Source organism: Pan troglodytes, chromosome 16 (assembly GCF_028858775.2).
Source record: "Pan troglodytes isolate AG18354 chromosome 16, NHGRI_mPanTro3-v2.0_pri, whole genome shotgun sequence".
NCBI lineage: Eukaryota > Metazoa > Chordata > Mammalia > Primates > Hominidae > Pan > Pan troglodytes.
In genome coordinates this window covers 57,209,055-57,350,662 of record NC_072414.2, presented here as the reverse complement: position 1 = coordinate 57,350,662, position 141,608 = coordinate 57,209,055, and the positions used below count along the sequence as shown (strand labels likewise).

General features: G+C 48.4%; 2 protein-coding genes and 4 non-coding genes across 31 annotated transcripts in view; 3 read left to right on the top strand and 3 right to left on the bottom strand.

Moving 5' to 3' along the window:
• IGDCC3 (immunoglobulin superfamily DCC subclass member 3) overlaps positions 1–29,611 on the top strand; it is a 49,922-nt gene extending 20,311 nt beyond the window's left edge. For 2 of the 5 annotated variants that reach the window (XM_054667012.2, XM_054667013.2), the window contains exons 3-14: positions 21,940–22,084; positions 22,475–22,605; positions 23,035–23,322; positions 24,483–24,641; positions 25,793–25,958; positions 26,240–26,487; positions 26,685–26,849; positions 27,158–27,349; positions 27,502–27,606; positions 28,035–28,173; positions 28,302–28,509; positions 28,752–29,611. In XM_054667012.2, coding sequence (XP_054522987.1) covers positions 21,940–22,084; positions 22,475–22,605; positions 23,035–23,322; positions 24,483–24,641; positions 25,793–25,958; positions 26,240–26,487; positions 26,685–26,849; positions 27,158–27,349; positions 27,502–27,606; positions 28,035–28,173; positions 28,302–28,509; positions 28,752–28,991 — 2,186 coding nt within the window. In that variant the 3' untranslated portion in view covers positions 28,992–29,611. The remainder of the gene's footprint in view (positions 1–21,939; positions 22,085–22,474; positions 22,606–23,034; positions 23,323–24,482; positions 24,642–25,792; positions 25,959–26,239; positions 26,488–26,684; positions 26,850–27,157; positions 27,350–27,501; positions 27,607–28,034; positions 28,174–28,301; positions 28,510–28,751) is intronic. The other 3 variants (XM_063794180.1, XM_009429362.5, XM_510483.8) reach the window with 3 other exon arrangements.
• Positions 29,612–53,181: 23,570 nt separating this feature from the next.
• On the bottom strand, positions 53,182–53,297 carry LOC112205799 (U5 spliceosomal RNA). Its single transcript, XR_002939881.1, has one exon. It is a non-coding gene; the product is annotated as a U5 spliceosomal RNA (small nuclear RNA).
• A 3,984-nt stretch (positions 53,298–57,281) lies between these two features.
• On the top strand, positions 57,282–126,693 carry PARP16 (poly(ADP-ribose) polymerase family member 16). 22 transcript variants are annotated; one of them, XR_010151399.1, is made up of 9 exons: positions 57,282–57,761; positions 87,336–87,473; positions 91,646–91,852; positions 95,059–95,230; positions 97,320–97,461; positions 98,801–98,882; positions 109,782–109,893; positions 122,251–122,307; positions 123,262–123,625. XR_010151399.1 is itself a non-coding variant. In XM_054667008.1 (7 exons), exons 1-7 carry the CDS (start codon positions 57,636–57,638, stop codon positions 123,280–123,282), a joined length of 888 nt encoding a protein of 295 aa, XP_054522983.1. In that variant the 5' UTR covers positions 57,312–57,635; the 3' UTR covers positions 123,283–123,625. The 22 variants fall into 22 exon arrangements, 16 of the variants coding, with proteins under 16 accessions (XP_054522982.1, XP_054522981.1, XP_054522983.1 ...); XR_008539320.2 differs by lacking the exon at positions 122,251–122,307 and having other exon boundaries at positions 57,302–57,761; positions 98,804–98,882; XR_010151400.1 differs by lacking the exons at positions 122,251–122,307; positions 123,262–123,625 and adding an exon at positions 126,200–126,621 and having other exon boundaries at positions 57,353–57,761; positions 98,804–98,882.
• LOC112205798 (U5 spliceosomal RNA) lies at positions 62,213–62,328 on the bottom strand. The gene has a single exon (XR_002939880.1). It is a non-coding gene; the product is annotated as a U5 spliceosomal RNA (small nuclear RNA).
• On the top strand, positions 72,789–72,919 carry LOC112205759 (small nucleolar RNA SNORA24). Its single transcript, XR_002939846.1, has one exon. It is a non-coding gene; the product is annotated as a small nucleolar RNA SNORA24 (small nucleolar RNA).
• A 1,424-nt stretch (positions 126,694–128,117) lies between the features above and the next one.
• Positions 128,118–128,224, bottom strand: LOC112205807 (U6 spliceosomal RNA). The gene has a single exon (XR_002939889.1). It is a non-coding gene; the product is annotated as a U6 spliceosomal RNA (small nuclear RNA).
• Between the last annotated feature and the right edge of the window lie 13,384 nt (positions 128,225–141,608).

Below are 141,608 nucleotides of genomic sequence, written 5' to 3'. Positions count from 1 at the left end.
TAGTTCGGCAGCTGCAGGTGCTGTGATGCCAAGAGGGCTTAAGGGCCTAGAGTCTTAGGTAGAAGAAGTATAACTCTAAGATGAACATTTAGGAGGGTTATAAAGAAAAACATTTTTATCACATCTGTGGTTATGACCAAGGTTAGATTAAGCCTTGATTCAGGAAAACAATGAGTTATACTTAAATTTTGGAAAGCTTTTCATGTATCACTGTCACTACTAGTGCTTGGTAGTGTTAAATACAGTTAGTTGGTCAGAGCAAGGAACAATTTGGCTCCTGCTCGTTTGGTCCCTCAATAAGTGTTGCCCATTCTTTTATTTTATTCTCAAATAAATGGATGGATAGATGGATACTTCTATGCAAGGGTTTGGCTATGGGCAGTCTACAAAATGCTTATAATCGAATTATGGTGACATGGACATTAGAAAATGCTGCAGCCTCAGAAAGGGCTCTGTGATATGTGTCAAATAAATGGTGCTAACCAAGGGCTATTGGTTTAGCCAACAGCCTTCTGTTGATCTGGGCAACACTAATTATTTAACAGATAAAGAATTGATTAATCATTTAATAAATCTGATAGAACACTGGAACATAAGCATATCATTCTTCCTTTAGGTGGAATTAGTCAAAGAGCCCGTCAGAAGAGATTAGGAAGTCCATGTTTCCAGAAAAAGAATATGCAGAATTGAGGGGTATTAAAGCAGGTCCAGGCCGGGTGTGGTGGCTCACACCCGCAATCCCAGCACTTTGGGAGGCTGAGGTGGGCGGATTGCCTAAGGTCAGGAGTTCAAGACCAGCCTGGCCAACATGGTGAAACCCCATCTCTACTAAAAACACAAAAAAATTAGCTGGGCATAGTGGTGCGTGCCTGTAATCCCAGCTACTTCGGAGGCGGAGGCAAGGGAATCGCTTGAATCCAGGAGGCAGAAGTTGCAGTGAGCCGAGATCAGGCCACTGCACTGCAGCCTGGAAGACAGAGCAAGACTCCATCTCAAAAAAAAAAAAAAAAAAAAAAAAAAAAAAGCAGGTCCATTCTCAAATCTCACATCAGCAAATCTCTAAGAGTATCTATCCTGCACCTATCTGCCTCTGTGCCAAGTACTCTGTGAAGGATAGCACAGAAAGATAAGACATTTCCTGATCTTGAAGGGTGTAATCTCCCCACCCACCCCCCAACCCTCGCCTTTAAAAAAAACCCACTTTGTTTGGTGGTGATGGTGAAAAAGCAGCCTGACGTAGCACAAAGTATCTCTTGAATGCATACATAGTGTGACCATCGGCTTGTCCATCTGCACCGTGGTTTCCTTTAGTTCTGATTGATTTCTAAGTTGAGCCACCTCGTGTCCTCACCTGTGAAAAAAGAATTGCCTCAGCCTTACCGGGCTTCTCATGGTGCCTTGGCTTCCAGGAGCATCTCGGTCAAAACAGTGGCCTCCGTGCTTGGGACATTAAATCCAAATTCTGAGGCCTTGCTTTGCAGACCTCCCCTTTCTGACCATTTCCCTCTTCCCGACTCCTCTAGTCCCTTCATCAGTCCAGGCTCCCCACAGTGCCCCATCTTCCCTCTTCTTTTCCCAGTCTTTCTCTCCTGCCTTCTCTACCCGCATCTCTCCCAGCCATTGCCTAAACCTCGGCAGTCCTTTCAGGTTGGTGGCACACAGCTGGGCACTAAGGTATGTAAATTCCCCACTCTTTCTCCAAGTGTTTGGTGTGTATCGGCGAAATGGGATTAGGTCTTTGAATGCAGAGCCGTGCCCGTTTTTCCTGAATTAAGGACAACTGCGCGCTCAGTTAGAGCGCCCCTGAGAATCTGCAGGTGGAGAAGGCTCGGGGAGGGGCCGGGAGGGAGGGACGAGGGCGAGTCTGGGGGCCGCGCGTGTCCGCCCAGCTTCCACGGAAGGTGAAGGGCCTATTTCCTCGGGGAGACAGGCACCGCTTCCTCAGTTTCCCTCCGCCGCCGCGAGTGCACCGGGGCCGGGCCCAGCTGGGGAATCCGAGGCTCTGGGGGAGGGGGTGGCGGGAAATGGTGCCTCGCTCGCCCCAGCGACATCAAACCCTCGTTTGGCGTGCGAGGACAATGGCTGTCTTATTTTCTCCATTCGCCGCGCACAATGCCGGATTCTCTCATTCACCCGCGGTGGTGCGAGCGAGGTAATTAGCCAGCGCCATTCAGCGCGGACACTATTGCTATGCGGGAGGGGCGGGGGGGCGAGACGCCCGCGTCGGCGGGGATTAGCCGCGGGCCGGGGCGCAGCTGCGGCCACTTCAAAGGCGGCGCGCGGCCCGGTCGGCTGTGGGAACCGGCCCCCGCCTCGGGCCCGGCCGCCGGGAAGGGGCCCGCCGCGTCCTCCGGGCTCGCGCCCTCGCCCGCCGCCCCTGCCGCGCCCTGGGCCGGGGAGCCTGGGGCCGCTTGGACCGGGGCTCCGGTGGCTGTTGTCGCTCCCCATCACGCTCCCACTTTCATCAGGACCTCCAGTGCTTTTCTCCTTTGAGGCCCGGAGTCAAAGGGCGGAGCGGGGAAGGAGGGAGAAGAGCGGGGGGGATGGGAGTCTGACACAAAGCGCTGACCTCCGAGGAGTGGAGCAGATGGTCCCACTTACTCCTGCCGCCTAGCCACTGCGGCTCTCGGGGCCCCAGGCTCGGGCCTGACCCCGCCCGCCAGCTGAATGCCTGCAGTGGGGCCCCGCGGGGGCCGGGCTTCCCCAGGCTCCCCCACCCGCCCCACTCCGCTGCCCACTCTGCCCTCACCTCCTGGCGTTGGAGTCAGGCTGCCCGGAGCAGCCGGCTGGGAGCAAGGGTTGGGGGGCTTGGCTGAGTTTCTGCCCTGGTCCGGATTCCCAAGAACTTGCCAGGCCAGGGTGTCCCAGTCCTAGGGTCACTTCCAGAGCTTTAGTAGACACACCGATTCCTGAGCACTACACCAGACCAATGAATCCGAAGCTCTGGCAGCAGGGTCCGGAAATCTGCATGGTTAGGCAGCACCCTAGGTTATTACGATCTGCAGCCGAGTTTGAGAGCCAGGGGCCTAGCCTAATTCACCTTCTTCCTTTTCACTGAAGAAGCTGAGACTCAAGTAGAGGAATTATAATAACTTGTTGGAGGAGAGCCATTGAATTGTGGCAGGCTGGGGACTTATGTGGAAGACAAGATGAGGAGTGATCCCCAAGAACATATGACCGTTTAAGTCAGCATTCAGGGAACAGTTTATGAGGACTTAGTGTTTACCTAATATTTGTTCTAGGTGCTGGAGGTAGAGAGATAAATGTGTCTGTTCCCTGCCCTTAAGGGACTCATAGGTCTTCGATGGGTAGGCAGATAGACGCATCAACAGCCAACTCTAATACAGTCTGAAAAGGGGTAGGAGACGTGCAGGCAACATGTTAGAGTTAGGAATGAATTCTGCTTCCTTTGGCGGATATGGAAGACGGAGGCGGTGGTAGAAAAAGGGGCAACAGAGTTGTAGGCAGAGGGGGCAGTGGAAGCAAAGAATACAAGGGTGAATGTCTGCAAGGTGACATAGCATGAGAGGAGAGTGTCCTTTTACGGATGTGTTACAAGACAGGGATCCTGATCCAGACCCCAAGAGAGGATTCTTTGATCTCACTCAAGAAAAAATTCAGGGCGAGTCCACAGTGCAAAGTTTATTAAGAAAATAAAGGAATAAGACCAGGTACAGTGGCTCACGGCTATAATCCCAGCACTTTGGGAGGGCGAGGTGGACAGATCACCTGAAGTCAGGAGTTTGAGACCAGCCTGGCCAACGTGGTGAAACCCCATCTCTACTCAAAATACAAAAATTTGCCAGGTGTGGTGGCATGCGCCTGTAATCCCAGCTACTTGGGAGGCTGAGACAGGAGAATCACTTGAAGCAGGGAGGTGGAGGTTGCAGTGAACTGAGATTGCACCACTGCACTCCAGCCTGGGTGATGAGAGTGAAACTCTGTCTCAAATAAAAAAGAAGTGAAGGAATAAAAGAATGGCTACTCCATAGAGCGGCCCTGAGGGCTACTTGTTGCCCATTTTTATGGTTATTTCTTGATGATATGCTAAACAAGGGGTGGATTATGCATGTCTCCCCTCTTTAGGCTATATAGGGTAACTTTCTGATGTTGCCATGGCCTTTGTAAACTGTCATGGTGCTGGTGGGAGTGTAGCAGTGAGGATGACCAGAGGTCACTCTGTGGCCATTTTGGTTTTGGTGGGTTTGGGCTGGCTCCTTTACTGCAACCTGTTTTATTAGCAAGGTCTTTATGACCTGTATTTTGTGCTGACCTTTTTATCTGATCTTATCCTGTGATTTAGAATGCCTTACCCATCTGAGGCCGGGCACGGTGGCTCACGCCTGTAATCCCAGCACTTTGGGAGGCCGAGGCGGGCAGATCACCAGGTCAGGAGATCGAGACCATCCTGGCTAACACGGTGAAACCCCATCTCTACTAAAAATACAAAAAATTAGCCAGGCATGATGGCAGGCGCCTGTAGTCCCAGCTACACTGGAGCCTGAGGCAGGAGAATTGCTTGAACCCGGGAGGCAGAGGTTGCAGTGAGCTAAGATTGTGCCACTGCACTCCAGCTTGGGGACAGAGCAAGACTCTTTATAAAAAAAAACAACGGAAGGAAGGAAGGAAGGAGGGAGGGAGGGGAAGGAAGGAAGGAAGGAAGGAAGGAAGGAAGGAAGGAAGGAAAAAAAAAAAAGTAAGCTTGTCCTGTATTCCTACAAAGATACTCCACAATATATTCCACAAGAGTAAAGCAAAATAAGTAAAGTTGTTCCAAGTAAACTAAATTAGAAGGGTTTCCATTAACTGGGCAACTGTTGGAACCAAGCTGATATGGGGTTGTTAGCTGATTGTAATGTGCCCAAAATTGGAATACTGATCCAGATTTTTACATTACCCATCCCTCTTGTTTCTCATGAATAGCAGACAGAGATTACTGGTTGGTTCACAGGAATAAGCAGAGTTAGCCTAAATTGCAGAAACAAACTTAAAAACAACTAATGAGACTAGACTTTAACAATAAGTGTACCATAGTTCTTGAAACATATTTCTCTGTCTAGTTTCCCATTTTTACTAAAGACAAATCATGGTAAGACTGATTTGCTTTATTATACTTGGCCTGATTATTTGTATAAAGTGCAGCAATAATAATTATTTTTCACGTAGGATCTTTTAAAATTGGCTTTGATGGAACTCTCTTCCATAGAAGGAACCTTAGATGAGACTTTTTTAAAGCTGAGCCCTGCCATGGGCTTGTACCCTCAAATACCTATGAATTGGGTAAATTCCTCTCTTTTTGAGGTCCCAAGATAACTTGGGGCTCCTGGACCTGTGAGAAAGTGACATTCTTTACTTGTTATAGGTCAGAAACCCTGTACAGGGACCGTGTAGGCAAGGTACGAGATGAGTTCCCCAAAGGGCTTTTATTAGCTCTACAAGTCAAGTTTGATTCCTTAAAGGAAAGCACATCATTCCAGTCAAAGCCTTGGTAAAATAATCAATTTCTCCAACTGAGTCCTGTTACAAAAGAAAACAGACTCTTATATGCAAATAATTATATTGCCATAAGTTAAGAATACTCACAACTAGTTTCCAAATTCTGGAGAAATCAGGTAGAAAGAAACAAATATGTTCCAAATTTTGTTCACAGCAGTATACTTTACTCAATTGCTACAAGCTGCAAATAGCTCAAAAAAATTTCCTTGACTCTGAAAAACAAAACAAAGGATCAGCAACGTTTTAAGCAAAATTAAAAAGATTACTTCAGTTTTCTATTGGTTCAGTTAATTCAGTTGACTCCTATTCTATCTGATATTCATGAAGTTTCCAGCTCTTCATGAGAGTTCTGCAAGTTGTTTCCTCTATTCTAATGTTACAATTTCCAAAGTTATTAGAAATCTGCATTTAAGAACACCTGCTAGAGTTTTATAGTTGATTATAAACCACCTTTTAAAGAGAATTAAAACAAGACAATTGTCTGGATGATAAAAGGTTTTAGGACAGCCACTGTTAAAGCCACAATTGATAAGGAAATTTGGTTACTTCTGTGGCACACAAAATGTTACATAACAATTATAATTATTAATAACATACACTAAGTTATATTAAAATTATAGGAGTTTCCCATAACTTTGGACCATATACCAATAACACATTTATGCAAATATAGTCCAAAGAAAGCAAAACACCATTTCGCATTTGACAATGCTTCCTGTATGATTTTTATACCAAATAAGCCAAATTTCACCTTTACATTAATGTACTATTAATGTTAAACCCAATTTTAAATAAAACTTTATAGACATATTTACCCAATGTTAATGTTTAACCATAAGGTAAGATTCTTTTTTTTTTTTTTTTGAGATGGAGTCTCACTCTGTCGCCCAGGCTGGAATGCAGTGGTGCAATCTCGGTTCATTGCAAGCTCTGCATCCCGGGTTCACACCATTCTCCTGCCTCAGCCTCCCAAGTAGCTGGGACTACAGGCACCCGCCACCATACCCAGCTAATTTTTTGTATTTTTAGTAGAGATGGAGTTTCACCGTGTTAGCCAGGATGGTCTCGATCTCCTGACCTTGTGATCTGCCCACCTTGGCCTCCCAAAGTGTTGGGATTACAGGCGTGAGCCACTGCGCCCAGCCGGTAAGATTCTTATAAACCTTTTATAACCCTTTACATTTTTTTGTGAAAGAGCAGATTAGTGCTCTAAGAAAAACCTGTTGTGCTTCTATTCCAATGTTTAATTTATGGAAAAACTGAATAATACGGCTTTAACTTTAGCCAATATGTTCACACACAGAATATCTTACAATTAATTTTTATGAACCTTCTACACCTTGTTTAAACTTTAGATTTTTTTCTTACTTAAAACAATCCTTTAACACTTTAGGCAGAAAAAAAATCCACATTCTCATGACTTCTTATAATCTTTCACCAAAACACATTTTACTTTCTTTGCACACCTTGCATGTGAAATTGTTTCTTTAGTAGTTTCAATTACATGTTATAATGTTAACTCTTAGCAACTTTTATTTTTGGTGAAAACCTTGGTAAATTCGAGATTTTGATTATGCTCTAGGTATAGAGCCTCGCCCAGGACACACCAGGCAGAAGTGCAGATAAGAGCTGACTCTTGGTCGGGTACCATGGCTCATGCCTGTAATCCCAGCATTTTGGGAGGCTGAGGTGGGCGGATCACCTGAGGTCAGGAGTTCGAGACCAGCCTGGGCAACATGGTTAAACCCTATCTCTACTAAAAATACAAAACTTAGCCGGGCCTGGTGGCACGCGCCTGTAATCCCAGCTACTCGGGAGGCTGAGGCAGGAGAATTGCTTGAACTTGGGAGGTGGAGGTTGCAGTGAGCCGAGATCATGCCATTGCACTCCAGCCTGGGCAACAGAGCAAGACTCTGTCTCAAGAAAAAAAAAAAAAAAAAAAGCTAAGTCTCGGGCTGGACGTGGTGGCTTATGCCTGTAATCCCAGCACTTTGGGAGGTTGAGGCAGGTGGATTTCTTGGGAGGCTGAGGCGGGCTGAGGTCAGGAGTTCAGAGACCAGCCTGGCCAATATGGTGAAACCCCGTCTCTACTAAAAATACAAAAATTAGCCAGGCATGGTGGCAGGCGCCTGTAGTCCCAGCTACTCAGGAGGCTGAAGCAGGAGAATAGCTGAACCTGGGAGGTGGAGGTTGCAGTGAGCCAAGATCAAGCCACTGCACTCCCGACTGGACAACAGAGTGAGACTCCATCTCAAAAAAATATTTAAATAAATAAATAAATAATCCTTTCAGATCTCTTATTACCCAACTTTAGGCATGCCAAGTGGCCAATATTTCTAGCTTCTGATCTTTACCAAAAGTAACCTCCTATGTGCTTAGAGAAAGGAAAATTTAAAACAGTCCACAGAGAAGAGAATAGACAAGGTCACGCAGATATTTAAACCATAAATATCTAGGACTTACTTCCTAGATGGGGAACTGAACCCAGACCACCACTGTGAAAGTGCAAAAACCTTAGCTACTGAGCTACAGGATGGGCCCATCTCTATTTTCTTTCTCAGAAGAAATCTAGAGTAGTTAATTTTGAGCTTGCAAAAGCTTTTAACTATTTAATATGATTTTTTGAGTTACTATGACATGAACCCTAAAATTCCTGTTCCCTGGAGCCAGAGACCAAAAGAAAGTACTGCCATGTGGTTAAAAGGTGAAGCTCCCAAGAACATAAAGCAAGGTGGAGACTTCATCCAGTTTTTTGTTTGTTTCAGGGACCTGCAACCAAGTTTGTGACCGACCAGCTTGCTGAGTCATCTTGAAAAGCGGACATACAGGTGTTCTAAGCCCATGTTTTATCCTGAAGTACCCCCTCGACACAGAAAAACGAATTCATAGCACAAAATACAGCAGCTTAAGACTAGCCTTAGAATTCTTTTTCGCATTAATCAAAACTTTACAAAGGAGATAAAGATTTTTTTTTCCATTCATTCAACCGTTTGCACAGAGAGAGAGAAACCCAAAATCTGACTGGTAAGGAATTATTTCCCTTTTGCCGGCATGTCAGCCTTCTGGGTTCCCTTTCCCTGAGTGGCCCTACTGGTTCGGCTTATGCCACCATCGCCCCAGGGACCAAGCCACATCATAAAGGAAAATTATTTTTTTTTTATTCTGGCCAGAGCAAAATACGTGTGATAACAAAACATAGACATTAGCTACTCTGCTTAGCACCCAATATCAAACTGTCAAGACTTAAATTTGCCCCCAGATGGGCCTGTCATCTTTAATCCAACCTCTAACTAGGAATTTCAACACAAGATGGTCGCCCTGAGTAATAGAAAAGATAAGAAAGAGAAAGAAAAGCATCGCCTGTGGCAGGGTGGGGAAAGTGAAATGATCAGGGAGGCCAGAGAAAGACCCACCCATTGCAGTGACACTGAAAAGTTCAGGTGGCTGCTGTCAGTCGAGCAGGGATCTTTTCCAGCAACCCTATCAGCTCTTGAGTTTCCCGTTTTAGGGAGGAAAAAGCTCCCCATGTCCCAAGATCCTGTACATGCCTAATCCTATCACCCACAGCCATCAGCAAAGAGTGCAAAGCAGCTTAATCCAAAGAGATAGCAGTTAACATTCCATAGTGCCAAACCTGTTCTTAGCCAAGAGGGACTTTACTGAGAGGGGTCTCTAACCCCCTAAAATCTTAGAAGGGACTCTAACCCTCCTAAGTCGGGCCTCTAACCCGGGGTCGGTCAAGCATCCTTGCCTTTTCTTAAGAGGGGCCTTTAACCCACTCTGTCTTGGAGAGACTCTAACTCCCCGAAGTTGGGCCACTAACCCCATCCCATTCTTTACCTGGGTACTGCATCACTTACCCAAAGTCTTCCAGTCAGCACTGCAGTCTATTTCCTTTGGGTTGGGGTGTCTCCTCGGTATCGTCCCTTCCATTGTTTGCCAGAAATATGTTACAGGACCCCAACACTTACCCAAAGGTAGCCGTTGGGTCAGCGATTCTGCACTATAATCCTTCTGTGATTGCCAGAAATATGTTACAGGACAGAGGTCCCAATTCAGACCCCAAGAGAGGGTTCTTGGATCTCACGCAAGAAAGAATTCAGGGCGTGTCTGTAGTGCAAAGTGAAAGCAAGTTTATTTAAAAAGTAAAGGAATAAAAGAATGGCTACTGTATAGACAGAGCGGCCCCAAGGGCTGGTGGTTGCTCATTTTTATGGTTATTCCTTGATGATATGCTAAACAAGGGGTGGATTATGCATGCCTCCCCTTTTTAGACCATGTAGAGTAACTTCCTGACAGTGCCATGGCATTTGTAAACTGTCATGGCGCTGATGGGAGTGTAGCAGTGAGGATGACCAGAGGTCACTCTCGTGTCCATTTTGGTTTTAGTGGGCTTGGGCCGGCTCCTTTACTGCAACCTGTTTTTTGTTTGTTTGTTTGTTTTGTGTTGTTGTTGTTGTTGTTGTTTGAGATGAAATTTCGCTCTTGTTGCCCAGGCTGGAGTGCAATGGCGTGACCTCGGCTCACTGCAACCTTTGCCTCCCAGGTTCAAGCAATTCTCCTGCCTTGCCTCAGCCTCCCAAGTGGCTGGGATTACAGGCACACGCCACCATGCCCGGCTAATTTTTATATTTTTAGTAAGGACAGGGTTTCGCCATGTTGGTCAGGCTGGTCTCGAACTCCTGACCTCAGGTGATCCACCCGTCTTGGCCTCCCAAAGTGCTGGGATTACAGGCGTGAGCCACCCCTCCCGGCCTGCCACCTGTTTTATCAGCAAGGTGTTTATGACCTGTATTTTGTGCTGACAAAATCTCATCCTTTGACTTAGAATGCCTTACCCATCTGGGAATGCAGCCCAGTAGATTTCAGCCTCATTTCACCCAACTCGTGTTTAAGATGGAGTTTCTCTGGTTCACAGGCCACTGACAGATGGAGAGGGGTCACTTTACCCAGTGTTATCCTAGAATCTTAATGTTAGTACGGACCTTAGAGATTATTTGTCTATCCTGCCCCACTCCCATTTTACAGATGAGAAAACCAAGGTTGGAACCAAAAGGTCCCAGAGGGAATCTGTGACAGAGCCAGGAGCTGATCTCAGCCTGCCTCTCTGTTACCTAAATCCCAACTATATTAGTTCCTACAAATCCTAATATATGGCTCTGGAAATTCGGGGGAAGTATCTGTTTTTGTTGAGTTGTCCTTGTGGTCATGTGAAAGCAATTTACTTAATAGCTGCAGCCTGGGCCCCCCTAACCAGACACCCTTCCGGGAGGTGAGGGAGATCCGGTGTCCTGACCAGAACGACGGAAGTTAGGGATATTGTGGGACTGGGCAGGTTTACATAAGGAAGATTGGTGACCCTGACACTGGCAGAGACACACAGTCTGTGGAGAGGGGCTCTGCTGGGCCTGGACATTTTCAAGTCCAAGGCAGAGAGGAATTCCAAGTCATCTCCCAGCCCCTGACCCTGCACCATTGGCTGGTATTTGGAAGCAGATGTGCCTCAAAGGTTGCAGCTGGATGAGACCCAGTCACTGAGTTGTCCAACTCGCATTTCCCTATTTTACAGAGGAGGGAAAAGAGGCTCAAAGAGGGGCTTTGCCCTTACCAAGATCACATATCCAGTTGTTAAAAGAGCTGAGTCTCGGCCGGGCATGATGACTCACGCCTATAATCCCAGCACTTTGGGAGGCCGAGGCAGGCGGATCACCTGAGGTCAGGAGTTCAAGATCAGCCTGGCCAACATGGTGAGACCCTGTCTCTACTAAAAATACAAAAAAATTAGCTGGGCATGATGGCGGGCACCTGTAATCCCAGCTACTCGGGAGGCTGAGGTAGGAGAATCGCTTGATCCTGGGAGGTGGAGGCTGCAGTGAGCCAAGATCGCGCCATTGCACTCCAGCCTGAGCGACAGAGCGAGACTCCATCTCAAAAAAAAAAAGAGCTGAGTCTCGTGGCCACCCTTTTACTCCATGGACGCCACTAGCATTTCACAGTGCTTCCTCCCAATCCCCCCAAAACAGGAAAATAAATCAATCCTCTATTTTATACAACCCAGTGGGCTAGACTACAGGCATAGACCTGCAGGCCCACCCTCTCACGGCTTCACAGCTCAGATCTGCTGGAGGGCAGAGTTGGAAGTACTCAAGGAAGAGCCATCTTGGTTGTTTATTTGCCTGTATTAATAGAAATTAGGAGCCATGTGGGGGCACAGTGCCCATTAGTGGGGGTGATAACACCACCTTATCATGGTGCTTATTTGCATTAATTACTCCCTATAAAACCTACCACCAAACCCTTGGGGAGTTGAAGTGAAGCCTGCTGTGTCATGGATGACTCTGAGTGTGAGTAGGAAGGGTGGCAGTAAGGGTCTAGCATGTTGTGTGCCTCTCTGTTTTTCTGGGTGAGTCTAGGCCTCATCAGTCATGTTTAAGGGTCATTTGAATATGTATTTCCCCACTGAGGACAGCTTTGTGATGAAGGTAAAGAGCCTTGGATTTTGAGTCAGACCATTGTAAGTCCAAATGTTTGCCTTAACACCACGGACTGGCTGTGTGACCATGGGCAAGTTACCTAGCCCGTCTGAGCCTTAGAAGGGCTAGTAATCCCTACCTCTCAGAGTTATACAGATGGAAGTAATATCTAACCTTTGCCCCTTGATGGCCTTTGCAGGTCTTTGTTTTTCAGAACTGTTTACTGTGACAGTGACCTAGGATCCTGGCTCTGGTGCTTTCATCCTTCTGATGTTTCTTTTTTCTTTGCTTTGCTTTCTTTCTTTTCTTATTTATTTTTTATTTTTGTGCGTGTCTGTGTGTGCATGCGTGTGTGTGTGTGTGTGTGTGTGTGAGACAGGGTCTCACTGTTACCTGGGCTAGAGTGCAGTGGCGCAGTCACAGCTCACTGCAGCCTCAACCTATTGGACTCAAGCGATTCTTCTGCCTTGGCCTCCTGAGTAGCTGGGACTACAGGCACACGCCACCATACCCAGCTAATTTGTGTATTTTTTGTAGAGACGGGATTTCACCATGTTGCCCAAGCTGGTCTCAAACTCCTGGGCTCAAGCGATCTGCCCACCTCAGCCTCCCAAAGTTCTGGGGATTACAGGCATGAACCACTGCACCTGGCCATCATCCTTCTATTTCTTAGGAGGTTGGGTGTGCACATCTAAGGACGGATTTGTGGGATGGAGGGAGTTTGCTCCTGGGGTGTCAGAATGTCCTGTCTGAGACATTAGCATTCAGTAAGTATCTGTTGAATGAATGCTTACAGTTGACTCAGTGGGTCTGCTGTGTAAATAGGACAGATGACTCTATTTCCCAAACCAAAAACCAGGACATGTCCTGACTCATTGCCTGATGTGTAGGATGAAAACAGGGCCTAATACTCGAAACTGGGACTGCTTTTGAAAACCTGGCCGTGGGGTTGGTGGGGTGGTCACATGGAGCAGGAGATGCTTTTCTCCCTTTCCCTCCTCCCTGAATGTAAGAGGCTACCACTAAATGCAGGGCAGGGCACCCCCCAGTCCCTGTGCTGTCTAAGGCAGGCGCCCTTCCTGCATCCCACAGCACACAGCCCCAGGCACACTTCACACCCTCCACTGAGGGAGGAGTTGCTCATGGCTTGATCTGGAGGAAGAACTGGAGCCTCCAAATGATGGGGCTGAGTAATTAAAAGCAGGGCTTTAAGCGGTTTTATTCCCCTTGGGTTGTAAAAGTCTAGCCTAGAGGCTGCTGAGAGCCCTGTTTGCCTCCCCTGCAGCCACGCCTTTGGCCTTGCAGTCCATTTCACCCAGTCCACCAGCCAGGGGACCAACAGCTAGATGCTGAGACATTCCCAAGCAGAATCCAACCTCCCACTGCCCCCCACCTCTCCCCCATCCAGGCCCCTGTTTGTCAGAGGTGGCTGTGAGAGGGGAGAGATGTGGATTTATGGCTGCTGACTTGAAAGACAAAGTTGCCTTTTGTGTCAGAATTGGGTGCGGGGGAGTGGTGAGCTGGTGGTAGTGAGGGAGAGAGTAGGGAGGGGCTGGGGTTCAGGGGCCCAAGGCAGGTGGCGAAGGACTTAAGGAGGCCAAGAAGGCAGACGGAGGCATCCAGAGGCTTCTCAGAGCAGGGTCACTAGGCAAAGTCCCAGATGGGTCAGTCACCCCCAGTGAAGCCACCACAGTCCCCTGAGGCTATTTGTAAATGCCAGACACCCATCTTCCCATACTCACTCCCACCCACTCCAACACCCAGATGCCACACAGCCTCCCCGCTTCTCAAAACATACTCTTTGGGTTCAGAGCCTTCATTCAACTCTCAGATGCTCCTTTGGAAGCCCAGGGAAGTAAGTCATGCTTCCCTCAGCCCAGATAATCACAGCCAGTCAGTGTGGGGGTTCTTCCCTAGCAGAGCCAAAGTCAGGGGCTAAGTGGGGATCCAGATGATGGGTACATGGGACAGAGGGTTGGGAAGGGTGAGCCTGGGCCAGAGAACCCTGATGACAAGACCACTACCCCACCAGGGACCCTGAGCAAGTGGCCAGCCTCTCCCGGATTCAGGGTTCTCTCCACCACCTTTCTCCTCATAGACTTTTAGAGATGGGACATTTGCAGGTGCCTTGAGGAGTTTAAAGAGCATTTGACATGGCTGGCCTCCTTGCCCTCCAGGGGCCATCTTGCCCCAGCTGTGCCCCACTAGCACTCTTCCTGGTGGCTCCGGTGGGTCTGCGTGGAGGCCAGAGTAATCATCGGGCGCCTGAGTTCAGCAGGTGTTTTAACTATACCTCGGAGAGCCACATCCAACCCCCGGAATGAGCCTGGCCAATAAAGGGCTGGGTTTATAGGCTTCATAAACATTTTACTAGAGAAATCAAGGCCTCAATTACCCAGTGGCCTCTTCCAACTGACAGCTTGTCTATTGGGACCCCGTGAAGCCCCCAGGCAGAAGTAAGGTAGAAGAGGCTCTGGTTTATACCCTGCTGCTCACCCCCCCAACACATGTCCTCCCCCCACACCATTCAGGCCTTGCAAATTCAGTTTTTACTCCCTTCTCCAGACAGCTTGAGCTCCACCATGCACTCCCTGAGCCTCATCCCCTCTGAGGAAAGAGGCTGCCCCTTGGAGAAGAGACACGACCATTTCTTCCTGACCCCCCGCCCTGCTCTTCCACAACCTCTCAGTTCCCTTTTAACTCAAGATTATACCATCTTCCCTCAAGAACAGATAGCAAGTATTTGCTCTCTGCCAAGGCCTGCGCTAAGCAGTTTACGAACATAGCTCATTGAATCCCCCTATTGCAGTGGCTCTAGTGACTTGAGCTGTGATCATCCCTGTTCATAAGTGAGACAATAGAGATTTCCAGAGATTCTATCACTTACCCAAGATCCCACAGCCCATAATGGTGGTGCTGAGATTTGAACTCAGTTCTGTATGATTCCAGAACCTTTACCATTAATCTCCTCCCTATACCACTACCTCAAACAGTTCTGAGCCCAAGAGGTCGAGGTGAACCCGGGCAACAGAGCGAGACCCTGTCTCAAAAACAAACAAACAAAAAAAACAAACAAACACAAAAGCAAACAAAGTTTTAGCAAGTATTTCCCCACTGGGAACAGAAATCTTTCCATGTGAGGCCTTCCCTGCCCTGCAGCGTGACAGCCCTAGCGTGGGATCTGATGTGGGCCTCGTCATCAGTCTCTGAGTCCACGTGGCCAAGAGGGGGGAGTGCAGGCAAGGGCAAGGCTGGCCAGTGATGAGGATGGAGAGGAGGGATGCTCTCTGGAGGGACGGCCAGAGAGACCATGAGCAGTAGAGAAGGCAGCAGAGGAGGTAGGGGAGTCCACGGCCTTGCTTCGGGTCTGGACCAGCACTATCCGATAGACTTCTCTGTGATGACTGAAGTTCTTCTACTGGTGCTGACCCATAGTGTAGTCAGTAACCACTTGTGGCTGCTGAACACTTGAAATGAAGCTAGTAAGAGAAAGGAACTAAATTTGTTAATTGTATGTAATTCTAATTTTTTTTTTTTTTTTGAGACGGAGTTTCACTCTTGTTGCCCAGGCTGGAGTGCAATGGCGTGATCTCGGCTCACCCCAACCTCCACCTCCCGGGTTCAAGCGATTCTCCTGCCTTAGCTTCCCGAGTAGCTGGGATTACAGGCATGTGCCACCACGCCCGGCTAATTTTGTATTTTCAATAGAGACGAGGCTTCTCCATGTTGGTCAGGCTGGTCTTGAACTCCCGACCTCATGTGATCCACCCGCCTCGGCCTCCCAAAATGCTGGGATTACAGGCATAAGCCACCGCACCTGGCTGTAATTCTAATTTAAAGGGCCGCATGTGAGGCTGGGCATGGTGGCTCATGCCTGTTAATCCCAACACTTTGGGAGGCCCAGCTGGGAGGATCACTTGAGGCCAGGAGTTCAAGACCAGCCTGGCCAACAGGGCAAAACTCCGTCTCTACTAAAAATACAAAAAATTATCCAAGCGTGGTGGCAGGTGCCTGTAACCCCAGCTACTTGGGAGGCTGAGGCATGAGAATCGCTTGAACCTGGGAGGTGGAGGTTGCGGTGAGCTGAGATCATGCCACTACACTCCAGCCTGGGTGACAGAGCAAGACCCTGTCTCAAAAAATAAATAAATGGCCACATGTGGCTTGTAGCTACCACATTAGACAGCACAGACGTGGGATGGTTGATGATTGAAACTTACTCAAAGTCTTCTGATGATGTAAGGCCCTGTGGGCTATGAATTTGACTTCTCTAGGTACCTCATATATGTAGAATTCTACAGTGTCTTTTTGTGACTGGCTTATCTCACGTAGCATAGTGTCCTCAAGGTTCATCCCTGTTGTAGCATGTGTCAGGATTTCCTCCTTTTTAAGGCCGAATAATATTCCACTCTATGGATATAGCATATCTTGTTTATTCATCTGTCAATAGACACAAGTTTCTTTCACCTTTTAGCTATTGTGAATAATGCTGCTATAGACATTATCAAATATCTGTTTGAGACCCTGCTTTCAGTTCTTTTGGGTATATACCCAGAAGTGGGATTGCTGGATCACATGCTAATTCTATTTTTAATTTTTTGAGGAGTTATCGTACCGTGTTCCACAGCAGCGGCACCGTTTTACATCCCCACCAACATTGCACAAGGGTTTTGATTTCTCCACATCCTCATCAACAGTTGCTATTTTCTGTATTTTTGATAGTACACATCCCATTGTAGTTTTGATTCGCATTTCCCTAAGATTAGGGTCTTTTCTCTCTCTCTTTTTTTAATACTAGGTCTTCACAATCCAATGTGTATTTGATACTTACAGCCCATCTCAATTTGGACTGGCCACATTTCAGGTGCTTAATAGCTGGCCACTATATTGGAAAATGTGGGCCGGGCATGGTGGCTCATGCCTGTAATCCCGGCACTTTGGGAGGCTGAGGCAGGTGGATCACTTGAGGTCAGGAGTTTGAGACCAGCCTGGCCAACATGGCAAAACGCTGTCTCTACTAAAATTACAAAAATTAGCTGGCCATGGTGGTGTGTGCCTGTAGTCCCAGCTACTTGGGAGGCTGAGGCAGGAGAATTGCTTGAACCCAGGAGGCAGAGGTTGCAGTGAGCTGAGATCTCACCACTGCACTGCAGCCTCGGTGAAAGAGTGAGTCTCTCTCTCAAAAAACAAAAGAAAGAAAAAGAAAATATGGTTCTAAAGGGAAAAGTTGGGGACAGTGCGTAGAAGTGTATGGGATTCAGGCATGTGTCTGGAGTAAGCAAAAACATGATAATCATCCCAGCTGCCTGAGGAGGGGCTGGACATCCAAAAGGCTGTGTGTCCCTGGTCTTTGGCAGGGATAGATACAAGGAGGGAATGGGCCTCGGTGGCCTTCAGAAGAGTCTGTGGTTCACAGCTGCCCCTCTTGAATGGCTGTATGAGGTGGGGACAGCCGGCACCTCAGAGCCCCAGGGCCCCTCGCTTTTGCAAAGGTTATGTTTTGAACTCTCCATCCAAACATGCCCCCAGATCTTTTTACCATCACACACCGGATAGGAGTCTGGCTATGGCCAAAGGGTGGGGGGCCTGAGCTTCCTTCCCAGCACTCTACCTCAACCCTTTGCTGCCCCCCACCTCCCCCTGGAGCCTGTCTAATCAGATCCAGGCCTGACCTCGCCAGAGGTCCTGGACCAGGAAGAGAGTTCCCCCCCCTCCCCTCCCTGAGCGGCCCTAGATCTGGCTCTCAGGAGGCCTCTCCCCTTGGGTGATTTATAGAGGTGTCCAGGAACTGTTTCCTTCCTGTTTCTTTTCCCTTCCAGCCCTGTGAATTGCTAAGCTCACTCTCTGCCCTCTGTCTCTCCCCTCAGCCTGGTCGCACCTCTGGTGGGGGCAGGGCGGTGCTGGGAGATTCCTTCCCAGATCGCTGTGGACAAAGGTGCCTTCTTCCTTTCTCCCCACCTACTGCCAAGCAGGACTTTGTCCTCCCTGTCGCTTTCTCTGGCCCTCACACCTGGAAGACCATTGCCCATCACCCCCTTCCCATCACCCAACTTGAAGTGAGGGACCCAAAACTGTCCCTACCAGACCAACAGATATCCGCAGGAGTGTAAAGCATCAAGAGCCAAAGTCACAGCACCACTGTCACGTGCACCAGCCACAGACACAATACCACCAACACCAGACATAAATACTCAATGCTAATACACTAGCTGGTCTGTACTGTCATCAGCAACACAGTGGCCTGCAGGGTGACTTGTTCAGATCTCAGGGTGCCCTGAAGTCCGGCCCTCAGCCCCACTTCCTCATGTTTGCTCAGGGACCCTCTCCCTAGAGAGACATAATGAGGGACAGTCCACCCGGCTCTGTGGCCTGCTGGCACAAGCCAGGGCATAAACACACTTGTGAATCAAACATGTTCCACCCTGAGAAACTAGAGGGGGCCGAAATGGCCCCAACATCCCTTTTCCTCAAACTTCCTAAAGAAAAAAATGCTGTGCCAGTCCGGGCAACGTAGGGAGACCCTGTCTCTATAAGAAATACAAAAATTGGCCAGGCACAGTAGCTCACGCCTGGAATCCCAGCACTTTGGGAAGCCAAGGCAGGCGGATCACGAGGTCAGGAGTTTGAGACCAGCCTGACTAACATGGTGAAAGCCCATCTCTACTAAAAATACAAAAATTAGCTGGGCATGGTGGCGTGCATCTGTAGTACCAGCTACTCGGGAGGCTGAGGCAGGAGAGTTGCTTGAGCCTGGGAGGCGGAGGTTGCGGTGAGCTGAGATCATGCCATTGCACTCCAGCCTGGGTGACAGAGCAAGATTCCGTCTCAAAAAGAAAAAGAAAAAAGAAATTTAAAAATTAGCTGGGCGTGGTGGTGCGCGCTTGTGGTCCCAGCTCCTCAGGAGGCTGAGGTGGGAGGATCACCTGAGCCTGAGAGGTCAAGGCTGCAGTGAGCTAGGATCATACCACTGCACATCAGCTTGGGTGACAGTGTGAGATCCTGTCTCAAAAGAAAAAAAAAAGAAAAAATACTATTGCTTATGAACCAGATGTGTGTGGAAGATTTTAGGAGACTCCAGCTAAGCTGAGTTTGCTGGCCCAGAGATTGTGGATCCTGTTCATGAAGACAGATGAGGAGGCAGGGCTGGAGGGGCCCTGAAGAGCGACTCATCCACTCCCTTCATTTGTGGCTGAGAGGATGCTGCCTGCCCAGGGTCTCACAGAAATCTTAGGACGCCTAAGGAATATGCAGGACTGACCAAAGAGTTGAGAGAGGGTATAAGGAAGGGGAGGGAAGGAGGAGCCTCAGATGAAGAGGACCACACCCTCCTCTTGCACCTGCCCTTCCTGGACCACACCTGTGCAGCCAGCTGGGCTCCCAGGGGTAGGGGTGAAGAGCCTTCCCTAGAGCTCATTACCTTTCCTCCACACCGTGAGAAGAAGCTAGTCCAGCATGCAGTCCACTCTGCAGTTACCTGGCCTTGGAGAGTGAGAAACTTGCTGGAAAACTAAGGGACATCCCAGCAGAGAGCCTGGCCTCAGTTTCCCTTTCCTAAAATAAAGAGATTAGCTTCAGATTCATGGTTTTCAATTACTCTTAAAGGCAAAGCTACCCTTCAAATTAAATGTTTAGCAGAACTGTAACCAAGTCAAGCTGATCGAGAGGTACAGCAAGGTGCTGCTCTGACGGAAGGGAAATGTGAGCAGGAGGTGGGCTTAAGTGCATCCAGGGGACCCTTAGGAGTCAGTCGCACTATGCACAGTGACGGATATCAGACTGGCTCCATACCTGTGACCCTTCCAGCTCTAGCACCATGTCCAACTGTGCTGTGGCTGCTTAGTGCTGAGGGGAGGAGGAGGGAGCCAGGCAGTGGAAGCCAGACTTTCTCCATCCCCAGCGCCCTGATAAGAAGCAGCCCTTTCCCTTGTATATTTCCTCAGGCCAGCTCCTAGCACTGGGTGCCTCCAGGGAGCCCAGAATGGGGCTAGAAGCACAAAAGGATTTGTTCCTTAATGAGGAGGCATCTGTAGTCAGCAGAGCCATTAGTCCCCACCCCAGGTCCCTGGGGGACTGGGAACTCCTCTCCAGCTGGAGTGAAGAGGAGGCTGGCAGCTCCCCATCTTCGAAGGAGCAGGGCCTGGGGGATGTAGACAGCTGACCCGGGAGCCTGGGTGCCCTCTCCACTCCCTGGGCTCATGGCATCCAGTTGCCTTCCTGGAGGTGGAGGGCTAGAGGCAGTAGAGGGGCTCCAGCAGCACCTCGGCCCCCTCCCCCAAGCCCCTGGGCTTACTTACCTCCCTTGGCCAAACACAGCCTTTGGCCTGAGGCCGGGAAGGCCCACCTCCTAGTGCTCCCTGAGGATCCTCTCACCAAGCCTGATGGGAACACCAGCTGGGACACTTGCCCCCACCTCCCACCCCCAGGGCCCCAAGGTACTGTTTATAAGGACTGTACCTACGTGGGGAAGTGTGTGATTGATTACCTGCACAGAACCAGAGGTACACACCTGCCGCAGCAGTGGACGGATTCCCGTCCAGACACAGACACTCAGACCACATACACGGAGACACAGCCCCGCACACATGTACAAAGAGGCGCACACACCCATCAGACACACTCCCAGGAGGCCCTCAAAGACGAGGAGGCAGGGCGGGGATTTTTATGCATGTTTATATTTAATGAACCACATGCAAATGAGATGGAGAACACGCCACAAAGGAGCCAGCCCCCAGAGACTCTGGGTGGAAGGGCACAAAGGCTCGCCTTTTGGGCTGCCCTGGAGGCCAGATCAGGCTGGTGGATTGAGGGGGCCTGAGATGGGGCATGGGGGCCACGGGGAGGGTGGCCTGCCCACACCAGGGAGCCAGGAGCAGGAGCCAGGACGAGCTCCAGTGTCCCTGCTGCTGTGGGGGAGGGCTTCCTCTGGGAGGGGAGCGACTGTCCCAGTTGATGGAGTGCCTGAGACGAGGGGCTGCCTGCCTGGACAGATGGTGTACCGCCTTCCTGCACTTGAAGCAAAGTGGATTTTAATGAAATCGCAGCCCTGGTGCTGAAGCTGGGAACCCGAGTGGGAGGGGCTCCTTCCCCAGGCATTACAGGGTGGGGTTTGGGCATGGGTGGAAACGGGGGTGGGCAGAAACACTTAACCAGCCTGTAACTGGGAGGGGAGGGTGCACCACAGCCCCTCTGCACTGATGATCTCTGCAGACCAGAGTTCAAGCAGTTAGTTCAGATCCCCAAAAGGTGGGGAGGGGTCCCTGAATATTTATGACACATTGAAATGTAGATTGGTAGGTCTGACAGTCTTCTGAGAGGCTTGTCACCTTGGATGGATGCAACACCCTCTTGGGGTGCATCGAGAGACTGCAGATGAACTGGGGGTGGGAGGAGTAGGAGGAGGAGGGACCAAAAAAAAGCTCCCGGGCCCTGGTAACCAGGGCCTGATGACCAGTGTCCCTGCTGGGCAACAAAGGACTAATTGCTTCCCTTCTCTGAGCCTCAGCTTCCAATTCTATAAAATGTGAAGCACTGAGGATCTGAGCCCTTGCCTGCCTTAGGGAGAATTTACAAAAACGAATCTGAAAGCTGCTGAAAAAGTGGGGTGTGGGGCTCGGGAGCAGGGCTTTGTCTGATTGGCCTTCATGGTTCAGTTTTGGGGACCAAGGCCTCCAAGAGAAGTCCCAACAGCGCAGGATTTCCTTATTAGAGGTTTGTTATCCAGAAGTTTGTCCAGACTTTTTACAAAGTATCCCAGCCCAGCCTATACCACCTCTCAGGGGAGATGTTTCCTAGCTATTGGAGGCTGGGGTAAGTGCTGATGGGTCCCCCAAGCTATTGCCCTTGCAGGAAAACTCCTGCCCCTTGATGGAGTGGGCTCCAGGTCTCCGTGCCTGTGACGCCACTGCAGCCCATTCTCTCCTACCCTCTGCCCTCAGCAGCGCACTGCACTCATACACTTCTCTTCCCCCAGCCATGTCGGACTTCCACGTGCATCCCCAGGCCACCGTGGGTGAGGAGGGTGGTGTGGCCCGCTTCCAGTGCCAAATCCATGGGCTTCCCAAACCCCTGATCACTTGGGAGAAGAACAGAGTCCCAATTGACACGGACAATGAGAGGTGAGCCACGTGTGGGAAAGACAGAGGGAGGACAAAGAGGTGGCCAGTGACTCTGGCCATAGAGAAGGATGGCCCGCGGCTCTGGGAGCTGCAGTTGGTGCCCACAGGTGCCTGAGATAGTGGTGTTTCTGCAACCACAGTTTAGACTGGGTATCCACATGACTGGCTGGGCCCAGATTGTAGGCTCATGGATGTGTCTGAGGATGTGTGCGATCGTTGTCAAGGCTGGAATTGAGGGTGTGTCCACCTTCGAAAGTCCCAGTGTGTGTCTGCTGATGTTGGGACGGTGCAGTGCTTAGGTCCTGGGCTGTGTCTTGGATGCCCAGAGTCTTTGTGGCTGATTATGTCAATGGCTGTGCTGGTGGCCAACTATGTCCCTCCCCTCAACAGGTACACATTGCTGCCCAAGGGGGTCCTGCAGATCACAGGACTTCGAGCTGAGGACAGTGGCATCTTCCACTGTGTGGCCTCAAACATCGCCAGTATCCGGATCAGCCACGGGGCCAGGCTCACTGTGTCAGGTGAGGGTCCTTCAGCACTTTCCCCCAACCTCCCCACCTGGCCGCCTCCTCCTCCCTACCCTTAGATCAACCCCCTTCAGCTGGCCTCTGCAGCCTTCTCAGCCACGTGCGTGCGTGCAGAGTGCCGGGCTCTGTGCTGCCTGGCGTGAGGGTGCACAGGAATCTAAGGCTGGATCTCTGGCTCATTTCCCCCTGGGAATCCCATCCTATGCTGATCTCCAGGACTTCCCCATTGCTGGCAGCCCTGCAGAGCCCGCAGCAGAGGGACGGATGTCTGGAACGTCCTGGTCTCCTGGTATCTCTCTGCCCACAGGACCTGGTTTCTGGGCTGGTGTTTGTTTCCCACCCGCTGTGTCCTGGGCTGTGGGTGGGGTGAGGAAGCGGGAAAGTCCCCAGCTGAAGTGAGGATATGTGGCGTCTTCCTCCCAGGCTCGGGCTCTGGGGCCTACAAGGAGCCAGCCATCCTCGTGGGGCCTGAGAACCTCACCCTGACAGTGCACCAGACCGCGGTGCTTGAGTGTGTCGCCACGGGCAACCCGCGCCCCATTGTGTCCTGGAGCCGCCTGGGTGAGCCTCATCCCCACAGCCCCTGCCCCTCCCAGCCTGTCCCACCCCCTGGGAGGGCCGGTCTCAGACTCCTCACCCAGCTCCAGGGGAATGTGGAATCCTGTTTGTTCTCTGTGGGGGTCCATTCTATCCCTGTGACCTGGGAAGAGGGTAAGTTTCCCTCTCCTGGAAGGACCAGGGAGGCCCGCCTGCCCACCCCATTCTCACCCCTGCAGGGATGGCTTAGCTCCCTGGGTTACCTTGTCCAGTCCCTGCAGTCCTCCCCTCACCCTGGCCTCGGGGACCCCAGCACCCTTCAGCAGCCCTCAGCACCCCAGAATCTGTCCCCTCCTGCTAACTCCTGCCCTCTATACTCTGGCCGTGTTCCTCAGCTGTGCAGTCCCAAGTCCCTAAAAATCCCAGCCAGTTGTCAGACCCTCACTCTGGGCCCCCCCAATCTCTAGCCTGGCCCTCTAAGTCCCCCAGCCTAAATCCCCAGGCAGCTGAAAGAGAGAAATGAAAGGGTGCAGATGGGCCCACATTGTCTGAGCAGAAAGGTCACTCGGGAAGGAAACTCTGGAGGGGGTGGGGTGGGGCACCGCATTCACAGGGAGACTGTGCCACATTGTAGCAGCTGAGTGATGGGGAGGGAGGGGGCAGCGGGCAGGATAATGGAGTAGATTTCACCACTTCAGGGCCTGAATGGGGAGCTGTCTCCTTGTATTCTGACTGTGCTAATCTGATCCTGGTGGGGGTGGGGGAAGGGCTTGGGTCCCTGGGAGAGGCTGGAAAGAGTGGCCTCACCATCAGGAGGAACCTCTAGGCACTCCAGGGACCATCTGGTCCAACATTTCCCAAAGCATGATCTGTCAAGCCGGAAGGAATGGCCTGCTGGTCTAACAAGTTTGGGAAACAAAGTTAACCGGGTTCCCCCCGACCAGGTCACAGGGGCACTGTGATGTGACTTACCATCCAGGCATAGAATGGATATTTGACCATGGATCCAGAGAGACAAACCAGGCTGGGAAACGTCAATCTAAGACAGAGTCCTTTACAGATTGTGAAACAGAAGGGGAGGGCCTTGCAGGTGGCCCGTGAGTCAGTGGTGATGCTAGGGTCAGGACAGGGTCTCCGCTGCTAGGCGCGAGGGTTCTGTGCTGCTCTCTGCTGCCTCTTCCATGTTAAGGTGCCTAGGAGGGAAGGGGCAGAGTCAAAGACTGGGGCTCCCTAGAAGACGGGAGGAAGGGCAAGCCATCTGGAAGTTTCCTTTACTTTCCTTCTTCCATATCTCTATCTGACCCTCACCCATCCCCCCTCCCCTTCCTCTGCAGATGGTCGCCCTATCGGGGTGGAGGGCATCCAGGTGCTGGGCACAGGAAACCTCATCATCTCAGACGTGACGGTCCAGCACTCTGGCGTCTACGTCTGTGCAGCCAACAGACCTGGCACCCGGGTGAGGAGAACGGCACAGGGCCGGCTGGTGGTGCAAGGTATGGATCAGCCAACCCTGAGGAGGAGGGCAGGGATCTCCGCACAGTCCCTTCCTCCCAGCCCAGGCCCAACCCCAGGGCCCTGTCCCACCCCAGTCTCCTGGACTCGCCCTGCCCCTCGCCCCTCACCGGCCCCCAGGCCAGGCCAAAGGCGGTGCGTTCTTCCCGAGGAATGCTTGCGTTGGGAATGGGTGGATGGTCTTGGTCATGCTCCCCGGCCCCTGCGTGCCCTCCGGGGGCCGTCAATACCCCTCCACCCAGGGAGTCATTTCCACTTTCTCATCTCAGCTGGTGTCCCCACCTGTGTCGCTCACATGTGTCTTCCCACGTGCTGTTTTCATTCACACATGTGGCATGTCCACGCTCACACCTGCCTGCCTGTGCACTCCGGGCCTGCTTGTCATTTTCACTCTGTCGCCGGCAGCCTCACTGCGCAGGCAGAGCTGCCTCCCCTCCCGTGGGGCGGGGCCCTGCCGCTAACCTGGTCCTTCCATCGGCCTCTGGCTGTGGGGTTTAACTGTCCCCATGCACTGGGCTTGGATGAACATTTTTAGGGTTTTCCTGTGGTTGTTCCCTACTGGAGACCGGGGGAAAGGGTGGGAAGTGGGAGAATTAGGAACTTAAATGCCCGTTTGTTTAGCATTCCATGTGCCGTTAATCTGTCCAAATGAAAGTGATGGAGCATTTCATTTCCCGGTTTTAATAGAGGCTTGAGGCCTGGGATTGGAGGAGAGCGGAATTGAATGTGGGGGCGAGGGGGCCCCCGGTACTGAGGCTCATCCATCTCCCCATCATTACCGCTTTCTAGAGGTGCAGCCAAACCTATTAGCACATTTATTTATTTAACAATTTCCTGAACAGGGAGTTCAGCTTGATTGCTTTCGGATGCAAATGTCAGTCTTTTAAATAGTCATTAAAAAGGAGTCCTCTCAGGTCTGCCTGGGGAGGAGGGAAGAGGGAGGTGGGCCATCTCCTGAGCTGGGCAGGAGTAGAGGCTGGGCCCCACCTGGAGGAGTCTCCAGGGGGCAGATGTGTGTTTGGAGCCCACCTCTCACCCTGTGTATCTCCAGTCCCATCCCCTGTTCCCTTCCTCATGCCGTCACTCACAGCTGTGTCTGTCTGCGCCCCCACCCTCCTGACTCTACTCGCAGCCCCAGCTGAGTTTGTGCAGCATCCCCAGTCCATCTCCAGGCCAGCTGGGACCACAGCCATGTTCACCTGCCAAGCCCAGGGTGAGCCACCGCCTCATGTCACATGGCTGAAAAATGGACAGGTGCTGGGGCCAGGAGGCCACGTCAGGCTCAAGAATAACAACAGGTATGTGTGTGGTGTGTGCTGGGGTGAGGACCAGGGGAGAGCAGGGAAAGGGGGGCCTGGAGTGAGTGGCCTGAGTAGGCTGTACACCTCCTGCCAGGGAAGAGCACAGAATTGGGAGTCTGGAGATTGAGGTGGAGTCCCAGTTCCACCACCAACTTGCTGGGAGACCTCACACAAGTCGTTTGTCTCCTGGAAAGACTCAGTTTCTCCATCTTTCAAATGGGGAGATTTGGTCAACCTCCAGGGAGGAGGGAACCTGAGGCTGTCTCTCTCCCCTGCAGCACACTGACCATTTCTGGAATCGGTCCTGAGGATGAAGCCATTTACCAGTGTGTGGCCGAGAACAGTGCAGGCTCATCACAGGCCAGTGCCAGGCTGACTGTACTGTGGGCTGAGGGGCTCCCCGGGCCTCCCCGCAATGTGCGGGCAGTCTCTGTGTCTTCCACTGAGGTGCGTGTGTCCTGGAGTGAGCCACTGGCCAACACCAAGGAGATCATCGGCTACGTCCTGCACATCAGGAAGGCTGCTGGTGCGCGTGGCCAGCTCTGTTGCCCCTTCCTCTAATTCACTATTTCTCATTCCTTCCAATCCTGCACGTCGTGACCCGATGCCTCCCTTTCCTTCTCCCCGCTGTCCCCCCGGGCACCCTGGCTGCCCTCATTTCACCAATGCTGGCAGGACTCCCCCAGTCCTTCACACTCCCCTGCCCACCCTGTGCCTCTCCAGACCCACCGGAGCTGGAGTATCAGGAGGCAGTCAGCAAGAGCACCTTTCAGCACCTGGTCAGCGACCTGGAGCCCTCCACGGCCTACAGTTTCTACATCAAGGCCTACACACCAAGGGGGGCCAGCTCAGCCTCTGTGCCCACCCTAGCTAGCACCCTGGGTGAAGGTGAGGCCTGGGTGTGGAACACAAAACCACAGGCACTCACTCAGGGTATCAGAGCAGAACCACCATGCACACTTGTTCTGGTTGTGCGCTGTGCAGGGTGCCCGGCCCTGAGGCTGTCAGGGCTGAGTCTACTTGGAGGAAAGGGCTTCTTTTTCTAATTCATAGGAAGGTGCTGCTTTCATAAGCACATGCCCTTGGCCAGAGGCCAGAGGGCTGTCAGGCTTTTGGGGGTCAGGGTCACAGGTGGAAGGTAGAAAGATAGAGCTTCCACTGGGTCCTCACATCGTGGCCTCCTTCTCTACCTGCAGCCCCTGCCCCACCCCCACTGTCAGTGCGAGTCCTGGGCAGCTCCTCCTTGCAGCTGCTGTGGGAGCCTTGGCCCCGGCTGGCCCAGCACGAGGGCGGCTTCAAGCTGTTTTACCGCCCAGCAAGCAAGACCTCCTTCACCGGCCCCATCCTGCTGCCTGGAACCGTCTCCTCCTACAACCTCAGCCAGCTCGGTGAGGCAGACACAGCCCAGAGCCTAGGGGGCTGGGCAGAGTGCGGCGCTGAGGGCCAGGAGGTGGCGTACAGGGGTCACCTCCCTTTCCTGGCTAGGACAGGGCACGTGGTGGGGCAGGGGCAGTTGCTCATCTGCCCTGCCTTCCTCCAGACCCCACTGCAGTGTATGAGGTGAAGCTGCTCGCCTACAACCAGCATGGAGATGGCAATGCCACAGTCCGCTTTGTGTCTTTGAGGGGAGCATCTGAGAGGACAGGTGAGGGCTGGGGATGGAGTGCGGGGCTGAGTGGGTGGGAAGCCGGGAAAGTAATGGGGTGAGTTAGCATGTGCCACGCTTGAAAACACAGGCGTAGACCACAGTTTGAAGCTTGGCCATGCACATGCTGGCTGTGTGACCTTGGTCAAGTTACTTAACCTCTCTGATCCCAGTTTTCTCTATAATACAGGGATAATAGTACCTACTTTACAAAGCTGTGGCAAGGATGAAATGGTCCATGCTATTCCTAGTATCTGGTAAAAAGAACCAAAAAGATTGGTCTGGAGTCCTGTAGGCAAAGTCAAAGGATGTTCCCACTCCCACTTGGGAGTGGGAGCAGCTGAAGGAAGAGGAGTCCCCAGAGGCTGGGTGTTTGGGAGTGCTTCAGACCTGGAGAGCCAAAGCCTCCAACCCGTCCCTGTCCCCAGCCTTGAGCCCACCATGTGACTGCCGGAAGGAGGAGGCCGCCAACCAGACGTCCACCACAGGCATCGTCATCGGCATCCACATCGGGGTCACTTGCATCATCTTCTGTGTCCTCTTCCTCCTGTTCGGCCAAAGGGGCAGGTGGGTCCTGGGCCAGGGAGAGGGGCTGGGCTGGTGTGTGGGGGACTAGGCCTAGAGAAGGTGAGTGTGGGCTCACTGCCTCTGTCTCTTTTCTCTCTCCCTCCCCCCAACTCTTGGCTAACCCTTAGGGTCCTCCTGTGTAAAGATGTGGAAAACCAGCTGTCCCCTCCACAGGGTCCCCGGAGCCAGAGGGACCCTGGCATTCTGGCCCTAAATGGGGCGAGACGGGGCCAGCGGGGCCAGCTGGGCCGAGACGAGAAACGTGTGGATATGAAGGAGCTGGAGCAGCTGTTCCCCCCGGCCGGCGCAGCAGGGCAGCCGGACCCCAGACCCACAGTGAGTGCCCATGTCTTAAACAAACCCCCGCCTCAGGCTCTGACACTGCCACCTTCCAATCCTGCCCCCCTTCACCTTGGCCATGGGCCTCGATCATTGGCCTTAGTCAAACTGCAGGTCTTCTCTTTGTGTCCCTGAGTCAGGCAGGGAGACCTGGAGACCCTAAGCCCCAAGTGGGGTTGAGTTGGAGCCTGGCGCCCTGGCCCTCAAGCTGACGCCTGTGTGACGGGCTCTTTCCCCAGCAGGATCCTGCAGCCCCCGCTCCGTGTGAGGAGACCCAGCTCTCCGTGCTGCCACTTCAGGGGTGCGGCCTGATGGAGGGGAAGACGACGGAGGCGAAGACGACGGAGGCCACGGCTCCCTGCGCCGGCCTGGCGGCTGCCCCACCACCCCCAGATGGAGGCCCTGGCCTCCTCAGTGAAGGCCAGGCTTCCAGGCCTGCAGCGGCCCGGGTTACCCAGCCAGCTCACTCGGAACAGTAGCCAGTGTCTGGCAGGCTCCAGAGGGTGGACGGAGCGGGGCCCATTCTCAGGTCAAAAGCAAGATTTCTACTGTCATGTGGGATTTGGATGGTCCTGGGGGCTCCCCAGCATTTCTATCCTGACTGCCTCTTGGGTTGTCAAAACCCAAGGCAGCCTTGACAGGGACCCCCCGGCCCTAACACCCATCAGGAGCTGGAGCAGTTCCTGCAGGAGCCTGTTCCTTCCCTGGGCTGACGCCCCCTTGCCTCTGCCTGGTACCCACGACTTGGAACTGAACTAACATTTTTCTTTAAAAAGCAAAACTTAAAAAAAAAAAAAAAAAAAAGGAGAGAGATAGAGGAAGGTGAATTAGACTCCAAAAGATGACCCTGCTGTAGCTGGGCCCTGACACTGTCACCCTCCACCAACCTTGTTTTCTCAGGATGGATTTTTGCTGTTTTGGCTCTCAGCACCTACCTCAGCCGGAATGAATGTCCTGGGGGGCAGTGGGGCGGTGGCCTCAGCCCCCTTACCCCACAGAGCCCGAATGCACTCCTACCTCAAGTCCCCTTGATGGGGACCCCCTCTCCCTTCCCACACTGTTGTCCAGAGTAAAAAAAAAAAAAAAAAAAAAAAAAAAAGCACTTCCCCGTTTCCAGGTGTGAAAGAAAAAAAAAGCACTTCCCCATTTCCAGATGTGAAAGAAAATGTCTACCTCAAGGCTCGCTGGCTCTGTGGGCTGTGTTGTCACTGGACCTGCCTCCCCGCCCCTCCTGCCCACAGCCCACCTACCTCTCCTGCAGAGGAGAGGCCAGAGGTTGGGCCACCAAGGGGAACTCTTGTGGCCTACAGAAATAGAAATGGATTGGGCAGAGAAAAAATGTGAAAGAAGCCAAAAATGAGAGGAAATTTGTTCCTTGAAGTATAAATTGTCCAAACGAGCCACCTCCCAGCACACCGCCTGTCCCCGTCTTGTCTGTCCACTCCCATTTTGAGCCAGCCCATCCTTGATGGGGATGCCCATGAGGAACCTGGGCTTGGGAGGGTGGCATCAGCTGGCCGCCTGCCTCCTGTGCTGCAGGCCCGGCCCCTGGAATGTACCATGTGTGGGATGGGTGTGTGGGAGGGTGAGGGGGTGTGGGTGTCCCCTGCAGAGGCGCCCCAGCCTCAGGCACCCAGCCAGCCTGATCCACTCCTCGACAGGGGAGCATCCACTGTTAGCAGCCATGGCCGGAAGCTATTTTTATACAAGGTGTGTTAAGGGTTATGTTCTTGTGACTTTTTCTTACTCTTTTCTGTTGTGGTGTTCTTTGAACTACTTAGTTAAGAAGAAAAGAAAACCAAGGAAACAAATACCTATTTTTGGTTATACTCAGAAACATTTTTTTAAATAGCAGAAGAAAAACTTTTTTTAAAGAAAAAAGATAAGTGTATTCCTTAAGAATGAGACCATAAATATCCCTGACCCCCAACCCTCTAGGGACACCTCCACCCTGAACTTTAGTTAATTAGCTGAAGAAGATAGAATTTGTGGTGTTTTCCTAGAAAACTAGAGCTGTGTCCGCGTGGACTTGGGGAAGGGTAGTCCCTTCCCTTCTCCCAAATGATGTGTGGATGCCCAGGGCTCCACAAAGCTCCAAGGCAGTGCCCCCTCTGTTCCCAAAGCAGCTTCTCTCGGGAGCCTCCCTCTCCCTTGGGAAGGGTGCGGCTGGGGCAGGAGGGGGCTGGGGGGCCACCTGGCCTTACTTGGGTTTTGTCACACTCTGCTCATTTTGACTGAATAAAAGTCCTGTTGCCAAAGTGAACCTGGAGTTTTTGGGTGGCTGTGTCAGGTCCTGGGGGAGGGGCTGCGGTGCTGGGTGGGCCAGGGCCCTCACAGGCCCAGAACCTGGGATAGTAACAGCAGACCCTATACACTACAGCTCTCTGCCACATGAGGCGCAGTTCCTGAGTCCTCACCCCTCCCTGTGACTAAGATATGCTAGTGACCGTCATCTCCATTTTATTTATTTTTTTGAGACAGTTTTTTACTCTGTTGCCAAGGCTGGAGTGCAATGGCACAATCTCAGCTCAACCACAACCTCTGCCTCCTGGGTTCAAGTAATTCTCCTGCCTCAGCCTCCTGAGTAGCTGGGATTACAGGAGTGTGCCACCACACCCAGCTAATTTTTGTATTTTTGGTAGAGACAAGGTTTCGCTATGTTGGCCAGGCTGGTCTCTAACTTCCGAACTCAAGCAATCTGCTCATCTCAGCCTCCTAAAGCGGTGAGATTACAGGCATGAGCCACCGTGCCTGGCTGGTCATCTCCATTTTATAGTTGATGAAACCAAGAAAAAAGAGGTGAAGGAAATGTCCAAAATCCCACACAGGCAGTTGGTCAGTCTGATCCTCACACAGGATCCGAGTCTGTATCCAGGCCAGGCTGCCAGGTTCCAGGCTCTGCATTCTGACCACCGCCCCACCCCTCCTTGGCCAGCAGCGAGGAGACTGCCTGCTCAGCCCACCAAGGTTAAGCGCTCTCCAGGTGCTGGCCAGGCAGGGCTGTGTGCTTTTCATGCACTGTCTATGAGGAAGGACTGGTTTCCTCCCGGTTCTGAAGCTGAGGAAACAGGCTGTGACTGAGTGATTCCCTCCAGGGCACTCAGCCAGGACTCCGGCCAGGCCTCTCTGTTCTGCCATTGTCTCTCAGTCCAGGCTCCTGAAGCCAGGTGCCTGGAGCTGCTATGGCTTAGGTTCGAGAGAGGCTGGGTTTAATGGCAGTTATGCTGACAAAGATCTGGAGGTCTCAGCTGGCCTCAAGCTTAGTAAGAGGCAGCAATATAATGCAGCTACTGCTGAATTTGAAAGCCTGGGTTCATACCCAGGAGGCTCAGCAGACCTGGAAAGCCAGGTTCTAAACCCAGGGGCACCTTTCGAGAGGAACGTACCAGGAGAGCAGTGGGTAAATTGGGCTCCCTGGCTATGGCTGGGGTGAGGGGGAGCTCTCTGGAGGGCCTCCTCACTCTCCCTACCCACCCTCACCCGGACCAGCTCAATATTTTTTCCCATATTTTTTCTGTCTTATTACATGTTGGCTTTTTTTTTTTTTTTTAATTTGAGACAGAGTCTCACTTTGTCGCCCAGCCTGGAGTGCAGTAGTGCGATCTCGGCTCACTGCAACCTCCGCCTCCCAAGTTCAAGCAATTCTCCTGCCTCAGCCTTCCGAGTAGCTGGGATTATAGGCACCAACCACCATACCTGGCTAATGTTTTGTAGTTTTGGTAGAGACAGGGTTTTGCCTTGTTGGCCAGGCTGGTCTCAAACTCCTGACCTCAGGTGATCCACCTGCCTCAGCCTCCCAAAGTGCTGGGATTACAGGCGTGAGCCACTGTGCCGAGCCCATGTTGGATTCTTGATGAAATTTCACTTGAAAGCAGGATTGTGATCCTAAAAGAACATCTGAAGGTACCTGGCCAGGCACTTCCAGAAGAGGCCTGTGGATAGCTGGGCCCGAGGTCAGGTCAGGACCAGTGACGGTGCTATGGATGCTGAACCAGGCAAGAGAGCGCTGAGGCCTATAGGGCGCCTATCCTGAGTCTCCAGGGAGGTTGCTGACTTTCCCTGATTATCCCAGGAAAGAACTATCTCAAATATAGATATGAAACTCTTTCTTTACACGGCACTTTGCACACATAGATGTTTTAACAACTTCAGCCATCCAAGGGCAGCCTGGGGAGGTGATTGTTCAAGTCAACCCTGTGGGGTTGGGGGAGTAGACAAGTAACATCCAGTGCCCCTGTCCCTTCTAAGAGTCCCAGATGGGAGGTGTCTGGAAATGTTTAGAAACCTCAAAATGGGCCAGGTGCAGTGGCTCACGCCTATAATTCCAGCACCTTGGGAGGTCAAGGTGGGCAGATCACCTGAGGTCAGGAATTCGAGACCAGCCTGGCCAACATGGAGAAACCCCCGTCTCTACTAAAACTACAAAAATTAGCCAGGCGTGGTAGTGCATGCCTGTAATCCCAGCTACTCGGGAGGCTGAGGCAGTAGAACTGCTTGAATCGGGGAGGCAGAGGCTGCAGTGAGCTGAGATCATGCCACTGCACTCCAGCCTGGGTGACAGAACAAGACTCTGTCTCAAAAAAAAAAAAAACAAAACAACAACAAAAACCCCCACAAAAATAAGGCTGGGTGCAGTGGCTCACGCGTATAATCCCAGCATTTTGGGAGGCCGAGGCAGGTGATCACCTGAGGTCAGGAGTTCAAGACCAGCCTGGCCAACATGGGGAAACCCCGTCTCTATTAAAAAATACAAAAATTACCCAGGCATGGTGGTGCCTGCCTGTAATCCCAGCTACTCGGGAGGCTGAGGTGGGAGAGTTGCTTAAACCTGGGAGGTGGAGGTTGCAGTGAGCCGAGATCATGACACTTCACTTCAGCCTGGGCAACAGAGCAAGACTCTGTCAAAAAAATAAAAATAAAAATCCACCAAAATATGATCATGCAGATATATGCAAATTGTATACAAAACACACACAAATGTAGGCAGGGCCTGCCCTAACCATCACAAGTCTCAGCCAGGCTTGGGTAGATGACAGAGCAGGGTTCTAGTGAGGAAGGTTAGCAGAAATAGGTGTCAAAGCTGAGTGGCCTGACTGGAATCCAGGTCCTGAGATCTCAAATAGCCCAGAGGCCTCAGGCTGAAGAACCCCCTCAAACCTCACTGCCCCCCACAAACTATCTTTGGGCAGAAATCTGCCACAACCAAGGCTGCAACCTGTTCCAATCATCTAAGGCTCTGTAACAAACAACCCTAAACCTTTTTTTTTCTTTGAGACGGAGTCTTTCTCTGTCACCCAGGCTGTAGTGCAATGGCATGATTTCTGCTCATTGCAACCTCTGCCTCCCGGGTTCAAGCAATTCTTGTGCCTCAGCCTCCCGAGTAACTGGGATTACAGGCCCACACCACCACACCGGGCTAATTTTTTGTATTTTTAGTAGAAATGCGATTTGCCATGTTGCCCAGGCTGGTCTGGAACTTCTGAGCTCAGACAATCTGCCTGCCTCGGCCTTCCAAAATGCTGGGATTACAGGCGTAAGACACCACGCCTGGCAGTTTTTTTTTTTTTTTTTTTTTTTTTTTGAGACCAAGTCTCACCCTGTCACCCAGGTTGGAGTGCAGTGGCGTGATCTCCACTCACTGCAACCTCCCCCTCCCAGGTTCAAGCGATTCTCCTGCCTCAGCCTTCTGAGTAGCTGGGATTATAGGCACCTGCCACCATGCCCAGATAATTTTTTGTATTTTTAGTAGAGACGGGGTCTCACTGTTTTAGCCAGGATGGTCTCGATCTCCTGACCTCGTGATCCACCTGCCTCGGCCTCCCAAGGTGCTGGGATTACAGGTATGAGCCACCATGCCCGGCCTTTTTTTTTTTTTTTTAAGAGACAGGGTCTCACTGTGTTGCCCAGACTAGAGTGCCGTCAAACCTCGGTGGTTTCACATCACATTTATTTGGCTTACAAATATGCAGTCTGGGCAGGGCTCAGGGGCAGCTGTCTCTGCTCCACTCTGCATCAGCGTGGGCAGCTTGAAGCCTGGGGGCTGGGATCCCCTGAAGGCTCCCTCCCTCCCGCGTCTGGTGGCTGATGCTGGCTGTGAGCCCAGCACCTCCACATGGCCTCTCCGTGTGGCCTGGGCTTCCTCACAGCATGGTGGCTGGGTTCCAAGGACAAGCGTCCTGAGAGAGAGAGCCAGGTGGAAACTGCAACATCATTTCTACGCCGGCCCGGGTGACACAGCATCACTTCTGCTATAGTCAGCTCTTTAGAACAAGTCGCTAAGGCAAGCCACATTCAGGGAATTCAAGGGGAATTAGAGTCTTCTTTTCAATGGAGGGTCAAAGAATGTATGGACTGTTTTAAAATGACCACAGGGGCCGGGTGCAGTGGCTTACCCGCCGGGGAGAATTACTTGAGCCCAGGAGGTGAAAGTAGCAGTGAGCCGAGATCATGCCACTGCACTCCAGCTTGGACTATAGAGTGAGACTCCATCTCAAATAAATAGATAAATAAACAAATAAAATGACCACAGGGCCACTCCGGAGGGACAGGTGGGGAACAAATATGAGCCAGGAGGCAGGGAGGGGAGGAAAGCTTTACCCCATGGCCCTGGGACTGTGCATGAGGCTGGCGGGGACACAGCTGGGGACGGCAGGAGACAGAGGGTGCCCCGAACTCCTATGGGGACACTGGGGCTGGACACAGGGAATGAGTGAGTGGGGGCAACTAAGGCTGGGGGCCTGCCTTGAATTCTGGGTTAAGGCTTGAGTCAGGGAGGGGAACAGCTAAACCCATGGCCCTCTCTCAAAGAGGTATTAGAGGGCTGGGCACAGTGGCTCACTGTGTAATCCCAGCACTTTGGGAGGCCAAGGCAGGAAGACAGCTTGAGGCCAGGAATTCGAGACCATCTGGACAACATGGCAAAATCGTCTCCACACAAAATTTAAAAATTAGCCAGGCATGGTGACACATGCCTGTAATCCCAGCTACTCAGGAGGCTGAGGTGTGAGGATCGCTTGAGCCTGGGAGGTTGAGGCTATAGTGAGCCAAGATCGTGCCATTGCACTCCAGTTTGGGTGACAGAGGGAGAACCTGTCTTAAAAAAAAAAAAAGGTATGAGGGGACTTAGGGGACTGATCTGAGGGCTTTGTTGCTCCCCTGGGCCCCCCTGGAGCTACCTTGGAACGGAGAGGGAGCAGGGAGAAGAAGGGGCTGAGAGGAGGCCGAGGAGGAGCCTGGCTGGCAGAGAAGGGAAGGGCTCCTTGGACTCAAGAGGGATGGACACTGAGTTCCCACAAACGTGGATGGCCCCTTGGTCACCGTGCACCACGTGCCACCACCACAAGGCAGGGTTGGCCCTGGCTATTACTCCAGAATAGCCACCCTCTGACCAGGCTCTGCTCCCCACAGCTTCTCCTCGTCATGGTGCCTCTTCCTGCAGATGTCTCTCCCGCTCTCTGGAGGGGCTTCCTTCCCCGAGGCCCAGGATGCCCTATGCTGCATTTTGTCTCATTGCCTCAAAAGCTGGCTCCCCATTATGTGGACTTGTGCTGCCAGCACTTTCTTCGTAACCACTGAAGGAATCAGAGTGTCTGACTGGGAGTACTGGGGACACTGTCACAAAGCTACCAAGAAAGAATACTTTGGTTCAATCCCGGCTGCTATAGTAGTGTCTTGGGTCAAGAATTGGAGAGTTTTGTGCCTGGAAGCTTGAGGTCATCTCTCCCGTGGCCAGCAAGTCCCCAGTTATTGGGCTGAGGCTGGGGTGAGGAGAACCAGAGCCCCAGCAGGATCAGAGAACAGTGAGGTGTCTCCTTCCATGCCTAGCTGGGGTGTCACCTTATATGGGGGACCTTCTCCAACTCAGCTGGTGGCTATGCCTTCAGCCCTTTGCCACCTGGGAGCTAGTACAGAGCTCAGAGCCAGTGCCCTGCTATTGAGAGCAACGAGCTGTCACTGTTCCCTGTCTTCTAGTGAGAAGCATGGCACCCTCTGGAGCTAAGAAGGTGGTGGCCATGGCCCAGGCTGTGGACACTAGAATCCAACTGATGTGGTTTGAACCCCTGGCTCTGCTATTTCCTAGTTGTGTAACTGTGAGCAAACGATTTAACTTCTTTACACCTCTGTTTCCTTGTCTGTAAAATAGAGATAATATGCCCCTACCTCAAAGGGTTGTCGACCCAGCTGGGTTCTTTGCAGAAATTGATGAGCTGATTCGAAAATTTATACGGAAATGCAAGGGATCCCAAATAGCTAAAACAATCTTGAAAACAAAGAACAAAGTTGGAGGACTCATACTTTCTTGGTTTACTACAAAGCTACAATAATTAAAAAGTGTATTCCTGGCATCTGGGCAAACATATATCTCAATAAAATAGCACCAACAATCCAGAAATAAACTCTCACATTTATAGTCAATTGGTTTTTGACAAGGGTGCCAAGACAATTCAGTAGAGAAAGAAAAGTCTTTTCAAAAAATGGTGCTAGGACAACTGGATATTCACATGCAAAGAAATGAATCTGGACCCTTTACACCATACAAAAAAAACTAACTCAGACTGGGCATGGTGGCTCATGCTTGTAGTCCCAGCTACTCAGGAGGCTGAAGCTAGAGGATTACCTAAGCCCAGGAGTTTGAGGTTATAGTGAGCTATGATGGCACCACTGCTCTCCAGCCTGGGTGACAGAGGGAGATCCTGTCTCAGAACAAAACAAAAAAAAACAAACAAACCCTAAAACAACAACAAAACAACAACAACAACAACAAAGTCGAAATATGTAGCTACTGTATGACCCAGCAGTTTCATTCCTAGCTGTATACTCAGGAGAAATGAAAACATATGCTTGCCCGGGCGTGGTGGCTCACGCCTGTAATCCCAGCACTTTGGGAGGCCGAGGTGGGCAGGTCACTTGAGGTCAGGAGTTCAAGACCAGCCTGGCCAACATGGTGAAACCCCGTCTCTACTAAAAATACAAAAATTAGTCGGGTGTGGTGGTGTGTGCCTGTAGTCCCAGCTACTCAGGAGGCTGAGGCAGGAGAATCGCTTGAACCCGGGAGGCGGAGGTTGCAGTGAGCCAAGATCACACCACTGCAGTCCAGCCTGGGTGATAGAGTGACTCCATCTCAAAAAAAAAAAAAAAAAAAAGAAAAAGAAAAAAGAAAACATATGCTTGCACAAAAATTTGTACATTGATGTTCACAGCAGCATTAGCCACGGTAGATAAAAGGCAGAAACAACTGTCCATCAGCTGATGAATGCAGAAACTAAGTGTGGTCAATCCACACAATGAGATATTATTTAGCAGATTAAAAAAAATACTGAAATGAAACGAGTACGTGCTGCAACATCGATGAACCTGGAAAACATTACACAGGTACTAAGTGAAAGAAGCCAGTCTCAAAGTCCCACATATTGTACAATTCCATTTATAGGATATGTCCAGAACTGGCAAGTCTATAGGGACCAAAAGCAGATTGACGGGGGCTAGGGGTTGGGAGAAAATGGGGAATGACAGCTAATGGGTACAGGGTTTCTTTTTGGGGTGATGAAAATATCCTAAAATTGTAATGATAGTTGCACAATCCTGAATATACTAAAAACCATTGAATTGTTCACCTAAATGGCGAATTGCATGGAACATGAATTATACCTTGATAGAGCTGTTATTTAAAAAAAAAAGAGGTTGAGAGGATTCACTGAGTTCATGTAAGTGAAGCGCACAGTTTAAGTGTTCAAATGATCCCACTGTAATAGGCAGAGAAACTGGAGCAGGCAAGGCAAAGCAACCCTAAGTTGGGGGAGGGGGGAGAGGAATGCCGGGGAGAGGGGAGCAGGATAAAGAAGCAAGCAAGCAGCCAGGCGCGGTGGCTCACACCTGTAATCCCAGCACTTTGGGAGGCTGAGGCGGGTGGATCACAAGGTCAGGAGTTTGAGACCAGCCTGGTGAACATGGTGAAACGCCGTCTCTACTAAAAATACAAAAATTAGCCGGGCGCAGTGGCGGGCGCCTATAATCTCAGCTACTTGGGAGGCTGAGGCAGGAGAATTGCTTGAACCCAGGAGGCAGAGGTTGCAGTGAGTCAAGATTGTGCCACTGCACTCCAGCCTGGGCGACAAGTGCAAAACTCTGTCTCAAAAAAAAAGGAGGAGGAGGAGAAAGAGAAGGAGGAGGAGGAGGAAGAAGAAGAAGAAGAGGAAAAAGAAAGAAAGAAGGAAGGAAGGAAGAAAGAAGAAGAAAGATAGAAGAGTGAGCTTGAAGGGCCTCCTGCAGCTGGCCTGGCCTCCCTGGAGCCCAGGGAGCCTCTGGTTCCAAGCATAGCAGCCTGGAAGCTGCGCTCCTGGGAGGGCTGTGACTGGCGGACTTTGCTGCCACCCAGTGGAATTAACAAGGATTACAGCCACGGGAACAGAGGCCTGATCCCTACTGGTGACTAATTGAGCCCAGCAATTAAGATGCTCTGGGCCCCATAGGAGAGAGACAGACCCTCAGTGAGCTGACAATCTATAGGCTTGAATACAAGTAACTGCTATCTATTCAAATACTTATGTGGGTGAGTACCAGCAGCACATTGTAGAAACGGAAGGAAATGATCCTGAAGTGCTGGATTAAGGAAGGCTTTGAAAAGGAGTGGAAACAGGGGAAAGGGCATCCAAGGCTGCAGGCACAGCATGAGCAAAGCTTGGGAGGTGTGCAAGTGCATGGGGAACTCACTGAGCAGGCCCAAGTCTTCCATTTGCTGCATGGGGCCTGCCACCTAACAGATGGTCAATAAATATATGAATGACCACTAAATTTCTAGAGCATATGCTTTTTGTAGGGTCGATGTGTCTGAGGAAAGCCTTACATGGTTTCCAGGTGGACAGAAAGTCATCGAGAGGGTCAGATAGCCTAGAGTTTCCTCAGGGAAGGGAAGGAGCCCCTATGGAGTCCTCCCAATGATAATGATGCTACTTCTGTTATTACAGAAGTAGCATCCTGTCATGCAGGCTGGAGTGCAGTGGCGTGATCTTGGCTCACTGAAACCTCTGCCTCCCTGGCTCAAGCAATTCTCCTACCTCAGCCTCCCAAGTAGCTGGAATTACAGGCGCCCACCACCACGCCTGGCTAATGTTTGTATTTTTAGTAGAGACAGGGTTTCGCCATGTTGGCCAGGCTGGTTTCAAACTCCTGACCTCAAGTGATTCGCCCACGTCTCAGAGTGCTGGGATTACAGATGTGAGCCACAGCAACCGGCCTATTTTTTTTTTTTATTGTATTGTACTGTTTTTTTGTTTTGTTTTGTTTTGAGACAGAATCTCACTGTGTCACCCAGGCTGGAGTACAGTGGTGCAATCTCAGCTCACTGCAACCTCTGCCTTGTGGGTTCAAGCAATACTCCTGTCTCATCCTCCCGAGTAGCTGGGATTACAGGTGCCCACCACCACACTCGGCTAATTTTTGTATTTTTTTAGTAGAGACGGGTTTCACCATGTTGGCCAGACTGGTCTCAAACACCTGACCTTAGGTGATCTGCCCACCTCGACCTCCCAAAGTGCTAGGATTACAGGCCTGAGCCACTGCACCCGGCCTGTATCGTATTTTTATTTATTTATTTATTTATTTATGAGATGGAGTCTTGCTCTGTCTCACCCAGACTGGAGTGCAGAGGCGCGATCTCGGCTCACTGCATCCTCTGCCTTCCGGGTTCAAGTGATTCTCCTGTATCAGCCTCCCAAGTAGCTAGAACAACAGGCATGTGCCACGACACTCGGCTAATTTTGTATTTTTAGTAGAGATGAGGGTTCACCATGTTGGCCAGGCTGGTCTCGAACTCCTGACCTCAGGTGATCCACCCACCTCAGCCTCCCAAAGTGCTGCGATTACAGGCATAAGCCACCACGCCTGTCCTTTTTTTTTTTTTTTTTTTTTTAAAGACGGGGTCTCACTCTGTCACCCAGGCTGGAGTGCAGTGGTATAATCTCGGCTCACTGCAACCTCCACCTCCCAGGTTCACGTAATTCTTCTGCCTCAGCCTGCTGAGTAGCTGAGACTACAGGTGTGCACCACCACCACACCTGGCTAATTTTGGTATTTTCTGGAAGAGACGGGATTTCCCCGTGTTGGCCAGGCTGGTCTCAAACTACTGGCCTCGAGTGATGTGCCTGCCTCTGCCTCCCAAAGTTCTGGGATTACAGGCGTGAACCACCAGGCCCGGCCATATTTTTTTGTACTTTTAGTAGAGACAGGGTTTCACCATGTTGCCCAGGCTGGTCTCCAACCCCTGAGCTCAAGTGATCCAGCTGCCTCGGCCTCCCAAAGTGCTGGGATTACAGGCACGAGCTATGGCACCCAGCTAGTTATTACATCTTATGGCATTTGTTTGTTTGTTTGTTTTTAGACGGAGTCTTGCTCCGTCGCCCAGGCTGGAGTGCAATGGTGCAATCTTGGCTCACTGCACCCTCTGCCTCCCGGGTTCAAGCAATTCTCCTGTCTCAGCCTCCCAGGTAGCTGGGACTACAGGCGCATGCCACCATGCCCGGCTAATTTTTGTATTTTTAGTAGAGACAGAGTTTCACCTTATTGGTCAGGCTGGTCTCGAACTCCTGACCTCAGGTGATCCACCCCCACCTCGGCCTCCCAATGTTCTGGGATTACAGGCGTGAGCCACCACGCCCGGCTTCTTAGGGCGTTTTGTAGACACCTCCGTATCACCTCATGTGCGTCTCTCACAGCCGTGCAGTGGGTAGAGCTGGGCTTGCTGTCATCCTCCCATCTGAGATGAGGAAACCAAGGCTCCGAGAAGGGAGGTGGTGGAGCTGGGGCTTGAACCTCAGACTCCTTGTTCGAAGCCCATGCTGTTAACTTACATCTATGTATGGAGGAAAAGATGACAGGGGAGCCCAGTCGGGGGCGGTGGGGTGGGGGGGCGGTGGGGCGGGAGGGGCGGCGGTCTAAATTAACTAAAAGGGAGATTTTCTTTTTGAAGAGTGAGAAGAGACCCAGGAATGTCGGCCCCCCTGCCTCCCTGAGTGGGACGGTTGAGGAGGTTGGGCACATCCTAAAATGCAGGCTGGGTCTGTAACCTACCACAGCTCCACACTGCTCCCAGAGGAGTCCAGTGCCTTTGGCCTGGCAATCAAGGTCCCCTCAAAAGACGCAGCCTAGCCCAGTGGTTAAAAGCGTGGGCTCGGCCAGGCGTGGTGGCTCACGCCTGTAATCCCAGCACTTTGGGAGGCCGAGTTGGGTGGATCAGGAGGTCAGGAGATTGAAACCACCCTGGCTAACATGGTGAAACCCCATCTCTACTAAAAATACAAAAAATTAGCCGGGAGTGGTGGCAGGCACCTGTAGTCCCAGCTACTCGGGAGGCTGAGGCAGGAGAATCGCGTGAACCCAGGAGGGAGAGGTCACAGTGAGCCAAGATCGTGCCTCTGCACTCCAGCCTGGGCAACAGAGCCAGACTCTGTCTCAAAAAAGAGTGTGGGCTCAGGACTGCAATCCCTGCTCCCCACGGTTCAGTTGTGTGACCAAGTGGGCGTCCTCTGGTGCCACTGTTTCCTCCTCTGTAAACTATGGATAAGGAGAGCACCTACCTCATAGGTTGTGAGTAGTAGGAGAGTCAGGATGCATGAAGCACTTAGTCCTGTGCTTGCTGTTGTTGTTATTATTAATTAGAGCAGACTGTAATTTTTTGCTCCTATCATCAGGTCCAACCCTCCAAGCTCGGCTCCTGGCTTCTCCCAGATACGCCATGCACTGCGCTGCCTCCCGGCCTTTCTGCAGGCTGTTACTTCAGCCCGGAACCACTCCTTCCCACTACCCCTTCTCTCCAGATCCTGACAAACACAGCTCCTCCTGATGTCTTCCTTGTTCCTCTCCAGCTAGAGCCACTTCAGGCTCTTAGTGCTACTCCACGGCGGCACTGATGGGTCATAAAGAGGTAAACACACCACACCTGTCCTTAGAAAACGTAATCCTTGCCAGGCACGGTGGCTCACACCTGTAATCCCAGCACTTTAGGAGGCCCAGGCACGTGGATCACCTGAGGTCGGGAGTTCAAGACCAGCCTGACCAAGATGGAGAAACCCCCATCTCTACTAAAAATACAAAATTAGTTGGGCGTGGTGGCGCATGCCTGTAGTCCCAGCTACTTGGGAGACTGAGGCAGGAGAATCACTTGAACCCGGGAGGCAGAGGTTGCGGTGATCCGAGATTGCTCCATTGCACTCCAGCCTGGGGCACAAGAGCGAAATTCCATCTCGAAAAAAAAAAAAAAGAGGCCGGGCGCAGTGGCTCACGCCTGTAATCCCAGCACTTTGGGAGGCCGAGGCAGGTGGATCACGAGGTCAGGAGATCGAGACCATCCTGGCTAACACAGTGAAACCCCGTCTCTACTAAAAAAATTACAAAAAATTAGCCGGGCGTGGTGGCGGGCGCCTGTAGTCCCAGCTACTCCGGAAGCTAAGGCAGCAGAATGGCGTGAACCTGGGAGGCAGAGCTTGCAGTGAGCCGAAATCGCAGAACTGCCCTCCAGCCTGGGCAACAGAGCGAGACTCGGTCTCAAAAAAAAAAAAAGAAAAAGAAAACGTAATCCTCGGCTGGGCTCAGTGGCTCACGCCTGTAATCCCAGCACTTTGGGAGTCCAAGGCGGGTGAATCACAAGGTCAAGAGATTGAGACCATCCTGGCCAACATGGTGAAACCCCGTCTCTACTAAAAATACAAAAATTAGCTGGGAGTGATGGCACGCGCCTGTAGTCCCAGCTACTCGGGAGGCTGAGGCAGGAAAATCGCTTGAACCCAGGAGGCAGAGGTTGCAGTGAGCTGAGATCGCATCACTGCACTCCAGCTGGACAACAAAGTGAGACTCCATTTCAAAAAAAAGTAATCCTTGGCCCGGTGCACTGGCTCACACCTGTAATCCCAGCACTTTGGTTTGGGAGGCTGAGGCAGGTGCATGGCTTGAAACCAGCCTGGGCAACTCCAGTGGGACTTCTCTCATACAGAGCTACTTCCTTCTGCAGATCATTATGCACAGTATGTATGTCTGTCACTCTGCTCTGAGAATCTAAGATTACGTTTTCTTCTTACTATTTTTGAGACAGGGTCTCACTCTATTGTCCAGGCTGGAGTGCCGTGGTATATTCACAGTTCACTACAGCCTCAACCTCCTGGGCTCAAACAATCCTCCTGCCTCAGTCTCCCAAGTCGCCTAGATTACTAACGTGCACCACCATGCCGTAATTTTTATATTTTTTTGTAGAGACAGGGTTTCACCATGTTGCCCAGGCTGGTCTGGAACTCCTGAGCTCAAGTGATCCTCCTGCCTCAGCCTCCCAAAGTGCTGGGATTACAGGTGTGAGCCTCTGAGCCCTGCCTTGGATTACATTTTCTAAGGACAGGTGTGGTGTTCTTATGTCTTTATGAACCACAAGTGCCACCATGGAGTAGCACTAAATCCTCAAATATTTGTGGAAAGAAAGCACGAAATCAGGACAGGAAAGAGGAAGACGGAGGCCGGGTATGGTGGCTCACACCTGTAATCCCAGCACTTTGGGAGGCCGAGGCGGGCGGATCACAAGGTCAAGAGATCGAGACCATCCTGGCCAATATGGTGAAACCCTTCTCTACTAAAAATACAAAAATTAGCTGGGCATGGTGGCGTGCGCCTGTAGTCCCAGCTACTTGGGAGACTGAGGCAGGAGAATTGCTTGAAACCAGGAAGCGGAGGTTGTGGCAAGCTGAGATCGCACCATTGCACTCCAGCCTGGCCACAGAGCAAGAAACCGTCTTAAAAAAAAAAAAAAAAAAAAAAAGGAGGAAGAGTGAAAGAAGGAAGGAGAAAGAGAAGATGAAGGGAAAGGACAGAAATAGATGAAAGGTGAATAAAGCTAAGGGAGACTTGAAGAGACACCAGCCTGGCTCCATTTACCTTCTCACAACTTCAGGGAAAAGAACATGAAGATGGGACCTCTGGAAATGTGCAGCTCTTCCTTGAGCCACGGTATTGAAATGGACTTTGAAAACCTCAGAGTCGGCTGGGCACGGTGGCTCACACCTGTAATCCCAGCACTTTGGGAGACCGAGGCGGGTGGATCATTTGAGGTCAGGAGTTTGAGACCAGCCTGCATAACATGGTGAAACCCCGTCTCTACTAAAAATACAAAAATTAGCTGGACGTGGTGGCAGGCACCTATGATCTCAGCTACTCAGGAGACTGAGGCAAGAGAATCACGTGAACCCAGGAAGCAGAGGTTGCAGTGAGCCAAGATGGCACCACTGCACTCCAGCCTGGACAACAGAATGAGACTCTGTCTCAAAAAGAAAAAAACAAAAAACAAAAAACAGAGAAAACCTCAGAGTGGCTCTGTATCTTCAGCCACACTGAAGCTCAATTTCCTCATTGGTAATAGAGATAATAATGGTACTTATCTAATTGGGTTGTTATGAGGATCAAATGAGAAAAATAACTGGAAAATCCTTGGCGCCTGGTGTAAAGTAAGCACTCAATAAATGCCGTGTATTGCGATGGTGATGGTTGGGTGATTCTGAGAATTCCAGATGTCCCGTAAATGACCGCACACTGCTACCAGAGGGAGGTGCTCCCTAGGCTTGAAGAGACGCCTGTTGTCCTGGAGCCTGGCCCAGCGGTCACTCGGAGGTCACAATGCTGTCTCCAGGCCTCCCCGCAACCCCCACAAGATACACAATAAAGACTCCTGATTGCCTGATTAAAGGAAGCGGATACACAATTAATTTCAATTTTAGACCGAAAGCCCCCTCCCACCTTTAAAGAAGCATTGCATAGCCTATTTCAATTTACACACTGAGCCAATGTGGAATTTTCCAGTGTGTTCTGTGGCCTTTGAAGTGACCAGACCAGACTATTGATTTATTTCCAACTAATCTCTCTCTTTGAACCCAGAAGGGTCAAGGTTAATTATATAATAAAACATACTGTGCCCAGCTGCCCCTCTAAGGGCGCAGGGAGCCCCCTGACCTTTCTGTGCCGGCGAGTGGTGGATCGTATTTCTGATCCCTTCCCCGCATTCATTTCCTTCATCAGGGCCCATTAAGAAGGAGAAAGGAAAAAAGAAGAAAAAAAAAAAAACCCGGCCCCTCATTTCCTCTCTGAGAGATAAATTTTAATTTGCTGGAAACCAACAAAGGTGATCTAAGCCATGTTTCCAGGCTGCCCCCTTGGGCTGGAAAATCTTGCAGGGAGCATCTACTCTGGAGCCACTGGGAAATGGGGTGAGGGTGGTAGGGGGCAACAAAGGGGTGCAGACCCCTGGGTCTGCATCTCCCACGAAGGGGAAGTCCCCAGAGTCCACAGCCAGGTCCCCACTAAGCCTTCCTTCCCTGCTGAGGTGACAGTTAACCAATGGCCCTGGCTTCCCAGGCATGTTCTCTCAGTCAGTCCCCAACAGCCACCCAGATGGGCACCAGCACAAGCCCTGCTTTCCCTGATGATGAAATAGGCTCTGAGTGGCACCAGAACTGCTTCCAGGTGTCACACGGAGGAGGTGGAAGTCCCGTGGCTTTTTTTCTGCTTTTTAAAATCATGGGTTTTCTTCTCCCACAGCCTCCCACCCTAGGGAAACAACATGGCAAACACTTTTTTTCCATTGTTAAAAAAAAAAGAGAAAAATGGTTGGATGCAGTGGCTCATACCTCCCAGCACTTTGGGAGGCTGAGGTGGAAGGATCACTTGAGCCCAGAAGTTTGAGACCAGCCTGGGCAACATAGCGAGACTTTCTTTTCTTTTTTCTTTTTTTCTTCTTCTTCTTTTATTTATTTATTTTTTTTTTGAGACAGGGACTCACTCTATCACCCAGGCTGGAGTGCAGTAGTGCGATCATGGCTCACTGCAGCCTCAACCTCCCCGGGCTCAGGTGATCTCCCACCTCAGCCTCCTCAGTAGCTGGGACTATAGGGATGCACCATCACATCTGGCAACTTTTTTTTTTTTTTTGTAGAGACAGGATTTTGCCATGTAGGCTAGTCTCGAACTCCTGGGCTCAGTGATCTGTCCACCTTGGGCTCCCAAAGTGCTGAGATTACAGGCGTGAGCCACTTCTTTTCTTTTTCTTTTTCTTTTTTTTTTTTTTTTTGAGACGAAGTCTCGCTCTGTCGCCCAGGCTGGAGTGCAGGGGCGCGATCTTGGCTCATTGCAACCTCCGCCTCCTGGGTTCAAGTGATTCTCTTGCATCACCCTCCTGAGTAGCTGGGATTACAGGCAGGCACCACCTCGCCTGGCTAATTTTTGTATTTTTAGTAGAGACGGGGTTTCACCATGTTGGTCAGGCTGGTCTTGAACTCTTGACCTCATGATCTGCCTGCCTCAGCCTCCCAAAGTGCTGGGATTATAGGCATGAGCCATGCACTGGCCTGATTTCTTTTCTTTTTTTTTTTTTTTGAGACAGTTCTCCCTCTGTCACCTAGGCTGGAGTGCAGTGGCATTATCTCTCAGCTTACTGCAATCTCCACCTCCGGGGCTCCAGCGATCCTCGCGCCTAAGCCTCCCAAGTAACTGGGATTACAGGTACCTGCCACCATGCCTGGCTAATTTTTTGTAGAGACTGGTTTCACCAGGTTACCCAAGCTGGGTCTTGAACTCCTGGACTCAAGAGATCCTCCAGCCTCAATCTGCCTTCCAAAGTGCTGGGGTTACAGGTGCCTGCCACCACCCGCAGCTAATTTTTGTACTTTTAGAAGAGACAGGGTTACAACATGTTGGCCTCAGGCTGGGTGCAGTGGCTCATACTTGTAATCCCAGCACTTTGGAAGGCCGAGGCAGGCAAATTACTTGAGGTCAGGATTTCGAAACCAGCATGGCCAACATGGTGAAACCCTGTCTCTACTAAAATACAAAAATTACCCCCAGTAGGGAGGGAAGAAGGGAAGGAGTGTGCATAGCTCCTAGGTGAATTAGTGTTAGCCACGGGAGGATGGTGGTACATGCCTGTGATCCCAGCTACTCTGGAGGCTGAAACAGGAGAATCGCTTGAACCTAGGAGGCGGAGGTTGCAGTAAGCCAAGATCACGCCAGTGCACTCCAGCCTGGGTGACAGAGTGAGACTCTATCTCTTTGCTCCCCCTTTTCCAGAGCAGCCCCAGCCGCTCTTGTTTCCCATGGTGCTGACACTTCTGAAAGGGACAAGGCCAGTTATCCTGCAGAGTAACCCACAGTGTGGATTTGTCTCATGTTTCCTCCTGACTACTTAGTCAGATATGTTTGGTGTAAACAGCTCAGAGGGCAAGCTGTGTCCTTTTCAGTGCATTACATCTGGAGGCTCCCGATGCTGGCCTGCCCTGATTTTGGTGAGGGGCCTGGATTTTCAGCTGGAAGGCCGGTGCGTGTTCTCGCCTCCTGGAGGCACCCCCAGCATGGAGGGAAGAGGGGAAGGAATGTGCATAGCTCCTCGGTGAATTAGTGTTAGCCACGGGAGGAGCACAGTCTCTGGGACTCTTCGATCCCCACAGACGACAACCAAAAACTCAGAAGGAAGTCCGTCCATCACAGCCTGAGACGCACTCTCCCAGTGCCTCTCCCTGGACCATTTCTCAGTGTGTCAAGGGCCCTGTTACCTCCATGAGGTCTTCATGATTCTCTTGGGCAGAAGCAGTTGCTCCCTCCTCTCTCCTTCTGCAACCCTTCGCCTCATTTTCCTGCTTGCTGCAATGTGTTAGAGTTCACTGTGAGGCTCTTACTGCCCCTGTATATCCAGGCCCAGTAGAGAAGCCCAGGCCCAGGGCCCAGCAGAGAAGCTTCTCCATAAATATTTGTCAAATAAATCGTAACTCAGCTGAAATCAGTCTGCCTTGTGGTCAATTTTACATTTTATTTATTTATTTATTTACAGATAGAGTCTCACTCTGTCGCCAGGCTGGAGTGCAGTGGCGTGATCTCGGCTCACTACAACCTCTGACTCCCTGGTTCAAGCAATTCTCCTGCCTCAGCTTCCCAAGTAGCTGGGACTACAGGCATATGCCACCACACCCAGCTAATTTTTGTATTTTCAGTAGAGATGGGGTTTTACCATGTTGGCCAGGCTGGTGTCAATCTCCTGACCTCATGATCCGCCCACCTCGGCTTCCTAAAGTTCTGGGATTACAGGCATGAGCCACCACGCCTGGGCTTTTTTTGTTTTTTGAAACAGAGTATTGCTCTTGTTGCCCAGGTTGTAGTGCAATGGCGCGATCTCTGCTCACCGCAACCTCCACCTCCCGGGTTCAAGCGATTCTCCTGCCTCAGCCTCCCGAATAGCTGGGATTACAGGCATGCACCACCATACCAAGCTAATTTTGTATTTTTAGTAGAGATGGGGTTTCTCCATGTTGGTCAGGCTGGTCTCGAACTCCTGACCTCAGGTGATCCGCCCACCTTGGCCTCCTAAAGTGCTGGGATTACAGGTGTGAGCCACTGTGCCCGGCCTTATTTATTTATTTACTTACTTATTTTTGAGACAGAGCCTCACTCTGTTACCCAGGTTGGTGTGCAGTGGTGTGATCTCAGCTCACTGCAACCTCTGCATCCTGGGTTCAAGCGATTGTCCTGCCTCCGCCTCCCAAGTAGTTTGGACTACAGGCGCCCACCACCACACCCAGCTAATTTTTGTATTTTTAGTAGAGATGGGGTTTTACCATGTTGGTCAAGCTGGTCTCGAACTACTTTTTTCTTTTTCTTTTTGAGAGAGAGTCTCCCTCTGTCACTCAGGCTAGAGTAGAGTGGCAGAATCTTGGCTCACTGCAACTTCCACCTCCCAGGTTCAAGCAATTCTCCCACCTCAGCCTCCTGAGTAGCTGGGATTACAGGCACACACCATCATGCCCAGCTAATTTTCGTATTTTAGTAGAGACAGGGTTTCACCATGTTAGCTAGGCTGGTCTCAAACTCCTGACCACAAGCAATCCATGTGCCTTGGCCTCCCAAAGTATTGGGAGTATAGGCATGAGCCATTGCACCTGGCCAATTTTACCATTTTTAAAAATTATTCTTTTAGAGACAGGGTCTCACTATTTAACCCAGGCTGGTCTCGAACTCCCAGCCTCAAGTGATCCTCCCAATTTGGTCCCCTAAGTAGCTGGGTTTACAGCCACCACTCCTGGCTCAGTTTCACATGTGAAAGAAAAGTCCGGGTGGGGCACGATGGCTCACGCCTGTAATGCCAGCACTTTGGGAGGCTGAGTCAGTGGGATCGCTTGAATCCAGGAGTTTGAGACCAACCTGGGCAACATGGTGAGACTGTCTCTACAAAAAAATTCAAATAGCTGGGCATGGTGGTGCATGCCCGTAGTCCCAGCTACTCAGGAAGCTGAAGTAGGAGGATCACTTGAGCCTGATAGGTAGAAGCTGCAGTCAGCCATGATTACACCACTGTACTCCAGCCTGGTTGATAGAGGGAGACCCTGTCTCAAGAAAAAAAAGGAAAAGTCCTACATCCAAAACTGAATTAAGGCCGTGCGCAGTGGCTCACGCCTGTAATCCCAACACTTTGGGAGGCTGAAGTGGGCAGATCACTTGAGGTCAGGAGTTCGAGACCAGCCTGGCCAACATGGTGAAACCCCATCTCTACTTAAATACAAAAATTAGTTGGGCATGATGGGGTGCGCCTGTAATCCCAGCTACTCCAGAGGCTGAGGCACGAGAATCACTTGAACCTGGGAGGCGGAGGTTGTGTGAGCCAAGATTGCATCATTGCACTGCAGCCTGGATGACAGAGCAAGACTCCTTCTCAAAAATAAATAAATAAATAAAAATAATTATAAATATTAGAAAGGAAAAATTGAAAAAAATCCCCAGATAATGAGATTATATAGGTAGAAAACTGAAAATAATCTACACATAGATTAGAGTTAATAAATCAAGTAAGGTTGCCAGATGTAAGATCCCATACAGGTTCACTGAATTTTTATACAACCGCAGTGTACAGTTAGGAGATATTATTTTAGAAATTAATAAAAAGTGTGAGATTTTTAGTAGAAAAATTATAACACTTTACTGAAAGATAATGAAGACCTGGGCACGGTGGCTCACGCCTGTAATCCCAGCATTTTGGGAGGCCGAGACAGGCAAATCACGAGGTCAGGAGTTCGATACCATCCTGGCCAACATGGTGAAACCCCGTTTCTACTAAAAATACAAAAATTAGCTAGGCGTGGTGGCAGGCACCTGTAATCCCAGCTACTTGGGAGGTTGAGGCAGGAGAATCGCTTGAACCTGGGAGGCAGAGGTTGCCGTGAGCCGAGATCGCACCACTGCACTCCAGCCTGGGCGACAGAGTGAGACTGTCTCAAAAAAATAAAGAATAAAAAAAAAATGAAGACCTAAACATATGGAGAGACAAATCATGTCCATTAATAAGATAAAGATTCAATTCTCCCTAATCAATCTATAGATTTAATTCAGACGCAATAGGGATTTTCATGGAAATTGACAAGACAATTCTAAACATTTTTGGAAGAAGAAAGTTTAGCCAAGTTACTATTAAAAAGAAAACAAAGTAGAGAGATGACACCCACCAGATTTTAAGTCTTATTATAAACTCATAGTAATTAGGATGTGCAATATTGGCTCAAGTTTAGACAAAGAGACCCATGGACACATGTCACTGCATATCCCTAGGGAAAGGAGGTACCAAGTCAATACACAGTGCTGGACAATTGCCAATCATTTCCAGGGGAAAAATAACACCAGATTCACACTTCACACTATACATAAAAATTCAATTCCAGAGGAATCAAGGACTTAATATGAAAGACATCACTTAAAAAGATACAGAATTTATTTAATAATTTGAGGTGGTGAGTTGTTTATTAAACAAAACACACAAAAGTACAAATGAGAATGAAGAAAAAAAATCAAGCTGACATTAAAACCAGTCACCAAGAGACTCTATAAGAGCAAAAAGAGAAGCTGTAAACTGGGAGAAGGTAATTGCACCATATAACCAACAAAGAATTACTATTTAAAGTCTCTGAAGTCTAGAAGCTGTGTAAAAAACTACTATACCCACTAAGAAAAAGATTCGCCATCTAAGAAAAAAATGGGCAAAAGGCACAAACAGGCATTTTACAGGAGAAACCATGAATGGCCAAAAAATCTTTGAAAAGATGTTCAACCTCATTAGTAATTAGGGAGATGTACATTAAAATTACTATAATGCTGGAAGATTAGACATTTGTAAAGGAAAAAAAAAAAAAAAAAAGCCAGGCACAATGGCACACACCTGCAATCCCAGCATTTTGGGAGGTCGAGGTGGGAGGATAACTTGAGTTCAGAAGATCCAGAGCAGCTCAGCCTGGGCAACATGGAGAAATCCTGTCTCTACAAAAAGCATAAAAACAAAATAAAAATTTAAAAAAATCAGCCAGTGTGGTGGTGCACGCCTGCAGTCCCAGCTGCTTGGGAGACTGAGGTGGGATCACTTGGATCAGGAAGTTGAAGCTGCAGTGAGAGGATATCATGCCGCTGCACTCCAGCCTGTGTGATAAAGCAAGACCCTGTCTCAAAAACTAAAGTAACATTTAAAAACCACTAAAAGTTACAATTTCATAACTACCAGACGGACAAAGATTAACTTCTGAGCATTTCTTTTATTTTATTTATTTATTTTTTTTGAGATGGAGCTTCACTCTTGTTGCCCGGGCTGGAGTGCAGTGGCACGATCTCAGCTCATTGCAACCTCTGCCTCCCAGGTTCAAGCGATTCTTCTGCCTCAGCCTCCCGAGTAGCTGGGATTATAGGCACCACCACGCCCGGCTAATTTTTTATATTTTTAGTAAAGACGGGGTTTTGCCATCTTGGGCAGGCTGGTCCGAACTCCTGACCTCAGGTGATCCGCCTGCCTTGGCCTCCTAAAGTACTGGGATTACAGGGGTAAGCCATCACGCCCGGCAACTTCTGAGCATTTCAAGGCCAGTAAGGGTGAGAAGCAATGGGAATATAATAGGCCATTTGTGAAAATGCAAATAAGTACATAATTTGGGAAAAAATTATTATGCAGGTACCTACCTGCCCTAAGACCCAGCCAGCCATTCCATTCCACACTTTAAGGAAATAAAACCTTGCACAGGTTCAAGGAGTTCCAATGGCCAAAATCTGGCAAAACCCCAAAACCTACAGGAAGGGAGAACGGATCTACACACTGTGCTCTGTTCAAACGTTTTACACCTAGCAGAGGTGCACAGGGCAATTATTAGTCATTGGCCATGTGTGCCGATTGAGCGCTTGAAATGCAGCTAGTCCTAATTGAAATGTGCTAAATGCAAAATATACACAGGATTCAGAAGACTAAGAAAACAATGTACAACGTGGGTTTCACCACGTTGGCCCAGGCTGGTCTCGAGCTCCGGACCTCAAGTGATCCGCCCACCTTGGTTTACCCAATGTAGTGGGTTACCGGCATATGCCACCGCGCCCAGCCAGAACACTTTTAAGAATCTTTCACATTAATGACACTGAAGTAAATACTTCGAACTTGTTGGAAAGAGCTTCACTAGAAAAAGAACGCTTGCACTTACACAAAGTTTAAACGCATGAGCGACTATAAGCGTTTACAAGCAGAACCGAAAATCATGTAACAACTGAAGCGAAAAACGCCGTGTTAAAATATGGGTTATAATCCTTAAGCAGTATCTGTAAAAAACACCTAAACGAACTCAATCTAATTTTTCAACAGCTTTGTGTAGCCTTGCCGGAGCAAGGCCTCAAAAAATTGGCTTAAGACTCAGAGTTGTTCCTCTCCACGGAAATCTTTAGTAAAAGGCGAAAGATTTATACGATCTGAAGAGAAACCAGAGTATGCTTGTTAATTTCATAACTCGTTTCTCGGGTAACAGAAACTCCTAGTATACTGATGGTGACTAGTGAATGCCAAGGTTCTATACCTAGAAAAAAATTTTAAGAGTACTGTTTAAACAAAAGTCTAACTTTCACAGAATATGCTTAGAATAAAAATGTTTGATTTTGCCTTTTTAAATTTGTACTGTGAGCAGTGCATTATGGGTATGCAAATAATCGGATCAATCTTTTGATTCCGGAACAGAGCATTTCACAGAGTGCCTTATGTCACCGTTAGGGGGCGAAGCCGAAGACTGGCTGGCTGGAAAATAACGCTTTCCTGGTCAGAGACTCGGGTTTTATCTGTTTTGTGTATTTGTACGTCTGAGTTTGATTTCTTTTAAATAAAGACTGCTATTAAATTGAAAGAGAAAAAATTGGCAAGTAAATGATTAACACAGAATTCAGAATAGTGGTTCCTCCCTTCGGTGAGGAGCGAGAGATGTGACTTGGGGAAGGGCGCACAGGGGTTTAAAAAGTTTGACAATTTCCGTTTTTTTAAACTGTGTGGTGGGCGCAGGGGCGTTCTGATGTTATTTTTAACCGTGCACTCCGGGGATATACTGAATTTTGCATGCCATTTGAGAATTCCTGGCAATGTCCTGTTTAAAATTGGAACTTGAGCGCTCTGTTTCAGGTTTCCTGCCCGACCGGAATCTGCTGTTGGGGATGCAATCTTGCTATTCCAGTTTCAGACCTCGTGTCTCCTTATCCTAGGCGGAAGGATCGCCTGACGCCCAGAGTTCCAGACCTGCCATCTCTACAAAAAATAATAATTTAAAAACATAGTGCTGTCCTCTCCCCCTCGGAGCTACACTGTCGGCTCTCACCAGCCTACAGGGAATTCCTTTCTAAGGAATGTGCTCACTCGGCAACCAGTGAAAGGAAAGCAGTGCAGGCTGGTCTGGAATTACTGGCCACAAGCAATCCTCCCATCTCGGCCTCCCAAAGAATTGGGATTACAGGCCTGAGCCACCTCGCCCAGCCAGCTCTAAGACTTTTACAGCCGATGGTGTAAACATTTCATTTCCCGACTTTCACACCTTCTCTGAACCAACACTTTTTTTCACTTTGCTGCTCCTTTGCTAGCAAGTCAACCATATTTGACATGCATGTAATTTAAATTTGTCTAATACATTTAAAAAATAGATTTACTGGATATAATTTAAAAGCCAAGCGATCCATCCATTTAAAGTATACCATTCGGCCGGGCGCGGTGGCTCACTCCTGTAATCCCAGCACTTTGGGAGGCCGAGGTGGGCGGATCACCAGGTCAGGAGATCGAGACCATCCTGGCTAACACAGTGAAACCCCGTCTCTACTAAAAATACAAAAAAATTAGCCGGGCGTGGTGGCAGGCGCCTGCAGTCCCAGCTACTTGGGAGGCTGAGGCAGGAGAATGGCGTGAACTCGGGAGGCGGAGCTTGCAGTGAGCCGAGATTGTGCGACTGCACTCCAGCCTGAGCGACAGAGCGAGACTCCGTCTCAAAATAAATAAATAGAGTATACAATTCAATGGTTTTTAGTATATTCACAGTTGTAGAATCATCCCCACAATATAATTTTAGAATTTTTTGTTTTGGGTCTGTTATTGTTTTTCTTTTTTTTTTTTTTTTGAGACGGAGTCTTGCTCTGCTCCCCAGGCTGGAGTGCAGTGGCGCAATCTCGGCTCACTGCAACATCCGTCTTCCAGGTTCAAGAGATTCTCCCGCCTCAGCCTCCCAAGTAGCTGGGACTATAGGCGCCTGCCACCATGCCCAGATAATTTTTGTATTTTTAGTAGAGACAGGGATTCACCATGTTGGCCAGGCTGGTCTTGAACTCCTAGCCTCAAGTGATCTCCCCGCCTTGGCCTCCCAAAGTGCTGAGATTACAGGTGAGCCACCGCGCCCAGTTAGAATGTTTTTGCCACTCCGAAAAATGAAACAGTACCCATTAGAAGTCACTTCCCACCTGCTCATTCACCCAGCCTCTGGCAACTACTAATCTACTTTCTGTCTCTGATAGGCCCATTCCAGACATTTCATATAAAAGGAAGCATACAACATGTGGCCTTTTGTACCGGCTTCTTTTGATGTGGCTCATTGGTGAGCAAACATCCATCTGGTTTTGTTTGTTTGCTTGGTTTTTCCTTCCCACAAGGAAAATGTGATTTAATTCTACAAATTTACAAACCAAAATACAAAAACAAAATGTGGAACACAAAATAAAGATGAGGAGTTCTGAGACTCAAGGCAGCTCAGCCGTAGCAGCTGCCCCGTGGTCCCGGCTGAATCCTCCCCATGACTTGGAGTCGGCTCTGACCTTGCCAGAACTTGAGGCTGAAGCCGGGCCCGCGACCGAGGCGCCCTGGTTCGTGATGGTGAAGTGGAAGCCAGTCTCCTTCACGTGGTCGTCACCCAGCTGGCTGTAGCCCAGGCCTCCCTGGCGGGGCGCGGGTCGGGTGGGGGCGTGCTGGTGCTCCACTTCACACACTGCTGCTCACTCTTTGCGGGCCACTTGGGGAACATCGAGGGGTCAGTGGGGGGGCGGGGGCGATCTCGCAGAAATACTCGCTTGAGGCCATCCTCAGTGCTCCTCCCGGGGAAGTAGGTCAGGAACTTGTTCGTAAGATGAAAGCCCTGTTCTGAGAGCAAGGCCCCCAAGCCCTTGCAGAGGTTGCTATAGGGGTACTGGCTGAAGGTCATCTTCTTGACTGCTGGAAGGTTACTGTAGCCATGCCTATTTGTTTTTGTTTTGATACAGGTTCTGTCACCCAGGCTGGAGTGCAGGGCTGCAATCATAGCTCACTGCAGCCTCAAACTGCTGGGCTTAAGCACCTCCTGCCTCAGTCACCCGAGTATCTGGGACTGGAGTCTGCAAGCCACCACATTGGGCTAATTTTATTTTTTAATTTTTTGTAGAGATGGGGGTCTCCCTATGTTGAAAGACATGTTGCCCATGCTGGTCTCGAATTCGTGGGCTCAGGGGATTCTCCCACCCCTGCCTCTGAAAGTGTTGGTGAGAGGTGACAGCGCGCTGGCAGCCCTCGTAGCCCTCGCTCGCTCTCGGTGCCTCCTCGGCCTCAGCGCCCACTCTGGCCGCGCTTGAGGAGCCCTTCAGCCCGCTGCTGCACTGTGGGAGCCCCTTCCTGGGATGGCCGAGGCCGGAGCCGGCTCCCTCAGCCTGCGGGGAGGTGTGGAGGGAGAGACACCGCAGGAACCGGGGCTGCGCACGGGGCTTGCGGGCCAGCTAGAGTTCCGGGTGGGCATGGCCTTGGCGGCCCCGCACTCGGAGCGGCCGGCTGGCTGGCTCCGCTGACCCCAGACAGTAAGGGGCTTAGCACCCGGGCCAGCAGCTGCGGAGGGTGCGCCGGGTCCCCCAGCAGTGCCGGCCCACCGGCGCTGCGCTGGATTTCTTGCCGGGCCTTAGCTGCCTCCCTACAGGGCAGGGCTCGGGACCTGCAGCCCGCAATGCCTGAGCCTACCCTGCCCACCCGCCGTGGGCTCCTGCGCGGCTGGAGCCTCCACTGACGAGTGCTGCCCCCTGTTCCACTGCGCCCAGTCCCATAGACCGCCCAAGGGCTGAGGAGTGCCGGCACAGGGCTCGGGACTGGCAGGCAGCTCCACCTACGGCCCCAGTGGAGGATCCACTGGACGAAGCCAGCTAGGTTCCGGAGTGTGGTGGGGACTTGGAGAATCTTTATGTCTAGCTAAGGGATTGTAAATACACCAATCAGCACTCTGTATCTAGCTCAAGGTTTGTAAATGCACCAATCAGCACTCTGTGTCTAGCTCAGGGTTTGTAAATACACCAATGGACACTCTGTATCTAGCTAATATAGTGGGGACGGAAAACTTTTGTGTCTAGCTCAGGGATTGTAAACACACCAATCAGCACCGTGTCAAAACGGACCAATCAGCTCTCTGTAAAACGGACCAATCGGCTCTCTGTAAAATGGACCAATCAGGAGGATGTGGGTGGGGCCAGATAAGAGCATAAAAGCCCGAGCCTGCTGGGGGGCGGGGCGTTGTGTTGTGTTGTGTTGGATGCCGAAGTGGCTTTATTCTTTTGTTGTTTGTAGTAACTTGCTGCTGCGTCGTGCTTGGGTCTGGTCTATGAGCTGTAACACTCACCCTGGAGATGTGTAGTTTCGCTCTTGAAGCCAGCGAGGCCAGAAATCAACCGGGAAGAAGGAACAACTCCAGATGTACTGCCTTAAAGAGCTGTAACGCTCCCCGCGAAAGTCTGCAGTTTCATTCCTGAGCCAGCAAGACCACGAACCCACCAGAAGGAAGAAACTCCGAACACATCTGAAGGTCATGAAGGAACAAACTCTGGACACGCCGCCTTTAAGAACCCTGAGATTCACCGCGAGAGTCTGTGGCTTCGTTCTTGAAGTTAGTGAGACCAAGAACCCACCAATTCTGGACACATTGGGATTAAAGGTGTGCTACTGCGCCAGGCAGCGTTATGTCTGTTTTGATAGTCTTGCATGCTTGCTGTAGTTCACAACGTAAGGGGAAGTTAGAAACCCATGGAGATGCAAAGTTCTCACCATATGATAAAGCTACGTCTCATAGGACTTAGCAAGGGGTTAAGGGGTGGGTTCTCTTGAGTACTGAGCTTCCCCCGTATTGAGCCTTGGGAGACAGTGTTTCCCTCCTGGGCTTTAGGAGACATTTATTTGTTGGCCTGCGCTCTGCTTCACTCTGGAAGGGTCCTGGATAGCTTTCACTGTTGAGAGAACTGAAAGGAGAGTTAACTTGTTTGTAGCTCTGTGAGTCTCCACAGAGGGTCATGGAGTTTCTACAATTTGTGAATCCGAAGCTTGGACTCACGCCGATCCGTTATTTATGATGTGGCTTGCACTTCGATTTCCAGCAACAATTCGTGCTAATTTAATTTAGGAAATAACTGGCTGGGCGCAGTGGGTCACACCTGTTATACCAGCGCTTTGGGAGGCTGAGGTTGGGGGGATCACCTGAGGTCAGGAGTTCAAGACCAGCTTGGCCAACATGGTGAAACCCTTTCTCTACTAAAAATACAAAAATTAGCGGGACGCAGTGGCATGTGCCTGTAGTCCCAGCTACTCTGGAGGCTGAGGCAGGAGAATCGCTTGAACCCGGGAGGCAAAGGTTGCAGTGAGCGAAGATCGTGCCACTGCACTCCAGCCTGGGTGACAGAGCGAGACTTTCGTCTCAAAAATATAATCAGTGTGTATTTTATACTTATCTCAATTGAGACTGGCCACATTTCAAATGCTCAATAGCCACATGTGGCCAGTGGTTGCCATATGGAACAGTATACTTCCAAATCCTTTCGGATCTTCTATGAAGATAATCATATGGACTGAGAATAATTTTTTCTTTTTTCACTCCTTATACTTTTCCCCTCCCCCTGACTTTTCTTGTTACACTTGCCTGGCAAGGCCCTTAGTGAAAAATTGAATGGAAGCAGTGATACTGTCATCTTTGTCTTTTTCCAGACTCTAAAGGGAAAGTTCACAACACTTTCTGTTACGTGTGAATGTTTTTGGTGGTGGTTCTACTTTAAGCAGATTCCCATCTATTTCTATTGTAATAAGATTAAAACATAGCTGGGCTTGGTGGCTCATACGTGTAATCCCAGCACTTTGGGAGGCCGAGGCTGAAGGATGGCTTGAGTCCAGGAGTTCGAGGCTGGCGCCTGGCCAACGTGGTGAAACTCTGTTCCTACAAAAAAACACAAAAATTAGCCAGGTGGGGTGGTGCGAGTCTGTAGTCTCTACCGCTTGGGAGGATGAGGTGGGAGGATCACTTGGGCCCGGGAGGTCGAGGTTGCAGTAAACCTACATTGCACCACTGCACTCCAGCCTGGGCAACAGAGCGAGACTATCAAAAGTAAAATAAAACTAAGTTATATATTATGTATATACTATATATAAAAATGGATAGATGTTTAAATTTGTCAAACTTAAACATTTGATAAATGTGCATTCATGGGATTACCAAATGATTCTGCTTCAATCTCATATAGTGTTGATCAATCTACACTAACAGATTAATGGGGCTTTTGTTTATTTTTTTTCTTTTTCTTTTGAGACAGCCACTGCTGAAGTGCAGTGGCGTGATCTGGGCCGACAACTTCCGCCTCCGGGGTTAATGCGATTCTCCTGGTTCTTTTTTGGGTGTGTGTGTGTGTGTGTGTGTGTGTGTGTGTGTGTGTGTGTGTTTAGATGGAGGCTCACTGTCACACAGGCTGGAGTGCAGTGTTACAATCTCGGCTCACTGCAGCCTCTGCCTCCCAGGTTCAAGTGATTCTCTTGTCTCAGCCTCCCAAGTAGCTGGGATGATGACAGGCGTGTCCCACCACACCTGGCTAATTTTTGTATTTTTAGTAGAGAAGGGGTTTCACCATGTTGGCCAGGCTGGTCTTGAACTCCTGGCCTCCACTGATCTTCCCGCTTCGCCCTCCCAAAGTGCTGGGATTACAGGTGTGAGCCACTTGTGGCCAGCCTACACAGATAAACGTTAAATCATTCTTGTAGATTGTTCTCTGGTTTCTATTTGTTGTGACCAGATGCCAGGGCCCACAGTTACAAGAAGCAGGTTCTCTTGTCGAAGCAACATTCAATCATTTCAAATTTTTCTGTAGAGACTCTCCCTATAGGGAAGGTAGTTGGTGGGGGGCCTCTAGGTCTCAGCTCCTATTACGTTACCTCCGTTCTTCGAACTCCTTGCTCATTTCTGCTGCAGCCTCCGCGATGGCCACAAGAGGGCCCAAGTTCCATTTAGTGCTCAGTTCTGACTACAAGGCCCACCCGTTATGGTCGTGGCGTCAAATATCTTCTTCCCTTAAATCCGAAAAGTATTTCGAAAATGTATGCTGCTCTTGCACATTTTAAAGATGTCTACAGCTTTCTTGTGATAACTTACAATATAAGTTTAAAGAGATGCAAAGGATGAGTATCTTGTGCATTTTAATATTAACACTAAAAACTGTTACATCACTAAAAATTTAGGCCGGGTGTAGTGGCTCCTGCCTGTAATCCCAGCACTTTGGGAGGCTGAGGCGGGTGGATCACCTGAGGCCAGGAGTTCAAGACCAGCCTAGCTAGCCAACATAGTGAAACCCCGTCTCTACTAAAAATATAAAAATTAGCCCGGTGTGGTGGCACCACCCCTGTAGTCCCAGCTACTCGGGAGGCTGAGGCAGGAGAATCGCTTGAACCTGGGAGGCGGAGGTTGCAGTGAGCCATGATCGCGCCACTGCACCCCAGCCTGAGCAACAGAACAAGACCCTGTCTTAAAAGGGTATCCCAAAAGGTTAGTGTCTGGCTTTATGGGCTAGAGAAAGGATTGCAGCCAGGAAGGGGCAGGAGTGCATGTGCTGGCAATATCCTGGAGTTCGGTTACCCACAGGCGTTTCGTGAGGGCACTGCATATACAGAACCCTTTAGATGTGGAAAATTTTAAAACTCTCCAAAATAAGTAGCATAAAAAGCTGAGGAGTCATACTAAGCAAAGCAAAGAAACTTCTGGAAGAGAGCAGTGACTCCCAACAAATAATGGCTTGCAGAAAGGAAAGAGCTGATAAGAAAGTGCATTAAGTCTCTTATTTATATAAGATTAGGCCAGGTAGTGAACCTGGGAGGCGGAGCTTGCAGTGAGCCGAGATCGCGCCACTGCACTCCAGCCTGGGCGACTCAGCGAGACTGTCTCAAAAAAAAAAAATTAGGCCAGGAGCGGCAGCTCACAGCTGTAATCCCAGCACTTTGGGAGGCCGAGGCGGGTAGATCATCTGAGGTCAGGAGTTCGAGACCAGCCTGGCCAACATGGCGAAACCCCATCTCTACTAAAAATACAAAAAGTTTGCCGGGCATGGTGGTGGGCGCCTGTAATTCCAGCTACTCCGGAGGCTGAGGCAGGAGAATCGCTTGAACCCGGGAGGCGGAAGTCGCAGTCAGCCGAGATCGCCCTACTACACTCCAGCCTGGGCAACAAAAGCAAAACTCCATCTCAAATAAGATTAGCCCTATCTACCAAAGCAAAGACTACAGTATGGGCAAAAAAATAATGTAAAACATCTCTAATTATTACATATACAAGTGATAGTATTTTGGATTACTGGATTTTTCCATTCTTTTTAGTTGTTTAATGTGGCTTTTAAAATTAAAAATTCCACCTATACCTCGAATTGTTTTGGGTTTTTTTTTTTTTTTTTTTTTTTTTTTTTTTTTTGTGAGACAGTGTCTTGCTCTGTCGCCCAGGCTGGAGTGCAGTGGCGCAATCTCGGCTCACTGTAAGCTCCCTCCCGGGTTCACACCATTCTCCTGCCTCAGCCTCCCGAGTAGCTGGGACTACAGGCGCCTGCCACCACGCCCGGCTTATTTTTTTTGTATTTTTAGTAGAGACAGGGTTTCACTGTGTTAGCCAGGATGGTCTTGATCTCCTGACCTCGATGGTCTTGATTCTCCTGCCTTGATGACCAGGATTGGTCTTGATTGTCCTGCCTCGGTCTCCCAAAGTGCTGGGATTACAGGCGTGAGCCACCACGCCCGATCCTCACGTTGTGTTTCAACCGGACAGTGCTGCAAAAAGAAAACTGAATACAAGTAACAAAAAACATGCATCTACCAAACAGTCTTGACTAAGAGAAGAATCCCGGAGGAGGTACTACTTGTGTACCAACTGTCTATCACAAAAAGTTGAAAAGCATGAATATACAAGCCGCATTTCTTTATAAGTGAATATACGCAGAAATAATTACCAATAAAGTAGGGAGAAAAGAACTAAACAGGATTCAGTGCTTTTACCACACAGAATCTGCTAGTCATTGCTTTACAACAATACTATCAAAAGCACCATTGAACAAGAACACACGAACTTAATATTTCTATTGTTGGATTACCACATATAGCCTTGCCAAAGCAAGGCCTCAAAAAATTGGGTTAAGACTCAGAATTGTTCCTCTCCACGGAAATCTTTAGTAAAAGGCGAAAGATTTATGCGATCTGAAGAGAAACCAGAGTATACCAGTTATTTCTGTAACTCAATTTTCAGGTAACTACAATTCCTAGTACACTGATGGTGTCTACTCATCCCAAGGGTTACTACCTGAGAAAGTTTATACAAAAAAATTCTGCATGCAAAATTCTCATACTTAAAAATGTCAAGCAATATAGAAATTTGTTTTTTTTTCCCGAAAAAAATACTGTTTGCAATGTATTATGGGTATGCAAATGAGACCTGAATAATCGTCTTTAGACTCCGGAAATACCTTAGCAGTCACACGGTGCTCTTGGGGCAACCTTTAGGGGGTGAAGTGGAGGCCTTGCTGCCCAGGACTTTTTTTTTTTTTTTGAGACAGGGTCTCACTCTGTCATCCAGCCTGGAGTGCAGTGGCGCGATCTCGGCTCACTGCAACCTCTACCTCGGGTTCAAGAGATTCTTCTGCCTCAGCCTCCCAACTAGGTGGGATTACAGGCGCACGACACTGTGCCCGGCTAATTGCCCAGGACTTTTAAGCCCTGTCTCTAAAAAATAGAAACATCTTAAAGATTTTTAAGTATATCTCGTAAATAATGTATATAGTCTATGTGCATACATAATTCAAAAGTAATAAAACACTGATGTCTCCCATCCAGTTCAAAAAGTATATTAACATCTTTGAAGCCTTCGTTGGCCCATTTCCCTTATCATACCCCTCACTCGCTATATGGGTAGTCACTATCTGGAATATGTATTAACCATTCCTTTGCACTTAAATGCCCCCCCCACCCCGCCCCAACTATTAGAAAACTCCCTCCTAGCAATACTCCCACCTCAGCCTCTCAACTAGCTGGGACCACAGGCACGTGCCACCACACCTGGCTAGTTTTTGTATTTTTCGTAGAGACGGGTTCTGGCTGTCTTGCCCAGCCTGGTCTCGAACTTCTGGCCGCAAGCGAGCCTCCTGCCACAGCTTCCGGAGTTGCTGGATTACAGGTGTGAGACAGCCGCCAGCTCTTCTTTCACTTTCTTCACGAGATTTTGCATATATATAATATATAACATAAATAATATATACTATATATAATTACATATATCTATAATTATATATTACATATATAAATATATACATAATATATATATTATTATATATAGTGTATTTTAACATGTTTTCTAGCCTGCATTTAAATTTTTAAAGTTTTGTTATGGTGCTAAAATACACATGAAACTTACCGTTTTAACCATTTTTAAGTGTACAGTTCAGTGGCATTAAATATATTCACACTGTTCTGCAACCATCACTACTTTCCATTTTCAGAATTTTTTCATCATCCCAAAACCCATTAAATAATGACTCCCCATTCTCACCTGAGCCCCTGGCAACCACCATTTTACTTTCTGTCTCTATGATATTGCCTTTCTAGGTGCCTCATATAAGTGGAATCTGGAATATTTGTTCTTTTGTCTCTGGTTTATTTCATTTAGCATAATGTCTTTAAGGTTCATCCATGTTGTAGCATGCATCAGAATTTTATTCTTTTTTTTTTTTTTTTTTGAGACAGTTTTGCTCTTGTTGCCCAGGCTGGAGTGCAATGGCGCGATTTCTGCTCACTGCAACCTCCACCTCCCAGGTTCAAGTGATTCTTCTGCCTCAATCTCCTGAGTAGCTGGGATTACAGGCATGCGCCACCACACCTGGCTAATTTTGTATTTTTAGTAGAGATGGGGTTTCACCATGTTGGTCAGGCTGGTCTCGAACTCCTGACCTCAGGTGATCTGCCAGCTTCGGCCTCCCAAAGTGCTGGGATTACAGGAGTGAGCCACCGCGTCCACCCAGGATTTTATTCCTTTTTAAGGATGAATAATATGCCATTATATGGGTACACCACATTTTGTTTACCCATTCATTTGTTGATGGACAGGTATTGTTTACACCTCTTGGGTTATTGTAAATAATGCTTCCATGCAATTATTTTTATATTTAAATTAACAGTAAAATTGAATTTTTCTGGTATACAGATCTATGATTTCTTTTTTTTTTTTTTTTTTTGTCTTAAAAAATTTTTTTGTTTTTTTTGAGAGGGGATCTCACTCTATCACCCAGGCTGGAATGCAGTAGTGCGATCTCAGCTTACTGCAATCTCCACCTCCTTGGCTCAAGTGATCCCACCTCAGCCTCCAGAGTAGCTGGGGCTACAGTTGTGGCCACCATGCCTGGCTAATTTTTGTATTTTTAGTAGAGACAGGGTTTCACCATGTTGCCCAGGCTGGTCTAGAACTCCTGGCCTCAAAGCCATCCGACCACCTCCGCCTTCCAAAGTGCTAGGATTACGGGCTTGAGCCACTGCTTGTTTTGTTTTTAGAGACCAGGTTTCCTATGTTGCCCAGGCTGGTCTCGAAATCCTGGTCTTAAGCAATCCCACAACCTCATCCTCCAAAGTGCTGAGATTACAGGCATGAGCCACCATAAGAGGGTCTCTGTTGCCTAGGTCTCAGCCTCCCAAGTAGCTGAGATTCCAGGTGCAAGCCACCATGTCCTGCTGCTACTTGTATTTTTTTTTACAGGTGTGACCCACAACACCTGGCCAGATCTATGATTTTAAATTATTATTTTTTATTTTATCCTCACTGCATACTGAGTGCATCTATGACTTTTTAAACATATACATAGATTTGCATAATCACCACCACAATCAAGATACACAATAGTTTCATCACTCCAAAATTTCCTCATGCTGCTCTTTGTGGTCACACCTTCCTCTACTTGTAATCCTTTACAAACACTGACCTGTCCTCCAACAATACTTTTGCCATTTCCGACATTTAAATGAAACATTCAGCACATACCCTTTGAACTGGCTTCTTGTGCTCAGCATGATGCCTTGAGATTCACTCATGTTGCATTCCTCTCTGTTCCTGTATGGCTGTACCATGATTTATTTACCCATCCACCTGTCATGTCCAGTTTTTAGTGATTGCTAACAGAGCTGCTGTAAACATTTTTGTACAGATTTTTGAGCAAGAGTTTTCACTTCTCTAAACACCTAGAAGTGGGTATTGCTAGGTCTTATGGTAGGTGGATGTTTATAAAAACTGTTTTTACAGAGTAGTTATCAGTTTATATTCCCACCATCAATGTATAAGAGTTTCAGTTACTCCATATCCTCTCCAACATGTAGAATTGTTCGTTTTATTTTTTTAATTTAAACCACTTCCATGGGTGTGTAGTGGTATCTCTGTGGTTTAATTTGCATTTTCCTCATGACTAATGATGTTGAGCATCTTCTCAAGTGCTTATTTGTCATCCATGTATCTTCTTTGGTGAAGTGCCTGTTTAAGGAGCATAAAATATATAAGACATGCATAAAACAAAAACAACTGGCCGGGCATGGTGGCTCACACCTGAAATCCCAGCACTTAGGGAGGCCAAGGTGGGAAGACTGCTTGAGGTCAGGAGTTCAAGACCAGCCTGGCCAACATGGCAAAACCCCATCTCCACTAAAAATACAAAAATTAGTCGGGTGTGGCAGAGGGCGCCAGTAATCCCAGCAACTGGGGAGGCTGAGGCATGAGAATTGCTTGAACCTGGGAAATGGAGGTTGCAGTGAGCCAAGATCACCCCACTGCAATCCAGCCTGGGCGACAGAGCGAGACTCTGTCTCAAAAAGAAAAAAAGGCCGGGCACAGTGCCTAACGCTTGTAATCCCAGTACTTTGGGAGGCTGAGGCGGGTGGATCACGAGGTCAGGAGTTTGAGACCAGCCTGGCCAACACAGTGAAACCGGGTCTGTACTAAAAATATAAAAATTAGCTGGGCATGGTGGTGTGTGCTTGTAATCCCAGCTACTCAGGAGCTGAGGCAGGAGAATCGCTTGAACCCGGGAGGTGGAGGTTGCAGTGAGCTGAGATCATACCACGGCACTCCCGCCTGAGCGACAGAGCTAGACTCTGTCCAAAAAAAAAAAAAGGCAGGCAGGTGGCAGGTGCCAGGTGCAGTGGCTCACACCTGTAATCCCAGCAGCACTTTGGGTGGGCAAGGTGTGTGGATCACGAGGTCAGGAGATTGGGACCACCCTGACCAACACAGTGAAACCCCATCTCTACTACTAATATAAAAATTAGCTGGGTGTGGTGGCACACACCTGTAGTCCCAGCTACTAGACAGGCTGAGGCAGAATTGCTTGAACCCAGGAGGCGGAGGTTGCAGTGAGCCAAGATCGTGCCACTACTCTCCAGCCTGGTGACAGAGTGAGACTCCATCTCAAAAAAGAAAACAACAGATACACAGTTGACCCTTGAACAACATGGGGGGTTAGAGTTGCCGACCCCTCTCGCAGTTGAAAATTTGCATATAACTTTTTTTTTTTTTGGTGGGGAGATGGGGTCTCACTGTGGTCCAAGCTGGAGTGCAATGGCTTGATCTCGGCTCACTGCAACCTCCGCCTCCTAGGCTCAAGCGATTCTCCTGCCTCAGCCTCCTGAGTAGCTGGGACTACAGGCATGTGCCACCACGCCCAGCTAATTCTTGTATTTTTAGTAAAGATGGGGTTTTGCCATTTTGGCCAGGCTGGTCTAGAACTCCTGGCCTCAAGTGATCCACCCGCCTCGGCCTCCGAAAGTGCTGAGATTACAGGCATGTGCCACAATGCTGATGCATATAACTTTTGACTCCCCCTAAACTTAACTACAAATAGTCTACTGTTGACCGACAGCCTTACAGATAACAGTTGATTAACACATATTATGTGTGTGAAACGTATTATATACTGTATTCTTACTACAAAATGAGGTAGAGGAAGGAAAATGTTATTAAAGAAGAAGAGAAAATAGGCTGGGCATGGTGGCTCACACCTGTAAACCCAGCACTTTGGGAGGCCAAGGCAGAAGGACCACTTGAGGCCAGGAGTTCAACACCAGCCTGTTCGAGATTTTGTCTCTACTGAAAAAGAAAAAGAAGAAAAAAAAAATTGCTGGGGATGGCATCATGCATCTGTATAGTCCTAGCTACTCAGGAGGCTGAGGCACGAGAATTGCTTGAACCTGGGAGGCAGAGGTTGCAGTGAGGTCACACCACTGTACTCCAGCCTGGTGACAGAGTGAGACCTTGTCTCAAAAAAAAAAAAAAAAGAAAAGAAAAAATATATTTACTATAAAAAAAAACCCCACTAAATAAACAAAAAGAACATATTTACTATTCATTAAGTGGAAGTGGGTCATCGTAAAAGTCTTCTTCCTCATTTTCTTCACGTTGGGTATGTTGAGGGACAGGGAGGAGAGGTTGGTTTTACTGTCTGAGGAGTGGCAGAGGAGGAAGAGGTGGAGGTAGAAGGGAGGCAGGCATACTCGCTTTAGTTTCAGTGCCCATGTCATAGAAGGGTCCACGTTGTAAAAGCAGTCTTGAATACTAGGAACACTTCTGCCAGATTGTCTAATGTCAGTTGTTCTCCGGCACTGCGTCTTCTACATCATCTTCATCGTCTGGCACTGGTTCAAAGGCACTCATCTCCACCAAGTCATCTTCTATTCGTTCCTCTAGTGTGACATCTAGTAGCCCTTGGATTTCTCCAAGATTCATATCTTGAACCCTTCACCCCACACACACCTCTTTTGCATATCCACAATCTCTTTGATTTCCTTGACAGTCTCTGTCATAAATCTTGTGAAGTCATGCACAACATCTGCACACAATTTTTCTCCAGCAGGAATTTATTGTTTCAGGTTTGATGGCCTTCACATGTTTTTCTACAACATCTTCAATGGTGTAATCCTTCCAGACGTTCATGATGTTCTCTTGGTTGAGGTCCTCTCCCATAGTGTTTGACAATCCCTTCCATAGAGTACCGGGTGTAATAAGCATTAAAGATTCTTATGACCCCGTGATCTAGAGGATGAATTACAGACATCGTCCCTATTCAGAGGCAAGTAGACCACTTGCACCTTCAGTGTTGAACTCGGGGTTCCGGGTGGCCAAGAACATTGTCCAATATCAAAAGAACTTGAAGCTCCTGCTGGCCGGGCATGGTGGCTCACGCCTGTAATCCCAACACTTTGGGAGGTTGAGGCAGGTGGATCACTTGAGGTTGGGAGTTCGAGACCAGCTTGGCCAACATCATGAAACCCCATCTCTACTAAAAATATAAAAATTAGCGAAGCGTGGCGGCACACACCTGTAATCCCAGCTACTCGGGAGGCTGAGGCAGGATAATTGCTTGAACCTGGGAGGTGGAGGTTACAGTGAGCCAAGATCAAGATCGCGCCATTGCACTTCAGCCTGGGCAACAGAGCAAGACTCCATCTCAATAAATAAAAGGCAGCTCCTTACTGGCAAGATATAATACTTCCTGACCTCAAGGACAAAGCATTCAACCAATCCAGAAGAAGAGTTCTTCTTGTCCAGGCCTTCTTGTTGTACCAAGAGTGGCAGCTTGTGTTTATCTTTTCTCTTCAAGGCTTGGGGGTTATCAGCTTTACAGATAAGGGAAGTTCTGATAATAAACCTGACCAAATTTGCACAGAACAATAGTCAGCCTATCCCTTTCTGCCTTAAATCCTGGTGCTCGATTTTCTTCCTTACTAATAAGTGTCTTTTGTGGCATCTTCTTTCAGAATAGGGCATGTTCATCGGCATTAAAAACCTGTTCAGGTGGATATCTTTCCTGTCAGTGATTTTTTTTTTTTTTTTTCTTTTTGGAGATGAAGTCTTACTCTGTCACCCAGGCTGGAGTGTAGTGGCATGATCTCAGCTCACTGCAACCTCCGCCTCCCAGGTTCAAACAATTCTCAGGCTTCAGCCTCCCGAGTAGCTGGGGCTACAGGCACGTGCCACTATGCCTGGCTAATTTTTGTATCTTTATTAGAGACAGGGTTTAACCATATTGGCCAGGCTGGTCTCGAACTCCTGACCTCAGGTGATTTGCCCACTTCGGCCTCCCAAAGTGCTGGGATTACAGGTGTGAGCCACGTGCCTGGTCCCCACTTTCAATAATGAATAGAATAAACAGAAGATCAACAAGGAAATCTAAGATTTGAAAACAATATAAATCAACTAGACCTAACAGACATCCATAGAACACTTGACCTAACAACAGCAGAATATATACATTCACGTGAAACATTCTCCAGGATAGGCCATATGCTAGGCAATAGACAAACCTCAATGAATTTAAAAGGACAGGAGTAAACAAAATGTGTTCTCTAAGCCAGGTGTGGTGGTGTGAGCCTGTAGTCTGAGGTACTCTGGAGGCTGAGCCGGGAGGATCATTTGAGGCCAGAAGTTCTAGGCTGCAATGTGCTATGATCATGCTTGTGAATAGCCACTGTGCTCTAGCCGAGGTAACAGTGAGGCCCAGTCTCTTAAACAAAAAACAAATATGTTGGTGATTGCTTAGGAGTGGGCGACATGGTGGGGTGGGTAGAGTAGTGATAGACTAAGTGTAGAGAGTTCCTTTCTGAGGTGATAAAAATTTCTAAAATTGATTGTGGTGACAGTTTCACATATCTGTGAATGTACTAAAAACTATTAAATTGTACACTTTAAATGGGTGAATTGTATGGTCTGTGGATTATATCAAATTTATATAAGCAGGGCTGAAACCCCTCCACAAGAAATGTGGTTCTGAGACCACCTTAGCAAATTCTGATAAAATCTAGGAGAATAAAGTAAACATAAGAACATTCCATTTCACTATCAAGTAAATGCAAATTAAAACTATAATGAAATTCAATTTTGTGTCTATGGAATTGACAAGAATTAAAAAGAATTCTAATATTCTGCATGAGCTAAGTCATGAGAATGCTGGCCATCAGAGGCCCTTCCACACCACCCTGTGATGTGAATATTATCACTATGATTCTCATATCATATGTGAGAAATATCTTCAGATAAGCAAATTTTATATATCCACCCAACAAACAATTCTTGAGGCCAAGGAGGTATCAGAGGGTGGCTTTTGTCTAAGGGCCTGCAATGAAGAAGAGGTGGAATGAGAGATGGTTCCCTGGTCTCCTGACCCACTCCAAGCTCTCCCTTCCTGGGGTCTGAGCTTCAGAAGCCACCTTAGAGTTCCTGGGTCCTATGAGAACCCCCATGGCTTTTGAAGCACTAGGGGCCTTGTGGTTCTAGGCCTCAGAGCAAACAGATTTGATGTGGGCTCCTGGGAGCAGCCCCCAACCTTTACCTGGCAAAAGAAGATGGGAAGCTCTGTGGTGTCTGGGGGACCAGACTTCGCCCTACCTCCCGAAGTCATAGATGCAATCCAATGGCATGGGACCACCTCTCCTCTGAGTCCAGGGCCCAGCACAGCCTGGATGCAGAAGGAGAAGTTTCTTCCTCAGAAGATCCTGCAGGGTAGGAGTGTGTGCGGTGTGTTGGTTTAAGCACAATGGTCTGTGTTTAGATTTGCATGTGACCATGAGGTCACACTTTGGGGTTTTCTTTAATGAAGGTTCTGAGTAGGGAGAGGGGATGGGAGTCTAGTCCTTACCGTCCAGCAGAGTTAAGTCAATGCCCCTCTGCTCTCCCCCAAGCTCCCTGTCAGAGAGGTCTCCCAAGGAGGATCTTGGGGCATTTGGGGCCAGAGACTTAAGCAATTCAGAGAATTCTGGAGGCTGAAAAGCAGAGGAAAAGTCTTTTGGTTTTCCAAAGATCTCGGTGTGAATCCTAGATTTACCCATCTGGCTGTGGGATCTTGGGCAAGCATTGCAGCACTCTAAGCCTCAGTTTCCCTGGGTGTTAAATGGCTCCTTCTGTGCAGTTTTGGAGGGAAAAGATTCAAGAGAGACAATAGGTAGCATTAATACCCCAAGGAAGAGAGGTAGGCTCAGTCCGCAGAGCTGGGACAAAGACAAGTACAGGGGCGGGTCGAGGGGGTGCCCACATCAATTTCTACCAGGGCTGCTGCTGCTGTGAGGATGGCTGGCAGGGGCGTGGGCGACGTCGCCCGGCACACACTGGCGGCGGCAACTCTCGTAGCTGCGGGTGATCGGGGTCTGGGAGGGGCGGGCACAACCCGTACGGTGGAGCTGGCTGGGGCGCGAAGGGGCGGGCCCTCGGCTGGGCCGGGCGGAGCGCGGAGCAGCGTGGGAGCGCGGCGGCGGGAGGGGAGGTAGGCCGGGCGAGGCAAGCGGACGTGAGCTGCAGGCGGAAGACAGGTGGCGCCGCGGGCAGCTTGGCGAGAGGCGGGACTTCGGCGGCGCGGCGGGAGGCGGGGCAGGAAGGCGCGCGCGGCGCAGCAGCCTCGCCCGTCGCGGAGAGTGGGCTCTGCCTGCCGTCCCCCGGGGGCTGCTTCCCGCCCCAGGCCTCCGCGGAGGACACGTGTCACCACGTTCCCGCGGTTGTCATTCCATTGTCATAGCCCTTCCCCTAGGCCGGGAACCCCTCTCCCCCACCAGCCCCGGTTCCTTTATCCCTGGGCCCAACCTCCCCGCCGACCCGCGGTCCAGGCCTCGGTCTCTCTCTTCGGCGGCGAGCCGCGGCCCAGACCCCGGCAGAGGACACTTGTCGGCACGTTCTCACCCCTGTCATCTCAGCCCCCTGCCTAGCTCCACCCCAGGCTTGGGAACCCGGCCCCTGACGGCCCATTGTCCGCGGGCCCAGCCCCCGCGCTGAACGCACGCTCGCCCTTGCCCCTAACCAGCGCGTCTCCCCCGGCAACACGCAGTGACCTGGGATGCAGCCCTCAGGCTGGGCGGCCGCCAGGGAGGCGGCGGGCCGCGACATGCTGGCCGCCGACCTCCGGTGCAGCCTCTTCGCCTCGGCCCTGCAGAGCTACAAGCGCGACTCGGTGCTGCGGCCCTTCCCCGCGTCCTACGCCCGCGGCGACTGTAAGGACTTTGAAGCCCTGGTGAGTGTGCTTTGTCCTGGCGCTGCCCACTGCGTCCTGGACCAAGTGCCCTGTGGAACCACAGGTAGAGGCAGTTCCATCCGCGTTAGTAAACATGACAGCCGCCAGACTTTCCATTCCCAGCTTGGTCTTGCCTTGCCTTGGGGAAGGTTTCCATGAGCTAAGAACACTGCTAACGCCCTCATGTCAACGCTCACTCCCAAGGCACTTGGTGGCTGCTTCTCTCCTGTCAATGACAAATGACTCCGAGGACTGAAGTGAGGAATAGTTGCATAGTCCTCCACAGATTTTCTAGCCTGGCCAGGAATAGGGTTGATGTGAATCAGCTGTTTTGCTTAGCTAGAAAGTTATCCATCCTTTTGCAAATAATTAGACACCAAAAAGTCACCAAAGCCGCCCAGACATTGGTCTTCAGATGAGGTGATCTATGGGCAGTACTTTTATAAACTGTAACATCCAGTACATATGTAAGCTGTTATTTCTCTGATTCACCAGGCACTTTTTTTTGCAGAGTTCACCTCTGGGTCAGCATTCAAGATACCAGTTATCCTTATAATCCAAATGTTTGGAATTGCCTAGAAAAATATAACTTACCAAAATCGATTCAATAAAAAGCAGAAAATTGAAATCGCCAATAGCTGATATTAATTAAAGACACTGAACTCCATGTATCTTTGGGACCTGTCAAGTGTGGCAGTCTCCCTTCCTTGCCATGGAAGAGCATATTCTTGTTTACCAGCAAAGCTGTCACCATTTAATTGGTATCAGATTCTGACTTGCACAAGTAACATTCTTCACTGTTAAAAACTTGGAGGGGCCAGGCTCGGTGGCTCATGCTTGTAATCCCAGCACTTTGGGAGGCCAAGGCGGGCAGATTACCTGAGGTTGGGAGTTCAAGACCAACCTGACCAACATGGAGAAATCCCGTCTCTATTAAAAATACAAAAAGTTAGCCGGGCGTGGTGGCGCATGCCTGTAATCCCAGCTACTCTGGAAGCTGAGACAGGAGAATCGCTTGAACCCAGGAGGCGGACGTTGTGGTGAGCCGAGATTGCGCCATTGCAGTCCAGCCTGGGCAACAAGAATGAAACTCCATTAAAAAAAAAAAAACAAAACCTGGAGGGTGCCAGGTTATTGGGCGAACTTTTCTAGACTATTGTAGAAAAAGAAGAAAAAGGCTGGGTGGCTCATGCCTGTAATCCCAAGGACTTTGGGAAGGCAAGGCAAGAGGATCGTTTGAGACCAGCCTAGGCAAAAAAGATTTCTTTAAATTAGCTGAGTGTGGTGATGCACGCCTGTAGTCCCAGCTACTTGGGAGGCTGAGGGGGGGAGGATGGCTTGAGTCCAAGAGGTCGAGGCTGCAATGAGCTGTAATCACACCACTGCCCTCCAGCCTGGGCAACACAGCAAGTCTCTCTCTCAAAAAAAAAAAAAAAAAAAAAGACGTTGGATTAGTAGTCAAGGATTTTCCCTCAAAGAAAACTCTGGACGTAGCTGGTGTCATTGGTGAGTTGTAGCAATCACTGAGGGAATAAGTAATTCCCAGTTTTACACAGAGTATTAAAAAAGAGGCTAGCATAACCTTGACCCTAAATCTGATAAGGGTGATACAAAAAAAGAAAATTATAGGCCGAGTGCGGTGGCTCACACCTGTAATCCCAGCACTTTGGGAGGCTGAGGCGGGTGGATCATGAGGTCAGGAGTTCAAGACCAGCCTGGACAATATGGTGAAACCCTGTCTCACCATTATGGTGGTGCATGCTGGTAATCCCAGCTACTCAGGAGGCTGAGGCAGGAGAATTGCTTGAACTGGGACCTGGGAGGCAGAGGTAGCAGTGAGCCGAGATCGCCCCACTGCACTCCAGCCTGGGCAACAGAGCAAGACTGTCTCAAAAAAAAAAAAAAAAAAAAAAAAAAGAGGAAAGAAAATTATAGGCCAATGTCATGAGTATGAATGCAAAAATTATCTTCAAGGTATTAGGATCTTAAAGCTAGCAATGTATAAAAAAGGGTAATTCCTTATGACCAGGTTGGGTTCATCCCAGGAATGCAAAATTAGTTCAATATTAGGCAATCAGTTAATGGCACGAACCACATTGATAGATTAAAGGAGGTATTTAGAATCAACACGTGTTTAGTGTTATCTCTGATGAAATCATCAGTGTTTGGTTCCTCCTTTGCTATCATTCCTAGGAGGTTGAGGGACAAAGGCTGAGCCTCTTGGCCCGACCTGGTACTGGTAGCCCACCTAATGATGTGTCGAGGGCATCTCAAGTGGTGACCACAGTGCACAGGCGTTTCAGGGTACCGGAAGTGGGAGGTTGGAGAAAGAGGCAAATTGACTGACTTCCCTCGAGATTTGTTCTTGCAGGTTCAGATACTCAATTTTCTGAGTGTGGTGTATCAGGACCTTGGGTACGAAACTTCATTCAGTTTTGGCAACAGATACTTATGGAGTGTTTGCTATGGGACAGGTGCTAAGGATACAGGATTAACCCGTGGAGAGGTTAACAGTGTTAACCTCTCATACTAGGTAAGCGCCGTACAACATGGAAGCCCAGAGCAAGGACACCCCCTAGCTCTCAGCTTTGGGCCAGGCTCAGGGAACACCATCTAGGGGTGGAGGCTGATGCCTTGCCAAGTCCCAAGGCAGAACTTCAAGAGCAGAGAAGAGGGAAAGAGTATTCCAGGAGGAGTAGCAGGATGGTCAGTCAGGAGGTGTGAGCTTACAGAGAAGGACAAGACTGTGATTTAGTGTGACTGTTGTGGGGAACAGGAAGAGATGAGGCCAGCCTATGGAGTATGCAGGGCTACACATGCCCTGCTAAGTTGTGGAGATTTTTATCCTTGGGCAGGGGAGGGTATAGGGGTGAGATCCAGAAAGACACCTGTGGTGGCAGGGTGAGAGAGGGACCTGTTTGGGAGGAGTGTTTGGGGTCAGAGGGATCAAACTCACAATGCAGCTTTTTTTTTTTTTTTAAATTGAGATGGGGTCTCACAATGTTGTCCAGACTGGTCTTGAACTCCTGGGCGCAAGCAATTCTCCCACCTCAGCCTTCCAAAGTGCTGGGATTACAGGCTTGAGCCACTGCACTTGGCCACAGTGCAGCTTTAATTTTTACCAAGAAACATATCTCCAAGTGGACTAGAATCTGCAACTTATTTTCTTTCTGCTGGCAGGTCTTGGCGAATGCAATCAGGTTTGTTTGGTGAATATGGGATACATGCAAAGGGGCCTGTGGAGTTGTTTTGATCATGCTTTTTAAAATTTATTTTTAATTATGCAAGTAGTGTTTGAATATATTCTCATTATAAAAAATTCAAATGATACCAGTAAAGTAAAAGTGCCCCTGATAGATCTCACTCTATCCCTCACCCCTCTGCAAAGGTATCAATTGCTCTGTTTGGGGCCCATCCTCCCCCTTCTCCCTTGCCCCACTTGTAATCCCTTAAGAGAGCATCAGCAACGTAGGTTGCCCCAAAAAGCCACCTCCTCTATAGAGACAGACTGCCCCTCCCATGGGGTTTATTGTACCAGTCCCAGATAGTTACCTTTTCTCTTGAGGGCTACTGGAGAAACACGCATTCTTACCATCCAGTTCTGTTGCCATATTCCTTATAGGGCACCATTGTTGAGGAAAATAGCCCAGACTACATAGATTCTTGGCTGTCTGTAGGCATGGCCGTCAGCAGCAAGGCTGCTCACAGGTGGGGCCTGGCACCATTTCTGGGGACATGCATACATTCTTAGATAAACACACACTTTAGGCCTCGTTTTGCCACATCACATGAGTTACTGAAATGATGCAGAGAACTGGGCATCTGGATCTGTATCTGAATCAAAGTCTAACTTTTAAAGAAAAGGGAATCAGGTCTGGAATGGACTGGCTAGATCATTTTGTAGTTACCTGAAGAAGGAAAGTATGGAGCTGTTAAAAAGTCTCTTGGCTGGGCACGGTGGTTCACACCTGTAATCCCAGCCCTCTGGGAGGCTGGGGCGGGTCATTTGAGTCCAGGAGTTTGAAAGCAGCCTGGGCAACATGGCGAAAGCCTGTCTTTATAAAAAGATTACAAAAAATTAGCCTGTGTGGTGGTGCACGCCTGTAGTCCCAGCTACTTGGGAGGCTGAGGTCGGAGGTTCACCTGAACCAGGAGGTCAAGGCTGTAGTGGGCCGTGATTGTGCCACTGCACTCCATTCTGGGTGACAAAGTGGGACCCTGTCTCAAAAAAAGTCTCTCACTTTCATTTGTTCAGCTAAAAGCACTAGGAAGTAATGTGAAAGTTTACCATTTTCAGTCATTTAAATCTTTGTCCACACTGTGAGGTGTTATTACACACCTATAACACAAGGGTTGCAGTTTCCAAAAATTAGACCTGTGCCTTAAATTACTTTATTGATTGGTGATTTCCTGAGAACTCCCCACTGCTGAACCAAGCTCTTGGCTTTAGGTCTGATCTAGCCTTATCTTACCACTGTCCTCAAAGTCCCAAATTATCCCTGAGGTGTCTTGTTTTGAGACCATTTTCGTGCTGATAAGCTCTCTGATTTTTTTTTTTTTTTTTTTTGAGACGGAGTTTCCCTCTTGTTGCCCAGGCTGGAGTGCAATGGCGCGGTCTCGGCTCACTGCAACCTCTGCCTCCTGGGTTCAAGCGATTCTCCTGCCTCAGTCTCCCTAGTAGTTGGGATTACAGGCAGATACCACGACGCCCAGCTAATTTTTGTATTTTTAGTAGAGATAGGGTTTCACCATGTTGGTCAAGGCTGGTTTTGAACTCCTGACCTCAGGTGATTCACCCTCCTCGGCCTCCCAAACTGCTGGGATTACAGGCATGAGCCACCGTGCCTGGCCAGCTCTCTGATTTTACACTGGGAGCTCTTGGTATTTCCAGTGCCTGGCCTGGGAAGTACTTATCAAATGTTTGAGGAATCACATTGTGTGTGTGCTGAATACCCAGGCTCAGGATTTTTCACCTTGCTTTTTGGGACCAGGGTTGGATGAGAGAACCTGTAACATTCTTGGGATTCCCTGTACCCCTTAACCATTGGCCTCCGAACTTCAGGTTTGTCACTTGACACAGTCGCAGCTGTACAGTTTTTTGTTCTGTTTTCCCTCCCGAAATAGCATGTTCTGGTTCTCCATTAGCCTGTAGACCCTTTCTGGGGGTGGGAAGTGTGTGGGAATGGCTCCTTTGTGTTAGCTCCAGGCCCTCGCTGCTTAGTGTGGTTGAGGACCAGCAACATGAGCCTCACCTGGGTGCTCATTAGAAAAGCAGGTCCTGCCTCAGACCTATCCAGTCAGGATCTGCATTTTAACAAATCTGGGCAATTTGTACACATAGTGAAGTCTGAAAAGCACCGCATGAAGCTTACCCTGTTCTCATTTGGGGTGCCAAACTGCTCTAATTGGGCCTCCTGGTCCTGGAGGAGTAAGGAGTCTTTCTCTTTTTTTTCCTCCCTCTTTCTGGTTTCTGGCTTGCACTGTCTAGACACCATGACTCCCCAGTGTCTGGGTTAAAGCGCATATAAGCTCCTCTCTGTCCTGAGCCCTCCTGATGCCATTCCCATCTTTGTTGAAGCAAATTCCCTCTCATCCTTTAAGATACACGTGAAATTTCCACCTTATTCTGTGCCTCCACTCCCTAGCAATTAGGAGTCCTTCTTTTGGGTTTCTTTATAATTTTAAAATTTTGCTTTTATAAATAATACTTTGATAAACATCCTTCTACATTAATCATTGTTTATATCTGTTGTTGTCTTCTTGGATACATTCTGAGAGGTGAAATTGCTGGTCCATGGCTAATTTTTTTTTTTTTTTTTTTTTTGAGACGAGTTCTTGCTCTGTTGCCCAGTTTGGAGTGCAGTGGCGTGATCTTGGCTCAGTGCAACCTCTGCCTCCCGGGCTCAAGCGATCCTCCTACGTCAGCCTCCCGTGTAGCTGGGACTCCACGCACATACCACTAAGCCTGGCTAATTTTTGTATTTTTAGTAGAGATGGGGTTTCACCATGTTGCCCAGGCTGGTCTCAAACTCCTGGACTCAAGCAATCTGCCTGTCTCAACCTTCCAAAATGCTGGGATTACAGGCGTGAACCACCACACCCGGCTCATGGCTAACCTTTCTAAGGAAGGCTTTCGATGCTGATTTCCATATTGGAAATTGAATATTGACATTAACTGGGGAAGATCGTTATTATTATTATTATTGGATTAAAAGAAAAAAGGCAGGAGTCTCGCTATGTTGCCTAGCTGGTCTACAAACTCCTGGTCTCAAGCAGGAGTTGTGTCATTGAGCCCGGTTTGGAAAGATCATTCTTTACAAGCCTCTCAACCTTGGTTGTCATTGAAATCACGTGGGAAACTAAGGAAAAAAAAAAAAATCCCTGACGTCTGAGCCCCATCCTCAGAGATTCTCATTTGATTGGTTTAAAGTGCAGCCTTGGCATTGAGATTTTTTGTTTGTTTCCTTACAGATAATATGTAGCTTTTCTATTTTTCTATTAACTGATTTGATCATTTTCATGAGCACCCATACCTGCTGGATGGTGAGGAAATGATAACAATTAGATTTGTTAATAATAAAAGTGCCTATTAGGTCTATACTTGATATCTCAAGGTAAGATTCTTGATCTCTCAGATTACCTTTTTATTTCTCTGCTCCTCTCAAAGATGGCATCTGAACAGTGGAGGAGAAAAAGTACACAGGTCTGAAAATATATGAATACAGACATAGATACATATAATATTATGTGACTGTCAGTGGGTAGGTATGTGTCTAGAAAGATATCAGCTAATGGGATGGTGATATGGAGGATGAAGGGGTGGGATCCATCCCTCCAGGACCAGCCATCTCTTTCCTTCCAACGATCCCAGAAATGCAGACCTTTCCTCAGCAGATTGGTGAGCAGCAGAGAGAGAGGGTATTTGATTGATAATAATAATATAGCAACCAACACCTGTACCACACTAGTAGCACTTACTGTTTGTGTGGCGCTGTCCTGAGCTGTTACTACACGTAGCTCATTTAATCCTCCTAACAACTCAGGGTTGTAGGTTTTAGTATTATCTTCATCACCATCAGCTAATCACTGGACGTGGTGATGGCACACCACTCTTGCTCTCAGGCACTAGGACTTTTAAAAGTTCCTAGGAGAACCCCTGCTTCCTAGGAGAACCCTTTAGGGTCCCCATGCTGGCTCCTCCTGTGAAGAGTTCTTTTGTAAACTCTGATCCCTAATCTGTTTTGGCAAATCTGGCCTTTCATACTGTAGGTTTGTGCAAAGCAAATTGTACCTGTGGTGTCCACCTCTTCAGCCTTCATTTCAGCAGCCTTCTAGCTCCACTCATCGCCCCTGCCCCACTGTTCTAGGTGTCACTGTGGTCCCGAAAATGGTGACCTTGGCAGACCTTTGGTTCATTTCCTTCTCAGCACCTCCACCCACATCTAGTAACTGTGACCTCTGACACTTTCCTAGACAAGTATGTTTTTCAGATGTTTGTTCTTTCCTGCTGCCGCACCTTTCTAGGACAACATTGTCTAAGATCTAAACCTGAGTATCTCCAGCTTTTCCTGATGATAAGAATCACTTGTACCCACATCTGTAAACACAGATTCCTGGGCCACCTCCTCCCCAGGAGCTTGTGATCTAAGTGATTGCTCCTGCTCCAAGCAAGGAGGTTGAGTTGCTTCCTTGTAGCTCATTGGTCCTCTCTTTCCTCTGTGAGGCCTATTCACCCAAAGTACCTCTTTCCTAAGAGGCTTCTCTTCCCAAACCCCTGAGGCTCTCAGCTCTGCTCACCATTCAGATTCCCCCAACTATCTCTCCAGCTATATCCTTCCTTAGTCCCCACAGCAGAGGCTGCAGATGTGTTGCCTGTGAGCTGACGGGTTTTGTTTGTCCTCTAGCTTTTCGGAAACTGGGAAATTAAAAAGACAGCTTGTTGATTTCTTTTTGAAACAAAAATCTGAGGCCTTACCACCTTTGGTGGAGGTTGCCCTAGGGCAGGAAGCAGTTGGAGCTCAGGGTTGGTTGGCCTTAGACGACTAATGGAGGCCGGAGTCACCAGTTCAACACAGTCTTCACAACTCTTTCCCGGGCTCCCGTTACTCATTTTCTTTACCTCTCAGGCCCTGGGGGACATTTGAGCCCAGGAGCACTTTTTGGGACACACTCTGCTCACTTCTCTGCCCATCTGCCGTGCTCTTTCCCACCTGGAGTGGGAAACCCTCCCCATCCCTGGAAATACCTGCCTTCCTCTTGGATAATTATTCTCCTGGATCCAGTTGGCAAATGCCTTCCACTGCCATGTACTGATGTGTGATTCAGAATGCTTGCTTAGATGGTGATTTCTTCCACATACCCCTATACCGCATATTACATACATCTTTCTCCTTACCTTTGGCTTAGGCACAGCCAGTAGCTGTCTCAGTTGTATTATTTTGGGATTGGGGGGAATTCCAATATCATACCTGATTAGCTTCCTAAAGCAGTCTCTTAAAAGTTCTGCCAGAATTGTTCCTTTGGGCTAAAATATTCAGTCCACCACTAAATTTCTCCATTCATTTGGTAGGAGTGTATAGCAGGAGAATAGACTCTGGAGTTGGGCCACCTGGCTTCATATCCCCACCCTTCCACTGAACAGCTGTGTGCCCCTAGGCAAGGTGCTGAGCATCTCCAAGCTTCAGTTTCCTCATCTTCTAAACAGGTTATGAGAATAACATGAGATAACAATAAATTCATGCAAAGCATTTATTCTGGTGGCTGGCACCTGTAAGGGTTCAAATTAATAGTAGCTATTACTCTTTTGTTCTTAACTTCATGCCAGGTTCCAGGCTGGCATGGGGATCCAGGGTAAGTAAGATGTGGTTGGCCTCAGGGAGTGTTTGTCCCAACCAGATTTGAGTTGGCCCCAGAGGGTCAGGTACCAACATGGGGCTCTGCTGTATTGCTGAACACAATAGAATACAATTATTGAGTACAGAGGTTGTAGGTGGTCAGGGAAGGCTTCACGTGGGAGATGACTGCTGGCCTTGAAGACTCAGTGGGATGTCATGGTAGGCAGCCACAGAAGCACAGAGGAAGAAAACCATAGGTCACATGAGGAATAGCATTGGGGGTGGGGAGGGAGTTAGTGGCAGGAGGTACTGTTAAGCAAAGAGGCCAGACTGGATTCCTAAGTGCCTTATTAAGGGTAAGATTATTAGATTTAGCAAATAAAAATATAGGCCACCTAGTTAAATTTGAATTTCAGATGAGCAACCAATAATTTTTTTTTTTTTTTTAGATGAAGTTTGACTCTTGTTGCCCAGGTTGGAGTGCAGTGGCGTGATCTCGGTTCACTGCGACATCCACATCCCCGGTTCAAGCGATTCTCCTGCCTCAGCCTCCCAAGTAGCTGGGACTAAAGGTGTCCGCCACCACGCCTGGCTAATTTTTTGTATTTTTAGTAAAGACAGGGTTTCACCATGTTGACCAGGCTGGTCTCAAAGTCCTGACCTTAGGTGATCCACCCACCTCAACCTCCCAAAGTGCTGGGATTTTAAGTATAAATATGTCCCAAATATTGCATGGGTTATTTATACTAAAAAAAATTTGTTGGCTGAACACAGTGGCTCATGCCTGTAATCCCAGCACTTTGTGAGGCTGAGGCTGGTGGATTGCATGAGCCCAGGAGTTTTGAGACCAGCCTGGGCAACATGGTGGAACCCTGTCTGTACAAAAAATTAGCTGGGCGTGATGTCACATACCTTTAGTCCCAGCTACTCTGGAGGCTGAGGTGGGAGGATTGCTTGAGCCTGGAAGGTCAAGGCTGCTGTGAGCTGTGATCTTGCCACTGCACTCCAGACTGGGTGACAGAGTGAGACCCCATCCCGTCTTTAAAAAAAACAAAATGGGTCTTTTGTTGTTGTTGTTGTTTATCTGAAATTCAAATTTAACCAGGCAGAGCGTATTTTAAATGGCAACCCTACTTGTGTGCCTGGTTCCCAAAAGGCCCTGCTAAAATGCAGACAGGTTTTAGTCACAAGAGGAAGAATCCTATTAAATTGTTGAAGCAGATTTATTTTTCAGAGTAACACGAAAAGTGAAATGGGACATAAAGAAGGTCAGTTGAGGAATTAAAGAGTGTGGACAGATGGTGGGGAGCAAGGAGGGCAGGATGCAGCAGGGACCCTGTCTGGGCAGATGCAGTAGGAGGGCCGGGAAGAGGCCTGGGTCCAGCTTGGAGCTAGGAGGATCTCTCCCCTTTGTCCAGACTGAGTCCCTGAAAGGCACCTGGCTAGCTGACTGTCCTTTTGTGGGGTTCTCTGGGCCTAGATATGGACTGTTGACAAGGGCTGTGACTCACAGGTGGGATTTGAGGACACGAGTGATGGGAATAGTAGTAATCTTTGGAGAGAAGATGACTCAGCTCTGGCTCTGAGATAACAAGGAATAGAAAAGAAGGAAGGGGGATGAGTGCCCTTTGGACTGTGCAGGCAGCAGTCCTGTATGGGTAAGCTACCTGAGGGTACACCATTTGGGATATGTCTTCAGTGACTCTGTATAACCTACAGAACAAAGCTTGGGGTTCCCAAGTGGAGTACAGGGTCCTTCACAGGATCATTTGAGATGACCTCACTTGAGGTCACCTTCCCACTCTTCCTCTTGGCAGCCACTTCCCCACACTCTAGGTTCCAGCCACACAGAATTACCTGTTGTTAATGATGACAGTCATGGCAGTCACACTAACATTAGAGTACTTAATACTTTCCTGTTGGTTTGAGCACTTGTTTAACTTGATTAATCTCCACCGGGACCCTATGAAGTAGCTACTGATATTATCCCAATTATGTATTTGAGAAAGCTGAGACACAGGAAGTCAAACATCTCACTAAAGGTCACACAGCTAGTAGAGGAATAGAGCCCCAGATGCCTGGGAGAACTGCACAATTAACCATGCCACCACCCACTTCCCCAGCTACATGCTGCGCTTTTATACTTCTGTGGTTTCATATAGCAAACCCAGATCATACAGTACCTCCTCTGTGAAGCTGGTCCCAACCCCACCCCCTTTTCCTTTAGCCCCTACCCAACAGGAGTCCCACCTTGTCCTCTTAGTAGTTTGTATCCAACTTTGTTATGACAGTGAATGCTGCTTTTTTTTTTTTTTTTGAGACAGGATCTCGCTGTGTCACCCAGGCTGGAGTGCAGTGATGGCTCACTGGCTCACTGCAACCTCTGCCTCTGGAGTTCAAGGGATTCTCCTGCCTTAGTCTCCAGAGTAGCTGGGATTCAGGTGCCTGCCACCATGCCCATCTAACTTTTATATTTTTAGTAGAGATGGGGTTTTGCCATGTTGGCCAGGCTGATCTTGAACTCCTGAGCTCAGGTGATCCGCCTGCCTCGGCCTCCCAAAGTGCTGGGATTACAAGCGTGAGCCACCACGCCTGGCGACAATGAATACTTTTAAGTCATTATTATTTACCTTTCTGCCTCCCCACTTGATTAAGGGGCCCATTTTAAATCTAATGCCTCCTCCTATAAGCACAGGGCCTGGCACAAAGTAGATGCTTAGTAAATGCCCCCTGAATAATGCAAGGCCATGCAGCCTGGGGGTGAAGCAGGTGGCGTGGAACAGTAAGCAAGGCATAGAAATAGCACCAATACTCGTGGAGCATTTGCACTCCACACATCCTTTTTTTTTTTTTATTCGAGACAGGGTTTCACTCTGTCACCCAGGCTGGAGTGCAGTAGGACAATCATGGCTCACTGCATCTTCTACCTCCCAGGCTCTAGCGATCCTCCCACCTCAGCCCAAGTAGCGGGACTGCAGGTGTACACCACCACACCTGGATAATTTTTTTTTGTTGTTTGTTTGTTTTGTTTTGTGGAGATGCGGTTTCGCCATGTTGCCTCTGCTGGTCTTGAGCACCTGAACTGAAGAGCTCCGCCCACCTCAGCTTCCCAAAGTGCTGGGATTACAGGCATAAGGCACCATGCCTGGGCTCACACATCCATTTTCAAAAAAAAAAAAAAAAAGTATGCTGGGCTTGGTGGCTCATGCCTGTAATCACAGCACTTTGGGAGGCTGAGGCAGGAGGATCACTTGAGGTCATGAGTTTGAGACCAGCCTGGGCAGCATAGCAAGACCTCATCTCTACTAAAAATAAAAAAAATTAGCTGGGCATGGCGGCATGTGCCTATAGTCCCAGCTATGCAGGAGAATCACTTCGGGTGGGGGTGGGATGGATCCTGCAGTGAGCTGTGTTTGTGCCACTGCACTCCAGCCTGGGCAACAGAGCGTGACCCTGTCTCCAAAAAAATTTTTTCTTTTAATAAATATTAGATTTTCACTGATACCTCATGAGGCCTGTAGAGATAGTTGGTGTTTTTTTTTTTTTTTTTTTTTTTTTTTGAAACAGAGTTTTGCTATTGTTGCCCAGGCTGGAGTGCAATGGCATGATCTTGGCTCACTGCAACCTCCACCTCCTGGGTTCAAGCGACTTTCCTGCCTCAGCCTCCCGAGTAGCTGGAATTACAGGCATGTGCCACTACGCCCAGCTAATTTTGTATCTTTAGTAGAGATGGGGTTTCTCATGCTGGTCAGGCTGGTTCAAACTCCCGACCTCAGGTGATCCGCCCACCCCAGCCTCCCAAAGTGCTGGGATTACAGGCATGAGCCACTGCACCCAACCTGAGATAGTTTTATTACAATATATGAGGCTATTGATTGAATCTCTGGAAATAGAAATAAAGTGGCCCTAAGATGTTTTTAATTTCATTTATTTATTTTTAGAGCCATCTCACTGTGTTTCCCTAGCTGGTCTCTAACTCCTGGCCTTAAGAAATCCACCCCAGCCTCCTGAGTAGCTAGGATTATAGGCATGAGCCCCCACACCTGGCTCTGTTTCTAATTTTCAACTACAGAGCTAAGAAAAACTCCCAAAGTCAGTAATAGTCAATTTTCTAGAAAAATGGAAAAGAACCACAGGTATTCTTTTTTTTTTTTTTTTTTTTTTTTTGGAGACAGTCTCTCTCTGTCACCAGGCTGGAGTGCAGTGGCGCCATCTTGGCTCACTGCAACCTCCGCCTCCTGGGTTCAAGTGATTCTTTTGCCTTGGCCTCCCGAGTAGCTGGGACTACAGGCACATGCCACCACACCCAACTAATTTTTGTATTTTCAGTAGAGATGGGGTTTCACCATGTTGGTCAGGATGGTCTCAATCTCTTGACCTCGTGACCCGCCCCCCTCAGCCTCCCAAAGTGCTGGGATTACAGGTGTGAACCACCACACCGGGCCACCACACAGGTATCCTTGAAGTGCCAACTACATCCCTTGCAAAGCAGAAGGAAAGGTTGCCAGGGTTTGGGAGGACAGTGTTGTCTGGGGAGAAATGTAAATGGAAAGAAAAGAAATGGACATATATAGACCAAGCCCTGAGATTCTGTGACCTTCTTCAAACTTCCTGACAACCCCATGGCGAGGTAGAGAGGTGCCCTTGTTGGAAAGGAGATAGAAGCTCAACAGAGATTCCAACTGAGATCTGATTCCACAGTTCATGCTCTTTCTCTGCATCCAGGAAAGAGGAGAATTGGAAAAACACAAGACAGTTCTTGACCTCCAGGTGTCTGGCCAGACTTGGAAGGGAGAACTGGGGCAATGGGCTTTAGGGGCTTAGAGGAGAGAGTGGTCTCTTGGATCAGAAGTGCCTGGGTAGTAGAGGTGGGGGAAGGGGTATTCTTGGAACAAGACATGCTCCTGGATAGAAGCAGTCTGTGATGGGGAGGGGATGGTAAGGGTTTGAGATTAGGCTAGAGGTGTTTAAATACCATGCTGGAGAGGTTTGACCTCTAGTCAGTCATAACTTCTGAGCAAAAGCTACAGATACTTTGTTGCTATCTGTTAGTCCAAGTCCCCAGTCCCTTATCAGAAATCCTGGCACTGAATATGTTTCAGGATTCCGATTCTTCCTGATTTTAGAATGGTAAATAATGTGCTGCAATGACAACTAGGCTGAGTCCTATCACAGGTCCCACGGGGCATCAGCCTAAATCCAAAGGCTCTAGGACTGATGACAGCTTTCAGCAGCACAGCATCAGGCACTGTGTTTCTGTGGAAGTCCTTGCAGTGGTCCACATAGAGGTCCAAGAGCTAGTCTTTGCCCCCAAAAGTGAAAACTTGGGAGTAAAGAGATGAGATCCACATGGGGTGGGTGCAGGAACTGCTCTGGCCTAAGTGAAGCTCCATTTTCCTCAGAGGCTGGTCTCACTCATGAGAATGCCATCAACAAAGCTTCCAGTGTTCCAACAAAACATTGTCACACTCTGGGAAACCCAAAGTTATGCATTCCCCATTTACAGTTCCTCCCAGGCCAGATGCCGTGTACCATGCTGCGTCATTTTTACCTTAAGCAGTGTTGCCTGATTACGTATGTAGTTGTCATACTACCTTTATCCAGTCTCCAGGGGAACAACTTAACAGAAGTTAACTAATTCTCACACAGAAAGGAAAAGGCTTTGTAATGTAGTGCTTTACCCACATGTGCGTGTATCATGTATTCAGTCACACCTCCAGTGGGTGGCATGCCATACTCATGGCATGTTAATATTCCTGCAGCAGAATGCACTGATACTAACAGGAAGGGGATAGGTAAAGATTAAACCTCACATCAGCTCAGGTCAGGTTTGGTACCCAAAGAGTTTAAAAAAAAAAAACCACCAAGGCTGGGCATGGTGGTTCACACCTGTAATCCCAGCACTTTGGAAGGCCGAGGCAGGGGGATCACTTGAGGTCAGGAGCTCGAGACCAGGCTGGCCAACATGGTGAAACCCCATCTCTACCAAAAAATATGAAAAGTAGCCAGGCGTGGTGGCGTGCGCTTGTAGTCCCAGCTACTCGGGAGGCTGAGGTGGGAGAATTGCTTGAACCTAGGAGGCAGAGGCTGCAGTGAGCCAAGATCATGCCACTGCTCTCCAGCCTGGGCGACAGAGTGAGACCCTGTCTCAAAAACAAAACAAAACAAAAACCCACCAAAAAAAAAAACCTTTCAGATTTTAGAGCTTGTAAAGTTTGGTATTATTTGGAAAGGGGATTGTAGACCTGTGAATTTCCTCTCAGGAGATCCCTTGAGACGTGCAACAAGTGAACGTTGCCTACCTTCCCACTAGAGGGCCCCTGATTATCACTGTGTCCGGGATCCTTGCTAATGGAAGTTCTTCCGTCGCTTCAGCTTGCAGATGCCAGCAAGTTACCTAACCTGAAAGAACTTCTCCAGTCCTCCGGAGACAACCACAAACGGGCCTGGGACCTGGTGAGCTGGATTTTATCCTCAAAGGTCCTGACAATCCACAGTGCAGGGAAGGCAGAGGTGAGACTTTGGTCCGTAGCATCACAGATTTTAGGGGCCTAAGGGCTCTAGGACAGCACTGAATCCAGTGGCTCTGAGACTTCCCTGTGTACCAGTGACCTGGGCAGCTTGAGAATGCAGATTCCTGGTCCTCACCTTTAGACTTTCTAGTTCTGTGTCTGGAGTCAGGCCCAGGAGCTTTCCCACTGGCTGTACAAAGCTGAGTTCTGTCTCATCTCAGCTGTGTGACCTTGAGTAGGTACCAGGTGCATTTCAGTATCTCCGCTTCCCCATCTATAAAATGGGGATGATAATAGTATACTTCTATCAGACACTGACTATGAGAATTGAATGAATTTTCACTTTGAAAATGCCTAAGGGCACATACTAAGGGCTCAGTATGTGTTGGGATTCACTTTATTTAACAAGCACTGCTGGTAATTCTGATTAGGGTGACCCTGACCATATCTTAAGAAACACTGACCTAGTTCAGTTGTCAGGAGATGGAGAGGCAGAGCTCAAAGGAGTGGAAAACCTCATGCTCTGGGTTCAAATCCCATTTCTATCGAAAAGGGCCTCCTTTTTCCCATTTGTAAATTGAGATGCTGATAGTTACCTCAAAGTGGGGCACTGATAAAATGTGTGTCACCCCCCAGCACAGTTTCTGGCACAAGTCAGACATTCCATAATTTGGTTTACCTTGCCTGGCTGGGGTCTCCCAGGGACAGGCTGGATGACAAGGACCAGGGTGTAGGACTTGATTCCTGCTCTGGTGCTCTTCCTTTACCCATACTGTTCATCACTTAATTCATTTCAATTTAAGAGTATTCAATTTTACAAGCTCCTGCCAAAGACACAAATCTTTCCTATGTGGCGTAGAATTTGGTACCTTGGATTCTGGTATCTAAGGGACATTCTTCTGTGTTAGATGTTAAAATACCATAAAGAGCCCTGGAGGTGGGAGTCAGGAGATCTGTATTCAGGTCCAGGCTGGGTGGCTAATTCCTAGTGAATCTCTGGGTTTCACTGTTGTTATGTGTTGAATTCAAATTTGTTCATTCATTTATTCTTACCTCACTCATATGGGCATCAAGCACCTACTAGATGTTGGGTGCTAAAGTAGATAAGGCAATAAATAGCTCCTAGACTTTTGATTGTGGACCAGTTAAATTTCTTTTAAACCGTGGGGTATTGGGACCCAGGATTGTCAACTTTTTGTATTGCCCAAGTAAGTATGTTAGCTACCATGTATCATCATTTTATAAAAGGATATTATAGTACTAAGAAAGGAGGATGGCCTTGACTTCAGAATGAAGAACAGTTCTTCCAAAGAAAGGTACATGGCAACCTTACATCAATATATCTGTTATATTGCCCTTATTTTGCTCATTCAGTCATAATCCAGAGAAAACTTTGCCATAGACTGGCTTTGGTCTGTGACCTACTATTTGAAAACCACTGGCTGGGTGCGGTAGCTCATGCCTGTAATCCCAGCACTTTGGAAGGCCAAGGCGGGTGGATCATGAGGTCAGGAGTTTGAGACCAGCCTGGCCAACATAGTGGAACCCCGTCTCTACTAAAAATACAAAAACTTAGCTGGGCATGGTGGTGGGAGCCTGTAATCCCAGCTACTTGGGAGGCTGAGGCAGGAGAATCACTTGAAGCCGGGAGGCGGAGGTTGCAGTGAGCCAAGATGCCGCCACTGCACTCCAGCCAGGGCAACAGTGCAAGACTGTATCTCAAAACAAAAAAGAAAGAAAGAAAGAAAGGAAAAAAAAAAACAACAAAAAAAACCCGACTAAAATGGGCCAGGTGTGACCCATTGTCCTGGCTTGTCTTGGGTAACTGGGACTATAGGTGTAACCACTATAGAGAGGAAATTCACAGGTCTACAATCCCCATTCCAAATAATACTAAACTCTACAAGCTCACGCCTATAATTCCAGCACTTTGGGAGGCCAAGGCAGGCGGATCACTTGAGGCCAGGAGTTCAAGACCAGCCTGGCCAAAATGATGAAGCTTCGTCTCTAATAAAAATACAAAAATTAGCCAGGCATTGTGGCACATGCCTGTAATCCCAGCTGCTCGGGAGGCTGAGGTAGGAGAATCGCTTGAACCTGGGAGGTGGAGGCTGCAGTGAGCCAAGATCGTGCCACTGCACTCTAGGCTGAGAGACAGACTAAGACTCCATCTCAAAAAAAAAGAAAAAACCACTGAAATGGACTAGGGGGCAGTGGCTTGCGCCTGTAATCCTAGTACTTTGGGAGGCCAAGGTGGGAGGATTGCTTGAGGCTGGAGTTCAAGACCAGCCTGGGCAACATAGCAAGACCCTCTCTCTATGAAAAATTTAAGAATTAGGTGCGCATAGTAGTTGCACGTATAGTCCCAGCTACTCAAGAAACTGAGGATAGAGGATTGCTCGAACCCAGGAGTTCAAGGCTGCGATGAGCTAGGATCGCACCACTGCACTCCAGCCTGGGTGACAGAGCCAGATCCTGTCTCAAAAACAACAACAGCAACAAATGCTAATTGCTTCTCATGATTTTGTGGGTTGGTTGGGTGGTTCTGGGCTTGGCTGGATGAGTTAGGGTGGCCTCACTTACATTTCTGGGGCTTCAGCTGGGATGGCCACCATGCTGGAAGGCTTCCTCTGTGAGGCTCATACTCTATAGCAGACAAGCCAGGACAATGGTGAGGGGTTCTCAGCAGCAAAGAAGGAAAGACAAGCCTTTCTCAAGTCTCTGTTTGCTATATATATGTTAATGTCCCGTTGGCCAAAGCAAGTCACATGGCCAAGCACAGTCTTAAGGGTGGAGAAGTAGGTTCCATCTTTTGATGGGATCTTGGTAGAATCCCACCTGCAAAACCACATTGCAGAGGGGTGCATGGACAAGGATGAGAGGGAATTTTTACAATAATCATGAGATGATTATAAAAACGGAATGCAGGAAATAGATGTAAAAGTGTTAGGAAGCGGCCGGGCGCGGTGGCTCACGCCTGTAATCCCAGCACTTTGGACGGCTGAGGCGGGTGGATCACGAGGTCAGGAGTTCAAGACCAGCCTGGCCAAGATGGTGAAACCCCATCTCTACTAAAAATACAAAAAAAATTAGCCAGGGGTGGTGGCACGCACTTGTAATCCCAGCTACTCTGGAGGCTGAGGCACAGAATTGCTTAAAAAACCTGGAGGGGCAGAGGTTGCAGTGAGCCGAGATGGCGTCACTGCACTCCAGCCTGGGCGACAGAGCGAGACTGTCTCAAAAAAAAAAAAAAAAAAAAAGTGTTAGGAAAATTAGAAGTGATCTCCACTTATTTTTTTTAATTATTATTTTATTTATTTATTTATTTATTTTTTGAGACGGAGTCTCGCTCTGTCGCCCAGGCTGGAGTGCAGTGGCGCCATCTCGGCTCACTGCAAGCTCTGCCTCTTGGGCTCACACCATTCTCCTGCCTCAGCCTCCCGAGTAGTTGGGACTACAGGCGCCCACCACCACGCCCAGCTAATTTTTTGTATTTTTAGTAGAGACGGGGTTTCACCGTGTTAGCTGGGATGGTCTTGATCTCCTGACCTCGTGATCCGCCCGCCTCGGCCGCCCAAAGTGCTAGGATTACAGGCGTGAGCCACCGCGCCCAGCCCTGTGATCTCCACTTAGAAGGAGCAATTCATGCTTCTCAGCCTACTGTAGGGAAAAATGTTATTATTTATTATTATTATTTTTTTAGATGGAGTTTCACTCTTGTTGCCCAGTCTGGAGTACAGTGACGTGATCTCTGCTCACTGCAACCTCCACCTCCCGGGTTCAAGTGATTCTTCTGCCTCAGCCTCCCAAGTAGCTGGGACTAAAGGTGTGCACTGCCACACCCGGCTAATTTTGTATTTTTAGTAGAGATGGGGTTTCACCGTGTTGGTCAGGCTGGTCTCGAACTCCTGACTTCAAATGATCCACCTGCCTCGGCCTCCCAGAGTTTTGGGATTACAGGTGTGAGCCACCGCACCCGACCGGGAAAAATGTTATTAAAGAAAGCAGTCTTGTGCTATAAGCTCTGAGTTTGCTTATGTCTCTATCCTCATGAAACCTGTTGTTCTCATGAGCAGAGTCCATGGGAGTTAAGCCTGAGAGTTTAGGGGGCTATTTTTGCAGCACATTTACCAGCTCCCCAAATAAAATTTTGACACTCTTCATGTTTTCAAGTTTGAAAAGATCCAAAAGCTGACTGGGGCTCCTCACACGCCTGTTCCCGCACCGGACTTCCTGTTTGAAATTGAGTACTTTGACCCAGCCAACGCCAAATTTTATGAGACCAAAGGAGAACGAGACCTAATCTATGCCTTTCATGGTAGCCGCCTAGAAAACTTCCATTCCATTATCCACAATGGCCTGCACTGCCATCTGAACAAGGTGGGGCCTAAGGGACACCCTGCTGATGTGGGGAAGCAGGGATGGAGGTGGGAGAGTGGGGAGGGGGAGATTCAGAACCCTAGGAGTTTGCAGGTGGGGTTGGGTAGGTTTACTAACGCCTTCTCGCTCAAAATGTGGTCTGCACACCAGCAGTGGCAGCATCACCTGGAAACCTAAGAAAATGCAAAATCTTGGGCACACTCTAGACCTTCTGAATCAGAACCTGCATTTTAACAAGATCTCTAGGTGATTCCTGCACTGGTTATAGTTTGAAAAGCATCGATTTAAAGATAGTTCCCGACCTTGGCTGCATATTTAGAATCACTCGGGGAGCTTTTAAAAATCCCAGATGCCAGGCCTGGCGCAGTGGCTCACGCCTGTAATCCCAGGACTTTGGGAGGCTGAGGGAGTTCCAGACCAGCCTGGCCAACGTGGTGCAACCCTATCTATACTAAAAATACAAAAATTAGCCGGGCATGGTGGTGGGTGCCTGTAATCCCAGCTACTCGGGAGGCTGAGGCAGGAGAATTGCTTGAACCTGGGAGGCAGAGGTGGCAGTGAGCTGAGATCGCACTACTGCACTCCAGCCTAGGCGACAGAGCGAGACTCCATCTCAAAAAATAAATAATAAAATAAATAAATAATAATAAATCCCAGATGCCTGGCTGCATCCCAGACCAATTAAATGAGAATCTCCGAGTGGAGCACAGGCATCAGTTGCTTTAAAAGCTCTCCAGGTGATCCCACTATGTAGCCAACCCTCGCTCCACTGTGCGCTCCCTGGACCAGCAGCGTCTGCATCACCTGGTAGCTTGCTGGAAATGCGAATCTCAGGCGCAGACCACCTGATCGGAATCCACACTTTAACAAGGTCCCCAGGTGATCTGTATGCATATTGAAGTTTGAGAAGCACTTTCCTTGGGGACCACACTCCAGGAAATCAGCCCTTGGAGAAACTGAGGGATATGCCAAGATGCACCGAGGAGAGGTCCTTTCCCTCCCCTCTTGAGCTGCTTTTGTCCCATTTTTATGAGTCAAAACAGTCATCTGTCCACTTCTCTGCAGGCATTTATTTTACCCCTCAGGAATAGGAGGAGCATTACAGACAGACCCCTGGAGCTACAGAGACTTACTTAACAGCTCTATGGCCCTGAGTAAATTAAACTCTCTGAGCCTCAGGTTCTTCATCTGTAAAAAAGGACACCATTACCCTCCTTCTTATATGTCAGAGAATTGAAACAGTTCATGTATGCAAAGGGCTCTTTGTGTACTAAGTACCAAGGAAGAGGTAGCTGCTTTTATATGCTGATGGAGGGGCATCTAGGGTAGTTGGAGGAGCTGCAGGCCTTTCCCCCAGTCATGGCAGTATCTGCCTTGTCTGTGAGGAGCTGGCTCCATGAGCCATGGGCTCAGTTGTGGCTGCTGCAGCCCTGAGACTGGAGATATTTCCCTGGTGTATCTGGTTAATGTTGTTGGGTTTTGCTAAGGATGACGGGCTTGTTTACACTGGCTCTCAGTCCACCACTGGCTCTCAGCTTACCATTATGTCCAGGCTACTGGAATCCAGGGGGCTTCCCCTTTACACTGGTGCTGGCCTGGAGAAGTTGCCTGCAGATTATACTCTTGTACACTAAACCTTCATTTTAGTGCCCCAGGGAGTTTGCTGCTTAGAGGCATCTTATAAAAATCCTTTGGTAAAGCACATCAATCCTCCTATGGCCCCTCTGCCTGGGTTTTCAGTGAAGGGCTTGCTTGAGGGAGTCCATCTGCCAGTTGATACTGATACTGTTTTCATGGCAGAGATACACTGAGTTTCCCACTCTTGTACACCACTGCTCATGGCAGCCTTGCATGGGGTTCTCAAGTCTAAGGAAGGGTGAACACATGATGGCATAAGCAGAGAATGGATGTGGGGTCAGATCAGAGGGCATCCAGTGTCATTGGAGAAGGTCTGTGTCAGCTTTTGAGAGATGGAGACCCTGCCTAACTTGGCAAAGAGCTTCCCAAAGGCCAAGCAAAGGTCTGTTTCATTTCCCCTAAGCTTCACTTAACAGATTTAGGATTTTGGAAGCCTGGTGCTACTGAAAAGGACATTTTTCAAGTCCACTTATCTTGAGATACTGATAGTGTGGCTCAGGGATTGCAGTTGAATTTCAACCTGAGTGTCAATGTCCATCCATTGGTCGCAGCTACCTGGAATGTTAAATTGAGGATTCTGGATCATTAGGAATAAGTGCCATGCTTGATATTACTGTGCTGGCAATTGTGGTTGATTATTGGTCATCTACCGTGGGCAAAGATGTGTTCACTATGCCTGCTGTAGCCTCAACTTACAGGTCCTTCACCTGGCATGCTTCCTTATGGAGGGCACCACCAGGGAGATGCTGCCTAGATTTTTAGATGTTTTCTTGGTCAACCCCAATACAAAGAGTAAAACGTACCTTGCCCCGCATGTAGGCCTCCCTCATTTGGTTATAGTTTCTGGTCTAAGAGACTAATTTCTAATTTATTTATTATTTTTAATTTTTATGTTTTTGTTTGTGAGAGACTCATTTCTTTTCCAAGTAATGACTCAGATTACCTCCCTTCTCAGGTGGGACCCCTTCCCTGTACCTAAGGGTGTGACTTTGCATTTCAAGCCCATCAGAGTAACCATGCTTACTGCATTCATGTAACAGGAATTACTTTATATACTAGAACATAAAGGCCTGCAATGGAGTACTGGCCCCTCATTTATTTAGATGTGCCAGATGTCCCACTCTTTTATGTATGTATATTGCCTCATTTAATCCTCACTGGCAACCTTGTAAAGGAGCTACTAGTAACATTATTTTGTAGATCTAGAAACTGAGACACAGAGAGTTTATATAACTTGCCACTTGCTGGAGGATTCAAACCGAGATTGGTTTGGATGCTTATACCTATGCTTTTCTCACTCAACCTTGACCACAAGGAACTGCTAGTTTGCCAGGCCAGATGGCCAAATCCACAATCAGTTAAACTGTTGTCAGGCAGGAATGTGTTTAGTAATAACCCTGTGATGATATCACAGGATTATTTGATCCTGTGTCTTGCTGGGGCAAAAAGGGGGGGGGGGGTTGTACATTTTGTGTTTACAACTCTTGAAGAGAGACCTGTGTCGTCTTGCCGTGCCAACTGTACATTCAACCATCTGTGTTTCTTTTCCATTGGCCTTGCTATTGCAGACATCCTTGTTCGGAGAGGGGACCTACCTCACCAGTGACTTGAGCCTGGCCCTCATATACAGCCCCCATGGCCACGGGTGGCAGCACAGCCTCCTCGGCCCCATCCTTAGCTGTGTGGCCGTGTGTGAGGTCATTGACCATCCGGACGTCAAGTGCCAAACCAAGAAGAAGGGTGAGTGAGCACTTGGTCCAGACCTGGGCTACAGGCCTCTGTTGGGTGTACAGGTTCTTGCTGGCCCAGCTGTTGGGTAGAGCACCCATTGCATGCCCAAGGGTTGGGCTGGATCCAGGGCAGTGCTGGACAGGGTCCTGCCCAAGGAGCGAGCAGTCTTCTTAGAGATTGAACGCTCAATGGAGACCATTCACTACGAGGGGGTAGGTAGGGCGTGCCAGGTAAGGAGGCTGACAAGGCCCACAGAGGCAGCTCAGAGGAAGTAGTAATCATGGTGGGTCCAAGCAGCCAGGGAAAGCTTTGCGGGAGGAGGAGAGATTTGAATTTTTTAAAAAAGTGAGTGATGAAGCCAGTGCGTGGGCTCCTTGAAGGTAGGAATGAGGTCTCATTCATTCTTGGGCACCTGGTATCAGCAGAAAGCCTTGGTATGTACTTGATATTCAATAAATATTTGCTAAATGAAGCAAAGGATGCTGGGTCCAGACCCTCCGATCTACACTGGCGTGTGCCAGATCCCTCCAGGGTGTGAAGGGCAGCCAAGGTGCTGGGGAGTCCTGAGCTCTCCAGAGAGTGATGACTGGCCAGCTACCTCATCCCACTCCCCTACTGTGTCCCTGAGACTGTTTGCCTTGTCTCCCCCCACCATTGTGTGGCTCTCCTCAAAGGCAGAGCAGTCACAGAACTGTCATTCCAGTCTCCAGAGCTGGCTTGTTGGGGCCAGGTGCAGTGTGGCTCACACCTGTAATCCCAGCATTTTGGGAGGCCAAGTCGGGTGGATCACCTGAGGTCAGAAGTTTGTGACCAACCTGGCCAACGTGGTGAAACCTCGTCTCTACTAAAATAAAAAAATGAGCCGGGTGTGGTGGCATGTGCCTGTGGTCCCAGCTACTTGGGAGACTGAGTCATGAGAATCGCTTGATCCCAGGAGGCAGAGGTTGCAGTAATCCAACATCATGCCACTACATTTTAGCCTGGGCAACAGAGCGAGACTCCATCCAAAAAAAAAAAAAAAAAAAAAGAAAGAAAAAAGATCTGGCTTGTTGGTTCCAAGAGAATTCAGAAAACTGACTCTTCCGGCCTCTAATGTAAAACAACTGGAATTCTGAGATGCAGGCTCAGGTCTGACACCACCCTCCCAAACTGGACAGCATGGATATTTGCATTTATAATTCTTAGGAAGTTTGCAAACCGTGACATTAAACATCAAAACAAAACCTTCCAACCTCTGCTGTCACGCAGCTTTGGTCTTCCTAGTTTTTTGTAGAACTTTTTTGTGTTATTAAAAGAAAAGGGTTTTTTGTTTGTTTGTTTTAAAACAAGTCTTGGTACGAAGGGTGGAAGATAAATGTTCTAAGAACCTCAAATCCAGAATGGTTCATTTAAAATGCCTGTTAAGGCCGGGTGTGGTGGCTCATGCCTGTAATCCCAGCACTTTGGGAGGCTGAGGCAGGCTGATCACCTGAGGTGTCTGGAGTTTGAGACCAGCCTGGCCAACATGGTGAAACCCCATTTCTACTAAAAATACAAAAATTAGCCAGACATGGTGGCAGGCGCCTGTAATCCCAGCTACTTGGGAGGCTGAGGCACAAGAGTTGCTTGAACCCGGGAGGTGGAGGTTGTAGTAAGCCAAAACTGCGCTGTTGCACTCCAGCCTGGACGACAAAAGCAAGACTCCATCTCAAAAAAACAAAAAACAAAAAAAAAACATATTTTATATATATATATATATATATATAATGCCTGTTAAGAGGCGTGTTCAGATCAAGTCCTGTTCCTAGCTCCCAGTCCCAGCGTATTTCTTTGCTATGGCCATCAATTTGCTTCTTCCTTCTGTTCTCCCCACTCAGTTGAGTTTTGTTTTTTCTTCCTTGTATCCCTTATATTTTCCTACTCTTTTTTTCCTCCTCCCATTTGCCTGCCAGATTCTCCATTTTTTTCAGTGCTGCTTCATGCGCACACACGTCTGTTGCTCAGCCTGCCAGGCCTTCTTCCCCCTCAGCACCAGGAGGCTTAACTTATTTCTATTTATAATGTGCTTCCTTAGTTCTATTTCCTCCCAGTGAAGATGTGTTTTACTCTCCTTATTCAGATTCCAAGGAGATAGATCGCAGACGAGCGAGAATCAAACATAGTGAAGGGGGAGACATCCCTCCCAAGTACTTCGTGGTCACCAATAACCAGCTGCTGCGAGTGAAGTACCTCCTGGTGTATTCACAGAAGCCACCCAAGAGGTAAGGTCTAAGAGAACAACTAATGGCTGTATTCAGAGTGCTGGCTTTCTTAGTTGTTGTAGGTATCAGCCTCCCCTCCCCCAGCCTTAGACCTCTGCTAGATGTCAAGTATGTAAAGCACCATGCTGGACATGGTGAGAAGTGAGAGATAGGATCTGGAGAAGATGTGGTCCCGACCCTAAGAGGACTGTATTCCAGTGAGAAGAGAGAAAGATTGGTAAACACAAATAGCATGAGAGACTGACTGAGTCCAAATTGGCTGCCGCAAACAGTGTGGCCCCTTAGCCACTAGGCCCATGATTGCAGTCTGAGACCCACCGATGAGGTTAAGCTGAGAGGCAGGGCAGTGACTGGACACCGGGTGTGATTGTGCACAGGCTGGCTCAGTAGCTTCCCACAGTGGCTGCTGAACCACTGACTGCCCCTCTCTGGACCTGAGATGCTTCATCTTTATCTCTAAAATGAGGGCCTTGAACTCAATAGCAGATGTGGGCCTTCAGACCTTATCAGCTTTGGTGGATGCCTAGTTCCAACTCTGCAGTGTGGGAGTATGTGTGGGGCTCACCAGCGTTGGGGGCCACTCTTGAGATTTTGTTGCATTGTTGGAATCCATGATGGTGCTTCTTGCAGGGGCCAGCAGCAGGTAAGTAGATATGACAGGAAAAGGGGTCACTTTAAATAATCCCCACTCCTGCTTGTACACACCAGTGGTTTCCACGCTTCCAGACTTCATAAACCAGTAAAGTCTCCTCCCGACCCCTGTCCAAATTTGGGAAATCTATATAGGGTGCCTGGGTCCAGGTGACATTATGCTTTGGTTTAAAATCATCTAACTTTTTATCCTTGAAAATTCCATTCCTTTCCCACTTCTCCCTGGAGCATCTCGTTAGTGCACACTTGGGTGGTTTAGATCATCTCCTAGTGGGCCAAAGAGGATTTCCCCAGCTTGGATTTATATCTTCATGTGTCTAAAAGTGAAAAGACTTCAGCTAAATTACCTGCCACCTGCCACCATCTGGGCAGACACCCTGAGCTAGGTCATTGTTATAGATACCAAGATAGGTTGTAAATGGTAAAAGAGGAGCTACAAAAGGGAAGATCAGGATGAGCTCATTGCATAGCTGTCTTTGCGCATTTAGAAAATATCCTGTTGAAAGGCGTGTCAGTGCCTGGGCAAACAGCCCCAGGTTTTTTGAGCAAGGAAGCACGAAGCTTCATTTCATGGCTCAGGCAAAGGATGAAATTCATCATTTTGTCTTCTTAGAGCCAGACTTGTTGTACACACTTAAAAAAAATGTTTTTCTCTTTTTGCCAACACCACTCTTTTTTCCCTCTTAAGCAGGGCTTCGAGCCAGCTCTCCTGGTTTTCCAGCCATTGGTTTACCGTCATGATATCCCTGTATCTGCTGCTGCTGCTCATAGTGAGTGTCATCAACTCCTCTGCTTTCCAACACTTTTGGAATCGTGCGAAAAGATAATCTTTCTGGGCCTGGTGTGGGGGCTACCTCAACTATGTGCCTTATGGTAACTTGTTCTGTACCTCCTATGCCTCATGTCCAGCCGGGTTGAGCCTAGGGGCCAGTTGGGGGACCACAGGACAATTTTCGTATGGCTTAAATGTATGAATTGCCTTTGATGATGTTCCCAGCCACACTCCAGTCAACAGGGACTACTAGTCCCTCACTCTTAGGTTTTAGGGGAGCCCTTCCATCTGCTCCTTCTTAAACTGTCCTAGGGAGTTGGCTTTTCAGCCAGGGCCAAAGGAAAAAGCCCTGCTGCATTTAAAAACAAAGTGTCCAAGCTGTCAGTGGTGTGTTTACAATTTCTCCTGGCGGAGGTTGGCCCTTTCTCTAATGCCTTCTGGAAGGCGGAAAATGTGGGAACTATAAATCACTAGGCGGTTGCCTTGTTTTGACTTGAGACACCCAAGAGGAACAGTCATGTTTCTCATAAAAATCAGTGGGATCATTTTTGAATTCCATCAGCCTTTGTATGTGAGTGCAAAACATTTTAACAGTTTTCTCAAATCAACAAACAGCCTTCTCCTATAGCTGTACTTGCCCCCCTCCCCAAAAAACCATGGATGAGAAAGAAAGGAGTCAGGGGCCTGATAAAAAATACAGACTTAATGAGCAACTCAAGATGAGAAAACTCATCTTTTTCTAAAAATTACCAACTGCTGATTACAGCTGAAATGGAACCAAATGTTTATTTTCTGATTTTTTTTTAATAGCTGTTTAACAAATTAGTCTTTGTGAGCTGAGTAAAAGGGGAAATTTCTAAACCTAGTGCACTGTTTGGCCAGTGTCCACAGCCTCTTCCCTGGCTGTGTTTTAGAGAAAGGGATTTGAGCTACAGGCTCACCTCCTGTTCTCATTCTCACAAAGCTGCCTTGACTGTGGCCTGCAACCACGAGTGCCATGCTTTCAGGCCTTCTGTGGCCTACTGGCCTTCAAGACAGAGGCCTGCCCCAGTGTGCCACAGATCCATGTGGATGGAGCCTCCTTCAGAGGGGTCACAGGTCTTTGAGACTCAGCCTGGGCTTTAATGTGTAGGAAAAGCCTTCTGGCCACCCAGAGAGCCGGAGCCCTGCTTGCTGTATTCTCTGCTCCCTTCTTCCTGCTGGGTTTTAGCCATAATAGAGCCCGGTACGATTTGGGAGTGACATTTCTGTAAAGAAGAGGAAAAATCATTTTTCTATAATTTGTAAAGTTGTGAAAGAGCCACTACCACAGTTTTTACACTGATTATTGGAACATTTCAGAATAAAGATATTTTCTTAATGATTTAAGTTGCCTTTGTGAGTGCTTTTAGCCTTAGTGTGAGTCTGCCCTATATGCCTTGTTGTTAAAAATCTTATCTTCCATCCTTCCTTGTTCAAACTAGCTGTTTGCTGGAGAGCATATATCACCAGGATATGATATCTAGGAGGTGTTGGATTTCTAGTTAATGACTTAACAAACATGAGTACCTACTGTATGCCAGGCACTAGGAATATGAGCAGGATCAAAGTCAGAAAGCCCCTGCTTTCACAGAGCTGACAGCCTGCAAGGTGGGCAGATGGACAAACATTTCAAGAGTGAGGTTGGGAGTTTATGGTATTATGAAATTTAGGGAAATACTTGGCAAGGAGTTCTAACATGGTCTAGGGTCAGAAAATACTCAGGTGACACATGTAACATTGCAAGGCACCTTACTATACTGATTAATTTTCACAACAGGCCTTATCCACTTTTTTTTTTTTTTTTTTTGAGACGGAGTCTTGCTCTGTCACCCAGGCTGGAGTGCAGTGACGCAATCTCGGCTCACTGCAACCTCTGCCTCCCTGGTTCAAGCAGTTTTCCTGCCTTAGCCTCCCTGTAGCTGGGATCACAGGCACACACCACCATGCCTGGCTCATTTTTGTATTTTTATTTTTATTTTATTTCTTTCTTAAATTTTTTTTTTGAGCTGGAGTCTCACTCTGTCACCCAGGCTAGAGTGCAGTGGTGCAATCTCAGCTCATTGCAACCTCTGGCTCACTGCAACCTCTGCCTCCCGGGTACAAGCAATTCTCCTGTCTTAGCCTCCGGAGTAGCTGGGATTACAGGCGCATGCCACCACACCTGGCTAATTTTTGTGTTTTTAGTAGAGATGGGGTTTTACCATGTTGGCCAGGCTGGTCATGAACTCCTGACCTCAAGTGATGTGCCCACCTTGGCCTTCCAAAGTACTGGGATTACAGGTGTGAGCCACCATGCCCGGCCATTTTTGTATTTTTAGTAGAGACAGGGTTTTGCCATGTTGGCCAGGCTGGTCTCAAAATTCTGACCTCAAGTGATCCACCTTCCTCAGCTTCCCAATTACAGGCATGAGCCACTATGTCTAGCCAGTGCCAGAGAGTTTAATAGCTTGCCCAAGGTTTTATTGCTAGGATGTGGCAGAGCTGGGAGTTGAACCTGGCAGACTGATTTCAGTGTCAATCACATAACCAATCTCCTTCCCCCAGAGGAATTGGTTCTAGGCTGAAAGGTGGAGGAAAAGTGTTTCAGGCAGTAGGAACAGCACATGCAAAGACCTGAAGTTCTTGGAGAAGCTAAAAGCAGGCAGGTTATAAAGGAAGAGGCAGTGATGAGAAATCAGGCTGGAGAGGTAGACAGGGACCAGATCTTGAAAGACTTTAAAAGCTGTGGGCGGCCGGGCGCGGTGGCTCACGCCTGTAATCCCAGCACTTTGGGAGGCCGAGACGGGAGGATCACGAATTCAGGAGATCGAGACCGTCCTGGCTAACACCGTGAAACCCCGTCTCTACTAAAAATACAAAAAATTAGCCGGGCGTGGTTGCAGGCGCCTGTAGTCCCAGCTACTCGGGAGGCTCAGGCAGGAGAATGGCATGAAACCGGGAGGCGGAGCTTGCAGTGAACCAAGATTGTGCTACTGCACTCCAGCCTGGGCGACAGAGCGAGACTCCATCTCAAAAAAAAAAAAAAAAAAAAAAAAAGCCGTGGGCAGAGGAAAGCCATCAGAAGGTTCTAAGCAAGAAAATGATGAGATACGGTTTTTAGAAAAATCACTCTAGCTGGTGGTTGGAGAGCGGATCTAGGATTACTTTGAGGATTAAGAGGATTGATGCTTATGTAGTGCCCAGGGCAGAGTAAATCACTGATATGTATCAGTTGCTGCTATTATTATTACTTGTTTTTAAGGGCCCAACAGAGCAGAGAGCCTGCAAAGGAGACAGCAGTAGTGACCAGAGAAATAGGAGGCGACTGAGATAGCAAAAGTGTCATGGAAGCCAAAGAGGAGGGCTGGATGAGCAGTGTCAAATGGTGCTCAGAAACCAGGGTTATACCTGAGAAGTGTCTGTTGAATTTACTGGATTGGAGATATTGGCAAACTCAGCAGGAACAGTTTCAGTGGAGTTCAGTATAGCAGATGTGGACAAAGTCAGACTGCATAGATGGGAAGTTTTTGCAGTTTCCAGGAATTCTGTTCCCCGAGACCTGGCCATATGTCTCAAGTGAAGAACCCCTGCTTTGGCTTGACTCTGCTGTCACATTAGCTCACTGCTACAGAGCAGGGCTGAGGAGTGGGCCTCTCATTCCGGCAACATTTGTTTCAAACCTAGCCCTGTCTTTTTTTTTTCTTTTCTTTTCTTTTCTTTTTTTTTCTGAGTTTTCTGCTCCACCCCATACATCCCACCTCCAACCCCCCTCCCTGCAAAAAGAAGAAATGGTAACGCAATACCTGATATGACTGTGGGCACAGAGGATACATAAAGAATGGTCTTGCCCTCCAGGAGCTCCAGGGTTAGTGGAGGGACATGAGATAGCAGGTATGTTTTGATATGGGGAAAGGAAAACTCTGGAGTCTAGAGGGTTCGAGTGGGCAGGAGGGAAGACTAGGGCAGGGCCACATTATGACTTCCATGGGCCCTGGGCACTTTTGCCTTTCTGGGCCCCCTTTCTTCCATAAAAGTATTTAAAATTATATTTTATTACTGCATTGATATAAAGATGAATATATTTATGTACTAAACCATTTTCTTCCACTTAAAAGTTTTTTTTTCTTCTAATTTTAAAAGAAAACATTTTTGCAATGTGGGCCTTAGGCACGGTGCCTACTATGCCTAATGGATGAGTTAGCGCAGGACTAGTGTACTAGGGGATAGTGTGAGACCTCTGGGTACCTGGGAATGGAGAGGCAGGAAGGAGACAAGCCCTACACGAGACTGAACATTCTATTTAGCACCGACCCAAAATCTCAGGGAGATCCCATAGGCCAAGCAGCTCTGGGAAAAGTGAAAGTGGTTTAGTTGGAGCCACCTCATAGGGGCCCCCAGCTGCCTAAGGTCTTGTGAAAAGCAACCCCATCTGTCCTCTGTCACTAATGCCATTGTAAGGGGGGACCTCTCACAGGTGAGGTCCTTGCTTCTGAAAATGCACAGCATCCCATGAGCTGTCAGTTTCTACCAGAAAGGGAAAGAGTTTTACTCTATGGGAGTAAGTGCACGAGTGTATGAGAGAGAGGTAGAATAGGGGAAGTTGTTCTGTGTCATTTCTGTTTAATTCATTTCATAAACACTGATTGCCTACAAAACCAGGAGAGGGGTGGACAGTTTGTGATTTAAACAGCCCAATTCAGACATTTTTCTTGAGAACATGGCCCCATCGCATCTGAGCCCATTCCTGCTAAGCCCAGGAGGCTTGTGTTGGCATGGAGTCAGCAGCATTCATTCCGTTGCCATGGTGATTCTTGGGCCCTGGGGCTGGATTTAGCTCACACAAAAACAGGACCACACCCCTCTCTAAGCCCCTCCACACCCCCCACTTGTCTCTCTCCCCACTCCCCTCCTCTCTACTGTGCCCCACCTCATGAGTTTTCCATCTCTTGGCCTTTGTTTGTGTTTGCCTTTGTCAGTCTCCTGCCTCTGGATGGGTTTCTGTTTGTTTCCAAACTGTCTGGGGCTGTGCACCATGGAGACAGTGTCCTGGGCTGCCTCTAGCCTGATCTGGTTAGAATAAGCCCCTCTCCTTTGCATGCGTCTCCAACCTGACATTTGGAGCATCCAAAACAAATCATGACATTCCCAAGTAAAGATAGAAACCACCGTCTCCACCCACTCTGGCTGGTGCCCTTGTCCACCTGGAAAGGGTTTTTCAAAAATTTCCAGCGTTCTGCTGTAGTGTCCATATACTGCAGCCCTGAAAAGGGGAAGCAGCATTTATTGAATACTTACTTTATATCAGCCACAGGGCTAGACTTTGCTTGTGTTAAAAATCTGGAAATTAGGCCAGGCGCGGTGGTTCACGGCTATAATCCCAGCACTTTTGGAAGGCTGAGGCGGGCAGATCACCTGAGGTCAGGAGATCGAGACCATCCTGGCCAACATGGTGAAACCCCTTCTCTACTAAAAATACAAAAATTAGCCGGGTGGGGTGGTGTGCGCCTGTAGTCCCAGCTACTCAGGAGGCTGAGGCAGGAGAATCGCTTGAACCTGGGAGGCAGAGGTTGCAGTAAGCTGAGATCGTGCCACTGCACTCCAGCCTGGTGACAGAGAGAGACCCCATCTCAAAAAAAACAAATCTGGTTTCCTGCATTAAAATTCAACTGCAAGCTCCTTGAGGACAGGGACTAGGCAGTCTTTGTATACCCAAGTATCTAAGATATGGTAGGTGCTGGAGAAGAGTTTATTGAGTGAATAAAGGGGTGCAAGGATACAAGAAACTTCCCTATCACAGTAGAGGGTAATGATTGAATGTTAGCAAACAGAGAATGAAATTAGACTTGAGAAAAAAACGCATTGACAAGACATTGTGGATGAGTGGGGGTTTCAAAGAAGGTTGTGGATATTTGTTGCTTGAATTCAGGGAGTCCCATTTGCGATGTCACCAGAAATATCTTTTGAGGTTAGTGGGGTGGAAAGGACAGTGTCTTGCATTGTTTCTTTTTTTTTTGAGACGGAGTTTCGCTGTTGTCTCCCAGGCTGAGGTGCAGTGGTGCAATCTCGGCTCACCGCTACTACATCCACCTCCCAGGTTCAAGTGATTCTCCTGCCTCAGCCTCCCAAGTAGCTGGGATTACAGGCATGTGCCACCATGTCCAGCTAATATTTTTGTATTAGTAGTAGAGACAGGGTTTCACCATGTTGGCCAGGCTGGTCTCAAACTCCTGACCTCAGGTGATCTGCCCACTTTGACCTCCCAAAGTGCTGGGATTACAGGTGTGAGCCACCATGCCCAGCCGCCTTGCATTTTATTTAAAGTGCAGATGATCCTGAGAGAGCCTAAACTGTTGACTTGAAGCTTATTCATACACATGTGCAAATGACTGATAACAAAGCCTCCCTAAGAGCAGGTTTTAGTAATGAGTTAGGAGAGGGTGGTGAAAGAGAAATCACTAGAGATTCAAGGGCAGGAGGAGCTTTGACCATGTCAAGGGGTGGGGCCGCTGGAATCAAACTTTGCTCTAACCCCATTTGGCCAAAGGAGGACCCCAGTGAAAACAGCATGTGGTGCTGCCAGGCTTTCTAGCCATTGCTGGTGACATTGGTTAGTTTAGTCAAACTGCCCACTGGTGGGTCAGAAAGGCCAGTCTCAATTTATTGGAAGCATGGATCGCAGGCTGCTTTAAAGATGCAGTTTTATTCTTGAGCAAGTGCAGGCTATCTCAAATGAGCCCATAATATATTGCCTATCAGAGGTCTGTAGGGATTTAAAACTAGCACATCAATTATATTTTTAAAGGGCTAGAAAAGTATTTGTCCTCTTAGTTCTTTGGCCATCGATTTCCTTTGGATAAGTCCATCTGTTGTTCTTGTCACCCAGGGTTCATTCACCTTCCTGGTACCATACCTCAACTTCCTCTCTGGGGAACCAACTCCCTTTCCCACTCTCATTGGTCTTGGGAAGCTGACTGACTGCCCCCTCCACTCACACACTCTACAAGTAGAGCATTGACTCAGGCCCAAGCCAATTAGTGAGTTGCCTTCTCCCAGCCTCAGTGATTGCTTCAAACCTAGGCATGTGGGCTGGGTGCAGTGGCTTACACCTGTAATCCCAGCACTTTGGGAGGCCCAGGCGGGTGGATCACGAGGTCAGGAGATCGAGACCATCCTGGCTAACACGGTGAAACCCCGTCTCTACTAAAAATACAAAAAATTAGCCGGGCGGGGTGGTGGGCGCCTGTAGTCCCAGCTACTCGGGAGGCTGAGGCAGGAGAATGGCATGAATCCGGGAGGTGGAGCTTGCAGTGAGCTGAGATCACGCCACTGCACTCCAGCCTGGGCGACAGAGCGAGATTCCATCTCAAAAAAGCAAACAAACGAACAAAAAAAAAAAACCTAGGCATGTGACCCAACTAGTATCTCATCAAAATGAGCCACGAGTTTTGAGATAATAGTATCTCATTTTGATATAATAATAGTATCTCATCAAAATGAACCATAAGTTTTGCTGGGGATCCTGGGAAAGAGACTTGCATTTCCAGTGGTCCTGAATGTGAGAGGCTGCCATCTGGCTGCCATGCAAAGTCTCAGACTGATGCCAACACAGTGGAAAGCAGAGCTGCTGTCCTGATGATGTTGTTTTGAGTACTGAATCCAGTTGTGCTTGAAGCCAGACTTTTCACTTAGGTGACCAATAAATACATTCCTTTTTATTTAACAGAGTAAGTTGGGTCTTAACGGGGAATAAACGTGGGTAGATCTTAACTGATATCCTTTGCCATCCTGGAGCATCATTATTTTTAATGTAAATCCTTTGTTAACTATAGAAAGGTGTGAATTCCAAACTAGTGAGTCTGGATTGATGAAGTTTGACTGTCCTGACCCTTGGACTATCCCCACAAGGCACTCAAACCTGTGCAAAATAAGAGATGGGAGGCAGGGGCATGGTGACTCACGCCTGTAATCCCAGCACTTTGGGAGGCTGAAGCCTGCAGATCACTTGAGGTCAGGAGTTTGAGACCAGCCTGGCCAACATGGTGAAACCCCGTCTCTACTAAAAATACAAAAATTAACTGGGCATGGTGGTGCACGCCTGTAATCCCAGCTACTCGGGAGGCTGAGGCACGAGAATCGCTTGGACCTGGGAGGCAAAGGTTGTAGCGAGGCAGAGGTTGAGTGAGCCAAGATTGCACCACTGCACTCCAGCCTGGGCAGCAGAGTGAGACTCCGTCTCTAAATAAATAAATAAGAGATGGGAAAAACACACACACGCGCGCCACTGTGTTTTGGGGCCTTCTGCAGCCTCAGTCTCAAGGGGCCTTGTTCGGTCAGCTTGGACTGGCTTCTGGCCTCAGAAACCTCAGGGCCCATCAAAGTCCGGAAGCAGCAATGGGTAGGTCTGACCAGGGCTGTGGCTGTAAACTCAGGAAGCCTGGCCCTCAGGAAGACCAGAGATGCAGTCTGCAGCAGTAGGAGAAGGGAGGAAGGAAAAGGACGTTACCGTGTATCAAGTGCCTCTTGCATGGTGTGCATATTAAAAGAATTATCTCATTTAATCTTCACAGTATCCCTGCAAGGCAGATACTATTCTGTTTATTTTACAGAAGAAACAGGTTTGGAGGTGACTTGTACAAGGTTAAAAGGCCAGAAAGAGGCAGAACCAGGGCTGACTCTAAAGGAATAAGAAAGGCAGGCATGGCCAGACGCAGTGGGTCATGCCTGTAATCCCAGCACTTTGGGAGGCTGAGGTGGGCAGATCACTAGAGGTCAGGAGTTCGAGACCAGCCTGGCCAACATGGTGAAACCCCGTCTGTACTAAAAACACAAAAATCAGCTGGGCATGGTGGCGCGCGCCTGTAATCCCAGCTACTGGGCAGGCTGAGACAGGAGAATCGCTAGAACCTGGGAGGCGGGGGTTGCAGTGAGCTGAGGTCGCACATTGCACTCCAGCCTGGGTAACAGAGAGAGACTCTGTCTCAAAAAAAAAAAAAAAAAAAAAAAGGGCAAGCAGGTGCAAGGCTGCAGCTAGAGGGGCTGTCTGAGCAAAGAAGACCTAGGCTGGTGGCATAGGAAGACAAGAGTGCCGACACCAGGCCCAGTGGATAGAAAACGAGTTCCCTTTCCAGGCTGGGGTTGTGAGCTCTGCTCTGTTTTATGAACAGAAGGCACCTGCAATGTCAGAAGTGGAAACCATGGGAAGTCCCCCAACACCCACTCAATCAGAGCTCTGAGCTCATCTCCTGTAACCTTCCCAGCCCCATCATTGCAGACCCAGGAGGTGAGCCCAGAGGCACACATGGCACTGAATGTGGGGCAGGAAGGGGATGGCCCCTCCCTTCCACCCCCACTGCCTGCTCAAGCCATCAGCCTGCTCTGATTAAGTTGAAATTTTTGAGACCTTGCATCCAGGGGCTGCTGGCAGCCAAATCCCCCTGATTGCCTGAGATGTTCCTCACATCAGAGAACAAACAGTCACCCCTGTCTGGCCAGCTGGGCTCAGCAGCATTCCTGTCTCCAGTCCTGCCTGGCTGGGTGGGGCTGCAGCCCTTCGTCCACCTCCAGCAGAGGTCTGGAGGATCTGGTGAGTGAGTACGAGGGAGAAGGAAGGTAGCTGTCTGTCTCCAGGTTGAACGGGACATTTCTCCTGAGTCCCCATTTTGCCCCAGCACTGGGCACCTCAGCCTCAAGCCACTCCAGGCACAAGTCCTGTGTTTGTAATATGACTGTCACTTAAGAGGAGGCCCCCACTGGGCCACTGTCCCTGGGGTGGGAGCCCCTTCACCCCCGCCCAGGGGCTGCCTGGGGAATTAGATTCCCACACCATTCCAGCTAGATCTGAAGTTGTCACACTCAAATGGCTCATTTTACAAAAGTGGACACAGTCCACAGAGTTGAGACAGAAGCAGGACTAGAACACTGGCCTTTAATTCCCACAGCCTTGAGATGCTGTGGTTTGGATGACGCTAGGGGCTCTGAGCAAGAGGAGCTGCCCATGTTTTTGCAGAGAAGCGGGAGTGTTTTCGTCCCCTAGGCCTGTTTTGAAGATCAGGCTGGTGGCTAAGCGGTTTCCTAAGGAAGCAAGGCTTCTGGAAAAGCGCTGTTCACTAGATGCTCCTAAATCATCTAGTCGGCAATAGAGCTGGGGCAGTGGAACCTGAGTGTGCTCTGCCACCGTCCAGAGTCCAGTGTCCAGCGTCCAGCCTGGCCTTAGTCAGGCTTTGGGAGGCAACTGGGGACCAAGGGCAGAGTCCTTGGGAAGGCATAGCTCCCCACAACGTATAACATCTGCTTCCCTAACCTAGGACTCTGGCCTGGGTCTGTGGGGGAGGAGGAAGAGCCGGCTTTTTCAGCCAGTCTGCAAAAGGAATTCTAGGAACCCCCTCTGGCTGCAGACAGGAGGGGGAAGGAGGCAGACAGTGTGGGATCCAGGGGCAGTCCAGGAGTCTATGGACAAATGTCTCACTCCCAGTCTGTTTTGGGCCTGCAGCTTTGCCTTTGTCTAGCTGAGCAGATCAGGGTGGGTTTGTGTGACTTCTGGGTTTGTGTGTGTAGGCGGCTGCATTGCTGGTTGCAGCTGTTCCTCGGTAGAAAGTATGTACTTGTGTGTTTCCCTGTATGTAAGTATTCACATCTGTGTAAGCCCATGTATGTGAGTATCTTTGAGGGAAAGTGTGGGCCTCTACTGCTTGCATAGTTGAATTGGTCTACCACCTGCCTACGTGTGTTTATGGGGGTACTCGTGAGGTTATTTTGGTATAAATAATATGTCAGTGAGCCTCTGAAAGCACATATGCCTATTTGTGCAGAAGCATTCATTCACTCATTCTTGATTTATGATTTACTAATTTACTTAGACATTTTTAAAGTGCGTGTTCTATGATTGTCCCCACACTAGGCACTGGGAATCTGAAGAGGTGTCTGTGGCCAGAGTAAAGCCAGAGTGTGGCCATCTAAAGGGTGGGCCCAGGACAAGGGCCTCATGGAAAGGAACTGTGGAAAGTAGAGAGGTAAGAACAATCCGGCCGGGAGCGGTGGCTCACACCTGTAATCCCAGCACTTTGGGAGGCCGAGGCGGGCGGATCACAAGGTCAGGAGATCAAGACCATCCTGGCTAACACGGTGAAACCCCATCTCTACTAAAAATACAAAAAATTAGCCGGGCATCGTGGCGGACGCCTGTAGTCCCAGCTACTCAGGAGGCTGAGACAGGAGAATGGCATGAACCCGGGAGGCGGAGGTTGCGGTGAGCCGAGATTGCGCCACTGCACTCCAGCCTAGGCAACAAAGCAAGACTCCATCTCAAAAAAAAAAAAAAGAACAATCCATTGGTCTAAGTGCCTGTGTGTGTTATCGCCTGTGTATACATGTCTCTGTGTGTCTGTCTGTGTGAATGTTCATATGTGTTTTTCCTAGAGGGTAGAACTCACAGCTCTCCAGCCATCCATTCCCTTGCCTGGGTAGACAGGCTGGGGTGGTGAGAGGGCAGTGACCTAAGAGTCCAAGATACTAGTCCTGTGCTCAGCTTAGACTCACTGTGATCTGGCCTCTCGTCTGTAGAATGAAAGGGTTAGATTACCTCATCATTAACTGTATAGGCCTTGTGTGGTTTACAGAAGGAGGGTGATTGATTCCTGGGTTAATTAATTATTTTTTAGAGGTCAAATTGGAAGATGCCTAATTTTAAAAGCTCTGGGTTCAGACAGAACTCAGTTTGAATCCCAGCTCTGCCATATGGATTTTGTGTCCTTTGGAGTTATTTAACCTCATCAGGATTGTTGTGAGGATTAAATAAAATAATGTGTGTAAAGTGTTGAGCATGGGCCAGGTGTGGTGGTTCATGCCCGTAATCCCAGCATTTCGGGAGGCCAAGTCAGGAGCATCACTTGAGGTCAGGAGTTCGAGACCAGCCTGGGCAACATAGCCAGACCCCTGTCTCTACAACAGATTTTTTAAAAATTAGCCCAGCTTGATGGCCTGTGCCGATAGTCCTGGCTACTCAGGAGGCTAAGGCTGGAAGACTGCTTGAGCCCAGGAGGTCGAGGCTGCAGTGAGCTATGATCACACCACTGCACTCCAGCCTGGGCAACAGAGCGAGACCCTGTCTTGGGAAAAAAAAATTGTTGAGCATGATGCCAGGCACATAGTAGATGTTCAATAAATATTAGCTTCTGTTCTTATCTACAGACTTTCCAGCTTTCATATCTTACAAATGTTGGGTTCAGTAGACACGTTGACAAATTGAATTCATGTAAACCACATGTTTAGGGAATTCTGGCCCTATGGTGGTTGGGGGTGGGGACAGTGGGGGAGAAAATCTGGCCCTTTCTTCGGTACCTTCTAAGAAGTTGCCAACTGAGATCTGTGTGAGCCACTCCCTTCACCCCATTCTCTGATGTGGATCCTTGACATCTTCTCAGTCTTGGGTACAGATAAGTACTATGAAACACAGGTTCAACACCCTCTTCTGACCTGATTCTGCCCCTGAGCCCCTACCCAGTGGGGCAGGATGTTGAGCTAAATAGGATCAGGCCACAGGGCAGAGCTGGGTCAGGTAAGTCTTCAAGCTCCCTGACATGTCTGTGCCTGCCTGACCAGCCCCAGTATGGGCACATCCAGACAGGCGGAGGGTGTCTGCCTCCCATGATTGATATTGCTGGGAGCGCATCGCTCTGCTCCTGGCTCAGGTGGCTGAGAATCATAGAGCACCTGAGAGACCAAGGAGACCTCCATGACCCCTGTGCCCTCAAGGCCTCTGGAATGGCTGAGTTCCAGCAGGTACAAGGAGAATTGGGGGCAGTCCGGTCCGGAGATAGTGCCTCTCAGCCAGGGTTGCTGGGGGTGACTATCTCGGGAATCCCCTAGAGCCTGTTAAAGCTGGCAGCTCTTATGCTCTCCCAAAATATCCCTGACCTGGAGGGACTGAGGGAGGGGTTTAGGGTGCAGCCAGGGTTGCTGAGTTGGGAAATTCTCTGGAAGTGAGCTCAGGGTGGCCGAGGCCCTGAGAGAGGCAGGGAGAGGGTCTGCCTGGAGGTCATGCTGGCCACCCCAATGACCATCCCCAACATGGGTCACAGATAATTGGTTTGATGTTCTCTCAGCTCTAAGAATTACCCTGGAGATGGGAGTAACTTAAACTGCAAAAGGCCCTCTGGGAGTCATTGTGACGGCCCCTCACCATATCTGGCTGCTCTGCTTGGGGCCAGAACTAGGAATTTTCCTCTTGAAAAAAATTGAAAGCAAGAGAGCAGGCAATGGGTTGTGGCCAAAGTAATGTGTTTAAGGAAATTTCTGCTTCATGCTGGCCAGGACAGGGAATGTCTGGTCAAATAGCTGCTGACGGCCAGGGTCCCTGTAAGTAAACAGGCCGCCTCTGATGGCTGCCCTGAGCTCATTTCCCTCAGCAGCGTGCGAGGGGATGATGTCACCATGAGTGGGGCCTCCTGGTCATGGAGTTTGTCAGTGAGCAGGATGGAAGCTCGGTGATTGCTGGCGGCCTGGGTGCTGTGGCCTAGTTATTGCAAACAGCTGCTTCCATACAAGCAGCTCTGACACCCTCCTACACATACTCCATGGGACTCTAGCCACATCCATGACCCCACTGCAGCGGTGTTCCTGGCGAGATCTGGGATTAACTGTCCCATATCCAGCTTCTATCCAAAGCCTCTTCCCTCAGCCAGAGAGCTGGGCTTCCCCTGGTCTATGAAGGGCACAACTTCAGTTGTAAGGAGTGGCCCCTAGAGGTACAGGCTCATGTTCTGCCCCTGCAGAGAGCAGATAGTGGCAACGTGTCCTACCGCCTGTCTCCTGGGGCTAGGCAGCCAGGTCCAGAGGGGGACTTTCCATGAGCAGAGAGCCCAGGTCAGGGGAGGTTAGGAGGTGGGGTGGCGAGGAAGCCACAAAGCCCTCTCTGTGCCTCCCCCACAGGCTCTTCCTGAGCCTTGCAGCCACGAGGTGAGGTTCATGGGATTTGAAAGCCCTGCAGCAGAATTACTGAGGAGCAGCTGCCAGTTTGGGACAGGCTCTATAGCCTCCCCACTCCCCCAGGCCATCCCTGTGTCACCTCCTGGCCAGGGAATGGGGAGCAGTAAGACTCTAAATAGAGGTGGGCAAGAATCTTCTTAGGGGTAGACCTGGGCCTTTTCCTTCTTGTATCCCCCCAGCATCCTGGCCTGGCTTTGCAGTTGGCTTGTCAGTCATACAGACCAACCCCACAGAGTAAGTGGCCCACTCAACAGCTGCCCGACCTACTCCAGGCTGACCAAATCCTCAGACCAACCAACAGGCTCACAGGAGACTCACTACTTCTGTGATGTACAGCCTGATTAACCAATAGGCCATCCTGTTAGTCTACATATTCAACAAATAGTCATTGAACACTTAGTTTGTGCCAGATCTTGTGCTGGCTGCAGGGGATACAGCCATAAACAAGACAGACAAGATCCTTGCTCTTAAGGCACTGAAAGTAAGCCATATGGCTTGGCTGTGTCCCCACCTAAATCTCATCTTGAATTGTAATTCCCATAATTCCCATGTGTTGTGGGAGGGACCCGGTGGGAGATCATTGAGTCATGGGGGCGGGTCTTTCCCGTGCTGTTCTCATGACAGTGAATAAGTCTCACGAGATCTGATGGTTTTATAAAGGGGAGTTCTCTTGCACACACTCTCTTGCCTGCTGCCATGTAAGATGTGACTTTGCTCTTCCTTCATCTTCCGCCATGATTGTGAGGCCTCCAAGCCATGCGGAACTGTGAGTCCATTAAACCTCTTTCCTTTATAAATTACCCAGTCTTGGGTATGTCTTTATTAGCAGCATGAGAACAGACTAATATAGTAAGTAAACAATGATGGAGTGTGATCTGTATATTATATATTATATGAAGGAAGTAAATGAGATTATGTGGGAGATAGTATCCAGCAGGCCATCCCCTGGATATAACAAAAGTCAGGGAAGACCTTCCTGACACATTATCTGAGACCTGGGGATTGAGAATGAGAAACGACCATGCAAAGAGCCTGTGGAAGATCTTTCCAGATGGAGAAAGGCAATGCCAAGGGCTTGAGGTGGGGAAGAGCTTGGCATACTCTTGGGATAGCCAGAAGACCCATATTACTGGAACATGGTGAGGGGAAGGCAGTAAGACTCTTAAGTAGAGAGGTGGGCAAGAAGCTTCTTGGGGGTTCTTGCCTAAGGGGAAGGCAGCATGTGGAAGGGCTGCAGAGGAGGGCAGGAGCCTACCAGACAGGAGACAGGGCCTTGGGAGTCACAATAAGGACTTAGGGAGGAGTGAGGGGAAGGCCCTGAGGGTTTACACAAAAGTGTGACACATATTCAAGAATAAATATGTAATGGAATTTATATAATAGTTAAAAACCTTCCCACAAAAAAAATAAAATGAAACCCTCCAGGCCCAGATGCCTTCACTAGTGAACTCTACTAAACATTTAAGGAAGAAATAATACCAACTTGATATAAAATCTTCCAGAATATTGAAAAGGAGGGAATACTTCCCAACTCATTCTATGAGGCCAGCCTTACCCTGATACCAAAACCAGACAGAGATATTCCAAGAAGGCATGGCCACTCACGCCTGTAATCCCAGCACTTTGGGAGGTCAAGGAGGGTGGATCACTTGAGCTCAGGATTTCAAGGCCAGCCTGGGCAACATGGTGAAACCTTGTCCCTACAAAAAAGACAAAAATTAGCCAGGTATGGTGGTGCATACCTGTAGTCCCAGCTACTTGGGAGGCTGAGGCAGGAGGACCACTTGAGCCTGGGGAGGCGGAGGTTGCAGAGCTGAGATTGCGCCACTGCACTCCAGCCTGGGCAACAGAGCCAGGCCTACTCTCTAAAAACAACAACAAAATCATACTTCATGGTTAAAGATTGAATGCTTTCACTCTAAGATTGAGAATGAGGCAAGAAATATCTGTTCTTACCACTTCTATTCAAGATTATACTGGGGGTCCTAGTCAATGCAATATAGGAAGAAAAATATAAACCATATAGTTTGGAAAGAAAAAAGTAAAACTGTCTTTATTTATAAATGACATATATATGGAAAATCTTAAGTAATCTAGGAAACCTAAAATGAGTAAATGAGGGACCAGGCGCAGTGGCTCATGCCTGTAATCCCAGCACTTTGGGAGGCTGAGGTGGGCGGATCACCTGAGGTCAGGAGTTCGAGACCAGCCTGGCCAACATGGTGAAACCCCGTCTCTACTAAAAATACAAAAATTAGCCAGGAGTGGTGGCAGGCACCTGTAATCCCAGCTACTCAGGAGGCTGAGCCAGGCGAATCGCTTGAACCTGGGAGGCAGAGGTTGCAGTGAGCCAAGATCATGCCACTGCACTCCAGCCTGGCCAGCCGAGCAGCACTCCGTCTCAAAAAATAAATAAATAAATAAATAAAATGAATAACTGAGGTTAGCAAAGTTGCAGGATACAAGATTAATATATGAAAACTAATTGTGTTTCTCTATATAAGCAAAAAACACTTGGAAATTGACATTATAAAAACAATCTATAATACCATCAGAACTCCAAAACAGGGATAAATCTGACAAAAGATGTGCAAGCAATTAAAGAAGATCTAAATAAGTGGTGAGAGATACTGTGTTCATGGATCAGAAGACCTGATGTTTTCAAGATTACAATTTTCTGAAATTGGCATATAGATTCAAAATAATTCCTATCAAAATTGCAGCAATCTTTTTTTTGTAGTAAACAAGCTGATTCTAAATGTATGTGGAAATGCAAAGGACCTTGAATAGCCATAACAATTTTTTAAAGTATTATGCAATTAGATTACTGGCCCTACCTGATTTCAAGACTACAGACAGAGCTACAATAATCAAGACAGTGTGGTATTGATGTAAAGATAAACATATAGATCACTGAAAAAGAAAAGGCCATCCAGAAATAGAGATATACACATATTATCAATTGATTTTTTATGAAGGTGACAAAGTACCTTTGGGGAAAAGATAGTATTTTCGACAAATGGTGCTAGAACAACTGGATATCTCATGGCAAACAAAATGAACCTCTATCCTTACTTCACACCATACACAAAAATTAATCCAAGTGGGCCACAAATCTAAATACAAGAGCAAAAACTATACAACTTCTAGAAGAAGACATAGGGGAAAATCTTTATAACCTTAGGTTGGGCAAAACACTAATAATCAGTGAAAAGGTTTATAAACTTCATTAAAATTTAAAACTTTTGCTCTCTAATGATACCACTAGAAAAACGAAAAGACAGCTGTCGGTGGGAGAAAATATTTGCAAAACATATATCCAACAAAGGACTTGTATCTAGAATATATTTTTTTAAAACTTCCTTATATACTTAGAATATATGAAGAATAAATGATTTGTATCTAGAATACATAAAAATATATACACTCAATATAAAAAACTAATGTAAAAAAATGAACAAAAATTTTCAACGGACACTTTGCTGAAGAAGATACACAAATTGCAAATAAGCACATGAAAGGATCCTCTTTGGTTATAAGAAATGTAAACTAAAACACAGTGAAATACCACTGCACACCCACTAAAAAAGTGAAAATTAAAAGACTGACCATATGAAGTGTTTGCAAGGATGTGAAACAACTATAACCAGTTCCACACTAGCGGTAGGAATGTATAAGCACTTTAGAAAACTGGCCGGGCATGGTGGTTCATGCTTGTAATCCCAGCACTTTGGGAGGCCAAGGTGGGCGGATCACCTGAGGTCAGGAGTTCGAGACCAGCCTGGCCAACATGGTGAAACCCCGTCTCTACTAAAAACACAAAAAATTAGCTGGGTGTGGTGGCACACGCCTGTAACCCCAGCTACTCGGGAGGCTGAGGCAGAAGAATCACTTGAACCTGGAAGGCAGAGGTTGCAGTGAGCTGAGATCGTGCCACCACTGCACTTCAGCCTAGGCAACAGAGTGAGACTCCATCTCAAAAAAAAAAAAGTTTGGACAGGCATGATGGCTCATGCCTGTAATCCCAATACTTTGGGAGGCTGAGGGGGGCAGATCACTTGAGGTCAGGAGTTCAAAACCAGCCTGGCCAACATGGCAAAACCCCACCTCTACTAAAAAAATACAAAAAATTATCCAGGTTTGGTGGTGTGCACCTGCAGTCCCAGCTACTTGGGAGGCTGAGGCAAGAGAATTGCTTGAACACAGGAGGCGGAAGTTGCAGTGAGCCGAGATTGCACCACTGCACTCCAGCCTAGGCAACAGAGTGAGACTCTGTCTCAAAACAATAAAAATAGAAACAGTTTTGCAATTTCTCAAAAAGTTAAACATACACCTACCACATGATCCAGTCACTTCTCTCCTAGGTATTTACCCAAGAAAAACGACAGCAGAAGCTCATACAAAGACCTATACATGAATGGTTACAGCAGCCTTGCATATAATAGCTAAAAACTGGACAGCCCAAATATTCATCATCAAGTGAATGGGTAAAAAATTGTGGTATATTCATACAATGGAATACTTATTACTCAGCAATAAAAAAAATACTGATACAATGAACATGGATGAATTTCAAAATTATTAAGCCATATAAAAAAGAGTATATAGGCCAGGCACAGCAGCTTGCGCCTGTACTTTCAGCACTTTCAGAGGCTGAGGTGGGCGATTGATTGAGTTCAGGAGTTTGAGACCAGCCTGGGCAACATGGTGAAACCCCATCCTACAAAAAAATTGGCCGGGCGCTGTGGCTCACGCCTGTAATCCCAGCACTTTGGGAGGCGGAGGTGGGCGGATCATGAAGTCAGGAGTCATGGTGAAACCCCGTCTCTACTAAACACACACACACACACACACACACACACACACACACACACACACGCCAGGCGTGGTGGCGGGCGCCAAGCTACTTGAGAGGCTGAGGCAGCAGAATGGCGTGAACCCGGGAGGTGGAGCTTGCAGTGAGCCGAGATCGTGCCACTGCTCTCCAGCCTGGGCGACAGAGCGAGACTCTGTCTCAAAACAAAAAAAAGAAAAGAAAAAAAACATTAGCCGAGCATGTCGTGGTGCGTGCCTGTAGTCCCAGCTACTTGGGAGGCAGATATGGGAGGATTGCTTGAGCCCAGGAGGTCAAGGCTGCAGTTGCAGTGAGCCGTGATTGCGCCATTGCACGCCAGCCTGGGAGACGGAGTGAGACCCTGTATTTAAAAAAAAAAAAAAAAAAAAAAAAAAAAAAAAAAAAAAAAGGTCAGACGCGGTGGCTCACGCCTGTAATCCGAAAACTTTGGGAGGCCGAGGTGGGCGGATCATGAAGTCAGGAGATCGAGACCATCCTGGCTAACGCAGTGAAACCCTGTCTCTACTAAAAATACAAAAAATTAGCCGGGTGTGGTGGAAGGTGCCTGTAGTCCCAGCTACTCGGGAGGCTGAGGCAGGAGAATGGCGTGAACCTGGGAGGCGGAGCTTGCAGTGAGGGGAGATCGCGCCACTACACTCCAGCCTGGGCGACAGAGCAAGACTCTGCCTCAAAAAAAAGAAAAAAGAAAAAATTACATACTATTTTCTATCACATAAAATTCAGAAGATGTAAACTAGTTGGTAATGGCAGAAAGCATATCAGTCATTGCCTAGGAATGGGAGGTGGGGAAGGGAAGTTGGATTTCAAAGGAGCACGAGAAAACTTTTGGAGGTCATAGGTATAGTTCTTTTTCATTTTTTCTTTCTTTTCTTTCTTTTTTTTTCTTTTCTCTCTCTCTTTTTTTTTTTTTTTTTTTTTTTTAGGCAAAGTCTTGCTTTGTTGCCAGGCTAGCGTGCAGTGGCGGGATCTCAGCTCACTGCAACTTCTGCCTCCCAGGTCCAAGTGAATCTCCTGCCTCAGCCTCCTGAGTAGCTGGGACTACAGGCGCACACCACCACACCCGGCTAATTTTTGTATTTTTAGTAGAGACCACGGTTTCACCATGTTGGCCAGGATGGTCTCGATCTCTTGACCTCGTGATCCGCCCACCTCAGCCTTCCAAAGTGCTAGGATTACAGGCATGAGCCACCGCACCCAGCCTTCCTTTTTTTCTTTGAGTCGGGATCTCACTCTGTCACCCAGGCTGCTGTGCAGTAGTGCAATCACAGTTCACTGCAGCCTCAAACTCCCAGGCTCAGAGAATCCTCCTGCCTCAGCCTCCCAAGTAGCTGGGACTACAGGCACATGCCATCACACCTGGCTAATTGGTTTTTATTTTTTGTAGAAATAGGGTCTCACTATGTTGCCTAGGCTGGTCTCAGACTCATGGCCTTAAGCAATGCTCCTGCCTCTGCCTCCTGAGTTGCTTGGATTACAGGTGTGAGCCACTGCACATAGATATGGTTGTTATCTTTATTATACTGATGCTTTCATGGGTATATGTCAAAACTTAGCAAATTGTACGCTTGAAGTGTGCAATTAATTGCATGTCAACTATACCTCAATAAAGGTATTCAAAAAACTGCAACCTGATCTAATTTGTTTCTTAAAAAATCACCCTGGCTGCTGTAAGAAGGGATGGAGGGGGATGAGAGTCGACATGGGAGTCATCAGGCAGCTGGCACAGTCACCTGAGTGAGAGATGCTGTGGCTGCAGTGATGGCAGTGCGGAGTGGAATGGACAGATTTGAGAGAGATTATAAGACCTAAACAACAAGACAAGACTTGCTAGCAGTTTGGATAAACTGCATGAGGGAAATGGAGAAATCCAGGATAGCTGTGACATTTCCAACTGGAGCATGGAGTGACTGGGGCAGCCTGGGCCAGGGACAGATGTGGTGGTGAGCGTGGAACAAGAGTTCTCTTTTCATCTACCTCTGGGGTTGCCTGGGCTCCAGGAGAAGGGTCTGGATGGAGATAAAATTTGAGGATATTAGCAAATAAATGTTTTTTTTTTCTTTTGAGGCAGAGTTTTTGCTCTTGTTGGCCAGGCTAGAGCGCAGTGGCATGATCTCAGCTCACTGCAAACTCTGCCTCCCGGGTTCAAGCGATTCTCCTGCCTCAGTCTCCCAAGTAGCTGGGATTACAGGCCCCACCATGCCCTGATAAATTTTTTGTATTTTTAGTAGAGGCAGGGTTTCACCATGTTGGCCAGGCTGGTCTCAAACTCTGGACCTCAGGTGATCTACCTGCCTTGGCCTCCCAAAGTGCTGGGATTACAGGCGTGAGCCACTGCGTCCAGCCAATAAATGAATGGTATTTTAAAGCCAAGTGAATGGATGAGATCATGTAGGGACAGAGAATAGAGAAAAAAGTAGTATGAGAACTGAGCCCAGGGCACCCCAACATTTAGAGGTCCCCTGAAGGAGAGGGAGGGAGCCTGTACAGCTCATCAGGAAGGAGCAGCTTGAGAAGTACCCAACTGCATTAATTTCCTGTGGCTGCTGTAACAAATTACCACAGACTGGGCAGTTTAGAACAACCAGAGATTTATTCTCTTACAGTTCTGGAGGCCAGAAGTTCAAGATCAGACCACTGGGCCAAAATCAAGGTGTTGGCAGGGCTGTACTCCCTCTGGAGGCTCTAGGGGAGATGTTGTTCTTTGACTCTTCCAGCTCTGGCAGCTGTTGGCCTTCCTTGACTTATAGCCACATCACTCCAATCTCCCTCTCTGTGGTCTCACTACTTCCTCCTCTTCTGTTCTAATCAAATCTCCCTGTGCCTCACTCCTTATAAGACCCTAAGGACACACAGAATTTAGGGTCTACCCAGATAATCCAGGATGTCCTCCTCTTCTCAAAATCCTTAATTAATTACATCCATGAAGACCCTTTTTTCCAAATTTGGTTACATTCACAGGTTCTGGGAATTAGGATGTAGACACATCTTTTGGGACCACCTCTTAATCCATTACACCCACTGACTGACAAATAAGGGGTGACTCACCGAGTGATGCAAAATGGCAGGACTTCCTGTGTCTGGGAGGAGGGACTGAGTAGGTTAAGTGTAGGGTGCTCAGCCTGAAATCTCAGGCAAGGAGGTATAGGGCCAAGGCTGCAGCCGGCTTCAGCCTGTGTGGGAGAGTCTCATGGGGAGGGGAGGAACTGCAGATAGGAGGTTCCCAGCCCTCCCAGGCCTGACTCAGAGTCTGGCTGGGGCCATCTACACAGCAGCCAAAGTGATCTTTAAGTTGTAAATGTGTTCATATCACTCTCCAGTATGTGACCCTTCAACAGCTTTCCACACCTTTTTTCTTTTTTTTTCTTTTCTTTGTTTTTGAGACAGAGACTTGCTCTGTCGCCCAGGCTAGAGTGCAGTGGTGCAATCTCGGCTCACTGCAACCTCTGCCTCCAGGGTTCAAGTGATTCTCCTGCCTCAGCCTCCCGAGTAGCTGGGACTACAGGTGCCCACCACTACATCCAGCTAATTTTTTGTATTTTTAGTAGAGACGGGGTTTCACCATGTTGGCCAGGATGGTCTCGATCTCTTGCCCTCGTGATCCACCCACCTTGGCCTCTCAGAGTGCTGGGATTACAGGCATGAGCCACCGTGCCCAGCCAGCTTCCCACAACTTTTATGCAGAAGACCAATACCATTACCCAGCCTACAGTGCCCAGGGGCCTGGCCCTAGCCCACTACTGCGGTCTTGTTTCATACTTCCTGTCCCTGCTAGCTGTCTCAAGACATACTAGCTGCCTCTCAGGCTGCTGTTTCTCCTACTCTAGGGCCTTGGCCTGGTATCCCCTCAGCCTGGAAGGCTCTTGTTCAACCCACTTCATTGAGTTAGCATCCAATGGTGTTCCAGATCTCAATCCAAATGTCTCTTCTGCAGAGAATTCTCTCTTGGTTCCCTGGTCCAGGTCATAAAAATGTGTGATATAAATTCTCATGGCTCCCTGGAATCATCTTCCGTAGGACCATCAAAGTTCATAATTGTGTACATATTTGTAATGTTATTTTATTAATGTTTGGCTCTACCACTAGACTGTAAGCACCACAGGGTTTGTAGTATTCACTGTTCTATTCTAAGTGCCTCGTCCAGTGCTTGACAAACAGAAAGGAGATGTGGTGGGTTTAAAACGTGTCTGCAGGGCTGGGCGCAGTGGCTCACGCCTGTAATCCCAGCACTTTGGGTGGCCGAGGTGGGTGAATCACCTGAGGTCAGGAGTTTGAGACCAGCTTGGCCAACATGGTGAAACCCTGTCTCTACTAAAAATACAAAAAAATAGCTGGGCATGGTGGCGCCTGCCTGTAATCCCAGCTACTTGGGAGGCTGAGGCAGAAGAATCGCTTGAACCTGAGAGGCGGAGGTTGCAGTGAGATCGTGCCACTGCACTCCAGCCTGGGCAACAGAGAGAGACTCAGTCTCAAAAAAAAAAAAAAAAAACAAAAAAAAACACCATATCTGCAATTTTTTTTTTTTTTTAAGACAGGGTCTCACTCTGTCGCCCAGGCTGGAGTACAGTGACGCCATCATGAATCAAAGGTAAGTTGAGCGATTAAACAGCTCACTGCCCCCTCGACTCCAGGCTCAGGCAATCCTCCCATCTCAGCCTCCTGAGTAGCTGGGACTACAGGCATGTACCACCATGCCCGGCTAATTTTTTTTTTTTTTTTTTTTTTTTGTAGAGATAGAGTTTTACCATATTGCCTGGGCTGGTGTTGAACCCTGGGCTCAAACAAACTGCCGACCTCATCCTCCCAAAGTGCTGGGATTACAGATATGAGCCACCATGCCTGGCCGGCAAATTTTTTGACATCCTTTCCATCAAGAGGTAGAATCTAATTGACCTTCCTTTAAATATGGGCTGGTCTAATGACTTGTATCTAATTAACAGAATGTGACAGAAATGCTGTGTGACATCCGTGGCTAGGTTCTAAAAGGTAATGTGGCTTCCTCCTGACTCACTCTCTTTTAATTTTTATTTTATTTTATTTTTTATTAATTTTTTTTGGGGGGGACGGAGTCTCTTTCTGTCGCCCAGGCTGAAGTGCAGTGGCGCGATCTCGGCTCACTGCAAGCTCCGCCCCCCAGGTTCATGCCATTCTCCTGCCTCAGCCTCCCAAGTAGCTGGGACTAGAGGTGCCCGCCACCACGCCCGGCTAATTTTTTTTTTAAATATACTTTAAGTTCTAGGGCACGTTTGCACAACGTGCAGTTTTGTTACATATGTATACATGTGCCATGTTGGTGTGCTGCTCCCATTAACTGGTCATTTACATGAAGTATATCTCTTAATGCTATCCCTCTCCCCCACCCCTTTTTTTTGTATTTTTAGTAGAGACGGGGTTTCACCATATTAGCCAGGATGGTCTTGATCTCCTGACCTCATGATCCACCCTCCTCAGCCTCCCAAAGTGCTGGGATTACAGGCGTGAGCCACTGTGCCCGGCCCCTTTTTAAATTTTTTAAAATCTCTTTTTGGATGCTCCCTTTCAGAACCCACCTGCCATGCTGTGAGGACACCCAGGCCACATAGAGAGAGTGAGGCCACATGTAGGTGTTACAGCCAAAAGCCCCACTGAAAACCAAACCTGCAACCAGCATCAACTGCCAAACATGTACTGAAGAGGCTGAGATGATTCCAGCACTTGTGGATGACTGCAACCACATGAGAGACCCAGAGCAAGAGCTACCTAGCTGAGCCCAGTTACTCCCAGAATCATGAGAGAACTATGTAATTGATTGTTATTACTATATAAGCCACTAAGTTTACATATGATATGTTATGCAGCAGTAGACAGCTGGAACAGGAGCCAATAAACACCGAATGAATAAATGTGGATAGGTCTGGTTGAAGGAACATTGCGTGTGTTTCAGCTTTGTGAAAGGTTTAACTGACAACTCTCAGCTTCTCCCCCAAGAGGTCTTGGAGATTCTGGAAGCCCCAGTTCAGAAACTCAAGCTCACCCAAGGAGAGAATCCTGGAAACTCTCAGCTCAGGACAGGAAACATGGAGAGGCTGTCAAAAGTTAGCTCTGAGCCTGATGCAGTGGCTCACACCTACAGGTAATCTCAGTGCTTTGGAGGCAGACATGGGAGGATCTCTTAAGGCCAGGAGTTCAAGACCCACCTGGGCAACATTCTTATTCTTGGGCCCATGGATAGTTTCAGGGGAGTAAAAACATACATTTTATCTGTGTGTATGTGCATTTTCCCAAGGAGAAGTTATCCAAGCTCTGTTATCAGATTCTCGAGTCTGTGTCCAAAAAATGTTAAGAACTACTGATCTAGTCCAACTATCTCAATATCTACGTTAAGATACTAAGATATTTTATGGTACTAAAGTGGACTAAGTACCCTGAATAAACTTCTGAAAACAATTATGGATAAAAGAAAAAAATTTTTTTACTGTACTGATGAGTTGGCAAGAAAGTAAGGAATACTCAGGCCAGAAAAGTCACGAATTCAAAGGCAAGTTGAGCAATGAAACTGACTTTTGCCTTTTGGACATTTTAATTTTATTTTTATTTTTTATTGTCTAACCTATTTGCAATTTAATTTTTTTTTTTTTAATTTTTGTGATATAGTCTTGCTCTGTCACCCAGGCTGGAGTGCAGTGGCATAGTCTCGGCTTACTGCAACCTCCACCTCCAAGGCTCAAGGGATTCTCGTGCCTCAGCCACCTGAGTAGATGGGACTACAGGCGCATGCCAGCCTGTCCCACTAATTTTTGTATTTTTAGTAGAGATGGGTTTTTTCCATGTTGGCCAGGTTGGTCTCGAACTGGCCTCAAGTGATCTGCCTGCCCTGGCCTCCCAAAGTACTGGGATTACAGGCATGAGCCACCGTGCCCGGCTTCTCTTAACAAGTTATTTTTTGTTTTTGTTTGTTTGTTTTGGTTTTGTTTTTTTTTTGTTTTTGTTTCTTTTGAGACGGAGTCTCGATCTGTCACCCAGGCGGGAGAGCAGTGGCGCGATCTTGGCTCACTGCAAGCTCCGCCTCCTGGGTTGACACCATTCTCCTGCCTCAGCCTCCCTAGCAGCTGGGACTACAGGCGCCCGGCTAATTTTTTTGTATTTTTAGTAGAGACGGGGTTTCACCATGTTAGCCAGGATGGTCTCAATCTCCTGACCTGGTGATCCGCCCACCTCGGCCTCCCAAAGTGCTGGGAATACAGGCGTGAGCCACCGCACCTGGTCAACAGGTTTTTAAGTGTACAGTTCAGTATTAACTGTAAGCACAATACTGTACAGCAACTCTCTAGAACTTATTCATCTTGCGTGACTGAAACGTCATCATTTTAATTTTTTAAAATTTTAAACTTTTTAATTTTTTTTTTTTGAGACAAGGTTTTGCTCTGTTGCCCAGGCTGGAGTGCAGTGGCACCACCATGCCCAACTGTTTTTTTTGTTTTGTTTTGTTTTGTTTTTTGTAGAGATGGGGCTCTCACTATGTTGGCTAGGCTGGTCTTGAACTTGTGGTTCTCACGCGATCCTCCCTCCTCAGCCTTCCAAAGTGCTGTAATTACAGGTGTGACCCACTGCACCCAGCCCATTTTTTATTTATTTATTTGTTTTTTCTTTTTGTGGAGAATGGGGTCTTGCTATGTTGTCCAGGCAGTTCTTGAACTCTTGGGCTCAAGCTAACCTTCTGCCTCTGCCTCCCTAAGTGTAGGGATTATAGGTGTGAGCCACTGAGCCTGGTCCAGTGAGTAATTTTTAACTCAGTAAACTTGAACTTGAATTTTCATGGTCTCATGGGAGTGAGTGATTAGAGAGAACCAGTGGTGTGCTAGTAACTGGCTCTCCAACAAAACAAAGCACTGTTTTGTGTACAGTTCAGTATTAACTATAAGCACAATGTTGTACACACATTTTTTAGTGTTTCAGTTTTTGTTGATTTCCATTAGGTAAATGTTCCCACCATAGATTTCAAGCCGTCAGTGGTACTAAGAACTGACACGAAAAATATTTGGTTCTTGTGAGCTGATAGGGGCAAACTCCAATACACACTACTGAGAGAAACTCAGGGCTCCTTTAAGGTGGGAAGTCTAAAAAACCTAAAATTGGGACTTCAGTGAATGTGTGAGCTAGATATAAACACCACTACCTCCCAACAGACTGAAAAGAAAAGTGCCTATCTTAATTTCCCTATTCTTAAGAGAAAAATACCACTCCCAAAGTGCTGGGATTACCAGTGTTGAGCCACCGTGCCCATCCCCCTTGCCCTCTTTTGCTATGTGCTTTAGGAGGTAGGTGACGGTGTAGTCTAAACTGGCACAGCAGCTGGAGGACACAACTGTAGGTACAAACAATAAGCAAGAATTCATTGGCACTAAAAATTTTTTAAAAGAATTATAAAATCAGTGAAAAGATATCTTAAAAGTAAGAAAAAATAATGACATGATACAAAAAAAAACTGTATTTGCCACCAGCAGGCAGAAATAAAAAGTGATCCTAGATGGAAAAAATGAGAGACAAGAAGGAATATGGAACAAAGAAAATGGTACATGTGTGGGTAAGTCTAAACAAATGTTGTATTAACATTAATAACAATGTCTTATGGGCTTAAAAACACAGGCCAGGCATGGCGGCTCACGCCCGTAATTGCAGCACTTTGGGAGGCCGAGATGGGCAGATCACTTGAGGTCAGGAGTTTGAGACCAGCCTGGCCAACATGGTGAAACTCCGTCTCTACTAAAAATACAAGTATTAGCTGGGAGTGGTGATGCGCCTGTAGTCCCAGCTACTCTGGAGGGCGAGGCACAAGAATCTCTTGAACTGGGGAGGCAGAAGTTGCAGTGAGCCAAGATCGTGCCCCTGCACTTTAGCCTGGGTGACTCAGAGCGAAACTCTCAAAAAAAAAAAAAAGGTATAATTTGCAAACTATGTAAGGAGAAAAATGAAATAAAGAATAATTAAGAAAGCCAAAAAGAATAGAAAAGGAAACCTTAGAAAAGGTGGGGAAAATACCAAACAATAGGATATACATAAATAAATAACGTGTGTGTGCACACATGCACATATCAGTATATTAATAAATGTAAATGGACTCAATGCCTCAGTTAAAAGACAAAGATTGCTAGACTAGACAAAGCAAATGAACCCAGTTATAAGCTGTTCACAAGAGGCATATCTAGGCCGGGCACGGTGGCTCACGCCTGTAATCCCAGCAGTTTGGGAGGCTGAGGCAGGGAGATCACCTGATGTCAGGAGTTCGAGACTGGCCTGGCCAACATGGTGAAACCCCATCTCTACAAAAATGTAAAAACTAGCCAGGCATGATGGCAGGTGCCTGTAATTCCAGTTACTCTGGAGGCTGAGGCAGGAGAATCACTTGACCCTGGGAGGCGGAGGTTGCAGTGAGCTGAGATCGCACCACTGCACTCCAGCCCAGGTGACAGAGCAAGACTCCATCCATCAAAAAAAAAAAAAAAAAAAAAAAAAAAAAAAAAAAAGGCATATCTAAATAAAACATAAGAATACAGAAAGGTTGAAAGTAAGAGGATGAAAAGAATCTGTCAAATACTAACCAAAGAAGGTTGATATGTCTGTATTAATTTTAGTCCACATAGACTTTAAGGCAAAAGCATTATGAGAGATAAAAGGGTCACTTCATAATGACAAAAGGTCCAAATCATCAGAAAGAACAATCCTACATTTATACCCACCTAATAACACAACTTAAATATATATAAAGCAAAAAAAAGGTAAGGAAAGTAAAATAAAAATAGGTAAATTCACAACACAGTGGAAGATGTTAGCACACTATTAAAGTAGTATAATTACTACTAATTTTTAGTAATTACTGATATATATATATATATATAATTATTTTTTAAATTAGCTACTTGGGAGTCTAAGGTGGGAGGATCACTTGAGCCTGGGATTTTTGAGGCTGCAGTGAACTGGGTCATGCCACTGCACTCCAGCCTGGGCAACAGAGCAAGACTCCGTTCCAAAAAAAAAAAATCTAGCTGCTTTGTACTGTTCCTCTTCCCTATCCTGCTTCCCCTATTTCCTACTGGTTTCTCCTGGGACCATTTCTTTTTTTTTTGGATACAGAGTCTCACTCCGTCACCCAGACTGGAGTGCAGTGGTTTGATCTCAGCTCACTGCAACTTCTGCCTCCTGAGTTCAAGTGATTCTCTTGCCTCAGCATCCTGAGTAACTGGGATTATAGGCACGAGCCACCATGCCCGGCTAATTTTGTGTATTTTTAGTAGAGATGGGCTTTTGCCATGTTGGCCAGGCTGGTATAGAGCTCCCGACCTCAGGTGATCCGCCCGCCTTGGCCTCCCAAAGTGCTGAGATTACAGGCATGAGCCACCATGCCTGGCCTGTTTTTCTTATTAAAATATGGAATCCTTCACAAATTTGTATGTCATCCTTGTGCAGAGGCCATGCTAATCTTCTCTGTATCATTCCAGTTTTAGTATATGTGCTGCCGAAGTGATCACTGCCATTCGTTTTTTTAAATTCAAATGATTATACCTCTTCCAGGAAGGCTTCCCTGAGAGCCACCCTCAGAATGATGTTCCAGAGGGGGCCCAGAACAGGTGTTCCACACTAACCCATGCATGTTATTGTCCCTACATTTACCTTAGTGTTCTATAGTGACCATTCCATCTCCCCGACGATGGGGTAAGTTCCTCAAAGGTACTCTGTTCTTTTATTTTTTATTTTTTTTGAGACAGAGTTTTCCTCTTGTTGCCCAGGCTGGAGTGCAATGGCAAGATCTCGGCTCACCGCAGCCTCTGCCTCCCGGGTTCAAGCGATTCTCCTGCCTCAGCCTCCCGAGTAGCTGGGATTACAGGCATGCACCACCACGCCTGACTAATTTTCTATTTTTAGTAGAGACGGGATTTCTCCATGTTGGTCAGGTTGGTCTTGAACTCCCAACCTCAGGTGATCCACCCGCCTCGGCCTCCCAAAGTGCTGGGATTACAGGCGTGAGCCACCACGCCCGGCCTACTTTGTTGTTTTCTGTACCCCCAGCACCTAGCTCAGGGCCTGACACATAGCAGAAGCTAAAAATATTTGTTTACTATCACAAAGAAGATGATGGAAAGAGAAAAACAAAACAAAACAAATTTGTAGGGGGCTGGGTGCAGTGGCTCATGCTTGTAATCCCAGCACTTTGAGAGGCTGAGACCAGGGATTGCTTGAGCCCAGGAGTTTGAGACCAGCTTAGGTGAAGTAGCAAGACCCTGTCTCTACAAAAAATAATAATAATAATAAATTAGCCAGGCACGGTGGTGTGTTTGTGGTCCCAGCTACTCTGGAGGCTAAGGTGGGAGGACTGCTTGGGCCCAGGAGGTTGAGGCCGCAGTGAACCATGATCACACCACTGCACTTCCGCCTGGATGACAGAGCCAGACCCTTTCTCAAAAACAAAAAGATTTTTTTAATTGTAGAGTGAATCAGTGAATGCAGCTTACATGTGGTAGAGGCAGCTTTAATCCGCATTTGGCTGCAAAGCCTGAGCGTTACCAGGGACTGGGGGCAGACTTATTGAGACTGAAGTTTTTTTCAGCCTCAGTAGTTCCCTGTTCCCGGCCTTGCTGAGGCTGTAGGTGCTTCTAAAGAGGCCACAGCCCAGCCCAGGGGACTTGAGTTCCCCTATGCCCATACTTTTCAATGTACCCTCCTTTCAGTGTGCCCTCAGTTGGAAAAATAAACCTGGGTGGCACTGTAACTACCCCAAGGTGGTGGGTTGTGCAAGCCTCCTCTCCTGGACTCCCCCTCATTTGGGGCTCAGTCTGGTGGCACTGCTGACCCTCCTCTCCTTCCTGCCTTCTGTGTGGTGCCCTACACCATGCTCCCCATCACTCACTCCCTCTCCTTTCCACCTCTGGCCAGGAGCCTGGGACACAGGGCTGTGAGAAACCCTTTGAAGAATAATGTCTCCAGAAGGCTCCTGTTTCTCAACCATAGTTTGCCTGAGGAAAACAGCCACTTCCTCATGGGGCTGAAGTCTCCCACGGGAGTCTCTAGCACCCAGGTCTGTTAAATAACCTTATTGAAGAACCTCGGGCCTGGGACACCAAGGGTTCTGGCCCTCTCCTGGGGGCCTGGCCTTTGGGTGAAGCTCCCCGAGACAGGGGCTGTGCCTCCCCTGGACAGAGGCTGTTCTTTCCTCTGTGTAAGAACATGGTAACTCTGGGATATGGCACCGGGGCAGGTGGACACACTGGTCATGGTGAGAGACTGAGCATCTTCAGCCAGTGGGGCTCTCTGCTGCCTTTTCCCAAGGTGCCTGGCTCTCAGCCGTTTTCCTCCCTCTGGGCTGTAGAATTGTTTGCAGATCCTCTCTTCTCAAGAGGAGGAAAGGAGATGTTGGCTCTCTCCACGAAGCACCCAAACACCCTCTCCTCCCCTAGCACAGACAACTGGTTCTCTCCACATTTAACTCCTTTTTTTTTTTTTTTTTTTTGGAGACGGAGTCTCACTCTGTAGCCCAGGCTGGAGTGCAGTGGTGCAATCTCGACTCACTGCAACCTCCACATCCCAGGTCCCAGTTCAAGCAATTCTCCTGCCTCAGCCTCCCAAGTAGCTAGGATTGCAGGCGCCCACCACCATGCCTGGCTAATTTTTTGTATTTTTAGTAGAGATGGGGTTTCACCATTTTGGCCAGGCTGATCTCGAACTCCTGATCTCAGGTGATCCACCCACCTCGGCCTCCCAAAGTGCTGGGATTACAGGCATGAGCCACCACGCCCGGCCCATGTTAAATTCTTTAGCAACTGCTGCCCTTTACCTCCAAGTGCAGTGAAGGAGATAAAAAGGGAACAAGGTGACCTTGACCCCACAACCCACTCTCCAGGATCTGGGGAGAGTGGTTGGGGAGAGCAGGCTGTTGGTCAGCTACAAGCCCAGATGCTCTCTGGAGAGGACCTAGCCTGCCCAGCAGAAGGGGTCAGCAGGGTAGGTGTGTCGGGTCCTGGCCTGGGACAGGGCTAGTGGCTCTAAGGCACCTGCTTGTGTGCAGGTGGGAATCCTGAAGTCACAGAACTCACCTGGAGGACCCCTCATTTCCCTTCAAAGTGCTTTCCCTCCACCACATTTCAGTGGGATTTCAGGCATCCCTGGGGTCATATTTTTGGGAAAATGAGTGGTGTGACACCCTTGATCATCAAAGCAGCAGCTGGCACCTGTACAGGTCACCTTAGAAAGTGCTTTCCCAGGCCAGGCACAGTGGCTCATGCCTGTAATCCCAGCTCTTTGGGAGGCCAAGGCGGGCACATCACCTGAGGTCAGGAGTTTGAGACCAGCCGGGCCAACATGGTGAAACTCCCCGTCTTTACTAAAAATACAAAAATTAGCTGGGCGTGGTGGTGCATACCTGTAAACCCAGCTACTCGGGAGGCTGAGGCAGGAGAATCACTTGAACCTGGGAGGTGGAAGTTGTAGGGAGCCAAGATTGTGCCACTGTACTCCAGCCTGGGCAACAGAGTGAGACTCCATCTCCAAAAAAAAAAAAAAAAGAAAGTGCTTTCCCATCAAAGACTAACTGTCAACTGTGGCTGTGAGTGAGAATCACCTGGAGGGTTTTTGAAATATGCCAACATCCAAGCCCTATCCCAGAGCAATTAAATCAGAATCTCTGAGCGGGACATGGGTGTTTTTTAATGCTCCTCAGATAACCTGAATGTGCAGCATTAGAGCTCCACAAGGACCTTGAAAGCTAGATACTGTCATTATCCCCACTGTTCAGATGGGCCAGAGAGGTGAAGCCACTTGGCCAAGGTCAGAGGGCAAGTGGAGTGCAGGGGCTGAGTCTCAGATGGAAGCAAGCAGGTGGCCCCTTGCTTTGTCACTGAGGATCCAGGCTTCCTGTGGGTCCAGGAGGCCTCAGGCAGGCCTGGGAACTCACTTCATTGGCTGGGAAGACATTTCTGCCACCTCTTTCTCCAGGGTTGGACTGTGGCTCCTCCAAGCCCCAGAATACGGGTGGGTCCAGAACCTCCACATCCAGCTTCCGGTTCCTCTCACTGGAAAGACACGCCCTTTGGTGAGGGGGAGGAAGCATTTTTGAGGTGAAATGTTGTATCCCAGCCAGGAATGGAAAATATTAAAAGCCCATTGGCGCCAACAAGGTTCGCGCCAGGGCCAGAAAGTACGGAAAAGAGGAGGGATGTCCCTGCGGTGGAGGGTACAGTGGGGGTCAGCCAGGGGGCTGCCCACGCCCTGTATCCCAGGCTGCCTCCATCTTCAGGGTTAGAGCAAGCTTCTCCTGGCCAGAGGAAGGTCCTTGGGTGATGACCCCAAGAGAAAAGCCCCTTGGTGTATAAGTTGGTTTACCCCACATTCCAGAGAGGGTGGTGGGCATAGGGGTGTGTAGCCATTGAGAGTGAAATATCTTACTGGGAGTGTGTGAAACCAGGCCAGCCCAGTCCATACACAGATTCTGAACATTCTGGGTGCTGGGATGCTGAGAGAAGGTGAGCCACGGTCCCTGTCTTCTAGGAGCTTCACCATAGAGATGGGGCAGGCAAAAAAACAATGTCAGTAAAGTGTGACAAACACTTTGCTGGAGGGGTATACAGGGACTGTGCAAGACAGAAAAGGGACAATTAGTTCAGCCCAAGACTAGGAGGAAGGGTTCCCAGAGTGGGTGGTACCTGGGCTGAGTCTTGCTACGAATAGATATTTCTAGAATTTGCACAAAGCTGGTGTTTGGGTACATGCTCTTGGGAGTTAACTCTGTATTTGGAAAAAGACACGGAGACACAAACAAATGGACTAATTCCCCCCATGGGGGCTTCCTTTCCCACTGCCCACATCACATATGCAGTAAGGTACAAACATAAGGTATTGGATAATGTCTCAGAATTATTTTCCATCTACCCCTCTCCCACTGCCCATCACACACACTAGGGTACAGGCACACCTGTAGTCATAAACAATTACACACATACATATATCACATATGTGCAAAGTCGTGGAGAATGTACCAGAATTCTCAGTGAAAGAGCTGTTCTTGTGAACGAAATGCTTTAATAAGAACTGGGGGTTGAAGATGAGGCCCCTGGTGGTTGGGGATCTGCAGAAACAGGGCTTCGGAGCCTGGCAAAGCTGCTCTGCTCAAAAGAGGAAGAAGGGTCTGGAAAGAGGTGCGAGGAGCAGTGGTCGGAGAGGAAAAGGAGGGAGGAAGCCGGTGTCCCTCGGTCAAGTCTACCAACCGACAAAAGCTCACTGCGCTTGACTGTTTGTTGTGGGAACTAAAGGGCGTGAGCTTCATACTGAAGTTGTGGAATGGGATAGAAAACCTGAGCCCGGAGGCCAGGCGAGGTGGCTCACACCTGCAATCCCAGCACTTTGGGAGGCTGAGGCGGGTGACTCACTTGAGGTTGGGAGTTCGAGACCAGCCTGACCAATATGGTGAAACCCCACTTCTACTAAAAATACAAAAAAAATAACCAGGCATGGTGGCACATGCCTGGGGTCCCAGCCACTCAGGAGGCTGAGGCAGGAGAATCGCTTGAACCCAGGAGGTGGAGGTTGCAGTGAGCCAAGATCATGTCACTGCACTCCAACCTGGGTGACAGAGTGAGTCCATCTCAAAAAAAAAAAAAAAAAAAAAAACAAGAAAAGGAAAAAGGCCGGGCGTGTTGGCTCACTCCTGTAATCCTCGCACTTTGGGAGGCCAAGGCAGGTGGATCATGAGGTCAGGAGATCGAGACCATCCTGGCTAACATGGTGAAACCCCGTCTCCACTAAAAAATTCAAAAAAATTAGCCAAGCATGGTGGAGGGCGCCTGTATTCCCAGCTACTCGGGAGGTTGAGGCCAGAGAATGGCGTGAACCCGGGAGGCAGAGCTTGCCGGGAGCTGAGATCGCGCCACTGCATTCCAGCCTGGCCAACAGAGCGAGACTCTGTCTCAAAAAAAAAAAAAAAAAAAAAAAAGCAAGCCCAAGCCCGAAGTGAAGGAGGCTGAGAAGCAGAGGAGGCTTCCTGGAATTGATACAGTCTTTGAGGGCTTTGGTGTCCACTGGCCATGGGACAGTGGGGTTCAAAGCAATTTCATCTGGATTTCAAGGGCAGAGAGGCTCCCAGTTGATGTTATGCAGACTCTATCATGGGCTTTCCCGCCCACCGAATCTCCTCATTTTACTGTGGAGGAAACTGAAGTCCAGAGAGGGAATGTGAAATGCCTAAGGTCACACTGCATTTGGGCATCAGAGCTGGGCGTGGGCATATATGAGCTGTGACATACCCCACCAGGCTTACATGTTCTCGTGCAGCCATTCACAAATACATACACTCAGAGTTCTGTACAACAAAACCCCTTTTCCTCAGGATGGCCTGGGTGAATCATCATCCTTGTTCCCAGAGTGTGGAGCCTCTGCATCTCCCTGGCACCCTGGAGGGAAGATCCAGGTTCACCAAATACAGAGAGCAATCAACTCTCCTTACCATCCTGTATGAAAGGCCACTGTGATAAAACAGGAAGATCAGAGGACTGGAAATTAGACCTGGCCTGGGTTTGAGCTGACTCAAATTCCTAAGCATCTCCAGGACCCAGGTCTTCGTAGAATTCTGGTATACCTCGCACTGTGTGCTTTCCCCACTAATTATGATCAGGCTCAGGCTGAAATGAAAATCAACAGCAGCTTTTGTTTTGTTTTAAATAGAGATGAGGTCTCACTATATCACCCATGCTGGTCTCAAACTCCTGGGCTTAAACGATCCTCTCATCTTGGCCTCCCAAAGTGCTGGGATTACAGGCGTGAGCCACTGCACCTGGTTTCAACAACAGCGTTGATGGGTGAAGTAGCAGAAAGATGAAGGCAGCTGATGCACTCTCGGGGCATTTTCCCTCTGTTTGATGGAAGCTGGTTAATTGAGTGCAGAGGATTTAAAAACTATCTGGCCCAGGCCGGGCACGGTGGCTCACTCCTGTAATCTCAGCACTTTAGGAGGCCGAGGCGGGCAGATCACTTGAGGCCAGGAGTTCAAGACCAGTCTGCCCAACATGGCGAAACCCTGTCTCTATTAAAAATACAAAAATTGGCTGGGCATGGTGGCACATGCCTGTAGTCCCAGCTACTCAGGAGGCTGAGGCAGGGGAATTGCTTGAACCTGGGAGGTGGAGGTTGCAGTGGGCCGAGATCACACCACTGCACTGCAGCCTGGACAACAGAGCGAGACTCCGTCTAAAACAAAACAAACAAAAACAACAACAACAAAAAACTATCTGGCTCAGGAGCCTTCTGGGAAATAGAAGAGTCACTGGAGGGGAGGGGCAGTTTTTTAGACCCAGCCATGTCCTTGGCAATCATAGTGGTCTCCTGGTGCTGTTCTCAGGACTCAGACATGAGTCCTGGGGAGAGCAGAGGGGCTGTCAGTAAGAGCCCAAAGAGCTGTTCCACTGAACCGTCTGTGTCTTATCTGAGCATACGCAGTCCTGTTCTGAAGTTAGGTAAGAAAGGCATTTGTCCTCACTATTGACCTTCGTACATTGAGAAAGCAATAGGTTGCTGTGCTGAGGTCAATGCCTTGAAAAGCCATAGTGTTAAAAAAAAAAAAAAAAAAGGAGCTGGTCAACGGAGAAAGGACAGTCTTTTCTACAAATTGTACTGGAACAACTGGACATCCCCCATGTAAAAAAAATGAACCCTCACCCATACTTCTTTCTAAATTTTTATTTACTTACTGATTTATTATGTTTTTGAGACAGGGTCTTGCTCTGTCACCAAGGCAGGAGCGCACTGGTGTGATCATGGCTTACTGCAGCCTTGATTTCCCAGGCTCAAGCGATTTTCCCACCTCAGCCTCCCAAGTAGCTGGGATCATAGGCATGTGGTCCCAGCCCGGCTGATTTTTTTTATTTTTTGTAAAGATGGGGTCTCACTATGTTGCCCAGGCTGTTCTTGAACTCCTGAGCTCAAGTGATTCTTCCAATTTGGCCTCCCAAAGTAGCAGGATTACAGGGGTGAGCCATTGCACCTGACCTTGACCCATACTTCACATCATATATGAAAACTAGTTCAAAATGAATCATAGACCTGAAGGTAGAACCTAAAACTAAAAAAGTCCCAGAGAAAACATAGGAGAGCTGAGTGGGGTGGCTCATGCCTGCAGTCTTAGCACTTTGGGAGCCCAAGGCGGGAAGATCGCTTGAGCCCAGGAATTTCAGAGAGCAGTGAGCTATGATCGCACCACTTGTACTCCAGCCTGGACAATAAAGCAAGACCCTGTCTCTAAAAGCAAAAATAAAAACATAGAAGAAAAAGCCTTTGCAACTGTGGATTTGGCAAGGATTTCTTAGATGCAACACCAAAAACACAATCCATAAAATAAAAAAATTGATCAATTAGAAAAGATAAGCCATAGACTGGGAAAAAATATTTTCAAAACATATATCTGATAAAGGAATTGTATCCAGAATCTATAAAGTACACATTAAACTCGATAATAAGAAAATAAACGGCACTTTGGAAGGCCGAAGCAGAAGGATAACTTGAGCTCAGGAGTTTGAAACCAGCCTGGGCAACATGAAATCCCATTTCTAAAAAAATAAAACCCAATTAGCAAGGTGTGGTGGCATGCACCTGTAGTCCTAGCTACTTGGGAGGCTGAGGCAGGAAGATCTCTTGAGCCTGGGAGGTGGAGGTTGCAATGAGCCATCATGATGCCGTTGCACTCCAGCCTGTGCAAAAGAGCGAGACCCTGTCTCCAAAAAAGAAAAAAAAGAAATGACTCAGTTACAAAATGGGCAAAATATCTGTACAGATACTTCATCAAAGAAGATATATGAATGGCAATTAAGATTCCTAACATCATTGGTCACTAGGGAAATGCAAATTGAAGTCACAATGAGATCACACTGTACACCTATTAGAATGGCTAAAAACAAACAAATAATCAAACATAAAACCTTGACAATATCAGGTGCTGATGTGAATGCTGAGCAACTAGAACTCATACATTGCTGGTGGGAATGTGAAAGGTACCATCACTTTGGAAAACAGTTTAGCAGTTTCTTATAAAGTTGAACATACACTTACCATAGAGCCTACTTGTAGGTATTTACCCAAAAGAAATGAAAAACATGTTTACACAAAAGCCTGTGTACAAATTATAGCTAAAATGTACTTGCTAAAAACTAGAGAACTGGGCCGGGCGCGGTAGCTCACACTTGTAATCCCAGCACTTTGGGAGGCTAAGGCCGGTGGATCACCTGAGGTCAGGAATTCAAGACCAGCCTGGCCAACATGGTGAAACTCTGTCTCTTTAAAAAAAAAATACAAAAATGAGCCAGGCGTGGTGGTGCATGTAGTCTCCAGCTACTCAGAAGGTGGAGGCAGGAGAGTCACTTGAACCAGGAGGGGGAGATTGCAGTGCAGTAAGATTGTGCCACTGCACTCCAACCTGGGTGACAGAGCGAGACTCCGTCTCAAAAAAATAAGAATAAAATTTTTTTAAAAAAACTGAAGAACTGGCCAGATGCAGTGGCTCACACCTGTAATCCTAGCACTTTGGGAAGCCAAGGAGACGGATCACCTGAGGTGAGGAGTTCGAGACCAGCCTGGCCAACATGGCGAAACCCTGTCTCTACTAAAAACACAAAAAAATTAGCCAGGCGTGGTGGTGGAAGCCTGTAATCCCAGCTACGTGGGAAGCTGAGGGAGGAGAATCACCTAAACCCGGAGGCGGAGGTGGCAGTGAACTGAGATCGCACCACTGCACTCCAGCCTGGGCAACAGAGCGAGACCTCATCTCAAAAAAAACAAACAAAAAACAAAAAACTAAACAAAACAAAAAGCTGAAGAACTGTAGACAATCTACATGTCCTTCATCTGGGAAATGAAGAAACAAATTGTGCTACATACATGCAATGAATACTACTCAGCAGTAAAAAGGAATGAACGGTTGATACACACAACACCATGGACGATTATACTAAATGAAAGAAACCAAATTCAAAAGGCTCCTACCATATGCCTCCATTTGTATGACATTCTCAAAAAGGCAAAACCACAGTGAAAGAAAGATTTGTGGTTGTCAGCAATTGGGGATGGGGAGAAGGGTTGACTACAAAGGAAACTTCTGAGGTTTTGGAAATATTTTTTATCTTAATTGTGATGGTGTTACATGATTATATTTGTCAAAAATCACAGAAGTGTAGATCCAAAAGACTGAATTTTACAATATAAAAATTTCAACTTTTAAAAATTGGGGGTGGGATTCAAATTCCTTCTCCCTTTTGTTTGTCTTCCTTGTCACTGCCCAACATCCTGCCCTTGAAGCTTTTGTTCTCCTAGAGAAAACATTGCCCAGATTCGGCCACACTGAAGACTGCCTTGCTTCTGAGGAAAAAAGGGAAACCCACTAAGAATGGTCTGCAGGGCCACGTGTCTGTCTCTGTCCCACCCTCTGTCCCACGCCATCTGTGTAGGCCCAGTTGCCAAGGGCGACCCAGCCTTTCTAACCTCCATTTCACCTTCCCTGGGCTAGAGTCCTGGTGGTGACCTGGGCAGGGACCAAACCCTTACGGCCCAGGTGCTATGTGGGCGAAGATTTTGCTTGGAAAGAGGGCGGCTCCTCCCACTCAACTTCTCACAGCTGTGTTTTCTAACCAATAAAATACCCACGTGTCCGGAGAACATATAGCCAGAGAGGGCATCTACCCAGCATCCACCTCACTTCATCCCTTACCAAGGCCACCCCTGTCACTGCTGCAGGCTTTTCTGGGCTGCCAGCATCTTGGCCAGAGCTGAAGCCACACCACACCCAGAGCCATCTGGGACCTCTCAAGAGAGTCATGAAGAGGCCTCGGGTCATGGGAAGGAGAGCAGCAGAGTCTGGTGGGTGCATGGGTGAGCTTATGCCCTAGAACACCCAGGGCACACCCATGGTGAGTGTGAATAGCCAGGGGAGGGTGGAACACTCTTGAGATAACACCTGGGTGAATGTGCACCCCCTAATCCTATACAAAATTGTGAATGTGGATATTCGTGGGAAATACAAGGGGGATACAGTGGTATGAATACTATGACGTGCACATATAGAATAGGAACTCAGCTGGTTCATGCAGTGAACACTACAATGTCACTGAATGTGAGCAAACTATAAAAGTGTGGTGAAGACACTATGGACTGTGAACATACTATGGTAAATTTGTTGAATGTCATGGTGACATTGCATGAATTCTGTAGTCAGTGGTGAAAACACTGGGGCCTCTAGGGTGTGTGTGAACACACTGTGATAAGCATGGTGGACGCTATAGATGCTGTGTGTGAACATAAGGCCCTGACTGGGCTGAATCCATCATAGGAACACTGAGGTGACCCTGCTTTAAGCTTGAGAAGCAATCTGGGGTGACCACAGTGAGCGTGTTATGCAGAGGGTGGAGAGCTCTACTGAGCACGTTTTGGAGTATCTGCTGTGATCATAGCCCATTCTCTGGGAATCTTCTCCCACCTATGGCCGCTGAGTAAGCACATGCTTACAAGACTAGGTGCTGATCAGTAGGCTGCAGTATTCACAGCAACCAGTGTGGCATGTGCAGTGCTGAAGGTTTCTTTCTTTTTCTCCTATTTCCTAAGTTGGAGTTGTTATTATGGTTGCTTAGTTTTGCTCAACTGTTCCGGAGTGTGTTGCTATGGTTACAAGATGGCAAGGGTTACATAGGTGGGTTTGGAACGGAACAAATGATGGGTAAACTCTGAGGTTGACAGCTATTAAAGTGGTTTTTTCATATCATGACTCTTGACTCTTTTTTTTTTTTGAGATGGAGTCTGGCTCTGTCACCCAGTCTGGAGTGCAGTGGCACAATCTCAGCCCACTGCAACCTCCGCCTCCTGGGTTCAAGTGATTCTCCTGCTTCAGCCTCCCAAATAGCTGGGATTATAGGTGCCCACCACCACGACTGGCTAATTAAGACTGTCTCAAAAAAAAAAAAAGGGCTGGGCGCAATGGCTCACACCTGTAATCCCAGCACTTTGGGAGGCCAAGGCGGGCAGATCACCTGAGGTCAGGAGTTCCAGACCAGCCTGACCAACATGTAGAAACCCCGTCTCTACTAAAAATACAAAATTAGCCAGGTGTGGTGGCGCATGCCTGTAATCCCAGCTACTCGGGAGACTGAGGCAGGAGAATTGTTTGAACCCGGGAGGCAGAGGTAGTCATGAGCTGAGATTGTGCCATTGCACTCCGGCCTGGGCAACAAGAGAGAAACTCCATCTCAAAAAAAAAAAAAAAAAGTAGACCTTATCTTATTGGTTACAAGTAAGTCATGAGGCCAGCTCAGATTCAAGGGGAGGAAAATTAGATTCTATCTCCTGATGGTGGATTAGTGTAGTTACATTGTATGAGAACATAAGGAAGGGGAAATACCATTGCAGCCATCTTTGGAAAATACAGATTGCTACAGCCTCCTTGAGAATAAAGCCATCCAGAGGAAGCAATTGAGATATGGAAAAAGAAAAGTTCTAATGATGTTGTCTGAGTACCTAGATCCAACTTTTACCAAGATTTCCATCATCAGAACCATCAGATTCTTTTTCTGCTTAAACCATTTTGAGGCCGGGCGTGGTGAATCATGCCTGTAATCCCAGCATTTTGGGAGGCCAAGGCAGACGGATCACCTGAGGTCAGGAGTTCGAGACCAGCCTGGCCAACATGGCGAAACTGAGTCTCTACTAAAAATACAAAAATTAGCCAGGCGTGGTGGCACGCACCTATAATCCCAGCTACTTGGGAGGCTGAGGCAGGAAACTCACTTGAACCCTGGAGGTGGAGGTTGCAGTGAGCCAAGATGATGCTACTGCACTCCAGCCTGGGCAACAGAGTGAGACTCTGTCTCAAAAAAAAAAAAAAAAAAAACCATTTTGAGTTGTGCTTTATTACTTGCAACTGAAAGAGCTTTTACTCTTAGTGTATCAGTTATCTATTGCAGCATAACAAACCACTCCAAAGCTCTGTGGCTTAAAACAATGATTTATTATTTCTCATGATTCTGTGGGTTGGCTGTACAGAATCAAGGTCCAGACCATTCCTCTGTTGGTCTCATCTGGACTTTCTCAGGCAACTGCATGTGTGGAAAGTTCAAGATGGCCTCATTCACCTGTCTGGCCATTGGTTCAGGGTCTCAGTTCTTATCCATGTGGTCTCTCATCCTCCAGTAGGATAGACTGACTTCCTCAGATGGTAGACAATGTTCCAAGAGAGCGATGGTGGAAACTGTAAGCTCTCTTGAGGCCTAAACTCCAGAACTTATGCAACATCACTTCTGTTCTATTCCTTTATTCAAAGCAAGTCACAAAGTCAGTCCAGGTCAAAGAAATGAATAAATAGGCTCCACCTCATAATGGGAGAGTTGCAAAGAATGTGTGGCCATATTTAATCCACCACAATGTGGTAGATAGCTGGATTATGTTAGATGGGAACATCTTTGGAATTAGTATATATACAGGAAGCAGGGTGTGTATGCCAGGCAGGTGGGACAGACTGTTCTAGGCATGTGCCCACTGAGGAGCCTACAGTTGGGGTGTGACTTCCATGGTGGGTCCTCTGAGCTGAGGACCCTATGACAAGGTATACATTAGACCTCTGGTTCACAGGGGCAACTTGGAGCTGAAGACCTACCATAGCTGAGTGACTTCATGCCTCTTAGCCTCAGTTCATCCTCTGTAAAATGGGCATGCTGATCCCTGCCTCACAGATTGACTGTGAAACTGAAGATGAGATGATCACCACTAATGTGCCTTGTAAATGACAGAGTGTCATCTACATGTGACTGTGTATTATTATCTGAGATCTGAGGAAGAAGTACTCAAGATGGGCCTGGGTAGTTGTAGAGGGCAGGAAGGAGGACACTGAGACAGGGATTTGAA

What these genes read in the sequence shown, in the direction of transcription:
- PARP16 (XM_009429358.5), top strand. Translation starts at nt 71,953, where the DNA reads ATGCAGCCCTCAGGCTGGGCGGCCGCCAGGGAGGCGGCGGGCCGCGAC. An exon ending in GTAAGGACTTTGAAGCCCTG is followed by an intron (nt 72,127 to 87,335) that starts GTGAGTGTGCTT and finishes CCGTCGCTTCAG; the next exon opens with CTTGCAGATGCCAGCAAGTT. An exon ending in GTGCCAAACCAAGAAGAAGG is followed by an intron (nt 95,231 to 97,319) that starts GTGAGTGAGCAC and finishes CTCCTTATTCAG; the next exon opens with ATTCCAAGGAGATAGATCGC.